This window comes from Megalobrama amblycephala, unplaced genomic scaffold (genome assembly GCF_018812025.1).
Source record: "Megalobrama amblycephala isolate DHTTF-2021 unplaced genomic scaffold, ASM1881202v1 scaffold415, whole genome shotgun sequence".
Lineage (NCBI taxonomy): Eukaryota > Metazoa > Chordata > Actinopteri > Cypriniformes > Xenocyprididae > Megalobrama > Megalobrama amblycephala.
In genome coordinates, this window is record NW_025953364.1 from 168,312 (window position 1) to 312,490 (window position 144,179).

Genomic DNA, 144,179 nt, shown 5'->3' on the forward strand with positions numbered 1-144,179 from the left:
ACCCTTAAACTAATTGCATTAATCATTTATATCCATCTATTTTAAGGCAAATGAGGCTAATTCAGAACATCCCCAAATCCAGGTGTGAAAAACTTGTTGCATCTTTCCCAAAAAGACTCATGGCTGTATTAGATCAAAAGGGTGTTTCTACTAAATACTGAGCAAAGGGTCTGAATACTTAGGACCATGTGATATTTCAGTTTTTCTTTTTTAATAAATCTGCAAAAATGTCAACAATTCTGTGTTTTTCTGTCAATATGGGGTGCTGTGTGTACATTAATGAGGAAAAAAATGAACTTAAATGATTTTAGCAAATGGCTGCAATATAAGAAAGAGTGAAAAATTTAACGGGGTCTGAATACTTTCCGTACCCACTGTATTAAACTTTGACAAAGAGTAGCTTTTATTGTTATAATTGTGATTTTTATAATATTTAGATATAAATCCAACTGAACAATACTTGTGAAAATGTCTTTCAGTCAGTCAAATAGCAAATAGTGGAGCTCTGCAGCATTTACTGGTAAAAGTGATTTTTTTACATTTAAAACTGCATTTTCCAAAAGATGGGCAAAAATCTTACACTAAACCATGTCCAATTATCCATTACTCCTATTTTTTTCTGTAATTTAATATAGTTACTTCTGATGTTATTGAACTAAATACTGTGTTTAGAACAATTATATATAATACAATAGTGGATTTAACATCAAAATTAGGGCTGTCAATAGATTAAATTTTAATCGCAATCACGATTAAACTCACACTTATCGGGAAATTAAGCATACATCAAATTGAAGTGTGATTCTCACAAAACTGTATTTTTCAGCTTTTTAAGGTAAATCTAAGTGTCTTTTCAGAGGTCTTTAAGAGGACACTTACAGACTCCAAAAGGACACCAAAAAACTAAATGCTATGAGTCCAAATAATTCATACATTTATATACACTAAAGCACCCCCACAAAAAAAAAAAAACCACAGCAAAAAATGTTTAAGAATCCAGTGTATAGTGTGTGTAACAGCAAAGAGCTTGTTTATATTTTAGACCAGTCCAGTTACGATACTGAACAGGAGCACATGGAGAAGCCAAAAAACCCTAAAACAACCTTGACCTGCATATATACTGAAGTACACAGCAACATACACAGGACAAATCCAAACATTGTTCTGAATGTGTGTGAAAACGTGAATGTACTGAAATGTGTCTGTGCAGAAATACAACATGTGATCAGTGCCGAGAGAGAGAGAGAGAGAGAGAGAGAGAGAGAGAGAGAGAGAGAGAGAGCGCTCATACATGATTTGTTTTAATATAACGGACTAAAATAATGGACAAAATATCTTAACAGAACATGATCTTTACTTAATATTGCATAATTTACTTGGGTAAAGTTGGTTTTATATTCGCACATTCGGACATCCGTATTCAATAGCCTTGTTAAAGGTACAATTTGTAAGATATTCGCAGTAAAATATCCAAAAACCACTAGGCTAGTGTTATATATTTTGTCCAGCTGATTACTAACAATATCTCTAATGTTTTCAACTACTTGTAAATCATGAGAAAATTCCCATTCTAAACAGTGACACGGGGCAGTGCAGTCACCTGTCAATGACATCAGTTACCCTTTGTTACCGCCTTTACTGACGTAGAAACCACATGACAACAGTGTCGTGGACAAATGCGGAAGTAGTGTCTAGCGTCCAGCAAACCACTAGCTTGCTTCAAGTAGTTCCTTATTTACTTCTTGCACGTTTTATGGTGGATTGTGTTACTTATTTATGGAACATAATTACTGTTTACCGTCTGCCGCTGGTTCTGTCGACAAGGACAGCTCCCGTAAACCTCATACTCATGACTGGAAAAGCAGAAGCGGCGCCGGCGACTGTGTCATAATAAAAGTCCCGCTGCTCGTGGGGCGTGTGTTGATCAATCGCTCCAGCTCCTCGTTCAGCTCCCGCAACACTCGGTCCTGCTCTGCTTCATACTACAGTAACGTTAATAATCGCATCCATGAACATGATTTCTTCCCGAGTCCTATCCCGATTATTTTGCACCGTCCGTTGAGATGGAGACCACATGTCCAAAGTTTCCGCTCTAAAACCTGGCGTCATCAAACTACGCCTTTGTTTTGAATAGGCTTCTAGCGACCTCTAGCGGAAAAAAATATTACAAATTGTACTTCTAATCACACTACATTGGACATTCACAAGTAAATATGCCATTAAAACAATACTTGCCTATTTTGATCGACTGTGAAAAATGTTGCAAGTTGACAATCGTTGGTTGTCAATATCATGTTGCTGAGATAGAGATAGAGATAGAGAGAGAGAGAGAGCGCTCATATATGATTTGTTTGAATATAACAGACTAAAATAATGGACAAAATATCTTATTAGAACAGGATCTTACTTAATATTGCATAATTTTGACTCATACAGTGTATTGTTGGCTATTATACAAATATACCCGTGCGACTTACGGTTTAGTGGTCCGGGGTCACATTTAATAGAAATACTGAATTTTAAAGTTGTCTTACGGGTGTGGAATGGCATGAGGGTAAGTAATAAATGACAGAATTTAGATTTTTGGGTGAACTAACCCTTTAATTACAAGAAACCAGCCCTAAACCAAACCCTAACCCTTGCTCTACAGTAAGTCCACTTGAATGAAAAGACTGAGTGAATTCAGACACTGAGTGCGTCTGAAGGAAGAGCTGCTGATTTCACAGAGTTTGTGCTGCTGTTTAATAATCATTTGAAACTGGAAATTCGTTCAGCATGTGCAAACCTTAATTAAACCATTTCATGATCAATTAAACAGGAATTTATACCTGAATGATATTATGCTGGAATGAATGGATTCAGTAATATTATCTGTAAGATTACACTTCTGTATATTCTCTATTTCTGTAGAGCTGGACATTTTAATAATGATCAAATGACTGAGTTCAGCTGTGAGAATAAAACCAACCTGTTTGTTCCTCAGTTTCTTCATGTTTCACACTGAATGTTTCTTCAATCTTTATTTCTTCAAACTCCTCTTTATTAAACTCAATCTTCATGTCTTCAGTCTCCTCTTTAATAAACTCCATCTGTAAGTACAGAATAATTAACAGAGTTAAAAGTCTTTAGTGACCTGTTCCCACTCAAAACTAACACTACAAATTAATAAACTTCATATTTCAGGCATTTATGATCCTCATATGGTATTTAATGAATTATAGATTATATTTAAATGATTACTCTTTGATGAAAACATGATTAGTTAGTTTGTTAGTGTATGTTGTTCTCGTTCATGTTCACTGTTTGAGCAGCACGAGTCGTGATTCACTGAATCATTTCTCAAAGTGTTTGATTCAATTGACTCGGAGTTGAAAAGTTCAGTTTCTCCATCATTACTCTCCAGAGACTGAACTCGTGTTCATGATAAACTGATTTATGATATATAGAGAGAGAAATGAGACGCAGGTTTGCTGGTTCTCATCAGTGGATATGAGCTTTACTCACACAAATATCCTTCATTACAGTTGGATAAAGAATAACAATGTTACATTAAATAGTAAATAAACTATTTTAACATTGCTGGTAAAACTATTAAAACTACTAAACTGTTTCTGTCGATTAAAACAGCTTAAATTCTTAAAACAAACCTTTATTCAGCAGAATCACAGCAGATGCAGGAGCGCGGCGCAGTCTTATGACGTCATGTCGTCACTCCAAAATAAAAGTCATGCATTGTCTACAATCACAGAAGTGCATAGAAATCCAACTATTTTACCAGATAGTTTTTGTATATTAAAATTAAAACAGTGACAAAAAACAGAAGAAGGGATGTTTTGAAAAGTTTTTTTTTTTTTTTTAATTTGTTAAAAACCACAGTGGAGCTATATACTATTTTTTGGCAGCTGTTACAGAAACATTTTACAAAAAATCTTCTGATTTAACCTTGAGATTTGAAGTATTATAGAGCTTAGATATTTACACCACAATTTACAACGACACTAATAATTCTTCATTTCTAATAGAAATGCAAAATCAATCTGTAGTTATTAATAGAATAATGAGACACAAACCTTTACATTCAGTCGTGTTTGGTCCCATTTATTTTTGATCGCAGTGCACACACATACAAACTTTTAATCCAAAAGTGCGCACATTTGTAGAAATACACGTTTACCTCAGATTTCATTAGATAGAATATAAGCCGGGCGTACGCAGGGTTTCATAATTACCCTGGTCAGAAAATGTTGTTTGTTTGTGGGGTACGGGGGCATGCTCCCCTAGAAAATTTAGATTTCCCTGGTGTACATATGTACATTTTTAAGATGTTTTAAGGCCAACAAACAGGATAGCAAATAGCTTTAAAACCATGTCAAGATTTTTTATTTTTTTGCATGTTTGTCACACTTTATTGTTTCAGATCATCAAACAAATTTAAATATGAATCAAAGATAACACAAGTAAACACAACATGCAGTTTTTAAATCAAGGTTTTTATTATGAAGGGAAAATAAAATCCAAACCCACATGTGCTTGCCCCCCGCTGTTAAAACATAACTTAAGTATCTAAAGATTAACGGTATTCTGCTCTGTTGCTTAAATGAACAATGAAGAATGAGATTTATTTGCTCACCCTCATGATTTTGCCCACATGACTGACTTCTGTGAAATACATTGTGAATGACTCAAGTGTCAGCAAACAGTGCGTGTAATTCACTAATTATTAATTCTGTCAGTTTTGGTGACTAAGAACCAAGTCCAGGGGTGTCCAATCCTGCTGCTGAAGGCCTGCACTGTCCTACAGAGTTGAGCTCACCTGAACCTGCTAATCAGCTTCTTACTTGGCATAGGGGAGAGCGGGGCTGGTTGGGTCAAGGGTTGGTTGGCACGCAGTTAAATCCCAGTACACTAGAGGGCGCTGCCATAAAAATCTAACATTAAAATGACTGCCCTCTTGACCAGAACACACCCATTTACTGAAATCTTTCAACTGTCACTAACTATTGAGATGAGGACAACTTTTCTATTTTAGAGTCTCAAAACAAAAAAAGTTCTCCCCACTAAATATATTGTAGAACTGTGATAGATAGAGATATATAAAATGTAAGGATTTCAGTTTATAGAGATAGGAATCATCTATATTTTGACAGGAAATTTACAAGTTTCTGATGAGCTATACTATGTGGCTAACATCATGTCAGTAAAGAGGTGTGGATGGGGTTGGTTGACACACTGATTTGGGGGTTGGTTGGCACATAGCCATTTGGTTAAAAAAATATTAATTTATGTATTTTACATGTTAAAACATAATGAATATAATGTAATATAATATAATGAACTAACTTATGTATGAAATAATTTTCTTTTAGAAGTCAAAATGGTCATAAAATATTTAAGAACAACGGAGAGAGGAAAGACTGTGTCAACAAACCCCATCCGCACCTCTTTACTGACATGCCACATAGCATAGCTCATCAGAAACTTGTAAATTTCCTGTCAAAATATAGATGATTCCTATCTCTATAAACTGAAATCCTTACATTTTATATATCTCTATCTATCACAGTTCTACAATATATTTAGTGGGGAGAACTTTTTTTTGTTTTGAGACTGCATTATTTCTGTTACTCCTAATACTACAGATGCACACACACACACACACACACACACACACACACACACACACACCACATAGCCTACAAACTGCTGTTTAGTTCAAATAAATATACGATCTGGTTTGTTTTGAGTTTTATAGGAATAGCCGGCCTGGAGAAGTTTGTCTTCAGTGCCACGCATACACACACGCGTACAAACTGTTGTTTAGTTCAATTAAATACAATCTATGGAGAAAATGGGCTGAAATTCTGTTGATTGTTTTTCTGTTTTGAATTAAATTCTCAAGTTTTTTACATTTGTCACCTCATTCTTTGTAACTATAGCATCTGTGCCAACCAACCCCATTGCATGTGCCAACCAGCCCCATACTGGGGGCTGGTTGGCACAAGTGCACAACATGAATTAATGATGAATTTTAAAGGAAATAGAAATCATTTGAGAACATTAAATATATCTGTTGATTAGTTGAGATCATAACCTTTCAGTTGATACTGGTTAGACTATTTTCACATATAGCATGACTGAGAAATATGACAGAGAGTGAAAAGTGTGCCAACCAACCCCGCTCTCCCCTACTAGAATCTTCCAGGCCACTGTGGAAGTCAATGGGGCTCAAAAATTGGTTATGAACACTCTTCAAAATATCTTCTTTTGTCTTCAGCAAAGAAATGTTTACAGGTTTAGAACCGAGGGTGAGTAAATTTCATTTTTAGTTAAATTATCCCTTTAACTTAAAATAACTTTCACTGACATCTTAAAAAAAAATAATAATAATAATTAATAAATATCATAATAGAAGTAAGGACTAGTCCTATCTTAAGCTAAGCCCTGTCTGTGAAATCTTCCAATTAATACCAAGGTATAAAACCAGCATCTTCCCTCTTCCTGTTGTTAGTTCTTTTGCCTGTTATAAGGGGGCAATCGGAGCTCAAGTAGAATATCCATTCTGAGCCCCTCTATAGAAGACAGCGAGCCAAATCTGTTTACCACTTACACTAAGATTATATGGGCACATGAACTCATGAATTAAATATTGTAGAAATAGGTTCCAGATGTTTGTAAACATGGACATAGTTTTCTTATTGGTGAATGTATATAATGTGATGTATTCTGTAAGAATATTAATCCAGTGTTTAATATGTATAAAATTTTTGGATTTTCAGTTTAGTAGAATTATTTTCTTGGCTATAGTTAGAGAAATAAGAAGAGTATCTTTATATTTGATCGGGAGGTTATGGACTTCTCTACTGTTGCCGAGTGATTTTGAGTTAACCCATGTGACCATGATTTCTCTCTGCCTGTCACAGTTGCATTTTGTATACCATTTTCTCATGTTATATTATGAATGTTTTTCTTTGTAAATTGTAAACTGTGTCTGTGCACAAATGATAATAAATGAATCTTAATCTGTATCAAGTTTTAATCTGTATCACTGCTTTACCACTTCAAGCTCAAACCACTTCCAAGAGGGCACTTTTCCTGACCTACTGCTACATCTACTGGGGCCTGTTTGCTCTGTAGCTCATAGGTGTCCCTGTCAATCCTCTCAGTAAATCCCAATCCTCATCTGTCACTTCAGACAAGTCTCTGCAATATACAAAATTCTTGTCTACTTGTGTCATAAAAGTACTGGTACTCCAACGCCACAGTATGTTACATGGTTTATCATATTTGAAAGTATAAAAAACAACTCACCTGTCATTTCTGTAGTGACAGAAGAAGGGTTTCCATTTTTGGTTTGTCTTCGCCTTCACCACCACACCAGCTGTCACTGGCAGCAGTGTTATTTTTCTGCCTCTTGGCTTATGCCACTGTTGGGGCAGGCATGTGGAGGACTGGACTGACACACTACTAATACACTGCGTTCCAAATTATTATGCAAATGACATATCAGTAAGATTTCAGTACAATAAACATTCAGATTTTAGTTTTTCTAAGAAAATGTTTGTTTGTTTATTTATCCATGTATTTTAGATAACTGGTATCAATCTCAGACAAAATAATTTGCCAGGTCTCTGGAAACCCTACTTAGAGGTTGTTCCACATTATTAAGCAAGTCACAGTTCTCATGCAATATGGGGAGGAAGAAAGATCTTTCTGAAGATGAAAAGCATGAAATGGTGCAATGTTGTGCAAAAGGCATGAAAACAACTAATATGGTGTGAAACTGAATGGAGATTATCAAATTATCATAAGATTTGTGAATGATTTAGAGCGCAGCAAAACTCGGTCAGATAAAGGCTTATTGAGGAAAGTTCCTGTCAAAAAAAATAATTGTATTAAAAGAGCAGCTATAAAAAGCCAGTGTTGAGCAGCAAACAGGGATACAACAAGGATTTTTTTTGCAGCATGGGATAGTGCATAGTGCATTGTACTATGCACTATCCTTCTTTTTATACCATAGCTGAAAACGGCCAGTTATGAACTCCACATATCTTGCAAAAGTCATTTTAATTTATTCCTTATTGGTGCAACCCACCCAAGTGTTTTTCACATTAGCTTTTTAAAAAATCGTCCCACTGTTTTTAGTGATTGAAATCACTGCAGATGCTGTATATGGATCACAAGTGCCCAAAACTTGCATCTTGTTCACATATTTTTGTTTTTAATATGGAAAATTGACAGGCTGCAGTTACAGTGGGTGCGGAAAGTATTCAGACCCCCTTACATTTTTCACTTTTTGTTATATTGCAGCCATTTGCTAAAAATCATTTGTTCATTTTTTTCCTCATTAATGTACACACAGCACCCCATATTGACAGAAAAACACAGAATTGTTGACATTTTTGCAGATTTATTAAAAAAGAAAAACTGAAATATCACATGGTCCTAAGTATTCAGACCCTTTGCTGTGACACATATATTTAACTCAGATGCTGTCCATTTCTTCTGATCATCCTTGAGATGGTTCTACACCTTCATTTGAGTCCAGCTGTGTTTGATTATACTGATTAGACTTGATTAGGAAAGCCACACACCTGTCTATATAAGACCTTACAGCTCACAGTGCATGTCAGAGCAAATGAGAATCATGAGGTCAAAGGAACTGCCTGAAGAGCTCAGAGACAGAATTGTGGCAAGGCCAAGGTTACAAAAAAATTTCTGCTACACAGATTTCACAGGCATTATCCGCGGTCATGTTGAAGATCAAGGCAAAAGCCAAAGAAGAAGCAGCTTGTCATGTACGTTGTCAGAGAAGCTTACAAAAAGAAACGGCAGAGAATCGGCAAATAGATAACGACTTTTGTTGCAGTTAACTGTATTTTTCCTTTAAAGGTCCCGTTCTTCGTGATCCCATGTTTCAAACTTTAGTTAGTGTGTAATGTTGTTGTTAGAGTATAAATAAAATCTGTAAAATTTTAAAGCTCAAAGTTCAATGCCAAGCGAGATATTTTATTTAACAGAAGTCGCCTACATCGAACGGCCAGTTTGGACTACATCCCTCTACTTCCTTCTTTAATGACGTCACTAAAACAGTTTTTTGACTAACCTCCGCCCACAGGAATACACAAGAGTTGCGTTTGTAGAGTGTGTTTGTCGCCATGTCGTCGAAACGCTGTTATTTTCATCCCGCAGTCCAATCACCGGGTCTGATTCCGGCTCAAATTGATAGGGTAAAATTAAAGACATGTTTACAATAACACTGAGCGCATGCATCTCCACGTTATGGTAAGAGGCGTGACCTTTCCGGGCACGGTGCGCTCAGAGCTGTCGAATCACAACACAGGAACCGCTGGCACAATCAGATCTTTACATTTCATTTAGCTGTAACTTAACATACATTCTAGTAAATATTATTGATTTACTATGAGCATACTGCTTACTCCTATTTTTAATACTGTAACATTAAATATAGTACGTTTGGGTAGCACTTTATTTTACAGTACGTGTACTTTCCTGGTACATATATAGTAATTATACTGTACATACAGGTAAAAGAGTGGTAACACAAAGTACTTACCTGACATGTATGTACATGGGAACTAATAAGAAACACTGCTGTATTTTCCAATGTACATACATGGTAACTACTTTGTACCTGTAGACAAGTGTTGGGTAATAACAGGTGCTTACTTATAGTGTCCGTATATGGTAACTAACAGACACATTACTGTACTTACTAATGGTATGTACATGGTGAATATTTTGTACTTACAGACAAGTGTGGGTAATAACAAGCACTTATTTATGGTAACTTGTAAGACACATTACTGTACTTACTAATTGTTTAAAATGCTTAAGCTTATTATTGCAAAGGTTAAAGAGCTGGTAATTCCTGTGTAATGTTTATGTACAAGGATGCACTTTATTTTACAGTCCTATTTCCATGTACTTATTATGAACGTACTAGTGAATATACCAGTTAGTTAATGTGTAAGTTACACCTGGTAAGAGCTGGTAATTCCTATGTAATGTTTATGTACAAGGGTTCACTTTATTTTACAGTCCTATTTCCATGTACTTACTCTGAACGTACTAGTGACTATACCAGTTAATTACCAGTATACCAGTTAATGTGTAAGTTACACCTGGTAAGAGCATACGTAGCTTTCAAAGACACAAAACGTACATTTTTGTAAATGAAAATGATAATTTTATTAAAAATAACAACAAAGCGAGCTTTGACTGTGACGTCGCTGCTGAGAATGAAGATGAAGATTTATGGATAAAGGGCTGAATTTGGATCTGTTCCTTACAAACATATGGATTCTAAAGATATGGAGTACAGCAAACAAATAAAATGGGTGTGATTTGTGAATATATGTTGTGTTTTGATGTATCTTATGGTTGTATTGTCAGTCGCTGCATAGGAGAAAACATCTTCTGTGTCTCACAGCTAACAAACTAAATATTACAAGTCACGAACAGAAATGTTATTTCATATTAAGTAGATGAGTAAACTGTATTCAAAAAATGTGACTGAAAACATGTATTGATATGACAATTGAATGCATACAACAGATTTAAAACATTAATCCCATGATTTTATTACAGGGGAATTCATTTACATTCAAACTTTACGTTACATGATTTATTACTGCTGTTAATACGTAATGTATGTTTTTGTGTGTATGAAAACGTACGTGTGGTTAAACCACATTTTATGTAAAAATACACATGTATTCTCATGAGATCACGGTAATTGTTATGTAACGTTTATGTACAAGGGCTCACTTTATTTTACAGTCCTATTTCCATGTACTTATTATGAACGTACTAGTGAATATACCAGTTAGTTAATGTGTAAGTTACACCTGGTAAGAGCTGGTAATTCCTATGTAATGTTTATGTACAAGGGTTCACTTTATTTTACAGTCCCATTTCCATGTACTTATTATGAACGTACTAGTGAATATACCAGTTAGTTAATGCGTAAATTACACATTACTTAGGGTGAGGTATAAGCATGGTACAAGATACTTCTTGAGTACTGGATGATATACTTTTGCGGTTCAACTTGCCTAATCTTTACAGGACAATAATTCACTTAATAGGGGTATTTTGATGACATACATACAGATCAGTAACACTACTGTACTTGGTATACTCAGTTGTCATGTGTCAAAAGCCTTGCTTAAAAGGACTACTTGATAAGTATTAACACTATGAAGTGCTGTATAGTTACTGCAGTGTATCATTTTGGTAAGCACATTTGTTTCACAGTAGTTAAAGGGTTACTTCAGGATTTAGCATTAAGCTTTGTATTAGTAGAATACCACTAGTATTTTCGAATTAGCGTGCTTTCCCCCTTCATATCAGCCCGAGATGAGAGATTTATGCATTTTTATTCTGTAAAAAAGCCTCCGATGACGCAAAAATCGTCATTTTGCGTCATCGGAGGCTTTTTTGGCCAGAGGCTTAAAACTACAGCCAGTAATAGCAGGTAGTTCCGCATTTTTTCACCACGCCCATACATATGCGCGTTTGAGGTTACTCATGGACATAGATCAAAGATTTTATCAAAAGTGGGTGTCAATATATTTTTAAGCTTACAGTAATTAACTTTATTTTGTCTGCAGTGGTCAGTGGTTCATCTCGCAAATTTATCGGTCTCTGCAGTCATCTCAACCAATACAGCAACAGGCTTTTGTGGTAACGTTAGCATAAATAGATAAATAGACTAACTCAGTTTTACAGAACAGAGGCTTTACTTTGATAACAGTCAACTTATATGTAATTGTCTATCTAACGTTACTTTGCTAAGTTTGCAGTTTTACTGCTACCTACAACACTACATATAGGCTACTGTGTTATCAGTCTAGTATCAGCGAGCCTTACCTCTGGGCGAATACGCTTAGTACCAGATGCCCAGGCTGTTCGTCCTCTGGGAAAGTGAATATCGATGGTATCGCGGTGTCCTTCAGAATGGTTCTCTTCATTGCAAAGATATTTGGTTCGTAGTCCTCGTGCTTGAAATGGAGACTACATATTCTGCGTTTTTTTAGGTTTTCTATAACGGTGTCATCTCCAAACTTCGGGTGTTTGATGGCCCGCAGCCACTGTTTACATCACTCCAAATCTTTAACTTAATCGGAAAATGATGGAAACTTACTTGTCCTTTCCTGGTTTTGGGTGTACATCCAGGTACAAAGCAATTTAGCACCATTTCGCTGTAAATGTATGAACTAACTCACGATTTATTTGTTTGAATTTTCCTGAATGCCGCCTGTAACCGATAGGCGTGGTTTGGGCGTGGCCTTGCAAGGGTAGCAAAACAAGTGCATTCTGGGAGTTGTTGTCTTTCATCCACATTAGTCAAAAATACATTTTCTGCCTTTTCTCAGTCTAGAAAGCTCCAAATTCAAAAATAATTTCACATTTCTACTACATAAATGACCAATTTTAAATACACATTCATCTTTCCAGGGGTGAAGTACCCCTTTAAGTAAGTGTCTGTTATTTGTGTCCACACTTGTCCGTGAGTACAACATAGTTACCATGTATATACCACTAGTAAGTGCCTGTTATTACTGACAATTGTCCATAAGTACAACATAGTTACCATGTATCTACCACTAGTAAGTACAGTAATGTGTCTTACTAGTTACCACACATAAGTGCCTGTTATTACCCACACTTGTCTGTAAGTACAAAATATGTACCATGTACATACCATTAGTAAGTACAGTAATGTGTCTTACAAGTTACCATAAATAAGTGCTTGTTATTACCCACACTTGTCTGTAAGTACAAAATATTCACCATGTACATACCATTAGTAAGTACAGTAATGTGTCTGTTAGTTACCATATATGGACACTATAAGTAAGCACCTGTTATTACCCAACACTTGTCTATAGGTACAAAGTAGTTACCATGTATGTACATTGGAAAATACAGCAGTGTTTCTTATTAGTTCCCATGTACATACATGTCAGGTAAGTACCTTGTGTTACCACTCTTTTACCTGTATGTACAACATAATTACTATATATGTACCAGGAAAGTACACGTACTGTAAAATAAAGTGCTACCGAAATTTGTAATTGATGTAATATTATGTCCTTCACAGCCTTGAAGATGTTTTGACATTCCTTAAAGAGCAAGTTGACACAACAACAGAGTTTAAGTTGTGTGTTGACAGAGAAGACCTTCCAGAGAGAGGCATTATTCAATGGAAGAGAAAAAAATCAGCATCTCCTGTCAGTCTGCTCAAGGTGGTCTTTATAGGAGAGTCGGGCATTGATACTGGGGCTCTCAGAAAGGAATTTCTGACTGGTGAGTTATTTTTACTTATTTTCTAGATTTTTAATCTGATATAACAAGCCATTAACAAAAGAAATGTTCTTTGCTTAAGACATGATTTCAGGGATTGAAAACCGGTTCTTTGAGGGGACTGGGAGCCAGGGAAAAAATCCTAAATACTCTCTAACTGACCTTGATGAAGAGAATTTCAGGTGGGTAATGCAGTCCTCTATTAAAGTTAATTTATGTTAATGCATTGAAAAAGATGGACAAGCTTATGGAGTTTTACAGTTGGTCCTTTTTGGTTGTCCTTTTACAAACAGAATAGTTGGAGAAATATTTGCAGTCAGTCTTGCACAAGGGGGTCCTCTTCCTGCATTCCTGAGGGAGTGGTGCTACAACTTTCTCTGTGCAGGAGAAGTTAACTTCGGTTGTCTGAGTAAGGAGGATGTCATCTGTAGGGTAAGCAATCATTTGAACTCAATGTGTCAGGTTTATATCATATTTAAGATGATTATTAACCATCTCTTCCACTGTTGAATTTTGCAGGTTGAAGATGCTGCAGATACAGAATCTCTAATGATGTTGGCTGATGAAATTGTTAGTTGTGGGTACACTAGTCAGATTAATCATGAGCAGAAAGAAAGCATAATTCGGTGAGTTTTATTTATTTATTTATTTTTTTATTGTCATTTGTTTGTTTGTCTTTTTATTTAAAGTGCTATCGTCCTACACTACAACAAGACTGATTCCAATTCTGCAGCAACTTCAAAATGGCATGCAACTGTATGGCCTGGTGGATTAGTTGAGTAAAAACTCTGAATTATGCAAACCACAGTTTGTTCCAGGAAAAGAAGTAAGACAAAAGTAAGTTAAATCTTTTATAATGTCATTTCCAGTGCTATTTTCTTTATATTTAGAAAGGTAATCACCAATTATTTTTTTTTTCTATTGTTATTTTTTTCTGTAGCCTGATGCAGACTTCATCATGATGAACTGTCAGCCACAGTGAAAAGGGAACATCGAAAGAGAGAGTTGAGAGGAAGGTGACTAACTTCCTTCAAGACATCCTGCAAGAGCTTGATGTGGCAGGTAAATATTAGTTTTATTGTCTGTTTTGTTGTGCTTTTCTAATAGAATTACCTTATGTACCAGGTTTTTTTTTTTTTTTTTTTAACCAAGGTTAGACACTACTTTTATTGAAGCTGTACTGCTTTGTTTGAAGACCTAAAATAAGAATTTTGTTGTTTTTTATTTTTTATTTGAAGTTGATGTGTCCATTGCTGATGAGGAAGATGATACAGTTCTGGGTAGTGCACAACCCCTCTCTGTCCAAAAGGTGCTCCAGTGGATGACAGGGCAGTCCCACATTCCTATCCTCCCAGATGAAAAGAGAAGGTTCAAAATCATAATTAATTTTGATCACAATTGCATAGAGCGACAGGGAAATCACTTGGTATGTTATCCGGTAGTTAGTGCCTGCACATTTCCTGTTCAACACATGAGCACGTACCAGGAGTTCAAAAGAATTATGACTGATGCTGTTAAATATGGAGGAGGATTCTTCAGAGTTTAAAGCATGACAGTCAGACACATAACGTTGTTCACAGCAATTTATTTTTGTTTAATGACAGCACTTTTAAAAATGCTGCACTTTAGCATGTATCTTTGGTTAATAATACAATAACAGGTATTTACATTCATGTGCAGAATGGTCTGTAAACGTTTTTTTTTTTTCTCTTCACAGCTGTTTTTAAATGACAGCTACTGAGAAGTGTTCTGTTTCAATTTGACCATGTGTTTGAACAAAGTAAACAAATAAAATGTTCTAAAAACTTTGTAAATATGTATTGTTTTTCTTTTTGAGCTATGGTATCAAGAAACTTGACGTACAAGTCACGGCCATGTGAAGGAGAGTAAGAAAGAGGATCAGTAACTCTCTGCAGCTCGGTCAGTACTTGCTCACCAAGTGGTAGGGATGGCTGACGCGCTCTGACGTTTCGACGCAGTGTCGAGATCTCGAAGCGTAGATGTTACGAAACACTGCTCCGAACTGTGATTCAAAACACCCATGTCACGTGACTATGGCTAAACGAAGCCTCTGGGCGTTTCACAAGTGTTTCGACAGGTGGCGTGCTTGCCGAGTCTGCGTTTGATTGATGGGCGGGAACAAACCACACAATCGCACATCTGTCTCAACTCCCACAAAGTTTAAAAGAGAAGTTCATGCACCTTCACCTCATGGGTTTTTGTAAGAGGAAAGAGATTTTGAGAGTTTTTGCGATATAGTGACATTTATAGTGCGATTTGGTTAGTTATATTTAGGCTAGATTTAAATTTATATATTGAGTGATAGACTAGGGACAGTGACAGACAGTTAGGATAGATATAGTGACACATTCATATAGGCTAAGTTAGATAATGACAGATAGCACAGTAGTTAGAGATGTAGGGCCCTATTTTAACGATCTAAATGCAAAGTGTAAAGCGCACGGCGCAGGTGCACTCAGGGCGTGTCCAAATCCACTTTTGCTATTTTAACGACGGAAAAACGGTCCGTGCGCCGGGGCGCATTTTTGAAATGGGTTGTCCCTATTCTCTTAATGAGTAATGGGCGTAACGTTCAATAAACCAATCAGAGTGTCATCTCCCATTCCCTTTAAGAGCGAGATGCGCTCGCGCCATGGTGGATTGCTATTTACATGGCGGAATTTGTTGGCGGAAAAGCGGAACGCTTTTCAAGTGAAGAAACAGACCTGCTCGTGCGCGAAGTTAAAGCGCACGAGCAGATCATCTACGCGACAAGCAGGAATCCACCAAAGCTTCCCGAGGTGAAGAAGGCATGGGATGAATTAGCAGTGATTGTGTCCTTGTCTTCTGGCATCAGATGTTTTGCTGAAATTACCTGTTAAGTGGCCAGTCAATCTTTCAGTCGTCTGCGTTGGATGCAGGCTCTCAAATAGCTCCGCGCGATGAGTCAGTTAATATATATGTGTGTGTATTGGCACGATTGTTCAATTAATTAGCCAGTTTCGTTCATCATTATAAGTAGTAATAGGCTGAATTGAAAATAGGTAGCCTAATTCTAATACACGCAATGACTATTCATCATTACATTTTTATATTTATGTAGCCTGCACAATAATATTCTTTTACACTGTAATCCTTTTGTTTTTAATATTTGGCATGTTTGTGCGATGCGCATCCCTGTGTGTAATAAGCAAAGTCAACGCGCACTGTGGACGCGCCCAGAGGCGCAGTTTCTACCAACGCGCTCTAACAAAAAAATATTGCACCATTGACTTTAAACTTTAGACCAGGTTTGAGTTGGTCTATGGCGCAGTCTATTTTCAGCTCCTTAAAATAGCAATGCGCCTGAACACACCTCTTTTTTAGACCAGCACGCCCATGGGCGCACTAACTGGCGCAAATGCATTTACTAATTTAAGGACGTGGCGCTGAACGGGAAAACGCGAACGGCGCCGGACCGGACGCAAACTAGCAAACACACTTGTGCTGCGCCTTGCGTCACATTGCGCCGGGTGTATTATAGGGCCCATAGAATTTCATAGGAGATAGATAGATTCATAGATTGATTGATAAATAATTTCATAGATATATAGATTCGTATATATATATTATATATATATATATTATAGATAGATATATGCCACTACATAACACCAGAGGCAAAGTTGGCAACTGTTGTACTGGGTGTAAGGAGGTTTTACCGAACCCACACAGCCCAGGATCTCATGGAGGCTAAAGCTTTGCTAATGGCTGAGTGGGGAATAACCTCCAAAGTTCAGCGTATGGTGACTGACAATGCATCCAACATGATCCTAAGTGCCCAGCTACTCAACCTTCGGCATGTCCCATGTTTTGCCCATAATTTAAATTTAATTGTGAAAAAGGCCCTAGATCAAACCCCAGTCATCAATGAAATATGGCAGAAAGCCAGAAAGATAGTGGGGTTGTTTAGATCCAGCTGCAAAGCAAAGGACAAGGTTGTGGAGATGCAGGGCTTGATGGGCAGACCAACTCTGAAACTGGTACAGGAGGTTGAGACGAGATGGAACAGCACTTTCGACATGCTGCAACGCTTGTATGAGCAACGAGAGCCAGTGGGTGCTGCGCTATCAAATTTAAACAATGATACTGCTCCGCTGACAAGTTTTGAGTATGACATTATTCAAGAATCATTGTCACTACTGCAACCATTTAAACTAGCAACAACAGAGATGTCAGAGAAACAGAGAGTGTCTGCTTCAAAACTTATACCACTTTACAGGATGTTGCAGCACAAACTTGCACAGTTTATGCTTTGTAACTAATTCTTGTTTTTATTTTCATTTAGAGCCACAGTCAACATCAGGCCCATCATCATCAACACCAGCAAAACCCAGGACAGTTTATGGAAACTTTTTGATAATCGTTTCCGTGAAACCCAGGCGATACACAGTGCTACAGCTGATGCCACAGTTGAAGTGAAAAAGTACCTCAAAGATGCGTTTTTGCCCAGAACTCATGATCCTCTAATTTACTGGAATGAGAGAGCTGTAATTTTCCCTCATTTGTATGTCCTTGCTAAAAAATATCTGTGTATGCCAGCAACAAGTGTCCCTTGTGAGAGGATTTTTTCAAAAGGCTGGAGAAATTATCTGTAAAAAAAAAAAGTAGGCTAAGTCCTTCCACAGAAGAGCAATTCATATTCTTGAATAAGAATCTGTAAAAATGTGAGACCATTGTGGCTTGATTTGTTTTATTATTCTTCATTTTTCATGACCAAAATAACCTAGTTATTCACAGTGAGGAGGGTTACATAACCAACATCATGTAGTTGTCAGACAGATGTTAAAAACTCATCACATTAACAAAAACACAATTTGTTTTATTTTTTAAATGGCTTGTCAAGGTTGTTTCAGATAACATGTGAAATTGACCACTAGGTGTCACCGTGGAGACGGGTGTCGGTAGAGTTTCGAAGCCTCGACACAATATGGCACATTTGCTTCAACTGTTTCAGTGTTTCACGAAGCCTCACTCTGCCCACCACTACCAGACAGGAATCAGGAACAGGAACCGGAACAGACAGGGAAACAGGATAAACGCTTGGAAATGTAACACTGGGGAAAACAAGACCTCGCCGTGAGGTCTTTTATAGTCCGTGTAATGAGCTGCAGCTGGGTGTGGTGATTAACGAAGAGAGAACATGTGACTGGACGGGAGGATTGTGGGAAATGTAGTCCGGGAACTGACAGGAACTGATGGTGATTGTGACAGTGCCACTTTTTCTTTTGTAATGTTTATCCCTGTTTTTGGTTAGCCAGGGAGTGGAGGGAAGCCAATGTTATTTATTTTCTTTTATCTACATAGGTCATTTAGTTCTCCTTCTAACAGTTAGTAATTCTTTTGTTTGTTGTTTTGGCTAGCCCCTCTCCTGAAGACTGTTTGCTTCCATTTTTCCCTCCATAATTAAAATAAATTTATTTTATATCATTGAGTGGCTCATTCACATTTCCGGGGCAGAGGACTGAAGGGAATCCTCCACGTTGTTTGGTTTTGTTTCTCTTTCTAATTTAATTTAATCCTGGGAGAGCTTGTAACACTACAAATATAAAACAGAACCCTGACTCTTTTTGTTAAATGTCAGTTTTAATGGTTAATAATAGCCAAATAGCCATTATGAAAGTATAAGCTACAATAAAAAATAAAGCAAACAATTCAATTATTTCAACAAATTATAGATTCATGAGTCCAAACATTACCTGTTAGAATTACAAAAGATTAATTATATCTCATGTTTAACCACTACAGAAACATCAGAACCAGTGGCAAATGTCAGAAGGATTAGCCGAGGTTAGGCTGGTCTCGGCGGGGTACATGAGCACCCAAACTCCAAATAGGCACTACTTTTAAAAATAAACCACAAATTTGAGCTTTAAACCAGTATATTCTTGCCTGAACACTCTTAATACTACATATCATGACATCATAACTGTATTATGTTTGAATTACACAGGTTTTCTGCATTACTATGGATGCTTGCTGGTTAGTACGCAATACATTCTGGGATACCTGGCTGTCTCAAGTCACCTCTCAAAGCATCCTCGGTGAAAGGGGCGGATCAACAACACATCCGGGGATTTGAACTGTACTTGACTAGATGTGAAATTTGAATTGGAACAGAACTTGGGCAGCAACTGATGATGTTTCACAAGAACGCATATTGAGAAACGGCTAACTACAAGTAAAGGAGGCATTTATGTAGCACTTTACTATGTACTACTGTACACCGTAAGTGCTTCACAATCACATCAGGGGTCGCTCCTCATCCACAACCTAGATAATTCAACAGCAGACACAGAGCAACAGCGCCAACTATAGGTGGAGAGATCTGACTGTCCAACTTAGACCAGGGGTAGGCAAGTTCGGTCCTAGAGAGCCGCTGTCCTGCAGAGTTTAGCTCCAACCTTAATCAAACACACCTGAACAAGCTAATCAAGCTCTTCAGGATTACTAAGGCTATAGGCAGGTGAGGTTTTTTTTCAGGGTTGGAGCTAAACTCTGCAGGACAGCGGCTCTCTAGGACCGAACTTGCCTACCCCTGAGTTAGACAGAAGAGACACTGTTGCTCAGCACATAAATATGAACTACTTATCATGATTTCAGACTGTGGTGATGTGGTTTCTCCACTGCATGGATCTTCATGTGTATCTTCAGGTTACTTTTAATAGAGAAACTCTTTCCACACTGATCACACATGTGTAGCTTCTCACTGCTGTGAATCATCTTGTGTTTTCAGAGATGATGAATAACTGAATCTCTTGTCACACTGTGAACACTTGTAAGGTTTTTCTCCAGTGTGGATCCTCTCATGTGATTTCAGATTTGACGACTGACTGAATCTCTTGTCACAGTGTGAACACTTGTAAGGTTTTTCTCCAGTGTGGATCCTCTCATGTGTTTTCAGATCTGATGACTGATTGAATCTCTTGTCACACTGAGAACACTTGTAAGGTTTTTCTCCAGTGTGAATTATCTGGTGCAGTTTTAATTGGTTTGCTGAAATAAAAGTCTTCTCACACTCAAAGCACATGTACTCTCTCACACCAGTATGAATTTTCTCATGTTTATATAAATAATACAGCTGTGAAAAACTCTTTCCACACAGAGAACATGAATGTGGCTTCTCCTTTGTATGAACTGTCAGGTGTCTCTTGAAGGCTGATTCCCCACGAAATGTTTTGCCACATTGATCACATGTGAAAGGTCTCTCTCCAGTGTGGATCCTCATGTGTTCTTTAAGGTGTGATGATCGCGTGAAACTCTTCCCACATTGGTCACACGTGTGTGGTTTCTCTCCAGTGTGAACTTTCATATGACTCTTAAGATTTCCTCTTTGTGTGAAGCTCTTCCCACATTGATCACATGTGAACGGCTTTTCTCCAGTGTGAACTCTCATGTGAAGCTCAAGATGTTGTTTTGTTGAGAAACTCTTTCCACACTGAGTGCAGGTTGTAGATTTCTTGTCTCTTTTCTTTAAAAAAGTCTTTTTAGTCTTTGAGCGACTCAAAGGTTTTTCTCCAGGTTTGTCATGATGTTCCTCCTCCACTTCACTCAGTTCTTCACTCTCCTCCTTCACTTCCATCAGCTCTGAAATGAAAGAAAAAGTCATGAAGTGAAAGGTCATAAAAGACTTGCTGTGATAGACAACTGCTTTAAAATATTCAGATCATTTTGATGCACAGTCCAGAATGAATCAAGTATAACATTTTATTTGACGGGTAAAAATGTATCATGCCTATTACACAATTAGACATTTAGAAGACAATTTAAAAATAAGAAATACATAACATCAATTGCTCAAAGCATAAATCTAAGCATAAGAAATGTATACCTGACTGAGGTATATTTTTTATGTAACTTATTTTTTATAAACTTATTTTTATGTTATATTACTTTACTTAAGTAAAAAAAATAATTCCAGCAAGTTCAGGCAGCCGAAACCTAAAATTGTGGTAATTTGACATATGATGGTATAAAAACATCAAAACAGCAAAGATATCAATAGCCAATATATGGCTGTGGTACTCAACGGCAACATATAGGCTGAAATTTCAAAACCATTGTTTTAATAAACTTAAACTCTTTTTTGCATTTTAAATTGCTTTTAAAATCTATGTCTTAGTTTTTATAAAATTCTACAATTTTCACTTGTAATAAAATCTATTTATATTAAATACAATACATTAAATACATAATGTTTCTAAGCAGCTTTACAGGAAATGCATCTGTTATAAGAGAGAACTGTTTCCAAATTATCTAATGTGATATTAGCAGCCGTATGTTGACATCAACTTTTAGGTTAAGTTGAAATTTAATTTATTTTCCCAAAACCTGTGTAATTATTAAGGGCCGTTCACAGTAGACTTCTCTTTCCTTTCATACGCATGTGAATGTGGGACACCAGAAACACAAGATCAAGTGAAGTTTGCAGTAAAGTGGAGTAGATTGAATATTTTAAAATTTTGAAATGATTATTATTTATTTATGTTTTTAAAAGAGATTCACGGAGTGTGACATCATATCAGGATCGTTTCAGCGTCTGTAGAAAGTTCACATGCTCAAAGTCTAGACTGACTGCATCTTTAAACATGTTATTATCAGTGTCCTACATGATTCACTCAACCCTGTTACTTCTAATATTATTTTCCTCTTTTTAAAAACACCCAGGAAGTGACATCACCTGGGCTCTTTCTACAGCATGATGGGAGGACAAGACAATCATCTCAATCCATGTCTCAGTTTGTACACAAATGAATGACTGCATTCATCAACCCTGTTACCAAAGTTACTGTAAGAAGAGATTTTGCTCAAGTTACACTCACAACCCTGTTAGACATTCTGGAAAGTTGAACAATGTTGTAAACTATATTGAAAATGTTTAAATTCTGGTAACACTCCTGCAAATTGTGAACCAGGTATGAAATAAATGTAAAATAATAAATATTTGGTTTGATCTGATGTTGACAATCAGTATGAAAGTTTCTCAAACCTCCCTTTACTGAGCTTTTGTTAGAAAAGAACATTGTTTAATTTCATAGTTTAACTGTTTCTCTAAATGTGCAGAAGTGCTTGAATCTTTCTAACATGAATGTTGTTCAGCATCATGAATGAATGAAGAATAAACACCAACCTCTTTGTTCTTCAGTATCTTCAGTGTGTTTCATTCTGCAGGGTTCTGGATCACTCATGTTATTTGCAGGTTTCAGCTCTTCCTGATGCTCTGATGCTCATCTGATGGGAATATTCCAGCATTTATTGATGAACTGCAGTGGGAGGAGCTTAACTGATGATGTAATATCGGTGGGAGGAGCTTGACTGGTGATGTGTCGGCAGTGGGAGGAGCTTCGTTAAGTGAATTGCAGTGGGCGGGGCTTTGTTGACTGAACTACAGATTGGTTGGAGGAGCTGATCTGCCCAAATAAAATAAAAAAATCAGTTACTGTGTTTGTTTTTATAGGGTTAAAGTCCAGAGATTAAACTGTAGTGTCTGTATCAAATGAAATGGACAAAAGTGATTTTACGTAGAAAATTCACTAAATGAAATGTGTCTGTTTAATGTTTTAAATTACTTTTGTGAAAACAAATTTTTTTTGTCCCATTATCATTTAGTGTAACGGATATATTTAATGCAAAAAGGAATTTTGACCTATATTTAATAAAAATATATAAAAGAATTAGAGATCATACTAAATTTTATTATATTTTAAATGATTAAAAACGTATTGCTGACAAATGAGTGAAAGCTAGTGGTTTGAAGGAAAGTGGCAAAGTATAAAGATTTAAAATGACAATTAAAGAGTATTTTGGGCTTCACTGTGATCCTTCAATACAGTGTTTGAATTTGTCATCAAGATATTCTCATTCTAAATATGCCTGAAAAGTTCTATTTCTTTTTCTTTCTGTCTTTTTTTATTGAATAATTATCTTTTGTGCTATATAAACCCTTTTTGTATTTCACCCATAAACTAATTGCATTAAGAATTTATATCGGTCTATCATAAAGCAACTGATGCTAATTCAGAACTTTATTCTGTTTCTTCATTAAAATAATGACATATATCTAGAAAAGTAGTAAAGAACTGTAAGAAAAACAGTTAAAAGCACAAAGACAAAAATAATTTTTTATATTTGAGGTCCACAAATCCCCTCAGTCTGTTGACAGCAATGAAATGAGCTTTAAGTGTCAATTTACAGCAGATCTGAAGACATCAGCATAATAAATGAGGTGAAAACAGGAACTATTGACATGAAAAAAAGAGTGTTTTCAGCAGTTTCTCTGTTAATATTGATGATCCTCAGACTATCAACACTCATTCAACAAGACATTCAGATGATTAGCAGATCATCTCACTTTATTCTCAGTGTTTGCTGATAGAAACATTATTGGAGTCCTATAAACTGCTCTACTGAAAGACAATACTGTTATTTTTCACAACAAGACATGGATAAAACACCAATAATACAAAAACAAAAACTAATGACACTCATCTTCATCAACCACTGCTGCTAAATAACTACAGCAATATAATATATATGAAATGAAAGTTTGATTTTCTAATAATAAGTACATTGATTGCAGTAGTGAAATTAGATAAGAAGAAACAATGATCACAAAACCTTTTGAAATAAAGAGCAGCACAAAGTAGAGTTGTCGTCATGATACAGAATCATCTCATATTTAAGATATCAAAGCAGTGTTCAGTATTAAATCCAGTATAATCACCAGTATAGGCTACATGTAGATTAGAGAGGATGAATTAAAGTGTGAATTAAATGTAAATGAGGTGTGTGTGTGTGTGCGCAAGCACTCTCACGTGAGCCTCACAGGAGGCGGTTTTAACAATAAAAATACTTATTTTATTGGATACGATACAAAGCAGTTAAAACACAAATCAGCTTAAGCTCTATAATCTAGCTTTATCCAGCAATATTGGAGATGCTGTTACGCGTCCCTCGATCATTTATCCTTCTACAGAGCACCTTGGGGACGTAGCCATGCCTAGGTTTCAGCACGACCTTAGAGTCATTAGGCCCAAATTCGAGGCACGCAGGGCTCACAGAGAGGGCCTGCAAATCGCCAACACGCTTGACCGATGCTAGTGCAAGTAGCAGAGCGGTTTTCAGGGTTAAAGGCCTGAGGTCAGCTGAACTCAGCGGCTCGAAGGGGTTTCCTTTGAGAGCCCTAAGGACCAAAGAAAGGTCCCAAGTGGGAACAGTAAGGGGACGAGGAGGATTTAATCGCCTCGAACCCCTTAAGAAACGAACCACAAGGTTGTTCCGACCCACTGACTGGCCAGCGATAGGAGCATGAAACGCTGAGATGGCTGCTACGTATACTTTGAGCGTTGAAGGGGCGCGCCCCAGATCCAAACGCTCTTGGAGGAAGGACAGTATCGGTGATACGTCACACTCCACGGGGTCTATGTTACGTGTGGAACACCAATCAACAAAGACCGACCATTTCTGGGCGTAGAGGCGTCTCGTGGACGGGGCTCTCGCCTGAGATATGGTCTCTAGTACGTCCCTGGGAAGGTCAGTCGGCTCCCATCGAGGGACCAGAGGTGTAGAGCCCAGAGCTCTGGCTGGGGGTGCCAGATTGTTCTGTTCGCCTGAGAGAGGAGGTCCCGTCTCAGGGGAATGGGCCACGGGGCTTCCGTGGAGAGCCTGAACAGCTCTGAGGACCAAGTCTGGCTCCTCCAGAGCGGGGCTACTAGAAGGACTCTGTGTCTGTCTTCCCTGACTCGCCTGATGACCTGCGGGATCAGTGCGATCGGGGGAAATGCGTAAAGGAGTGTGCTGGGCCAGGTGTGGGCCAGCGCATCGACTTCCTTTGAGAAATATGTTGGGCAATGAGAGTTGTCTTCTGAGGCGAAGAGGTCTATCTCTGCTCTCCCGAAGAGCTCCCAAATCTTGAAAACCATCTGGGGATGGAGCATCCACTCGTCTGAGGGGACGTTGCTCCGTGATAGCATGTCTGCACCCAGGTTGGTTTTGCCAGGTATATGAGTCGCCCTGAGCGACCGAAGCCTTGGTATTGCCCACTCCAGAAGACGTTTCGCCAGGGCGCATAGACGGCTGGACGAAAGACCGCCCTGGTGATTTATGTATGACACCACGGTCATGCTGTCCGATTGGACTAAGACGTGGCGTCCCGTCAAGTGAACCTGAAACGCTTGCAGGGCTTTCATCACTGCCAACATTTCGAGGCAGTTGATATGGAGATGGCTCTCTTCGTGGGACCACGAGCCGAAGGCCGGTCTGCCCTCGCACAGAGCCCCCCAACCTGAGTTGGATGCGTCCGTCGAGAGCACCGTCCTTCGTGACACCGCCTGTAGAGGTACCCAAAGACTGAATCAAGCAGGGTTCATCCAAGGTTTCAGGGCTAAAAGACAGGCCCGATTGACCTTGAGACATAAGCGGCCGTGCCGCCAGGCATGTGGGGGGACCCGGGATTTCAGCCAGAACTGTAGCGGCCGCATCCGAAGAAGGCCAAGCTGCAGAACTGGGGAGGCGGAAGCCATCAGCCCTAAGAGCCTCTGGAAGAGCTTCAGAGGAAGATAGGCTTTGTTCTTGACGGAAGCCGCGAGCTGCTGAATCGCCAGGGCGCGCTCTGGCGAGACTACTGCCGTCATGCGGACTGAGTCGAAAACTGCCCCCAGAAACGAAATGTGTTGGCTGGGGAGCAGTGAGCTCTTGGCTAGGTTGACCCTGAGACCCAGGCATTGGAGATGGCTGAGGAGCACGGATCTGTGGTGTTCCAGCTCGACTCGCGAATGGGCCAAAATGAGCCAATCGTCGAGGTAATTCAGAACCCGGATTCCCATCTGTCTCAGAGGGGAAAGCGCTGCGTTCATGCACTTGGTAAAAGTGCGAGGAGCCAGGGACAGCCCGAAGGGCAGGACTGTATATTGGTATGCCACCCCCTCGAACGCGAATCTCAAGAATCGTCTGTGAAGGGGGGCTATCTGGATGTGAAAATATGCATCTTTCAGATCCAGCGAGCAGAACCAGTCCTCGTGACAAATTTGTGCGAGGATCTGCTTCAACGTCAGCATTTTGAATTTCCGTCTCATGAGGGAGCGATTCAAAAGTCTGAGATCTAGGATGGGCCTGAGGCCGCCATCCTTTTTGGGGACCAGAAAGTAACGGCTGTAAAAGCCTGACTCGCTCTCTGAAGGGGAAACTATTTCTATAGCCCCTTTCTTCAGTAAGGTCATGACCTCGGCCCGGAGGACAGGAGCGTCGTCCGGGTTCACCAAGGTTTGAAGCACCCCTCCGAAGCGAGGGGGCCGTCGTGCAAACTGGAGCGAGTAGCCCTGCTTTATGATCCCGAGGATCCAGCTTGACACGTCGGGGATGGCCTGCCAGGCCTCGGCCCGAGTGACAAGGAGTTGAATGATGTCGGATGACAGGCCGCCGGGTAGGGGGCCGTACACCGAAGGAGGTGGAAGAGGAAATTTGCTCTCTTTTAGAGGAAGTAAAATAGTGTTCGCCGTGAAAACTGCGTTTTGTTTGGGCGCAACATGTGTGGGCCCAGCTACAACACAGAGCATTTCTCCCACGCCCGGAATTAAACGAGGCGGAGGGGAGACTGCACGAGGGAGCTTTTGGGGTGGTCCGGTCACAACGGGACATTCCCCAACCCTCTTCCTTCCTGCTGGATCAGGACGTCTTCGGAGTCACCGGGTCCAGCACAATCTTGGGCCGGGGGCCCTGGCGTCTCGGGAAGGAGGATTGGCGCTTAGCAGGGCCAAGGCGCTGACGATGCTCCTTAGGCGGCGCTGCTTGAGAGGTGGATGGGGCAGGTTTGGTCTGCTGAGCCTGGGGCGGCTAGGAGCAGACGCAGAGCTGGAGCGCTTGGGCAGAAAATGTCTCATGGCCTGAGACGACTTCTGCGCCGCTGTGAAGCGCTCGGTGAAACCATCCACCGCTGGCCCAAAAAGACCGGAAGGGGAGACCGGGGCGTCCAGAAAGGCCGTCTTATCCAGGTCCTTGATTTCCGTGAGGTTGAGCCAAAGATGGCGCTCAAGCACAACCAGGCTGGCCATGGAACGACCGATGGCCTGGGCAGTGGCCTTCGTGGCCCGCAGGGCTAGATCGGTGGCGCTGCAGAGATCCTTGAAGGCAGGTGCATCAATGCCGGACTCGTCCAAAGAGCGGAGGAGTTTGGCCTGGAACACCTGGAAGATCGCCATGGTGTGAAGCGCCGAAGCAGCTTGGCCTGCAGAGGTGTAGGCTCTTCCAGCCAGAGTAGAGGTGGTTCTGCAGGGCTTGGAAGGCAGGGCTCTTTTGGTCTTCCATCCCACAGCCGCGGGAGGACAGAGGTGAGCTGCCACCGCTTCATCCAGGGGCGGCAAATGCTCATAGCCCTTCTCTTCTGCGCCGTCAACAGCAGTGAGGACAGAACGGTGTGTTGTGTGGAGGCGGGCGGAGTACGGAGCGCGCCACGACTTTGTAAGCTCCTCGTGCACCTCAGGAAAAAATGGAGCGGAACGCTGGCGAGGGGCTTGGCGGCGGCCTGGCACTCATCCAGGCGGCTACGCGATGGCTCCTCCGGAGGGGCCCAGTCGAGGTCTAGCTCTTCCACTGCTCTGGATAGGATGCGGAAGAGCTCGGCATCCATACCCTGGCCGTGATCAATGGGCTCCAGAGGAGGCGGGGGAGCAGGGTCGTCCGGCTCGCCAGCCCATCCTTCCGCTTCAGAAGCCGCAAGAGACATGGAGTCATCCGGCTCTTCGTCAGATCCTCCAAACGAGACGAGGTCGCTCGCATCTGCAGAGGGACGCTGCTCTGGTCGGGAGAACATGACGGGAGAACGTTCTCTCGGGGGAGAAGGCGAGGCACACGGGGGCTGGGCCGACGTGAGCTCGCACAACTCCGGGCGCTGAGTCGCTCTACCCCGCTGTCTCTTCCTGGCCGGCTCGCGGGAGGAAGGAGACGGGAGGGCGCGAGCGGCGAGATCGCCTTCAGTGAAGAAGGCGACCCGCGAGCGCAGAGAACCGAGGCTCATGCTCTCGCAGTGCGGGCATGAGGCTCCAGTGAGCGCACCGTCGGCGTGGGACTTGCCCAGGCACGCGACACACTCGCTGTGTCCGTCATCATCGTGCAGAGGGGCTCTGCACGTGCCACAAGAGTGGCGCGGCATTTGCAGCAACGCCGCCGGGGGGGCTCTTTTTAGAGCGGCGAGGGCCGCGGAAGCTCTTTTAGAGCGGTAGAACCGCTGAGGAAACGCTCTTTTAGAGTGCCAATAAGCCGCGGGAAAGCTCTCAAGGGGCGCACCGGATGGCGGCAGGAGACATGCTGAGAAGGCGGCCGGAAGCGGGAGCGGGAGGCGGGCGTCTCGAGGACGCGTTCATTTTAGACTGGAGGATTATCATCCTGGCGATATGATGGAGTTCAACATTGTAATACTTCTGTAAATGATTAGGCTATATTAAATGAATAAACTTACACACGTTATGCTTCTTCACCGTTTTTACTTGAATCAATTTCAACACTGATGAATACAAATTATGTACACATGCATACAGTCTCACACTCACACAAAACAGTTTTGAATGATGTGCTGGTAATGTAAATACTCCAATTTCATGCATGCCATGTAAACTTATACATTCAAGTTCACACAACTACATAATCACGGCGTCATACATCCTCACACTATCAGTGAATGGGCACGGAATAAACTCATAACACAGAATTAATGAATAAAGATAACATGAAATACATACAGTAACGCTATATGTTTGGCCGCCGGCGGGAGACATGATCACGGATCCGTCAGAGATGCAGCTCGATGAAGACTTACGGTGCACATTTTAAGTTTTGTGTTTGATTATTACATTTGCTAACTACCAAATCAGTCGTGATGAGAAACGGCTATATCACCTAACATTAGTGTGGACGGATATTAACGCGTGTGACATACGCTTGATCAAAGTTTATTCGTTTCTGTTATTAGTAATAAGTTAGGCCTACTCCTAGATGACCAATAGCTTTGCTATTGCCTGATTCATGATAATAATCTGTACAATATTGTGATCTGAGCACATGTCGTTACCTAACGTTATATCTATAAGCTAACACCGGTCTCTGTCCTGTTCTCCACTGCTTCTCCTCACACAACAGCTCAATTTGTCTCTTTTGACCGTTATTCTGTCTAATTCTGGCCTGTCCCTGCTCTCTTGACCACATAGCAGGCTAATTGTATGGCTGTGATTAGTTATACGAGTATAAATAAGCATTTACAATTTCCTCAGCATCCGAACTGTCATTGCGATCCATTGTTTTCCTATAGTTTATATTGATCGCGTTCCCTTCAGTGACGTCACGTCCGATTTGGCATTTTTCAGATGCGGAAGTAAAATTTTCTCACAAAAAACGACTCCAGAAGCCTATGTAGCATATTTATGCATGTTTTTTCAAGAAAATCTATTTCATACATTATTTTTCTACACATTGAATCACTAAAGCTCTAACCTGCAATATGCCCTTTAACAACCGAATACTCATTCATTCAGGAATGAAGTAAATGGCTCTCTTTATGAGTGCACATCTGAATAATTGATTCACCCGATAGATTCGCTCAAAACGCAGATTCATTCGGAAACAAAACAAAACACTGTTTAATAACAAAATCATACTAAATTAAAAGCAAACATTTATAATAGTTTTAGATGAATGACCATATTAATAAAAAACATGTTCCAGAAAGTGACAATGATGTCCATACAGTGAATGAAAGCTTTACAAAAATTGCAAATAGTTAAAGTAGAAATCTAAAATCTCAGAGTTTTTCTCAAAGTGAGATCTTTCCAGCAGGATTTGTGAGTCTGAGACGGGGAGAGTTTTCAGTTTCTGCACATAAAACTGTTACATGTTAAAGATCTATTTACTTTATTACAATGAATCTTATCATAAAATCAAACCATGTTTCATTGTTATAGTTAATTCATAGTTATTTAGCAGCAGTGGTTGATGAAGATGAGTGTCATTAGTGTTTGTTTTTCTATTATTGGTGTTTTATCCATGTCACGTTTTGAGAAATAACAGTATTGTCTTTCAATAGAGCAGTTTTATAGTTTTTTTTCTCATATATCCTGACTGAAATAATCAGTTTCTAACAGCAAACACTCAGAATAAAGATGGTCTGTTAATGATCTGCTAATGATCTGAATGTCTTGTTGAATGAGTGTTGATAGTCTGAGGATCATCAATATTAACAGAGAAACTGCTGAAAACACTCTTTATTTCATGTCAATAGTTCCTGTTTTCACCTCATTTATTATGCTGATGTCTTCAGATCTGCTGTAAATTGACACTTAAAGCTCATTTCATTGCTGTCAACAGACTGTGGGGATTTGTGGACCTCAAATATGAACAATTATTTTTGTCTTTATGTGTAGAACTGTTTTTCTTACCATTATCCATATTTGGAATAATTTTGTTACATTACATTCTGTTATCATTTATATATAAAAACAAACCCTGTAACTGATATTTTTTTATTTATTTTGGCAGATCCGCTCCTCCCACTGGGATTCATCATCAGTAAAGCTCCTCCCACTGGAATGCGTCAATAAATGCTGGAATATTCCCATTAAAGGAGCATCAGGAAGAGCTGAAAACTGCAAAGACTGAGTTTATTAAAGAGGACAGAGAGAACATGAGTGATCCAGAACCCTGCAGAATGAAACACACTGAAGAACAAAGAGGTTGGTGTTTATTCTTCATCCATTCATGATGCTGAACAACATTCATGTTGGAATTATTCAACTACACATTTAGATATGCAGTTCATCTAATGTTCAACAAATGGTCAGTAAAGTGAGATTTGAAAAATGTTCATATTGATTGTCAACATCAGGTCAAAATACAGATTATTTTACATTTATTTTATATCTGGTTCAAAATTTGCAACAATATGACCAAAATTTTAGACTTGTTTAAAAAAAAAAATAGTAATATCAGTAAACACCAAACTGTATCAAGTAAATTCACTTTCCAGAATGGCTGACAGGGTTGTAAGCTTGACTTAAGCAAAAACTGATTGATAAAGTTGTATTTTTCATAAAATCTAGAAGTTATTCATAGTTATATAGATTATTCTTCTTACAGTAACTTTGGTAACAGGGTTGATGAATGGGGTTGAATCAACACTGTACAGTTTGTGTAATAACTGAGACGATGGATTGAGATTATTTTCTTGTCCTCCCATCATGTTGTAGAAAGAGCCCAGATGATGTCACTTCCTGGGCGTCACAGTTTTAAGATGAGGAAAATTCATAACAGGGTTGAGGGTCGAAATTCACTTGAGTTTGTTTTCAGTGTCCCATATTCACGTGTGTGGAAGTTTGTGAAAGAAAAAGTGTGACCAACCCTTAATCATTAAAGTTTTAGTAAAATAAACATCAATCTAAAAGTTGGTGTCAAAATATGGCAATAATTGTGTCATTCATCAAAATATTATAGTTCTCACTACAGAAACATGGTGATTTGTCTATAATTTTCAAAATATAATAATTGTTTCAGGGACATAATAAATATATAAAAAGGCATCAGAGTATTTATTTCATAGCAGTTGTCTACTTCAGTGCATGAAGGTTCACTTTTATGTTCTTTCACTTCATAATCCTCATTTTGAATTACTTTAATATACTGAAAATTAACTATTTTTGTAATTTCAGAGCTGGTGGAAATGAAGGAGGAGAGTGAAGAACTGAGTGAAGTGGAGAAGGAACATCATGTCAAACCTGGAGAAAAACCTTTGAGTCACTCAAAGACGAAAAATACATTTCTAATGAAAAGAGACAAGAAATCTTTCACCTGCACTCAGTGTGGAAAGAGTTTCTCAACCAAACAACATCTTAAAGAACACATGAAAGTTCACAGTGGAGAGAAGCCACACACATGTGATCAATGTGGGAACAGCTACAGTCAATCATCACGCCTTAAAGCACACATGAGGATCCACACAGGAGAGAGACCATTCACATGTGATCAATGTGGGAAGAGTTTCACATCAAAACAAAGTCTTGACATTCACAGTGCAGTTCATACTGGAGAGAATCCGTTCGCATGTAATGAATGCGGCAAAACGTTTCTCTCGGCATCAGCCCTGAAGAGACACCTGAGAGTTCATACAAAGGAGAAGCCACATTCATGTTCTGTGTGTGGAAAGAGTTTTTTACAGCTGTGTAGTTTACAAGAACATGAGAAAACACACACTGGTGTGAGAGAGTACATGTGCTTTGAGTGTGAGAAGACTTTTATTACAGCAAGATGTTTAATACAGCACCAGAGAATTCACACTGGAGAAAAGCCTTATACCTGCCAACAATGTGGAAAGAGTTTCCCTGTAAAAGGAAACCTTAAAGTCCACATGAGAATTCACACTGGAGAAAAGCCTTACATCTGCAGTCTGTGTGGGAATGGCTTTGCACAGGAACTAAGCCTTAGGGAACACATGAATATTCACACTGGAGAGAAGCCTTTTACATGTGATCAGTGTGGAAAGAGTTTCAGACATAAATTGACCCTCTATAACCACATGAAAATTCATACCGAAGAGCCACTTATTTGTGATAAATGTGGTAAGTTTCCAATTTAAAGGTAACCTTAAGAGCCACACGAGGATTCACTCGAAAGAGAACTCTTTTAGAAGTTATCACTGTGGAAATAGCAGAGGTGTAAAGAGTACCTGAAAACAATACTTGAATTAAAGTTTAGATACCTTATCTGCCTCATATCCTAAATCAAACACCTTTGATTCACAACTACCTGCTAATGTACTCGCTTTCATGTAAAGTAGCCTTGTTGACAAGTTTGGGTGGGTAAAGGCAAACATACAAGATATAATACCTTCAGTGCCTTCTTTATAGCAGAAACTGCTGCAGAAAATGTATTGGAGTAAAAAGTACATTTACTTGTTCAAAAATGTAGTCAAGTAGAGAGTAAAAGTTGCTAATATCTTTGATATAAAGTAGCCAAGAAGATACTTAAGTACAGTAACTAATTACATTTACTCAAATACTTGACACTACTGGGAAATGGTTTGACAGGAAAACTATGAGAATCCTGTAATAACTCACACCAGAGAGTCCCCATGTCTTCAGTGTGAGAAGAGCATCCGATATCAAAAAGACCTGCACCTCTGAAGAATAGTCTTAAGAATAGTCTTAAGCTTTGACTTAAGTGTCAAAGAATTCTTAGTAAAAAGTAGGACTTTTCTAAGAGTAAGAGACTTTTATAAAGAAGATAAAAACAAATTTCAGTAAAGTCTAGCTGACTGAAGTGGTACTTTATTGTGATGAACTAAGGACTAAAAATGATGTCAACTGTAACGACAGATAAATAAGACACAATTATTTGTCATATTTAACAAATAATCTTTAAAAGGACCAACTTGGGCAAGGGCCTCAGTAACCATGAATACCACCTGATAAGGTGGTTTATTGCCCTCCCAGCCATCTGCAGAAAAGCAGAGGCTTTAGGAAAAACCCATAGCCCTTAAAACCTATATCAAGTTTGGGGTTTATGAGTTTGTATTTTGAAGATTTAAATGCTTGTGTATATGATATGTTGATACCTATGCAACATATTAGAATGACAAGAATCTTTAATAGTTTGTTCTTCAATAATCCAGCCAAATACATAGGCAAACACCCTGCTACAGACACAATGAGCCATAAAAAAATCCACAGGGGAATTTGCCACTTGGAAATTCTACCTTTCTCATTGGTCAAGTCAACCCTTGGTTTAAAACCCCTTACTGTTTAAAACTGCAGTGAAAAAAAGTCTCAAGCCTGTGGTTTGAAATCAAAGGAAAGCATATTTACATTGCCTGAATCATTCCTTGCTCTCTATACAGTGCACTACTTGCCATTCACCATGTAGAAACTAGTAAATATGTGAAGAAATTACCCCCCCCCCCCAATAGTTCACTGACAAGGTTTGTACTGTAAATGTGATTGACTGTTAAAGGTGGGATCTTTTTTCCTATTGAAAGATTGATCTGACATAACAGCTCACTTTCAGCAGTAATTTTATCTATGGTTCGTAACATTTCTTACAGATTTCTGCTCGTTGTAAATCAGATACAGATAAATTAGCACATTACCAGTACATAATGAGAGCGATTGCGTGTGTGAATTAGTCATACCATCTCTTTATTAATTGTGAAGCTGTGGGTTGTAAATAGTTACTTCAAAAGCAGAAAAATATATTCTATAATAAGTTTTGAGTTTCTAAGCCTACTTTAGTTATAAAAAACACGACAGCACTGACAACTAGTTTCTGCGTTCCTCTTTGTGCGTGCGATCTTCACGTTTTGTGCAACTACTGTTTGTATGAGTGTTCGTGCCACAATGCAGCTGCATGAGCATGGTAGCTCGATATAATACACATCCGATCGATATAATTATAATATAATCGTATAATTCTCGACTCAACCCGCATGAAGGCTGTAATCTAGCCAGAGCAATCCCTTACAGAGAGGATGCTAGGTCTCATGAGCTCAGCATCACCAGCCCTGCTTCATATGCGCCCACTGCAGTTCTGGCCTCGAGTCCCATCCCAAGCCTGGCAGCTGAGAGCAGTGCACATTCAGGGCTTTCTGAACACAAGGCTGGACATGCTGTTCTGGAGCAACCTTCCCACAGAGAAATGGTCGCTTCACCCCCTTATAGTCCAGGGAATTGGGGATGTCTTCGGAAGGGCAGAGGTCGACCTCTTCGCCTCACAAGACAACTATCGTTGCCCAACTTATTTTTCAAAGACCAGGGATGTGCTGGCCCACATTTGGCCTAACCAAAAAAAATGCTATTTTTAAAAAATGTATAAGAACATAATTAAGTGCATACATTTCTGTGATTCATTTGGCAAAAAGGTTTTGTTGACTATGCATTTTATGATCTAAGACAAGTGCAACTTTGGCGTTGTGTAACTTTTTTTTTTTTGGCGTTGTGTATCTTTTTTTTTTTTACTTCTTGTTAGCAGCTTTTTCAGTGTCGGGTCAAACCATTATCTTTGCTTTCCTATTCCATTCTGTGCCGACCCATACGAATATGGTTTCGTTTTCCACTGTGGGGCTGATAACGTCAGTCGTTGCCTTAAGAACACAAGATTTTACACAAGATTTTAGTGACCACGTTATGTAGGATGATCAGTTATTAGTTAGTTCTTTTAATTGTATGATTAATTTGTTCATGTTGCTTAAATATCATGTTTAGCAAGCTACGGAGAAACTGGCAGCCAGACAACAGACAAGTGACTGTTTCTGATTGATGACGTCACTACTCGCATTCTAGCAGTAGCCTACGGTTCGGCACGGTTGGCTAATTCTGATGACTTCAAGCATCTTCTGCATTTTGTTCGCGTACCCCCTCTGTCACCTCACGTACCCCAGTTTGGGAACTACTGATCTAAACAATTGCCATGGCAAATCTTACTTTAAATGTAATTCATGAGCAAATATATTAGCCTAGTAAGGTAGGTTTCATATGTTATATTCTCTTGTGCAAAAGACAGGAATAAAAGAGACAACAAGCAAGCATATTATTATTATTATTTATTAATATTATTGTATGAATACTAAAAATATCTAACAGTAACATAACAGGTATAGACAAGCCAGGCACACATAAGAGTGATGTTGTGAGGCTGCTGCATGGTGGACGCTGCGTTTCACGGTGCCAAGTCTAGTGGTAGGTGCATTAAAGATTAATATAACAATGATGGATCGTCAGACAGGCACAACTGTGACAGGTTGTCGTTAGGATGGTAAATTTAACAATAAAAGATTGTCCAGGTAGACGTATATACCGGTGACAGGTCGAGTTGCAGGTACATATACATTATAACGGTGTCCTGCCACAGAAAGAGTTTACCCCAGCTCGGAAATTGCCAGCTGTGATGGTTATCTTCTCCTGAATGAGTGTGTGCATCAGTAGCCATGAGTCGCATTGAAGTGATGTCATCTCCCTCTTTTCGATTGGTTGGCTAGAGGAGGAGCTGTCAATCTAGAACTAGTGGACCAATGGTGGCGCTTAAGCCCGGCCTAATTTACATGAAACTCGAACTGCAATATTTGGAAAAGCAAGAGCAGAATGTAGAAAGAAGAGCAAATAGAAAAATGGCACAAGCGCACAAAAGAGTAAAATATGAGCAGAAAATGTAAGAGAGCAGAAAGAAAAGAGTAATAAAAGCAAGGAAAACAACTTTTAAGAACGCATAAACACAAGTTTAAGATTAGTGATAGCTTGCGTAGTATAGACCCAGCTCCCAACCCAACTTTGAGAATAGATTAACGGCAATATTTTTTTTATCGCCCGATAAGAGTCTCACGTTAACGCAGCACGTTAACGCCGATAACGGCCCACCACTAGTTTTTATTGCCGTTTTCGGAGCTTGTGGCGACTACAGAGACCGCGTTTTTTTACAGTGTGATCAGGGGACAGGCAGCTAGCGGATAGTGAGGAGATGTTTGCTGTATGTGACAAAAAATGTTTTGGCCTAAAAACGCGTGACATCACTTAGAGCACCTTTAAAGATTACCGCGACAAACATTTTTTTTTCTGTGTTTTAACTTGCATGGATAAATTGTTTACCACAAGACTAGTAATATGCACTAACAAAGTAAATGGGGTCAATTTTGATTTCATGTGTGAAGATGGCAGATCAGCCATTGCAGCATGTCCCACAGTCAGTTATACATTTATAATGCTTAAATTGCTCAAAGCATAAATCTATGTTATGTATTTCTTATTTTTTTAAATTGTCTTCTAAATGTCTAATTGTGTAATTGGCATTATACTTTTTACTTTAAAATAATTAATTCTGGACTGTGCATCAAAATGATCTGAATATTTTATAGCAGTTGTCTATCACAGCACATCTCAATTTTATGACCTTTCACTTCATATTTCTCTCTTTAAATTATTTTGATGTACTGAAAATTAAATGACTTTTTTGAAAGCGAGGAGAGAGAAGAACTAAAGACATTTCTAAAGAAAAGAGCCAAGAAATCTTTCACCTGCACTCAGTGTGGAAAGAGTTTCTCAAAACATTATCTTGAGGTACATACATATTTCTCTCATACAGGAGAGAAGCCGTTCACATGTGATCAATGTGGGAAGAGTTTCAGTCAATCATCACACCTTAAAGCACACATGAGGATCCACACTGGAGAGAGACCGTTCACATGTAATCAATGTGACAAAACATTTCGTGGGGAATCAGCCTTCAAGAAACACCTGCAAGTTCATACAAAGGAGAAACCACATTCATGTTCTGTGTGTGGAAAGAGTTTTTCACAGCTGCAATATTTACATGCACATGAGAAAACACACACTGGTGTGAGAGAGTACGTGTGCTTTGAGTGTGAGAAGACTTTTATTTCAGCAAATGGTTTAAAACAGCACCAGATGGACCATAATGGAGAAAAACCTTACAAGTGTTCACACTGTGACAAGAGATTCAGTCAGTCAACACATCTGAAAACACATGAGAGGATCCACACTGGAGAAAAACCTTACAAGTGTTCACAGTGTGACAAGAGATTCAGTCAGTCAACACATCTGAAAACACATGAGAGGATTCACAGCAGAGAGAAGCCGCACACATGTGATCAGTGTGGAAAGAGTTTCTCTTTTAAAAACCACCTGAAGATACACATGAAGATCCATGCAGTGAAGGGCCACATCACCAAGGTCTGAAATCATGTTAAGTAGTTCATCTTTATTGCTGAGAAAAAATGTCTCTTCTGTGTAAGGTAGACAAATCTCTCCTCTCACCTATAGTTGGCGCTGTTGCTCTGTGGCTGCTGTTGAATTATCCAGGTTGTGGATGAGGAGCGACCCCGAAATGCTTCATTTATTCATAGTTAGCCGTTTATCAATATGCGCTCTTGTCTGTACTTGTGTGAAACGTCATCAGTCGCTGTCCAAGAACTGTTCCGATTCAAAGTTCACATCTAGCCAAGTACAGTTCAAATCCCCAGATGTGTTCTCAATCCGCCCCTTTTATCGAGGATGCATCGAGAGGTGACTTGAGACAGCCAGGTATCCCAGAATGCATCTCGCACTAACCAGCAAGCGTCAATAGTAAAGCAGAAAACCTGTGTAATTTAAACATATTACTGTTATTATGTCATGATATGTAGAATTAAGAGTTTTCAGGCGTGTAGGAATGTACTGGTTTAAAGCTCAAATTTGTGGTTTATTGATAAAAGTAGAGCCTATTTGGAGTTGTGAGTGTAAGACTGATGCCAGAGTGCCTGGACCAAGAAAGGGCTACTCTTTGAGAAAACAAAGGAAATTAACATTTGAACTCTCTCTTGCAAAATTAGCATCCTCATCCGAGACAGTCAATCACACCTCAGCATTGCCTTAATCTACATTTCCCTTCCTTCACCCACTCTTCCCCCATCTCTTCTCTCTACATGCAGAGATGACCTGAAATTCACCCAAAATCTATATGGTTTAATGTGAACAATCATCAAAGAATGCTATACATGTTTGGTATCGTTTGAAATGTCTCAGTGCAACTGGTACAATGGTCTCGTCTACATGTAAGTAAACCAAAGGTATTAAAGGTTTTAAGAGTTTTAGAAATACTTTGGTTGCAACTGTGGGTGTGCCCCTTTCCCAGGGTCCTTCATCCAAACTACCTCCTGTTCCACAGCAAGGTGCGAACTCCCTAGGTCTGTGACCCTAGTCAATGCAAATTCTGATTCAATGCAAGTTCATGCCCCACATCGGGGGATGTTTTGTCTTGGTCTGAGTATTTAAAGAAATGTTGCAAAAGGCTCGGGGCGATTCTGTATTCAGATGAAGACACTCAGCAATGTGTATTTTATAATGTCAGGTATGCATCTTACTCTATTTCTGAGCTTTTGATGTTTTGTATTGATCATCTTTGAATTGATTATGTAATTGGCATGATACATTTACCTGACTAATAAATTGTCACATTTGATTTTATTCTGACTTACTCTGAAATTATTAACTTCAGTAGATTACGATGTATCCATTGTTACCGCAAATCTGCGTCAGGTTAGTAACAGACTAAAGTTCAGTTGTGAGTGGAGCATAGGGCACACCAACTGTGATTTTAGCCTTCTAAAATCGGCCTTCTAAACAGTATAGTCAATTACCTCTGTCTAGTGACCAAGACTGGCGAGTTTGTGATCGTGTACCCTGTGCGACACTGAGAACCGAATGAACGAGTACAATATGAGTAAAGAGTTAAATAGAATATTCAAATGTAGAGCCAAATTATTATACAAATGTCCAATAATCAATTGACATTCTAAACTAAATTCGAGGTCATAATAACATGGAGTCAGATAAAATATTATTTGGAATTAAACTACTTTGTCACGCTGAAAAGACAGAATGCGCAAGAAACCTTCCCCGTCCTGTGGGAAACCGCCATTGAGCCGATTGTGCAGGCCTTACAGAGATCCAGACAATCACCGGGCGCTCAGTGCTCATGTACCCCGCTGAGAACAGCCTAACCTCGGCTAATCCTTCTGACGTTTGCCGCTGGCTCTGATGTCTCTGTAGTGGTTAAACATAATATAATTAATCTTTTGTATATCTAACGGGTGATCTTTGGTCTCATAAATCTATAATTTGTTGAACTAAAAGTGAAATCTCATAACTTTATATAGTTATATAAAGCTACTAGAGCGCTGACTTTGTATGTTTGACTGAATCGTTTGCTTTATTATTGACTGAATCGTTTGCGGGAAATTCCTCTGTGGGGGAGTTTATGGCTCTTGTTTTTAACCCTAAAAATGGCAAGACCATAAAGAGACATCAGAAAATTAATTTAATGCTATTTTCCATCTTATTGGGACACAAATAATACAACAAATAATACAACTATGACTTATGATTTTGATTTTAATGTTTGTATCCCACAGGATACGTTGCCAGTTTAGGGGTATAAATTGACTGAAAACAGAATTCTTGTTTGGCAATGCCTTTTAATATATTTTAAACAATTTCAAAACATTTTATTCTCTAATAACTTATAACAAATATTCTTTGTAACATTCTGATAAACAATACATGATAAGTAATATTTATGAATACATTTATAATGAAAACTCGTGTAAGTTAATGCAACACTGTTAAATGTCCTACTAAAGAACATAATTTTTTCTGTCACAGCTTTCTGCAAATATTCTTTTCTAAACTAAAGAAATTTCTAAACGTTTTTTGAAACATCACCAAAGGTCAAACCTTACTAACAGTGAAATACAAGAAACAGTTTCTAGCATTTTGCCAGAAACAATGCAAAGTCTCTCTTTTGAGGTGTCTCTTTTTGCAACATGAAGAGTGCAGTGTCAGTGTATATCCAATCTAAAGCATTTCATGCTCTCACGGTTTTGGTGAAGTTCTTCTGAATAACGTCTGAAGAATAGCCACACATTGTTGACAGCCAGCCATCACATCAACCAAATCCACTCTACCCATATGTGTCGTATTCTGCCACAATCCTTGGGCATGGAACACCTTTCATTTTTCCATTTTTGAGAAGCATTGGACTTCATAAATAAGACAGAGCAGCACAGGTAGATTTTATCTTGGCTTATCATATATTTTCTCTCAAAGACATTTCTAAATGTTCTTGGAAACATCATCAAAGGCCAAACCTTACTGGCAGTGAAAGGCAAGAAAACAGTTCCTAGTATTTTTTCCAGAAACAATGCAAAGCCTCACTTTGCACTTGCCACACATGACAAAAGTTTGTCTTTCTAAGCACATCCTACACCTCCCCTTCTTAGACAAACCCGGAAAGTGGTTGATTTGGTCATACCGTACGTCATCAACAGGCCTTGGGACCTTTGGTTGTTTGACAACCTTGTTTGTTGGTGGTGTGATTTTGTGGTGTTTGGGAGGCCTTCCTCTTGTCTCCTTTTCAGTATACATCAGTGCTTTGGCTACATCTAACCTGAAGCTTTTCAAGCTCTCGTGGTCTTGGTGAAGTGCTTCTGCATCACGTCTGTGAAGTAGCCACGCGTTGTTGACAGCAATGTCAATCATTTGCCAAAATATGGCCATGTACCAGCGGTGGGACTTGGTAGGGGTGCGATACAGGGCAACCAACATGTCAGCCTGATCCACTCCACCCGTATGAGTGTTGATGTGTGAGTTGCATCAAAAGTGGACTTCCCTGTGTACACAATGAAGTCATAAACAAAGCCAGACACCCCAGCTCACACAAACATCTTGAATCCCCATTTCTTTGGTTTACTTGGGAAATACTGTCGCAAACTTCCAGCCTTCCCACCTTTGTAAGGCACCATCATCTCATCAATGGAGATCTTGTTTTTCACTCTCTGTTGCCAAGCACCTGGTTCTCATGTGGTTCAGCACAGGTCTAATTTTGAATAACCGATCTTCACTGGGTTCAGCAGTCATATTGTCTTGAAAATGGAGCATCCTGGACAACGTGTTGGAAGCGCTTCACTGGCATGATGTCCGCTACTTTGTCATATCTTGTGTCTGTTGGCCAGTAATCCACCAGTGCAGGCAGTTTCACCACACCCATGATTATTTTCATGCCAATGAATGCTTTAATTTCTTTGCTGTTGGTGTTAATGCTGCTTCCATTGAGTTGACAGGAGTACAAATTTGTCTGGTCTGCAATCTTTCTAAAGCATTCTTCATCAAAGAATTTGGAAAAGTATGTCAGTGGGGTTGAAAGATGTTCTGGTACTGTGAAAGTACTTGGCATGGCTGTGAAATCATGCTCAAACTCCTTTTTTCTCCATCTGAAGAAAAAACATTAATCACTGAAAATAAAGGGGAAAAACCTAAACATTATATATATATATATATATATATATATATATATATATATATATATATATATATATATATATATATATATATATATATATACACACACACACTTTATGTACCTACTTTAAGTTTCTCCCTCTTTTGTTCGGTTGTGCCTCTGACTCTGTCTCATCCTCATCACGTGAGCTACTCTCTGTCTCTCACCACAGCCTCTCAAATATTTTTGACAGGTTTTTCAGCAAAGTTTTTGCGATATTGATAAATTATAGACCCTAGAAATGTGCATATTAAATATGATAAAGTAGGCTATTATTTTCATAAATAGGCATTATACTTATTGTTCAACAGAATTTTACAAAGAATGTTTAAGTTATGAAAGAATAAAAGTTTTAAAAATCTGGCTATAATGTTGTAATACGCATTGCCAAACAAGCATTCTGTTTTCAGCTGATTTATACCCCTAAACTGGCAACGTATCCTGTGGGATACAAACATTTACAGGCAGATTATGAAAAATGTATAAATTAAATTCATAAACTTTCAACATAAATGTAATAAGCTAACACTCAACAACAACTTTTTAAACATGTAAGTCTGTGAAATATATAGAGTTTTATCAGAAGGTTAGTAGATTTCCCAGTACAGGGGGTCATGCTGTTTTTAAATGCTGCCCGTGAGCTAAACAAAACATTTATTAACAAAGTCAATATATCTAAATATTCACAACAAACACCCTTTCAACATGAAACCAAGAAACCTAAACTTTCCCTGACTCTCACCACAGCCTCTCAAATGTTTGTATCCCATAGGATACGTTGCCAGTTTTAGGGTTAAGCATGATTAAACTGGGCCTGGGATTGTGTTCATTTATACTCCAATTAATACAGCAAACACACACTTTCATGTATAACTTCCTCATAGGATGCAGTTTAAGTCATGAAATGAGCATTAATTTGATTGGAGACACAATATATGTGAGGTTACATGAACTAGTAGTTTGCACATAAGACATGCATAAAACAAAATACAAAACAGAAGACACTTTACAAGACAGTTATAATCATACACACAATGTCCTGGGGTGCATGTTCATTTATAGAACAATTTGTCTATAAATTGAGGCAGAAGAATCTGTTTTTACAGGCTTTGTGTCTTCCCTATGGCCTAGTGATTCAAAGTTAGTTTAATGCCTACAAAAATTACTGGTTTGGACTACAACGAGCTTCTTCCCAGGTTGGTGACATCATAAACCCTGTAAAACGCCCCCGGGAACACGCAACAAAGTGGGCGAGGCCATATGGCGTAGCATATGGAAGCGGAAGAGTTGTGTACACTGGACGAGAGCGACGAGTCAAAAGATAATAGAACCCATTATAATCAGTGATATTTTCTACACTGGATGTGGTGCTGAAGACAGCTTCCAGAATTCCAGAAACGAGTTTAATGCTGGATTTTCACAAAGGCTATTACTGAAAGATGAAGCAGTTCCCACTTTAAAAGCAGAAGCTGCGGTTTATTGGCCCAAACTGTAAGTACTTTATTGTTTGTACATGTCTTTTAAATGTATAGTTCTGATGCTATTTTTGGTTGCATCAAGGACATAAACAAAGACCAACGCGTTTTTGCTTCTCTAGCCAGTTAGCTAAGTTCTACAAACACCAACAAACTTCTATGTTCATAGAGAAACAGTTGTTCATACTATAAATTAAATGCTACCTTTACAAAAATGCGACTACTCAGGCATGTATTCAGCTACAGTAAAGCTTTAATCAGGATAAAACTGTATATTGAAAGCTAACAAACAGCAGTGACAGCATCTAAACACTTTGACACAAATACTAAATGAAATACCATTCATAAACGTCCTTTAAAAGCCGCGATTGTAGAGGTTCTGCTTGACCCTCTTCATCTGGGTCTGATTCGGCTCAATTTGATACAGCAATATAGACGCCATTATTTACATTTCCACTGAAGCACATGTAACGGCTCTGGTAACAACTAATGGTAAGGGCCGTGGCGTTTCCGGACGCTTCAGCGAATCACAATACACTGAGCCAACTAACCAATCTGAGCACATTGCGTATTTTGAAGGGAGTGGCTTCATAGAAGCAGGAAGTCAAACGAGCAATTCAAATGACAGTGGAAACAGTGGTGTAGAATAAAGGTAAAATAAATGAAAAATATAGCGTTTTCAAAAAAACGAAGAATTAAGACATGTTAAATTGTGACCCAAAAACACAATCAAGCCTAGAAAAAAAACACTGAACCACCCCTTTAAAACGTCTTAAAAATGCACATATGTACACCAGGGAAATCTAAATTTTCTAGGGGAACATGCCCCCGTACCCCCCAAACAAACTACATTTTCTGACCAGGGTAATTATGAAACCCTGCGTACGCCCGGCTTATATTCTATCTAAAGAAAACTGAGGTAAACGTGTATTTCTACAAATGTGCACACTTTTGGACTAAAAGTTTGTATGTGTATGCACTGTGATCAAAAATAAATGGGGCCAAACCCGATTGAATGTAAATAGAATGTATTCTATTAATAACTACCGATTGATTTTGTATTTCTATCAGAAATTAAGAATTATTAGTGTCATTGTAAATAGTGGTGCAAATATCTAAGCTATCTAATTCTTCAAATCTCAAGGTTAAATCAGAAGATTTTTTGTAAAAATGTTTCTGTAACAGCTGCCAAAAAATAGTGTATAGCTCCACTGTGGTTTTTAACAAATTTTCAAAAAAAAAAAAAAAAAAAACTTCAAAACATCCCTTCTTCAGTTTTTTTCACAAATCGCACCCTGTATATATATATATATATAAACCTACAAATTGAAAGATATGTTAATCCTCCAAAAAACATATTTTCCCACCTCAGCCACAAAATCTTTATTAATATTATCCTTTTTATTCAGGCAAGGAAGCCATTCTTGTACCACCCCGTCACGGACAATATGTGTGCCACTGGAGCAGTAAAACAAGAAATAGATTTTTAAAATCTAATGTTTTCCTATTAGAAAAATGTCCCTTTTTTGGAAACCATCAATAGAAAGTCTGTAATTTAATATATATTTTTTTTATTTTTAGATTTTTAATCTTGAAATATGAATTTGACATTTCAGTGGCCTTATTGTTTGTACTGAAAAAATGAATTTACTTAAAAAATACAAATAAAGTTACATTTATCTGATCAGTACACACAACAAGAACATCATTCAACATTAATTTATGTAATATTTCATTTTCTTTCCATAAACCTTTAACAAAATGACCCTGTGACGGGGTGGTATGGACGAAGTGTTTCTCTATATGATCTGCTGGTTTTAAACTTTAAAAACTGGGGGAGGGGAGACCTTCAAATTGACTAAAAAGTGTGTGAGTGATATGAGTGAGTGAATGTGTGAATTAATAAACCAAACAGTGTTGCCAAGTCTGCATTTTTCCTGCAAAATTGGGCTAGGCTACTTTTACACTGTTGCAGTGGGTTGTTTTTCATGTCCACGGGTTTGAAGCGAGCCCAAATAACATGATATGTAGCCCTTGGAATGCACATTTTATCAAGGGAACCCTGCCCAAAAAAAACGATTTACCCCCCAGAATGTGATTTTATCAGGGGAGATTTTGGGATGAAATTTTGGTATGTGACGGGGTGGTAAATTTCATCCCAAAATGTCTGCAAATCTCCCATGTGGTCAAGTTTCTCAACTAGCATACATGCATTCAATCTGAAATATAATTATCTTTGTATTAATAATGTAAAAGAAATAATAAAAAACAGTTTTCCCTATCTATTTTGCGTGACGGGGTGGTAAGTTTAAGCCTGACGGGTCCTGCCTAACATGAAAAAGCAAGAAATAAACAATGTAAAAAAAATGTCTGCTTTTGTTCTTGGTGGCTATAAGGCTCAAATGATGTAACTTAGGCTTTGTGATGACATTTAAAGGAACAGAGCATTATTTATAGATAAAACAAGTTAGTGTGACGGGGTGGTAAGTCAAACTGAGGGACGCGCACAAATCATAAAATATTTACCAAAAAAATAAGGTTTATTGTGAATAAATATATTTTGTGTAAACAGGGACACACATATAATCCTGAAAATAGTATATGTTTGAAAATAAATATAACTTATTTGGTGATATTTTAGATGCAAATGTCATGTTGGTTAACATGGACATGTGAAATTGGCTATAATGAAAATTAATTAAAAATAGTATGCTAATCTTCAAAAAAAGCATTTTATCATATATCATGTTAAAAAGAACACTTGAATTAATAACTTTAAGCTTTGGGAACAGACTTTGGGACATTTTTTGTGCCTTATGCAGCTGATCAAACGTTGTGGACCCAAATGTCACCCGTTTCGTAGAATGACTCATGAGTAATCTTATCATATTTTTGCTGTTACAACAGTGAACGTTTTCCTACACACTGTGTATCTGATATGAATAAAATACTTTGTCAAATTATAATTGAAAGGATTATTATTGTCGTTTCAGTGACAGCAGTGTTCGGAGTTTGTATTTAACAAACTATAAATGTCTTTTATAGTAATTCGCTTAAGCTCTTTAAATGTCTGAATTCTGAAGTAAACATGATGTGGTTGAAAACACTGAACAGTTGTGATATGAACAGCACTGAGCGCATCGTCTCTCGGCTCAACGCCAGCAGCACGTTTGAATTGATCAGTGACGCGCTGAATGCTCTGATCGCACCACTGTGATCGCACGCGTCAAAGGGTTCAAGTCTCGTGACGGGCTGAAACAAGCTGAAACTGCACCGGACCTGGACTCAGAAGATTCGTGAATCAATTACTCGCTTGATGTGATCGGTTCTTTTGAACTGTTTTTTCAGAAAGGTCTGAAACTGTTCTTCATTTAGTTTTTAGATTTCAGATTTCTGAAATGGAAACTGGGGATATTTCCTACGTGAGTGCTCAGAATATCACCAAAATCTCATTTGTTATTAATCTATAAATTAAAAACCGGGGACAATACATTTGTGAATGTTTTATATATCTCAGTCTCGGGTGAACCATCTTCCTTAAAACCATCGCTGGCTGAGAAAAGTTTTTTTTTAATAAAAAAAAAAAAAAAAAAAAAAAAAAAAAAACAGAAAGAACTCAAACTCAAGAAATGAATTAATACAATTATTATATTTGATTTACTGACAATAGGATTAAAGTAACCATCACAATAAATAAATACACACACACAAGTCAACAACACATGAAACAACGCTTTATTCAAACTTATTGATCTAACAATCACGTGTTTATAGTCCTGCTGCATCTCAACACGTCAGAATCTCGCGAGAATCAGTACGTCACTCAGGTAATTCTCGCCTACTCTTTTATGATCACTGAGGTTTCTGACACACTTATTCTCTCGCCTACTGCTTTTCGCCTGCTATATAGTAGAGAAGTAGACGGTTTGAGACTCTTTCAGTCAGAATGTCTCAACTCTCATATTTAAAGAATGAATAGTTGTTCTCACTGTCCAATGACAGCGCGTGTTACATTTACAAGTGACAGAGGATTGGCTCTTCACACTGAGGTGAAAGTTGATTGGTTGCTCCACGTGTGTCCTGACCAATGGCATTTTTAACTCGATTGACAAATGGATAAAGAAAAGCAATTGGCAAAAGCTTTTTAAAAAGAGATTTAAAATGATTTATTAATGTACTTTTTATTGTTCAATTTATCTACATTTTAAAACACGAATCAAATAAAAAGTTTTAAATTTGTGTATTTATTCATATATGTAAAATTGTCCATTTCTGTTTGAATGATTAAATTGATAAATTGTTCATTTTATTTTTAGTGGATCTCTGTAGTCTCTCTGTTCTGATTCATCATCAGCTCAAAGCATTATGGGTAGAGTCTCTGTTCTGATTCATCATTGGCTCAAAGCATTATGGGTAGAGTCTCTCTGTTCTGATTCATTAACAGCTCAAAGTATTATGGGTAGAGTCTCATCATCAGCTCAAAGCATTATGGGTAGAGTCTCTCTGTTCTGATTCATCATCAGCTCAAAGCATTATGGGTAGAGTCTCTCTGTTCTGATTCATTAACAGCTCAAAGCATTATGGGTAGAGTCTCTGTTCTGATTCATCATCAGCTCAAAGCATTATGGGTAGAGTCTCTGTTCTGATTCATCATTGGCTCAAAGCATTATGGGTAGAGTCTCTCTGTTCTGATTCATTAACAGCTCAAAGTATTATGGGTAGAGTCTCATCATCAGCTCAAAGCATTATGGGTAGAGTCTCTCTGTTCTGATTCATCATCAGCTCAAAGCATTATGGGTAGAGTCTCTCTGTTCTGATTCATTAACAGCTCAAAGCATTATGGGTAGAGTCTCTGTTCTGATTCATCATCAGCTCAAAGCATTATGGGTAGAGTCTCTGTTCTGATTCATTAACAGCTCAAAGCATTATGGGTAGAGTCTCTCTGTTCTGATTCATCATTGGCTCAAAGCATTATGGGTAGAGTCTCTGTTCTGATTCATTAACAGCTCAAAGCATTATGGGTAGAGTCTCTCTGTTCTGATTCATCATTGGCTCAAAGCATTATGGGTAGAGTCTCTGTTCTGATTCATCATCAGCTCAAAGCATTATGGGTAGAGTCTCTCTGTTCTGATTCATCAACAGCTCAAAACATTATGGGTAGAGTCTCATCATCAGCTCAAAGCATTATGGGTAGAGTCTCTCTGTTCTGATTCATCATTAGCTCAAAGCATTATGGGTAGAGTCTCTCTGTTCTGATTCATCATCAGCTCAAAGCATTATGGGTAGAGTATCTCTCACCCATAATGTATAATAATAAACTCTACCCATAATGCTTTGGCTCAAAGCATTATGGGTAGAGTCTCTGTTCTGATTCATTAACAGCTCAAAGCATTATGGGAAGAGTCTCTCTGTTCTGATTCATCATTGGCTCAAAGCATTATGGGTAGAGTCTCTGTTCTGATTCATCATCGGCTCAAAGCATTATGGGTAGAGTCTCTGTTCTGATTCATCATCGGCTCAAAGCATTATGGGTAGAGTCTCTGTTCTGATTCATTAACAGCACAAAGCATTATGGGTAGAGTCTCTCTGTTCTGATTCATCATTGGCTCAAAGCATTATGGGTAAAGTCTCTGTTCTGATTCATCATTGGCTCAAAGCATTATGGGTAGAGTCTCTGTTCTGATTCATCATCGGCTCAAAGCATTATGGGTAGAGTCTCTGTTCTGATTCATTAACAGCTCAAAGCATTATGGGTAGAGTCTCTCTGTTCTGATTCATTAACAGCTCAAAGCATTATGGGTAGAGTCTCTGTTCTGATTCATCATCAGCTCAAAGCATTATGGGTAGAGTCTCTCTGTTCTGATTCATCAACAGCTCAAAGCATTATGGGTAGAGTCTCATCATCAGCTCAAAGCATTATGGGTAGAGTCTCTCTGTTCTGATTCATCATCGGCTCAAAGCATTATGGGTAGAGTCTCTCTGTTCTGATTCATCATCAGCTCAAAGCATTATGGGTAGAGTCTCTCTGTTCTGATTCATCATCGGCTCAAAGCATTATGGGTAGAGTCTCACTGTTCTGATTCATCATCGGCTCAAAGCATTATGGGTAGAGTCTCTGTTCTGATTCATCATTAGCTCAAAGCATTATGGGTAGAGTCTCTGTTCTGATTCATCATCGGCTCAAAGCATTATGGGTAGAGTCTCATCATCAGCTCAAAGCATTATGGGTAGTCTCTCTGTTCTGATTCATTGTCAGCTCAAAGCATTATGGGTAGAGTCTCACTGTTCTGATTCATCATCGGATCAAAGCATGGGTAGAGTCTCTCTGTTCTGATTCATCGTCAGCTCAAAGCATTATGGGTAGAGTCTCATTGTTCTGATTCATCATTGGCTCAAAGCATTATGGGTAGAGTCTCACTGTTCTGATTCATCATCGGCTCAAAGCATTATGGGTAGAGTCTCTGTTCTGATTCATCATTAGCTCAAAGCATTATGGGTAGAGTCTCTGTTCTGATTCATCATTAGCTCAAAGCATTATGGGTAGAGTCTCTCTGTTCTGATTCATCATCAGCTCAAAGCATTATGGGTAGAGTCTCTGTTGTGATTCATCATCAGCTCAAAGCATTATGGTAGAGTCTCTCTGTTGTGATTCATCATCGGCTCAAAGCATTATGGGTAGAGTCTCTCTGTTCTGATTCATCATCGGCTCAAAGCATTATGGGTAGAGTCTCTCTGTTCTGATTCATCAACAGCTCAAAGCATTATGGGTAGAGTCTCATCATCAGCTCAGAGCATTATGGGTAGAGTCTCTCTGTTCTGATTCATCAACAGCTCAAAGCATTATGGGTAGAGTCTCTCTGTTCTGATTCATTAACAGCTCAAAGCATTATGGGTAGAGTCTCTCTGTTCTGATTCATTAACAGCTCAAAGCATTATGGGTAGAGTCTCTGTTCTGATTCATCATCAGCTCAAAGCATTATGGGTAGAGTCTCTCTGTTCTGATTCATCAACAGCTCAAAGCATTATGGGTAGAGTCTCATCATCAGCTCAAAGCATTATGGGTAGAGTCTCTCTGTTCTGATTCATCAACAGCTCAAAGCATTATGGGTAGAGTCTCATCATCAGCTCAAAGCATTATGGGTAGAGTCTCTCTGTTCTGATTCATCATTAGCTCAAAGCATTATGGGTAGAGTCTCTCTGTTCTGATTCATCATCAGCTCAAAGCATTATGGGTAGAGTATCTCTGTTCTGATTCATCATTGGCTCAAAGCATTATGGGTAGAGTCTCTGTTCTGATTCATTAACAGCTCAAAGCATTATGGGAAGAGTCTCTCTGTTCTGATTCATCATTGGCTCAAAGCAATATGGGTAGAGTCTCTGTTCTGATTCATCATCGGCTCAAAGCATTATGGGTAGAGTCTCTGTTCTGATTCATCATCGGCTCAAAGCATTATGGGTAGAGTCTCTGTTCTGATTCATCAACAGCTCAAAGCATTATGGGTAGAGTCTCTCTGTTCTGATTCATCATTGGCTCAAAGCATTATGGGTAGAGTCTCTGTTCTGATTCATCATTGGCTCAAAGCATTATGGGTAGAGTCTCTGTTCTGATTCATCATCGGCTCAAAGCATTATGGGTAGAGTCTCTGTTCTGATTCATTAACAGCTCAAAGCATTATGGGTAGAGTCTCTCTGTTCTGATTCATTAACAGCTCAAAGCATTATGGGTAGAGTCTCTGTTCTGATTCATCATCAGCTCAAAGCATTATGGGTAGAGTCTCTCTGTTCTGATTCATCAACAGCTCAAAGCATTATGGGTAGAGTCTCATCATCAGTTCAAAGCATTATGGGTAGAGTCTCTCTGTTCTGATTCATCATCGGCTCAAAGCATTATGGGTAGAGTCTCTCTGTTCTGATTCATCATCGGCTCAAAGCATTATGGGTAGAGTCTCTGTTCTGATTCATTAACAGCTCAAAGCATTATGGGTAGAGTCTCTCTGTTCTGATTCATTAACAGCTCAAAGCATTATGGGTAGAGTCTCTGTTCTGATTCATCATCAGCTCAAAGCATTATGGGTAGAGTCTCTCTGTTCTGATTCATCAACAGCTCAAAGCATTATGGGTAGAGTCTCATCATCAGTTCAAAGCATTATGGGTAGAGTCTCTCTGTTCTGATTCATCATCGGCTCAAAGCATTATGGGTAGAGTCTCTCTGTTCTGATTCATCATCGGCTCAAAGCATTATGGGTAGAGTCTCTCTGTTCTGATTCATCATCGGCTCAAAGCATTATGGGTAGAGTCTCACTGTTCTGATTCATCATCGGATCAAAGCATGGGTAGAGTCTCTGTTCTGATTCATCATTAGCTCAAAGCATTATGGGTAGAGTCTCTGTTCTGATTCATCATTAGCTCAAAGCATTATGGGTAGAGTCTCTGTTCTGATTCATCAACAGCTCAAAGCATTATGGGTAGAGTCTCATCATCAGCTCAGAGCATTATGGGTAGAGTCTCTCTGTTCTGATTCATCAACAGCTCAAAGCATTATGGGTAGAGTCTCTCTGTTCTGATTCATTAACAGCTCAAAGCATTATGGGTAGAGTCTCTCTGTTCTGATTCATCAACAGCTCAAAGCATTATGGGTAGAGTCTCTGTTCTGATTCATCATCAGCTCAAAGCATTATGGGTAGAGTCTCTCTGTTCTGATTCATCAACAGCTCAAAGCATTATGGGTAGAGTCTCATCATCAGCTCAAAGCATTATGGGTAGAGTCTCTCTGTTCTGATTCATCAACAGCTCAAAACATTATGGGTAGAGTCTCATCATCAGCTCAAAGCATTATGGGTAGAGTCTCTCTGTTCTGATTCATCATTAGCTCAAAGCATTATGGGTAGAGTCTCTCTGTTCTGATTCATCATCAGCTCAAAGCATTATGGGTAGAGTATCTCTGTTCTGATTCATCATTGGCTCAAAGCATTATGGGTAGAGTCTCTGTTCTGATTCATTAACAGCTCAAAGCATTATGGGAAGAGTCTCTCTGTTCTGATTCATCATTGGCTCAAAGCAATTATGGGTAGAGTCTCTGTTCTGATTCATCATCGGCTCAAAGCATTATGGGTAGAGTCTCTGTTCTGATTCATCATCGGCTCAAAGCATTATGGGTAGAGTCTCTGTTCTGATTCATTAACAGCACAAAGCATTATGGGTAGAGTCTCTCTGTTCTGATTCATCATTGGCTCAAAGCATTATGGGTAGAGTCTCTGTTCTGATTCATCATTGGCTCAAAGCATTATGGGTAGAGTCTCTGTTCTGATTCATCATCGGCTCAAAGCATTATGGGTAGAGTCTCTGTTCTGATTCATTAACAGCTCAAAGCATTATGGGTAGAGTCTCTCTGTTCTGATTCATTAACAGCTCAAAGCATTATGGGTAGAGTCTCTGTTCTGATTCATCATCAGCTCAAAGCATTATGGGTAGAGTCTCTCTGTTCTGATTCATCAACAGCTCAAAGCATTATGGGTAGAGTCTCATCATCAGTTCAAAGCATTATGGGTAGAGTCTCTCTGTTCTGATTCATCATCGGCTCAAAGCATTATGGGTAGAGTCTCTCTGTTCTGATTCATCATCGGCTCAAAGCATTATGGGTAGAGTCTCTGTTCTGATTCATCAACAGCTCAAAGCATTATGGGTAGAGTCTCTCTGTTCTGATTCATTAACAGCTCAAAGCATTATGGGTAGAGTCTCTGTTCTGATTCATCATCAGCTCAAAGCATTATGGGTAGAGTCTCTCTGTTCTGATTCATCAACAGCTCAAAGCATTATGGGTAGAGTCTCATCATCAGTTCAAAGCATTATGGGTAGAGTCTCTCTGTTCTGATTCATCATCGGCTCAAAGCATTATGGGTAGAGTCTCTCTGTTCTGATTCATCATCGGCTCAAAGCATTATGGGTAGAGTCTCTCTGTTCTGATTCATCATCGGCTCAAAGCATTATGGGTAGAGTCTCACTGTTCTGATTCATCATCGGCTCAAAGCATTATGGGTAGAGTCTCTGTTCTGATTCATCATTAGCTCAAAGCATTATGGGTAGAGTCTCTGTTCTGATTCATCATCGGCTCAAAGCATTATGGGTAGAGTCTCATCATCAGCTCAAAGCATTATGGGTAGTCTCTCTGTTCTGATTCATTGTCAGCTCAAAGCATTATGGGTAGAGTCTCACTGTTCTGATTCATCATCGGATCAAAGCATGGGTAGAGTCTCTCTGTTCTGATTCATCGTCAGCTCAAAGCATTATGGGTAGCGTCTCATCATCAGCTCAAAGCATTATGGTAGAGTCTCTGTTCTGATTCATCGTCAGCTCAAAGCATTATGGGTAGAGTCTCATTGTTCTGATTCATCATTGGCTCAAAGCATTATGGGTAGAGTCTCACTGTTCTGATTCATCATCGGCTCAAAGCATTATGGGTAGAGTCTCTGTTCTGATTCATCATTAGCTCAAAGCATTATGGGTAGAGTCTCTGTTCTGATTCATCATTAGCTCAAAGCATTATGGGTAGAGTCTCTCTGTTCTGATTCATCATCAGCTCAAAGCATTATGGGTAGAGTCTCTCTGTTGTGATTCATCATCAGCTCAAAGCATTATTGGTAGAGTCTCTCTGTTCTGATTCATCATCGGCTCAAAGCATTATGGGTAGAGTCTCTCTGTTCTGATTCATCATCGGCTCAAAGCATTATGGGTAGAGTCTCTCTGTTCTGATTCATCAACAGCTCAAAGCATTATGGGTAGAGTCTCATCATCAGCTCAGAGCATTATGGGTATAGTCTCTCTGTTCTGATTCATCAACAGCTCAAAGCATTATGGGTAGAGTCTCTCTGTTCTGATTCATCATTGGCTCAAAGCATTATGGGTAGAGTCTCTGTTCTGATTCATCATCGGCTCAAAGCATTATGGGTAGAGTCTCTGTTCTGATTCATCATTAGCTCAAAGCATTATGGGTAGAGTCTCTCTGTTCTGATTCATCATCGGCTCAAAGCATTATGGGTAGAGTCTCATCATCAGCTCAAAGCATTATGGGTAGTCTCTCTGTTCTGATTCATTGTCAGCTCAAAGCATTATGGGTAGAGTCTCACTGTTCTGATTCATCATCGGATCAAAGCATGGGTAGAGTCTCTCTGTTCTGATTCATCGTCAGCTCAAAGCATTATGGGTAGCGTCTCATCATCAGCTCAAAGCATTATGGTAGAGTCTCTGTTCTGATTCATCGTCAGCTCAAAGCATTATGGGTAGAGTCTCATTGTTCTGATTCATCATTGGCTCAAAGCATTATGGGTAGAGTCTCACTGTTCTGATTCATCATCGGCTCAAAGCATTATGGGTAGAGTCTCTGTTCTGATTCATCATTAGCTCAAAGCATTATGGGTAGAGTCTCTGTTCTGATTCATCATTAGCTCAAAGCATTATGGGTAGAGTCTCTCTGTTCTGATTCATCATCAGCTCAAAGCATTATGGGTAGAGTCTCTCTGTTGTGATTCATCATCAGCTCAAAGCATTATTGGTAGAGTCTCTCTGTTCTGATTCATCATCGGCTCAAAGCATTATGGGTAGAGTCTCTCTGTTCTGATTCATCATCGGCTCAAAGCATTATGGGTAGAGTCTCTCTGTTCTGATTCATCAACAGCTCAAAGCATTATGGGTAGAGTCTCATCATCAGCTCAGAGCATTATGGGTAGAGTCTCTCTGTTCTGATTCATCAACAGCTCAAAGCATTATGGGTAGAGTCTCTCTGTTCTGATTCATCATTGGCTCAAAGCATTATGGGTAGAGTCTCTGTTCTGATTCATCATCGGCTCAAAGCATTATGGGTAGAGTCTCTGTTCTGATTCATCATTAGCTCAAAGCATTATGGGTAGAGTCTCTCTGTTCTGATTCATCATCGGCTCAAAGCATTATGGGTAGAGTCTCTCTGTTCTGATTCATCATCGGCTCAAAGCATTATGGGTAGAGTCTCTCTGTTCTGATTCATCATCAGCTCAAAGCATTATGGGTAGAGTCTCTCTGTTCTGATTCATCATCAGCTCAAAGCATTATGGGTAGAGTCTCATCATCAGCTCAAAGCATTACGGGTAGAGTCTCTCTGTTCTGATTCATCATCAGCTCAAAGCATTATGGGTAGAGTCTCTCTGTTCTGATTCATCATCAGCTCAAAGCATTATGGGTTGAGTCTCTCTGTTCTGATTCATCAACAGCTCAAAGCATTATGGGTAGAGTCTCATCATCAGCTCAAAACATTATGGGTAGAGTCTCTCTGTTCTGATTCATCGTCAGCTCAAAGCATTATGGGTAGAGTCTCATTGTTCTGATTCATCATCGGCTCAAAGCATTATGGGTATCACAGTTTCACTGATGATCCAGTAGGAACCCCAAACCCAGGATAGAGTGGTTGAGTGAATGTGGTCTGGACTGTGTGGATGTGGATCATTGTGTCTCCAGAGACGCTGTAGAAGGACAGAGTTCCTGCACTGTGATCCACATACACTCCTACTCTATAGTGTTTCTGCTTATTCACTGTTCTGCTGATGATGGGCTTTACAGGGAGAACAGTCAGTATGTTATTGTGTATGAATGAGTAACTGTAGGGAGAGCAGGTCAAATTCCAGGACTGATCATTACCTCCAAACACACACTCATCACCCCGTCCCTTCCTGCTGATGCTCTTATATGACACTGATATAAACACACCAACACTGCACTCAATCTCCCAGTAACAGCGTCGATCACTCACACTCTCTCTACACAACACCTGAGGACTCTCATCAAATCTGTCTGGATGATCAGGATACGACTGGAATGTGACAGTGTTAGTAATCACTGTGTTCCTCTCAGACAGACGGAGGCGTTTATTCACTGTGTTCAGATCCAGAGTGATCTGATGGGAATCTGATGGAGATAAAACACATCACAATCAGGAATCATAAATCTGTCCATCTTTTAATCTACACTGTAAACATGATTTCTGCTGCTTGTTAAATGAACTTCATTAAAATGAGTTAAACCACACAATTACTGCACATTCTGTCCTGATTTAATCGAGTAAATCCACTTAAACACGTCAAACTGAAGTTCACTTCATCATTTGTGTTGAACGAACTGAAACTGGGCAGTTCCCAGCATGGTTTGCTCTGGTCTGGATCTATTCCAGAATCTTGAGTTCAGATCTGACGAGTTCATGTAGGATTCGTCTCAGATCTGAACTTGATTTAGGATCTTCTCGTCTCTCACAGAATCTCATCTGTAGTTGTGAATCTTAAAACCTCCATCAGTTTGGTGATCGACTCTCAGGTCTGTTACCAAGAGCAGCTGCTGTGAAGAAACGCTCCAGATTAAAATGGAGGATCAAAACAGCTGTGCTTTAATGAAGTTTTGATCAAAGCCTGTCACTGTATTTCATGAGTCTGTCATTATTCATCAGTGTTTTGTGTCAAAGTGTTCAGAAAGTCTTTCCATCGCTGATCTTCATAGTTCATCATTAACTCTTTCCTGCCAAACACAGAATTTTCCAGGTTTCCATGTTTTCACTGTTACACATCATCTGAATGAGTACAGACTCTGCTTGATTAAAACTCATTTTTAAAACTCGTGATTTTGATCATGAATCATCATCTGTCTGCGTCGATTATCTTTTCATCTTCCAATCTCCAGCGGAACCACTTCAAAATAAAAGTCCCGATAGGAATAATAACTCAAATGGCGGAAAAAAATTTAAAAAACAAAATAAGTACATGATGGATCCGAAATGGTCAATATTCATATTCATGCACTTTTATTAATATTCATTTTTAATCATTTATGGCTAATGATTTATCAGTTTTACTTTTGCTTTCATATATTTATGTACTCATACTTTATAGATTAATTCTTATCATATTTTCAAGGATTTACTTGTTATTGTACCCTTATGGTTATTTTATATTTAAGAGTATGTTATGTTCAATTGTTCTTCAAGTGTTCCAGTGTGACAGCCAGGTCATGCTGACACGTTTGTGGTTAGACATTGGACGCCTGCCAAGTACTGGAGAAGTGATGTTTTTCAGAATTATTGCTCATTTGAATCTGATCAAAATATGTCTGCTGACATTTGCAAAATTCCCTATAGGGGATAAAACAACTATTTTTGACACTGGATCAGTAGATGACGTAATGGGTGAAATTAACCTTTTCTTTTAGAACAAAAACATCAATTTGAGTGGGATGTAAATTTCCCTATATGCTCATGGTACAGTATAAAGCTGACCGGGTCATTAATAATTTGGCTTTTTCCCTCCTTTGCTCTCCTTGGCTCCTACTTCTTGTCTCTTATCTGCAAATGTCTTAATTATTGCTCTTTTTGATCTTCATCTATTAGATACAATACTCTTGATTTTACAATACTCTAAATTTTATTATTAACTATTGACTAATACTTTATGATGGTTATTTTACCTTTTGGTTTTATTAAGTATTTTCATTATCGATTAAAGTTTGCGTGTGAGGCTAAATTTAATTGTAATGAATAAATAATTTTTCATCAACTTTATCTACTGCCTGGATCTCATTTTCACAAGTTTTTGCATCAGTACACAAATAATACTAAAACACACACTTAATTAATACTTATACTGATATAGTGTGGGGGGGGGGGGGGGGGGAACTAAGCTATCTAAATAATGAATTAGTTTTAATAATTAAATAATGATTTTTACAGTTTCAAATAATACTTAAGTTATGACACCAGTGGGGTTGTGCTACAGTGTTTCTGTCGAGTTAGGATGCTTCTGTAATACACTTTTGAGGTTCTGACTGAAACTGCCATGGCCACCAAACAGATGAGACAGGATCTGAAGTTAGGATCTGATGTAATATGTGTGTTGGATTTTGTGGTTTACAAGGACTGAATACTACCAGCATTACGGGCACATTTAAGTTTGAGGACAGGGGTCATGTCCTTGTAATTCAGATTTCATTTACTAATTCCCAGAAGATTCCTCCAAATTTTGGCACCATGTCCTTATATCCCACAAAACCCTGGAATTTTACAGACCCTGCGTCCCAATACCCATACTATCAATCCTAAATAGTGTGTGAGATTAAAGGGTTAGTTCACCCAAAAATGAAGTTTCTGTCATTAATTACTCTCCCCCATGTCGTTCCACACCCGTAAGACCTTCATTCATCTTCAGAACACAAATTAAGATATTTTTGATGAAGTCTGAGTTAATGACTTATGATTTAAACTCATAAACTGAGTTTAAGTTTATGACTCGTCCATAGACAGCAATATAATCAACACTTTCAAGGTCCAGAAAGGCACTAAAGACATCATTAAAACAGTCATGTGACTGCAGCGGCTTGATAAATTTGACGTAGGAGAAATGACTGAAAGCGTTCACAGAGATCAACAGAGGCATTAATAGCTACAGATGATGGTCTGACGAGTTTATTCATCTCAGAGAAGAGAGCTTTAGGTTTGCATTTGGCTTTATTAATGACAGTAGAAAGATGAATGTTAAGTGCTTCTTTATATTTCACTGCTGAATCTGAAAAAGCCACAAACTAGAGGAGAGGATTGTTTATAAAGTCGTTCAGACATTTCGTTTTCATCACTCTAAGTTCATAGGTGAACCAAGGAAAGGAGTGGATGGACGGGACAGTTCTAGTTTTTAATGGAGCAAGGTCATCCGATGCATTACAAATAGATTCATTATAGGTTTAAAGCGTCTCATCAGGGGTCAGGAGGTTAAGTGAGGAAGGAAGAGGGGAAGCAGCAATAGAAACAGAAAAATTATTAGCGGTTACAGATTTCAGGTTACAGTAAGATACAGTAGTTTTAGTTTTTGGCTTTACAAGAGGAAGAGAAAAACCAAAGACAATAAATTTATGATCAGAGATGCCCAATTCATGACCCTGAGCACCAACATTGTAAATACCAATAGAACAAAATCAAGAGTATGAGAATGTAAGTGTGTGGGGAAATCAATGTGCTGATGGTATTAGGGATGGGCATTTTTCCAAAATATTGTATTCGAATATTTGGGCTCGTAAAAAACTAATATTCGAATATTCGTTTATTTAAATGAGGTTAAACGAGAAAGACGTTATTGTTTTATATTTCATCAATATTTTGTAACCATTTCTGAACAAGCTTACGTTTAGGCAATATACACAACAAGCTTACATTATGTCTTAAGGTTTTCTTTTAGTTCAAAGCATTAAACAATATGTGTAAACAGAAAATATTAAGAACAAAAGCATTTAATCTCAAGCAGCACGAGCGGGAAAAATACTAATAAAGCAGACAGCGCCAGTTATTGTACAAAACGTACATAATACACTCGAGTCAGTATATGATTATCGTGTTTATATTGTTTCACATGTTCATGTTGAGAAAAACAATAATATCCACATGCTCGGGTCAGAAAACGAGCCGTGCTGACAGACGTTACAGAGACCCAAAGATAATACATAACTGTATGCTAAGCTAAGTTTCTAACAGTAGCACTGTTTTCTGTTCGTAAATATATCTCCCTCGACGAAACTTAAAGGAAGCATACGTCTCAAAATCATTTTGCTATCAGATAAGTTATCAACTTTGCTCACTCGGGGATATCTTACAGCTGCGCTTACCTGATTTTATGTGCTTTCTCATCATGGTGTTGATATTATGATAACTCGGTTTCATTAATTAATTTGATCAAAAGTAATTCCATTTTGTAAGATCATTTTCATCTAAGTCAGTGGTTCCCAAACTTTTTATCTTGGAGTACCCCCTGAAGGGATTACCATCCTTCTGCGTACCCCCTCTCTTCCACTTCGACTGCAGTCACACCTTTGCCATTAAGGGACAATAATTTGCCCCCTAAATTGATTTTCCAGTGCATTTTTTTACCTTTATGAATAACTTTATAAAATAAATAATGTTTTAAATAAAAAATGTTCAATAGAGAAATATGCAATGATGGTAAAACTAAGTAAAACTTTTAAATATTAAACTAAAACTGCCAGTAGGTGGCAGCAAGTCACTGTTTTTATGAGTGAATCATCGAGTCATTCATTCAGTAACGAATGGCTGTGAATGAATCATTGAATCATTGACTCTCACGATTCGTTCAAAGCCGCAGAATTGTTCACGAAACACAGGCGTGTGTTGTAGTTCTGCTGTGGTTTTCGTCAGAACTATTATTTCACTGCAAAATAGAGTAAATACTGAGTACTGTGTTTAAAATGTAGGCTACAATTTTATTTTTTTTGACCTGTTGTATAATAATGTCACGTTTGCAGTCATGTGGATATTTGGGAACAATTGCATTCTTGCTCGTTATCATCATTAAATACAAGAACTCACACAAGGTATGTTTTTGTATCGGAGAAAGTTTGAGTCTTAAATCGAAATGAATCCATTATCTGTGTCTGTATTTGTTCATGCGAGTAAGTGCTAAATCTCCACTTTTACAAAGGTGCATTGTCGAGAACGGCAGTAATTTAGCGCGATTTAAGGCAGCAGACTGCGCACAATCAATCATATGCATGCTGCTTGTGGATACAGTCATTTTTGACTGCAAATGATGAGGTAATCTGATTAAATGTACTGGATTTACGACATTTTGGCAATTAGAAATACATGCTAGATTTTAATATTATTTTAAGGTAGAATTAAATGAACTACTCAGCATTTTGTTCGCGTACCCCCTATTGTCACCTCACGTACCCCCAGGGGTACGCGTACCCCAGTTTGGGAACCACTGATCTAAGTAATTCCAAACTTTGCGAGGCAGACGACATTATGTGACTATCAAATAAAATAAACTTGTTAAACACGCTCCACAGCGCCACCCGGTGCATTTAGTTATAACTGCGAGTTTTAGTGCTTAGGATTTATAATGGATTCACTGCATTTATGGCCAGCAAAGCAACATAGTAAAATTCAAATAGTATTTTTATTTTTCGAATATTAATTACAGAACGAATATTTGACTATTTGTGCACATCCCTAGATGGGATACATCAAAATAATCCAACACAGACATAAAGTCTTTTTCAGAAGTACAATCAGAATCGACATGTATGTTAAAGTCACCTAGAATTATGATTCTGTCATGCTAGACACATGTGAGAGAGAGAAGTTCAGTCAATTCAGAGAGAAAGTTTGTGTTATACTCTTCTATAAATCAACAGAATCAGAAGTGCAGCAGGGCTTAAATCCTGAGCCTGAACTTTGGAATTCTGAAAATAATTTTCCTTCAAACTCCAAAAAAAAAAAAAATCAATAATATATATATATATATATATATATATATATATATATATCGGACGAACCGTAGCCGTGATAAACATTTCATATACATCTATTTCTCATGGCCATAAGTTGTGTAAATGTGTAAACAACCTGCGCTACCATAGCAACCTGGAATTATCAGAAATGGACACGACTATAATAATATTTTTTAATTTAGAAAAAGAATTAAGAAATTATTATATTAACATAACATATTATATTGCGCGCAATGTTGCTTAGACAGCATTCAAATGAAGTTTATCAATAAATGTTTAAATGTTGTACATTTTTTTTTTAATCTCATCTAACAGTCTTTTAAATCCATTCACTGATCATTTATTTTTTATTTAAAGGTGCCCTCGAATGAAAAATTGAATTTATCTTGGCATAGTTGAATAACAAGAGTTCAGTACATGGAAAAGACATACACTGAGTTTCAAACCCCATTGCTTCCTCTTTCTTATGTAAATCTCATTTGTTTAAAAGACTTCCGGAAAACACGCGGATCTCAACATAACACCGACTGTTACGTAACAGTCGGGATCATTAATATGTACGCCCCAAATATTTGCATATGCCAGCCCATGTTCGAGCATAAGACAAGGAAAGGCAGTATTAACGTCTGGATCTGTGCACAGACAAGGTAAGCAAGCAAGAACAACAGCGAAAAATGGCAGATGGAGCAATAATAACTGACATGATCCATGATAACATGATATTTTTAGTGATATTTGTAAATTGTGTTTCTAAATGTTTCGTTAGCATGTTGTTAATGTACTGTTAAATGAGGTTAAAGTTACCATTGTTTATTACTGTGTTCACGGAGACAAGAGCAGTCGCTATTTTCTTTTTTAAACACTTGCAGTCTGTATAATTCATAAACACAACTTCATTCTTTATAAATCTCTCCAACAGTGTAGCATTAGCCGTTAGTCACAGAGTATAGCCTCAAACTCACACAGAATCAAACGTTAACATCAAAATAAATACTTTACTCACATAATTCGAAGCATGCACACCGCATGCATGACGAACATCTTGTAAAGATCCATTTGAGGGTTATATTAGCTGTGTGAACTTTGTAAATGCGCTGTAATATAGTCGAGAGCTCGTGAGGCAGGGGGCACACGAATTAAAGGGGCGGCGCGTTGAAAAAATCAGTGTATAGTTAATGATGCCCCAAAATAGGCAGTTAAAAAAATTAATAAAAAAAATCTATGGGGTATTTTGCGCTGAAACTTCACAGACACATTCAGGAGACACCTTAGACTTATATTACATTTTGTGAAAAAGCATTCTTGGGCACCTTTAATGTTTATATTATTATTTGTTACATTTGTACATTTATTTGCTTTATTTTCCCCTTCATTTCCCATATTACTGTAAATGCCCATTCATGGCAATAAAGTTTTGAGTTTATGATTGTTTCTGTAGCCTATTTCTGACTACAGTAGCTTAAATGAGCGTCTGTTTTTTACTTGTAGCCCCTCGTGCCTGTGAAATATTTAGTTTATTACTCGTATATAACCCATGAAAGCTTTATTTATGATTTTATTTTATTTCTGTAGACACACAGGAATTTTACAGGAAGTTCATTTATGGGAATTTATATAGGTTAATAATCATTCCTTAATTCCACCCTTATTTTTCATTCTTAATTAAAAATATATTTCATTTCTGAAAATTCCAGTTTGCTATGGTTGCACAGGTTGTTTACATATTTAACTCGTAGCAACGAGAAATAGATGTCGTTCTCCCACCATTTGATCTCGAGGCCACGACTTTACATCACATGGCCACGACAAAATGAACAGAACATGTCCCCTCACGGTCACCGTAGTTTAAAGTCACCTATTGTTATGATTCTGTCATGCTGGTCACATGTGAGAGTGAGAAGTTCAGTCAATTCAGAGAGAAAGTTTGTGTTATACTCTTCTATAAATCAACAGAATCAGAAGTGCAGCAGGACTAGCGAGTTTAAATGATAGACATTCAAAGCTAGAAACATCAATAACATCATATTTGATCATTTTATAATTGTTCTTAAAGAGCACAGCCAGACCACCACCTCTGCCAGTGAGACGAGGTCTTGTCAGAGAACTATATCCAGGTGGGGTTAAAGGTTAAGCTCAATGAAATCATCAGACATTTGCCAGGTTTCAGTTAGAAATAGTAAATCCAGATTTCTCTCAACTATAATGTCATTCAGCAGCGTTCGCTTGCCTGTCAAGCAGCGAGTGTTCAAAAGAGCACAGTTGTGTCTCTGGTTAAAGGGATGGTTCACCCAAAAATGAAAATTACCCCATGATTTACTCACCCTCAAGCCATCCTAGGTGTATATGACATTATTCTCTCAGACGAATACATTCAGAGTTATATTAAATAATGTCCAATGTTTATAATGGGAGTGGATGGTGGCCCAAATTTGAAGCCTAAATAATTGCAAAATAATTGGGGTCGAAGCAGCAGGCAGGCAGCAGGCAGAAAACAATAGTTCATGAAACAATGCAAAGGGTCAGAGATAGGCAGCAATAATCCACAAGAGAGAGAACAGTCCAAGGTCAAACACAGTAATCCAACAAGCGAAAATAGAATGCTCAGAAATGTCAGCCAGGGCAAGAACAAGACTTTGCAACGTGTCTGTGTGAAATGGCCTCTTAAATAGTTCAGGTAACAAGGTGCAGCTGGGCTTGTGATCAGAGCCAGGTACGGGGCTTCTGGGAAATGGAGTGAAAGTCATTATTTCGGTGATGGCGACCTCTGGTGACGATCGGGAGGAACCACAGAGGCCGGATTCATTACACCATCATACGCGCGTTCATGAGAAAGTGGCGTCCCAGCTTATGATGTAAGACATAGGGACGGGAATTTTTCTGAAATATTGTATTAGAATATTTGGGCTCATAAAAAAACTAATATATTCAAATCATTTAAATGACGTTAAAAGAGAAAGACGTTATTTTTTATATTCATCAAGTTTTTGTAATCATTTCTGAACAAGCTTACAATTAGGCAATATACACAACAAGCTTACATTATATCTTAAGCTTTTCTTTTAGTTCAAAGCATTAAACAATATGTGCAAACAAAATATATAAAGAACAAAAATTATTTAAAGCTCAAGCAGCACAAACGGGAAAAACACTAATAACCCAGCAAACACGGGACGTCCCCCGGACGTTGTGAACGTCCATTTAGGTCCGCAGTAGGTCCGCTTTGTAACGTTCGCTGGCAGACGTTCTGAGGACATTCAAGTCCTTGCCAGTTTGCAAAAGTCCTACTGACGTCCCTCATCTGGTATATCCTTAACAACATTTGCAAAAACCAGTCGCCCATGCGTTGCCTTTTATCAACAGACCTGACACCTTTTGCAACTCAGACAAAGGACAAATTAAACTAAACCTATTGGATTTAAAATGGGTCATGTTCCTTAAAAATCCCTTTAAATATGATAATGGATTTTACAGAAACCATGACTGTTTTGTTGTGCAGGTTGATATTATGGTTTTACTGCAAGTAAAAATAGTAGGTCTATTTGAATTCGGGTCATTCTACAGAAACGTCCACTTTTGGTATGACAAAATGTCTTGCAATGTATTTCTTTTTCTAACATTTAGACTACATTATTATATTACACATTGACTTTATGAATACAAATGGCAGCATAATGAATTTTTATATATTTATTTGCATTTATTTAAAGACAGCATGTACCCTTTTTTTTTTTTTGGTCACTGGTTACTTTATTCTCTGGCATTTTAAAACGTGTTTATGAAATATTATTTCTCAATTTTTTTCAGCTCATGCACTAAGAGTTACAGAATAATAATGATAATGCAAAAAATAAGGAGATTGTGTGTGTTTTTTTTCTATCAGGTTAGTTAAAAGTGTGATTGAATGATGTTAAAGGTGCCCTAGAACTTTTTTTTAAAAGATGTAATATAAGTCTAAGGTGTCCCCTGAATGTGTCTGTGAAGTTTCAGCTCAAAATACCCCATAGATTTTTTTTAATTCATTTTTTTAACTGCCTATTTTGGGGCATCATTAAATATGAGCCGATTCATGCTGCGGCCCCTTTAAATCTGGCGCTTTAAAACCACCACTGCTTTGTTCATTCAGAACGCAGAAACAATATTCTCATGTCCCACACATTCGGCCACCTCCAACAGCACATCTTCCACAGGCTCTCCAGCATTCATGACACACCTGATGCTGTGACGGAGTGACAGAGATGACGCCTACACACTCACGTGTGATGCCATCTCAGTGTGTGTGTGTGTGTGTGTGTGTGAGTTTGAGAGAGTGTGTGTTTGTAGACCTACACTTTCGTAGTCCTGCTGTCATCATGACCTCTCCTCCATGATCCACACTATGAACACACAAACACACATTAACGTAGATCTGCATCATTCACACACACGTTCAGTTTGTCATTATTAGTGTTTGACATACTTGAGTATCTGCAGTTTATAGTTTGAATCCTCCAGTTTGAGGTTGAGCAGCTGCACTCCTGATCGTCCTGGGTGATTGTAGCTCAGATCCAGCTCTCTCAGGTGTGAGGGGTTTGAACTCAGAGCTGAAGACACATAACCACAGCCTTCCTCTGTCACCATACAGCCAGACAACCTGCAGACACACACAGATCATCTACAGACACACACAGTCAGATCATCTACAGACACACACACTCAGGTCAGATCATTTACAGACACACACAGTCAGATCATCTACAGACACACACAGGCGGACCATGTTGAAAATCCCTATGAGACTGTTGATGTCACTGAAGCCCCGCCCACTTTGACAACTGCAGCCGGTTGTGACCTGTTGTGCAGTATCCTAAGAGTCATTTACATGGTCCTTCGAGCCAGAGCTGAGTGTTCCAATTGACCAAGATCGATCAATTAGCCAATGCCATGTATCATCTTGTCGACAGTCTATCTTGAGGACTATGAGAGGACACTTCCTAGTTCGAAGCCCTCTCGTACCAGTCCTTCAGTTTCCTCAGCCCCAGTCTAGAGCAGTACCTGATCTTATTCTGAATCTTGTGGCTCTCTCTTACTGGAGATGAAGGAGCTTGTTATGGAATTGGGCCAAAGTGTGAAGCAGATAAATAGTAAAGTTAATTGTATGTGCTCTTCAGGGATCATATGGTCCTGTTGAACTTGATGGTAATTCCATTAGGAGAGAGTTGCATGAATTTTGTGATGCCTCTGAACAAGCTTATGGGTCAGTAGCCTACCTGAGCATTGTAAACCATGAGAGTGAAGTTCTAGTCTCCTCTGTGATGGCACAATCAAGAGTTGCCCCTCCTAAAACAAATTCCATACCTCATCTTGAATTGTGTGCTGTCCTCACCGGGGTTCAGTTAGCAAATTTGTTGCAGAGGGAACTTAATCTGCTTATTCAGCAAACAAAACTGTGGTCTGATTCAATGACTGTCCTCAACTGGACTCATTCTGATTAGGGATGTCGACTTACACAAATTTCCATGATTGATCACTGTTTAAATTAACGATCAATTAATCGATTAATCGCTAACTTTAATACTGCAATATGCGTCTACTGTAGTGGCATATAACCAACATCATGACAGGGTGTGCAAATGCTGCTCAAAACGCCATGTTCCTCAACAAAGAATGACAAGGGATTTTAATCTAAATAAAGGGCTAGTAGGATTGTAAAATGAGTCGATGTGATTAATCATATATTAAATTAAATATTTAATAATCAAATATAACGACTAATACAACCTGTCAACAACGCCGCCTCAGGTGCGTGCTTGTCAGAATGTGTACTGTTGTGAACACACAACGCACTTAAAAATGGCATCTAAACCCAATGAATTCACAACGATTTATTAAAATAGTTTTCTCATTGATGTTATGTAATATGACAGTCCCAATCATAGTCTTTATTAGTTGTGCATTGCTATTTGAGCTGCGTGCGCTGAAGCTGATCAAGGCACGCATTAATTATTAACCAAATGCATCCTATATGAGATAAATCAGATAGCCTATAGATAGGCCTGCACAAAATAAACAAAATATTACAACTTACATTTGCACAAAACAAAAGGCTGTGAATGCGCAAACTTACAGTCATGATGAAGGTGCAACTCTAGCTGTAAAATGGTCCCAAACATAACTCCGGCGCATTTGCTTCTTTTTCCCCGTGTCTGCTTTACATGTTTCGCGGTTGAACAGCATACATGCTCATGAACATGCTTAATTGACGATTGATTAGTTTTATCAATTAAATGTATTATCAACAAATACTCAATCGTCGATTAATCGACGACATCCCTAATTCTGATACATGTCGCTACAGTAATTGTTGCTAATCGCATTACTGAAATCCTAGAACAGGGGTCTCCAAACTCAGTCCTGGAGGGCCACTGTCCTGCAGAGTTTGGGGTTGGAGCTAAACTCTGCAGGACAGTGGCCCTCCAGGACTAAGTTTGGAGACTCCAGTCCTAGAGCACTTTACTCATGAATAATGGCGCTATGTTGACACGAACAGCAATCCAGCTGATGACATCACCAGAGGCAAGAGCCTTACTGATCTAGCCAAGCTTAACCATTGGTGTCAAGGCCCTTCTTTCCTTTATTCTGACCAAGATCAGTGGCCAAGATTCCCTGACAGGATTGAGAACTCAATTGATGCTGCAGAGCTAAGAAAGCCTTTGTTCTGTGGCATCACTAATGCTGAAGAGAACCCTTTGACTTTAAATGTTCAGCAATATGAATCATGTAATGAGCTCACTCTTCTCTTGACAAGACTCAGATTCAACTTCTCCTCTTGCAACAGACCCAAAGAAAGGATTTTGAAAGGAGGTGGAGTTTTTTCCCCATCCTTTCCGAACTGTATGAAAGATTATTTTATAGAAGGTTCGAGTGGTGTGTGTATGGGAGGAAATGGAAACAAGCTGGCATTGTGTGTCCACAGGCGCGGAGCAAGCGTATTCAGTTCATTCCTATGGAAGCTGAGCATCTTCAGGCTCGTGAGAGTGAAGTTCAACATCCATAAGAATGAGTTGAAAACGCTCATTCTGCTCTGCACCGTATACGCACACGCAGCGTCATCTCGCAACTGCGGTTAAAAATAAGCTCAGAATCGATTCTGAAATTCTCAGAATTGATCCAGAATCGTTGAAGAGAGAATCACGATGCATCCATTTTTTTTCTCCCAGCCCTACCCCTTATGCTCCACATTTTGGAGGAATGTGGGTGAGGGAAATCCAATCTATCAAGGCTGCACTTCGAGCTACTTTAGGAAGTTGTAACGGAAGAGGTTCCAACAACTGTATTTGGCAAAGTTGAAGAAATATAGAATTCTAAACCTTTAGGATATGTCTCTTCTAGTGCACATGATTTGGATACTGCTACTCCCAATTTGCTCAATTTTGCCCAATTTGCTGACAAACACACACACACACACACACACACACACACACACACACACACACACACACACACACAGATCATCTACAGACACACATGAACATTATGGCCATCTGACTGTAAAATATTTCTAATATGTTCTTAAATACCTCAGGATCTGCAGCTGACAGTTTGGACTCTTCAGTCCATCAGAAATGAAGTTGACACCAGAGTCCTGTAGGTCACTGTTATTCAGATCCAGCTCTCTCAGGACAGAGTTTGAGGATTGTAGAGCTGAAGACAAACTGTCACAACACCAAGCAGTGAGATTACAGAGAGCAAGTCTGAAAGAGAGCAGAAGAAACACATCAACAGTCAAATCATCTACAGACACACATGAACATTGTAACCGTCTGACTGTACTTTATCCATTATATGTTCTTAAATACCTCAGGATCTGCAGCTGACAGTTTGGACTCTTCAGTCCATCAGAAATGAAGCTGACACCAGAGTCCTGTAGGTCATTGTTACTCAGATCCAGCTCTCTCAGGACAAAGTTTGAGGATTGTAGAGCTGAAGACACAATTTCACAACGCTGAGCAGTGAGATTACAGCCAGCAAGTCTGAAAGAGAGCAGAAGAAACACATCAACAGTCAAATCATCTACAGACACACATTAACATTGTGACCGTCTGACTGTAGTTTATCCATTATATGTTCTTAAATACCTCAGGATCTGCAGCTGACAGTTTGGACTCTTCAGACCATCAGAAATGAAGCTGACACCAGAGTCCTGTAGGTCATTGTTACTCAGATCCAGCTCTCTCAGGACAGAGTTTGAGGATTGTAGAGCTGAAGACAAACTGTCACAACACTGAGGAGTGAGATTACAGCCAGAAAATCTGGAAGAGATGAAATATTAAAATAAATAAATAAAACAATAAGACATGTACAGTGGGTTTCCAGTTTTCTGGCCTCAGGAACGTAGGATGCCATGATCTGAACACTGAATCACAATACAATGAGCTCCTGAGAGTGCGATAATCTGATCACTTTATCATTCAGATTAATATCTGAAATCAGATGAGCTCCTGACTGTTTCTTCAGAATATTAGAAATTTTGAAAAATGTAGTAAAGTTTTCTGAGGGTATAAAATATAAAAGTTTTGAGAGACTCTCCAGACAGCTGTGCATTTACTTATTTACCATTATTTACTGGATTAAATCGTTATTGCCAAATTGTTAATTTGATAAGTATTTTTATTTTCCCACTATTTGGTGGTTCAGTTGTATTAGTTTGAGTCAATGGTGTTCACAGGCACAGTAACTTGCTTAACACAGTAACTTGTTAGGGGTTGCACGACTAATCGACTTTAATACTCTGCCATGACGCTTTAAACATGACGCCGACTAGTCGCTGGTCATGGCCTATAAAGGGCACAACAGGATCAGAAATCTGTGAAGTCCACATTTATGCTCCATATCAAACAGTTAATGACAAATAAATGCAATCTTCAAGAGCGCTCCACAAGACATGATTGATTATACCATCTGGATTCTCAATATTGATCGGATGAATGTAGAATTAACTAATGTGTTCATATAAATGTAATCTTTACTGTGCTACTTTATCTGTCTGATTTAGAAAGAGCAGAAATCTGTGAGAAATATAATGACCTAAAGACAAAAGAACTGTTGTGAACATGGAGTATGGCACATCATTATTAGTACACATCTGGCTGTCTTTATATAGTTTTAATGTGGGATTGTAAGGGGCGGGTAGAGATGGACTAAATACTCTTCAGACTAACAACATACTGTATTGCAGTAGATGTAAGGATTAAACTATCATATTAAACACAGGCTCTATTTGATTACATTTTGTGCATTTATTATTGTACATTTCTAATAGCTCATTTGTTTATTAATGACATCATCATCGACTAGTTGACATCGACTTGACTTTAATCACATAAATGTCGACTTTTAAAAAAATCTGAAGTCAGTCAACCCCTACTGCATGTTGGGAATGAAACTCTCTGAGAGCTGCTTAAAGCTGCTGTCCGTAACTTTTTTTGGTTAAAAATATTCCAAAATGAATTTTTGAGCAAAGCCATAACCAATCACTGTTCAAAACTATCTCCTTACCTTAGCTTGATTCACAACGGTAAGCTTGTAATAATGTTTTATGATCTGATTGATACTGGTATGAATTCATGGAAAATACGAGTTTGCTGACGTTTGTCTTTGCGTCATTACGTCACGTCAGTAAACAGAAAGGAGTCCTGGCTAGTAGGCTATATGGCGTGTGCGGTGGATACTCCTGTAGCGCATCATTTGTAGCCTCTTCTTACAGCAGCTGGAATGGATTTAAACTTGGGATGGTGGCTTGTAATCCAGAAAGTTCAAAACGACAATCATCACTGACAACTGTGGTAAAAAGTAAAAGACTTCAGACTGCGGAGAGCCAGTAAAAAAGAAAGCGACCGGGCTTGTGCAAAAAGCGAATAAATGTCGGCAGGGCTTTTGAAAGGTGGCGTGACCAAAGGGAGATGGCTATTTTTCTGCTGGACAGGTTAAGACATTTCAATTGTTCACTGGGTAATAAGGTTACAGTAGCACACGTTCTCGCTTAATCCATAGTTATGAATAACGATAATACGAACTACATACACAGTCACGCAAAGTTGATGTTTTTAACATTAACAGTTCCAGTACAAAGTATAATGATTTGCACCATTGACAGCGTGATTTATTGTAAAACTTTTTTTCAGTTTGTCAGAACAAAAGTGGGTGACATGTTACTTCTTCAGATGACATTTTCTGGTGAAACTTCTTATTTTTGGACACATACAAGACGTTGAATCTGTAATTGCGATGTCCACTTACATTATTCTGTGTGCACAAGAAAACTTAAGTTAGATAACATAAGTTAACTTAAAGGTTTTTTTTCCAGTGTTTAATTTTAGTTTTAGTATAACATAATACCATGCATATTTATATTTTTATTTATTTAAAGCAACTAAACCAATGTATATTTGGCATGCAAGGTTTAATGCTATAGAAGTGCAATAGAAGTTTTTCAGAAAGAGTGTTTTCAGCTTGTTTGTTTTGATATAACAATATGGCATGCAGTCGCTTCAAATAATGGCATAAAGCTATTCAAAACATCATTTAGTGTAAATTGTGATCATTGTAATTAATAATCGCAATTACAATTTCAGAGGAATAATCAACGATTATGATTTTTGTCATAATCATGCAGCCCTACTAGACCATGACAAAAACATTAATAATTCTGATAACCTGCAATTCTAATGTAAATCATTTGCTGTTTTGTTTGTATAATCGCTCCAGTGAACTAGCTGTTGTTGTGTTTGTATTAATTTTGATGAACACAATAAAGAGTTGGGACATGTGGGCTTTTCTTTGTTCTTTTTACAGAGTTATTTCTAAAACTCAGTGAGATTTACATCACAGTTTAGAGTTCTCTAGAATGAGTGGCCAACTAGTGCTTATTCCTGGGTTTACTATCATTACAAAGTTGCTTGTCACTCAAAAAGAGTATTTGATGGAAGCAAACTGCCAAAATGACTCTTTTCTACTTCCTCCTGATTACTTCTGGAAGCAGAACAGCAGCGGTGAGCAATGAGGAGACGAGGAGAGAGACGCAATGACATCAGCCGATCAAAACAGACGTCATTTATCATAAACCGAGCGTTTCTGACAGACGGTCACAATGAGGGTGGAGAAATTCATGTTTTGAACATGTTTTGTGCAAAAATATCTAAACATTCTTAAATCAAGATAAATTTACTTCAGGAGAAAAGTGACATAAAGTCTTATTTTCTGAAAAGAAAAAAGTAAAAATTGCCAAAGGGCAATATTCTAAATTGACCTATTTGTTTCCTTTTTTTTTTCCTTTTATTTTTTTGTACTACATTTCTCACAAATCCCAGCAACTTACATTACCATATTTGGTGTACTACATTACCCATAATTCCCTGGTCAAGGTCTATAAATAGACCTCATTTCCTGCCTTTGTTCTTTTGCATTGGTGAGGAGGGGGTGTTTGAATGGACACCCAACTATGTCCTTTGAGTTCTTTAGGATGCGTTAAGTAAGTTTGTTTTTGACAATTGTATGGTTTGAATTTGTTTACTTGAATTACTTGGATTGGGTTTAATAATCATCTTGGATTGAATATGTATTGTTAATGTTTATTTATGAATTGTTTGTTTGAGTCTGATTATCTCTTTGTATGGTTTTAGTGACTAAGGACCATCCTGTTCATCCTATACATCCTGTTCATTCTATCCATCCTGATCATCCTATCCATCCTGTTAATCCTGTCTTATGAACATCTGTCATGTGAATTTGCTCCCTGTATCTTTGTGCTTTGGGTCATCCAAAGAAGTCAAGACTCAAGCATCCTGAACTAAATAAATTAAAGACTGTAAGGATTAGAACTTTTCCAGTGTTTTAATCAGACACACCACCTACAAGTCTCTACAATTCTGACGAACTTTGGATTTTAACATCTAAAATCCAACAGGCAAGAAAAATAATCTTGTTGTCCCTTTAAATTAAGATTATTTTTCTTCCCTCATTGGCAGATATTTTTATGTGTGACTATTTCATGTACATGTGTGACCTGTTGAAATGTAAGGTAAATCTTTTATTTTTACATTTAATGTGGTCTCAATGCTGTCAGAGTAAATGTTTTAGAAAACTAGATCTTTATCACTCATAATATTCCCATTCACAGTAATCCACCTTCTCTATCGTTTCATTTATTTTATGGCATAATCATGCCTCTTTAAATATATAATAATGTAAAACACTGGCTAGTGCTGTACAGTAAAAAGTAAGCACACTTCAAGCACAGCCGTCACTGTAATAGTTCACTGTAACAGCCGTCAAATAGCTGAACATTAAGCATTTATGATGAATAATTACTGAAGATTAAATGTCATAATGATATATGATTATTGCTATTAATATTAGCAGTAATTTATGTCATTTTATCTTCATTCACAAGTGAAAATGTCTCAATTCCAGCTTTACTGATCAATGGTGTCGACCGTCCCTTTGCGCCACCTGGTGGTGATTTCACCAACGAGTTTCACACGTGACTGGGTTGTGTTTACCCGCGGCGGTAACAGGCATTTTAGTGACTATCTACTGTATTAAAGAGGCGTGTCGTGACCCTTTAAGATCCTGTTATTGAGGAGAAAATCTCTCATTTAGGAACATTTATTTTAAAGGTGTCAGATTCATTATTAAATATGATACTTTAGTCAATGATTAAACACTCACAGAGCTTTTCTGCAGTTGATCACAGCTGGTATCAGTCTTCTTCTCCCCTCATCTGATGTGTTGTATTTCATGGGGTTCAGCTCATCCAGCGGCTCCTCTGACATCTGAATCATGTAGTAGATTGTTGAGCAGTGAGACGGAGAGAGTTTCTTCTTTGAGTGTTTGTCTGATTTCACAAACTCCTGAATCTCTCTGGACAGAGACTGATCTTTGACTTCCAGCAGACAGAGGAACAGATTGATGGACGTTTCAGTGGAGAGAACTCTATATTCATCTTTGATCATCTTTTTAATATACTGTGTGATTTCTCTGATGCTCTCTGAGCTGTTCTCTGTGTGTGTCAGTAGATCCTGTAAGACTCTCTGATTGGACTCCAGTGAGACGCCCAGCAGGAACCGCAGGAACAGATCCAGTTGTCCATTCTCACTCCTGAGGGCTTTATTTACTGCTGATGTTAGTAGAGAATACAGAGAGTCTTTATAAGATCTGTAAACTCTGAGTTCATCCAGTGGTTTCTTGTTCTTGATCACATGGTAGTAAAACACATAGAAAGCAGCGAGAAACTCCTGAAAGCTCAGATGAATGAAGCTGTAGACTTTCCTCTGATGAATCACAGATTCCTCCTTAAAGATCTCAGTGCAAATCCCAGAATACACTGAGGCGTCAGTGACGTCTATGCCGCTCTCTCTCAGGTCCTCCTCATAGAACATCACATTGCCCTTCATCAGCTGATTGAAAGCCACTTCAGCAAGTTTCACAATCACTTCTCTGTTGGACTGCAGCAGTTTCTCTGGATCTCTCTCTTCATACTTCTGATTCCTCATGTTGATCTGAATCAGCAGGAAGTGGATGTACATTTCAGTCAGAGTTTGAGGGATTTCTGCACTCAGATCTTCTTTCAGGAGCTTCTGAAGCACAGTGGATGAGATCCAGCAGAAGACGGGTATGTGGCACATGATGTGGAGGCTTCTTGCTCTTCTGATGTGTGAGATGATTCTGCTGGCTTGATGCTCATCACTGATTCTCTTCCTGAAATATTCCTCCTTCTGAGGGTCATTGAATCCCTGAATCTCTGTCAGACGGTTGATGTATTTGGAGGGGATCTGATTGGATGCTGCTGGTCTGGAGGTGATCCAGATGAGAGCAGAGGGAAGCAGCTCTCCTGTCATGAGATTTGACATCAACACACCCACTGATGAAGTCTCTGTCACTTCAGAAACTTTCTCTGACATCAACACACCCACTGATGAAGTCTCAGTCACATCAGAAACTGATGAAGACTCGGTCACATCAGAAACTTTCTGAGCGTTTGAAAACATCAGTGTGATTCTGCTTTCATCCAGACCATCAAAGATGAACACAACTTTACTCTCCTCATAAATCTTTGAGTCCAGATCTTGAAGTTCAGGATGAAAGTCCAGCAGAAGTCTGTGAAGACTGTACTGATGATCTCGGATCAAGTTCAGCTCTCGAAATGGAAGCACAAACATGAAATCTACATCCTGATTGGTTTTTCCCTCAGCCCAGTCCAGAATGAACTTCTGCACAGAGACGGTTTTTCCGATTCCAGCGATGCCTTTAGTAAGAACAGTCTTGATCTGGTGTTTCTCCTCACATCCTGGTTCAGCTGAGGCTTTAAAGATGTCATTGCAGTAGATTGGAGTATCTTGTGAGTGTTGTGTTCTGGCTGTTTTCTCCATCTGGAAAACCTCATGTTCTTCATTCACTCCTTCACTCTCTCCCTCTATGATGTAGAGCTGTGTGTAGATCCTGTTCAGGAGGGTTTCATTCTCCTGGAGGTTCAGTCCCTCAAATAATCTCTCATACTTGTTCTTCATGCTGGTTTTGAGCTGGTCTTTGACTCTCTGGAGTTCATCATCTACTGCTTGAGGAGAATCCTGGTCTCCAGTCTGATCATCTCTGATTAGGAAACAAAATGCAAACATAAAAACATGTTCATCAATAAATCATGCAAGGAACAGCAACACATTTAAGAGAGAGGTGTCAGTTTAACAGACTCCTGTTATATTCCACATATTTACATTAAACTTTAACATATTTTCTGGAATTTAAGTCACATTTTCTATCATCTGAAATGTGCTGCATCTTATATTTGTCTGTTTTGGACTCTTATGTAGAAGTTTTGGTCTCTCAGATTCCTGTCCTAGTTTTGTCTTCATTACTTGGACTTTAAAAGACACTTAATATTCAGAAATATTATTTGATGTGACGGCACTGAAACTATCAGAAGAGAACAAAACATGAACTGAACAGCTGAATAATGACACGACTGTCTTCTGTAGACCCAGCTAACAAGGAACGTTCCCAGAACATTCACTAACGTTCTTTAAAAGTTGTGTGAATGTTAGTACAAAACGTTATTAAAATAATGTTTTTAGAACGTCCTTATAATGTTATTAACGTTCTTTTAACTATTAGAGAAAACGTTCTTAGAACAACGTTCTCGGAACGTCCTTACAATGTTATTAGTACTTTCTGAATGTTGTCATAATGTTACCATAAAACGTTCTGGGAACAACGTTCTTGCAACATCTTTAGGACGTTATTTGTACTTGATGAACGTTCTCATAATGTTGAGAGAAAACGTTATTAGAACAACATTCTCAGAACGTCCTTATAATGTTATTAGTACTTTCTGAATGTTGTCATAATGTTATCATAAAACGTTCTGGGAACAACATTCTTGCAACATCTTTAGGACGTTATTTGTACTTGATGAACGTTCTCATAATGTTGAGAGAAACTTGAGGGATGCAATGAAAAATTAGCAAATGTGTCTTTCCTTAACTATTTCTTCTTATGTATACACACACACTTTAATAAACAGATTTTGCCATACTAGCAGTATTATAGTTTTCATTAATATTTTGAATTCAATTTAATTTTTTTACATTTTCTGCTTTCATTATAATTTTATAGTTTTTGCCATTTTTATAACTTTTTGTTGTTTTTATTAATTTTTATTTCAGTTCAGTACATCAGGTTAATTAAACTAAAATAACTGGTTAATTTCAATTAAAAATAAGAAAAATGCAAGTTTTATTTTATGTCAGATAACCTTTATTTATTTCAAGTAATGGTTTCATGGTTTTAGTGTTTGTTAAATATAATATTGATAGTAAAATCTTTTTATTTTTAATATGCGTCAATAACATATATCCTTAGTATTTCCAATTCCTTCCTGTGATGGGGCATCCCAGACAGAAGCTACAATAGTTTACTTTAAATTAAATTAAATATAATTTAAATTTAAATTAGATTAAATAAGTTTGTGTAACCAAATAATAACCGGAGTGGTAATTGGACACATTGAGTGACTTTTACTCATACACGAAATGCACCGGGAATCTTATTTTGAAATGTCTATGCTTTATTGTTGCAGGCTGCGCAATATCCAATCGAAGGCAGTTGATTAGTCATCAGTGAAGAAACCCGGTGAGAACAGATTGCGCGCTCACTGACATAATTCTCTGTCATAAACAACAAAGTGCAGATATGATGTATGTAAGAAATTCATTTATGCGATGCAGACAGATTAATTGAATATAACGGGTGTTTTTGTCTATTTGGTACTATTTGAGAGAGAGCCGCGAAAACCCTTGATTTCGCGCCGTGCAGTCACGTGGTTCATTTAGCACCAATCAGCGCTGTCAATCATTTTGAATGGGTTTAAGTAGGATATAGACCTAGAATACAGCAAAATAATAACGCGCACAGTGTGAATCATATCGTATTGATTACTACTTTGACGACATTTACAGTAGCATATATTTTTATTATTAATATTACGATTGAATTAAAATTATTTTGACATTTATAGACGCAATATTTTTAGAAAAGGTAATAACGGAATAAGGAACAGCAGAGAGACTACATTTCACTTTAGTGCAGGTTGACTGTGAGATGTTTACAGTTGAAAAATGTTTTCATTATTTGGAATAAAAGTTTAAGTTATGTTGTGAGAGTGGCATTGTTGAGTTTTATGACATTCTTTTTTCTCTGTTTCAGAATACTGTTTCATGAACATTCCTTACTGCATTTTGAGGTAAGAGTTTAATTAGTAACATGGCCATGCTTTTAAAAAAAAAAATGCATATTTGAGTTGTTGATAAAAAAAAATGACCAGGATCATAGAAACTATTAAAATAAAAACTATGTTTTGTTAATACCACAAATAATTAAGACTTTTTGACATAACTCGGCCTCAAGAAAAATACATTCTTGAGATAAATTCCTAACATTATATTCTACATATTTATTAAATATATAATTAATATTTAACATACAAAGAAGTAATGCATTTTTTTCATGTTTCCAAAAAATGTGGAACATTTAAACATTTTTACAAATAAAAATTGCAAAGCGCACAGTGAAACCAAAAATCTTATACAGGGTGTCCGCGGGATCTTAAAAAGTATTAAAAGTTGATGAATCCATTTTGGGAAAATTAAGGCCCTTAAAAGGTATTAAAAAGTCTTAATCACGATTTTATGAGGTATTAAATTTTGTTCAAGCTTTGTCAAAAGAGTTTGACTCCAAAAAGTATTCATGAATATATTTATTTTCATCCCCATAATAACTATTAAAAAACAACGGCATGCTCGGTCAGAGATTGGCTCAGGGTGCGCGCGCCGTCTACGGGTGACGTCACGTATTTTGCGAAATGCGCGGTTAGGTGATGTCTGATGTGTCGCCCTCCACACGTCGTGAAACAGACTCCGAAATGGGGAAATGTAAATTTGCGGACTCCTGGTTGGAGAAGGATGAATTTAAACAATGGCTGAAGCCTGTAGCTGAAAACAACCGTGAGGCTTACTGTACATATTGTAAAAAGAAGATCAACGCTGTCAAGTCCCACATGTACGGTGCTAGCCACAAGGCCGCCGTTGGCCGCAGATAGCAGTCGCAGCTGTCCATCGCCAGTTTCTGTGCTCCAACAGCGACACCAATACCTAACACGACAGCTGAACTTGTCAAAACAGCTACGACAGCGACCTCTGCCCCATCATCGGCCGACATCAGGGTGGCTATGGGCGGCACATCGACAATGCACACGGAGGTTATCTGGTGTCTCAATACTGCAGTGAAAAATACTGTCTGGTATGTTCTTATTGTTGTTATGCTTTCGTAAATCTGAACAACAAATAGTTGAATTTCTAATAATTATTTACATAACATAGTACAATTTAATAGTTAAAGGTTTGTTGCTGATCAGAACTTGAAGTGCGATGAGGTCTTAAAATATTTTGAGAAGGTCTTCAAAAAGTCTTAAAAAGGTATTGATATTAACTTCAGGATTCCTGCATATACCCTGTTATAACACCTTAATGATTACAGCTTCACTGATTTCCAATAGCAGAGCAGATAAAGAATATTCTTAACTATATGAACAAAGTTCGATTTCATTTTTTTTTTTTTTTTTTTGTTATATCTTCCTACCTTATGTTTTAAAATGTCTTTCTGGCATTGACTGAAATAACACCCACAGCCATAGTAGCCTAATAAACATTTTGCAACCTATGTTACTCTGTCATTTTTCTTTGACCACACTGTGCACCTGCTGATCACTGATACATGCTGTTCTTAATCACAAATGAGCTACAAATACAAATTTGTTTAATCCAAAATTACTTATTTAGAAATAGCATGTGGTATTTATTTGGCTAATATTTACAAAACAAGAATTTAAGAAAACACCATTAGCAGATTAACAGGTTTATTTCAGTTAAATTGCATTCAATTTGATCAATTAATAAAAGAACTGAAATCAATAGTTGAGTTGCTGCTTATCATCATGGGACAACTGTTCAAAACGACAACTGCACAAAAATTATAAAGTGTTACGACACCAGTTTAAGCATAAATTCGCGCCACTAAATTATATTTATTTATATAAAAAATCCACTCTACGCGCATGTCCGGGAAAAGCTCCGCCCAATGAAACCGAAAAAAATCTCAGAAATATCTTGTCGCCATTTTATGAGGGTTGCGGTGGATTGGTTGATGGTAGGTCCAGGTGATCTTTTAAATATCTTTGATTACTTCGATGCTTGTCTCAGAATACCAATCTAAATGTATGGCATATTGTAGATGAAAATCATTTGCACTATATGCCATACATTTACCAGCGTTCAAACTGCATCGCAAACTTGTGTGGTTGGAACAACAGCTCTTGAGCTGTGGTTAGAAGTTTCTTGTTTTTATGGCATGTGCACTTAATAAATCGTTATCTTGAGCAAAATAAGCAAGCTGAAATTAATTGTACAATGTATATGTTTTATTTCGAATATATACAAATGTCATTTACATATTTTAGTTTGTCAAGTGATTTAAACCACCGTTTTTGAATAGTGCGCAGTCTGCGCAAGTGCTCTAGGCCTATGGTGCGGTCGATCGCGATACCAGTCAATCGCAAAGACAATGCTGGTAGATCGCACACAATTATAATAAATGCTTTTGTTCCATTTTAATAAAAAGAAATATAACGATGCCCTTTTTTATCCTTTTAGTTTCTGTCTGACTTGCATTTGACTAATACATTTTTACCAGGCAAGATTTTTGTTTATTCAGTTGCCATGACAACTAGCCGGAGAACAGAGCGCGAAGTCGGCTTCCTCCAAATATGCACGAAACAAACAGCCGTCTCTGAAGTGAGCGTGCACGTATTGAGCAGACGATTTTCATGAACACATCCACGATCTCTTTCATGTTCTGTATTTTCGCACATAGATCTTTGTTAGTGATAATTAAGGAAGTCGGGAAAAGCATCCTCCTCCTTGTACTTAATAATGAACTGCTTGAACAGCCGACCATCGCACGTGCTCCGTCAGTGTTGATTGACACCAGTTTAGACATTGGCAGCTGTGTTTTGTCGACAAATATTATGTAAAACTGTCCGATTCTATTCAGTGCAAGTCATCAGAATAAGGTAAATGCCCTGGCTAATCTAATCTGTTGTGCTATAAGTATTTTAGTATTAAAATTGAAAATTGTTCAAATTGAATATCAACAATGAACATTTATTTTTATTTTCCTGAATTCCATGTAGAGATTCATGCAGTAGTAGCAACAAGCATTTGAAATTAAACTGTTTTTTGGGGGTGGGGTTGGTAGATCTCATTTAGTTGATCATTTTAAAAGTAGATCATCATGCAAAAAAGTGTGGGCACCCCTGGCCTATAGTATGTTTGTCTACAATAAATAAATCTATTGTACTGTCAAACATTTAATTTAATTTGTTGTTGTTCTATTCATCATATTGTTTGTAATTGCCTTCTTTGTTCTTATATTTGAGAGAGAGGAGAGAGGTACTTATATATTTAACATAATTGGTAGAGGACTAAGATTTATTTATAAAAATAAGATTATCTTGATATTGAGTGTAATGGCATTGACACAGAGCATTCAAAGGAGCACTGCATGTTAATAATTTCTCTTTATTCTCATCCACAGGAACACTGAAGATGGAATCTGAAATGGTATGTTGATGACTTCTTTGTTTCTTTATGTGAGTGAAGTTATTAGCCATGTCTGCAAAGCAGAAATACAACACACTCTGGAAAAGAGTGAAAAGAGATCAGGAGAAATCTCATGTAGAGGACATAGAGATACAAACGAGCTCTACTAGTCTGGAGCTCTTTAGTGAGCCCCTTCAGCAAACACAGCCCATTGAGGGAACACAGAGTGAATCTGAGAGTGATGTTGAAATGCAGGGGGCTCATGCAAATTATGATTCAAATTCTGATGATGCAGACTTAGATGACACACCATCTTTAGGAGTTAGACTTGCACAGTGGGCCAATGAATTTCAGGTCAAACATAATGCAGTGGATGGCCTTCTTAAAATTCTTGGTGAACATCACCCAGCGCTCCCAAAAACCGCAAGGACGTTGCTTGGAACATGTGAAAATGTGACCTTAGACACAAAATCTGGGATGCAGTACTACTACTTTGGATGTAAAGAACAGCTGTGTGGGTATTTAAAAATTTACCCCAGCGATGTTGTCACCCAGTTAGACTGTCTGGACATTTCTTTGAATATTGATGGTTTACCACTATTCAAAAGTAGCAATCAGTCACTGTGGCCAGTTTTGTGCAAAATCAATTTGGCTCCTTCCACTGTCTTTCCTCTTGCTCTCTGTTTTGGTGCGTCTAAGCCTACAAATCTCGATTTTTTTGACAGATGTAGCGCATGACCTCAGGGATATTTTGCTGGATGGGTTAGAGACTGACAGTGGTCTTTTACGAGTTCATCTGCGCTGTATCAGTTGTGATGCACCTGCAAAGGCACTTGTTAAATGCACAAAGCAATATTCAGGCTATTTTGGTTGTGATAAGTGCACACAGAAAGGCTTCTGGGATGGCAGGCGGGTTATATACCCAGAGACAACTAATCTTACTCTGAGAACAGATGTGTCTTTCCGCGAGCAGCTTCAGGAGGAGCACCACCGATCATCTGGGGTGTCTCCATTTTGCATGCTCCCATTAGACATGATTTAGCAATTTCCTGCAGATTACATGCATCAGTGCTGTCTTGGAGTGATGCGAAAACTGATTGTTTTGTGGTTGCGTGGAAATCTTAGAACCAGATTATCTTCTGGCCAAGTAAGGGAGATCAGTTCCAGGCTTCTTGGTTTGAGACCATTCATGCCAGACCTTTTTGCAAGGAAGCCACGTGGCCTAGAAGACATTGACCGGTGGAAAGCTACTGAACTGCGACAGTTTGCGCTTTACACAGGCAAAATTGTGCTGAAAGGTGTTCTCTCTGATGAACTCTATGAACATTTTATGCTGTTCACTGTGGCTTTGGCCATCCTAGTGTGCCCACAACTAGTGAAACAGTACACCTCTTTTGCATCAGATCTGTTGGTTCACTTTGTAGAGGAAGGCAGAAAGTTGTATGGGGATGAGTTCCTTGTGTACAATGTGCACTCTATGGTTCACCTTGCTTCTGATGCACATGCATACGGTGGGCTAGATGAGTGTAGTGCTTTTCCCTTTGAAAATTACCTGCACCAGCTGAAGAGGCTAGTACGCTCAGGTAGAAACCCTCTGTCACAAATTATAAGACGTCTTGGTGAAATTGACAAGCACAGAGAGGAACTGAATAACAAGCCTGCAGCTGTGTTGAAAACACAAAAACCAAACAATGTCTTTGTTCTCAGTGACTTACAGTGTTGTGAGGTCGTTTCTGTGGTAGATGCTACAGGGAAAGTGGATAGAATGGTGCTTTGTCGTGTTTATGACAACCCTGAGCCGCTATTCATGCAGCCTTGTGACTCCAGGTTAATTGGTGCTTATAAGGCCCAAGTGAGGCACACCAGAATGAAACAATTGTCTCAAAGGCTATTGGTCAGAAAGGCATTTTTAATTGCTGACTACTTTAACGATGTCTTTAATACCTTTCTGGACTTTGAATGATGGTAAATACATTGCTTTCTATGGAGGATTAAAAAAAACTTGGATTTCATCAAAAATATTCATTTGTGTTGTGAAGATGAAAAAAGAACTGACAGGGTTGGAATGACACAAGGGTGAGTAATTACTGACAAATTTCATTTTTTGGTGAATTAACCCTTTAAGCAGTGTTGTTTTGCAGTTTTCACCATGGTCACCATATTAGTGCATGAGAGATATTTAAGACCAATAGCAAGGTTGGTATGTTTAGCTAATAATAACCAAACAAAGATATGGTTTAGGTTTGTAGTGGAAAAAAACAACCTGACTCAAAGTGGAGACTGGTTGCTTTGTGTTAGGGGATGCTATGCCTCCATATTGTGTCAAAATCACATCTTGGTTTTGATTGGACTAGGTTTTCTCTTACTGTTTTTGGTCTGTTGCTCAAGCAAAACTGTCATGTGGCTTCAGAAGATTTGGGATAGTGTACACTTTAATGGAGTATTTTATGGTATTTTTTTTCCTCTTCTCCCCACCTTATTTTGTGGCTGAAAGCAGTCAGGAGTATTCTTCAAATTATCTATTTATATATAACATAGAAGAAGGTCATGAAGCATGAGGGATCTTAAATGATGATAATGTTTTTCAAAAATGTTTTGATTTTGTAATTACTTAATTGGTAAATGATGAATTGCGGAAATATGGTTTGTAAACTGTCAAGGGGACAGAATGCGAGGACTTGTCTGTATAACAGAATGTTAACCGAAGTTAATGTTAAGAGTGGAACATAGGTAGTATGCTATAAGGAACTAGGGCCATTGAGCTAAATACTTATGTATATATTTGTGTGTTTATGTGCAGTATCTGAGTTATCGAGGGTTTGGAGCCAAAGGGGTTTGAAGTGCAGAATCAGATCACTTCAATTGCGCTCATGCCCCTTTTGCTCCAAACCCTCAGTATGGTTTCTCTTTCAGAGATATGCAGTGATTAAGTTCCCCCAGGACAACACAGTTGATGTAGTGCCTTCCAACTGGCTTGAAGTAACAAAAGAGGTATTTTCAATTTGTAGTATATCCGAGTAGCTTAAAGGAATAGTTCACACAAAAATGAAAATTCTGTCATCATTTGTTCCAAACTTGTATAAATTTCTTTGTTTTGCTAAACACAAAGGAATATATTTTAAAGAATGTTTGTAACCAAACAGTTGTTTGGGACCATTGACTTCCATAGTAGGAAAAAAACATATTATGGAATTCAGTGGTGCCCCAACAGTTTTTGAGAACAACCTTTACTAAAACTAACTTTTTTTCAGCTACTGTCTATTTTGGAGGCTTGACATGTTGATCTGCTCTCAACAGGCTATATATTGCTACTGGCCAAGAAAAAACTTTACTGCCAAAGCAAAGAGAAGAGACACTCCAGATACTACCTTCTGGTCAAAACATGTTGCAGTGGTTATGGTGTATGCAGGTATTTAGCATGTATTTAAATCAGTTCACTTCAGAATTAAAATTTCCTGATAATTTAGTCTCCCCCATGTCATCCAAGATGTTTATGTCTTTCTTCAGTCGAAAAGAAATTATGGTTTGAGAAAAACATTTCTATAATTTTTCTCCATATAGTGGACTTCACTGGGCTTCAACGGGTTGAAGGTCCAAATGTCAGTTTCAGTGCAGCTTCAAAGAGCTCTACATGATCCCAGACGAGGAATAAGAGTCTTACGTAGCAAAACAATCTGTTATTTTCGAACTTTAAACTTTTTAACCACAAATGCTTGTTTTGCACTCTGCGATCCGACACACATTACATAATCATGTTGTAAAGGTCACACATGCAGAAGTACAGCGGTAGGGCAAAAAAAACCCCATCTCATTTTCTCCTCCAAATTTAAAATCATCAGAAATCATAGTTTTCCTTTTTTGTAAAGGCCGTTTGACTTAGTCTTAGTCTTTGACATTCACTTTGTAAACACTGGATCGGTACTTCCGATGGTTTCTCTAGATAAGACTCTTATTCCTCTTGATCATGTAGAGCTCTTTGAAGCTGCACTGAAACTGACATTTGGACCTTCAACCCGTTGAACCCCAGTGAAGTCCACTATATGGAGAAAAAGATATTTGGAAGAATGTTTGTATCCAAGGTGATCTTGCTATCTCGCTATCTTTCCAGATAGCTATGAGGAAGCCAGACTGAAGGCCAACCAGGCCACAGTGACATCAAACCTGGAGAGCGATGAGGAACCTTCACGGAGACCAGTACGACCTCCAGCTAGATATAGGAGACAGCTGGATAGTGGCAAATACTTTTATGAAAATTTGACAAAAGAGAATTGAAATAGTTTTTGTAAGGTTGATTTCACACTAAAACACCTAACATTAAAATAAAAACATAAAATTAAAAAAAAACAATTTATTAATGGTTATTTTTAGAACTCAAAGCAATTTTGTAAGCTTGTTGATTTGGTTCAGGAGGAAGTGTAAAAAGTGGTTGCTGCCAGTCTTACTCAGTGACTAACAATGCTGTCCTTTTTACACATACTAGTCCACTAGTCCTTTTTACACATACAGTTTCTACTGGTAAATGAACTAGGTGCACAAGATGGCACCGGTGAGCTGCGGCGACGCAACTCTGTGCATGGTTACTTCCGCTGGTGCCCTTCTGGTCTTAGCGACGCTTGTATTTGGTGCTGGAAGAAACTTAAATATGAAACTTGGCTAGATATAATAGATTTTTTTAATTAAAGAGAAGATGGTGGTCTATCAGAGATGAAAGAAATCCTTGTTATATTATTGTGTAACGTTACCTCTGTGTGGAAATTCAATGAGATACACAGAGATACGCGATCTTTGACTTTTAATCTTTCTCCTGTTGATTATGCGGTTCAGGCTCAGCAGAGATCCACGGATCTCTTTATCCACACAAAACACTCAAAGCACCGTTAATCTATTCTAACCCATGCATGCATGCATTTAAATGCCATTGGCTCATGTGATTGTACTATATATCTTTGTTGTTTTTAAGTGATATAACAGATTCTATAAACAACTATAGGAGATCATTTTCGGCTTTCCCCGGCACTCTGCACCAGCATAAAGCAAAACAGGAAGTGTATATGCGTACACTCACTGATCGAAAATCCAAAATGGCGGCCTCGTGCAACTAGTCCATTACCTTTAAGAGATCATGTGTGAACAGGCCCTTCATTCCAAAAATACTGGTAAAATGGTTCTGGCATTACTAATATAAGATGTTATAACACTACCATTGGATATTGTTAACTAGGTGATGATGAAGACTCCCCACCACCACCAAAGACACGCATTTTAAGCACACCTAAATGTGAGTTAATTGTTTAAAATCTTTTAGCTACCTCATTACATAACTGTGTTTAGTTTTCAATTTAAGAGTTTTTAATTTTGTTTCAGTTACCCCAAGAAAAGAATATTTTGGAGAAAGGTGTAAGTTTACTGGTTCTTTCTTGTTGGCAAACACAATCAGAGAAGACAGAGAATCCTTTGATAATACAGCATTGTCATGACATTTTTGTCACTTACTTAGCTTGTCAATAAATACTTATTTCAAGCTGTGGCAACCACCCAACAAAGTGAAAGCTACACCACCATTTATATTTTAATAATAAAAAAGCATCCCTGAATAATTGCCAGGAAACACATTTTTGGAATCTTGTTTTTCAGGTCATCTAAGTGTACAAGAACCAGAAACTGCCATGTCTGACAGGGAAACTCAACATGAAGGTGGGATAAAATATTTAAATGATTATAGAATGACTTGAATGACTATTGTGACTTGAAAATACGCATGTGCACCCCTGGAAAAAAGTTTAAGCTCAGAAAGTTTCTTCGCATTTAGCCCTATTATAGGCTATTCACATTCTTTACTGTGGTAAAGTAGAAAAAACACCGTAGGACAGAAACCTTTTTGCTTGCACGTCAATTTCTATTTAACACAGTTTGTGCTCGTTATTAGACTTTATAAGGCCCATCAAGTTTATTTGTATAGTGCGTTTCACACAAGTTGGTGATTTTTACTTTCGCTTTCTCTGACTGCACAAAATCAAACATAGCCTGAATGTCTTGCCCCTGCGGAGAATAAAATTTGTTCTTCAGACCTTTTACGACCTTTTATAAGTGTCAGTTGCTTGTAACATCAGGAGAAAACATGAAGATATTATTAAAGCGAAATGGTCTCTTTCCTGCTCGTGTCCCACATCCCTCTGAAATAATCCCTCTAATAACGGGACTTTGGCTATATGACGCATCTTTTGTGTGGGAATAAAAACCGGACCATCTTAGGACCAGCATAGGACCAGCTCAAACCAGCATACCAGCTTCAAAACCTACTTTACCAGCATATGCTCGTTTTTTTCAACAGTACAAAATGGATGTTTGAGTATTTATTTGTTTAATAGTAATTTATTTTATTTTTTTATTTTTATTTCAAAATTTATTTCATTGAGGTCACCTATAAATACACACAAACATACACACACGCTTCAAATCATATTTAATGTTTTTAAAATAGACTACATAAAAATAGTAAAATAGTTCCAACAGATTTTGCTGTGGTACTGAAATTGGTACCGAGAACCGTAAAATATTCATGGTATCGGTACCGACTACTGGAATTTTGGTACCGTGACAACACTACTTTAACCCATGGTAATATATTAGGAGCTTGTAAAAAAAAATATAATATATTCATAAACTTGATATTGTATTTTTTCTTTTTCAGCTGATGTGACTAAAGATGTTCCTGCATCAGCCGGGGAAACCAATTTGTGTGAGTACAAGTTATAAAAATATTTTCTTTCATTCAAAATACTGTATAAAGTTTAAATATAGCAATACTGTAACTTTCCTTTGCTGTCAATATTATATAATAAATCCATTGGCAGTCTAATGACAGCATTCATTAGCCTTCGAGAGACTAAACATGCTTGCCCATAAAACAACATTAATAAAATAACTATCCAAAACTGTCTCCTGTACATTTTGTACTCTGAAAAGTAAGTTTCAGAAATTTGAAACAATTTTCCAATTTGAAAAGTACATCAATTAAATGTAGATTTTTGACAGCCCAGTTCTTTTGAACACCTTCTCTTTTGCATGTTAACACATGAACTGCACATTTCAGACAACACTGAGCTGAAGAAAGTTGAACGAGCCATAATCGTTCGTCTCGACAAAATGGACCAGAGGATGTCGGCCATTGAAACTCTTCTAAGAAGTGTTGCTCAGCCGAGCGACATTTCTGAGTTTCTCATTAAACCTTGCCAGAGAGCCTGCAGGAACTGGAAGATTTGTGCTCAAAGTTGAAAGTTGAAAAATTGGAATATCGCATAAACGTTTGCAAATAAAGCACCTTTCCATCCCATTTGTTCAAGAGAACAAAATCATCTCTTCCTGGGAAGTTGCTCATGAAACAGACGAAACGCAATAAACGCTGTCAAAGACACTGAATACAGGAAAAAAACTGTAAGTAAATTTAACAGCAGATTATATGATTTGATCTACTATATTTTCCAAAACGCTACTTGTTTTTATTATTATTAGTAAATGAGATGTGACATATTTAATGTAATTTACTTCAAGCATGCAGAACTTTTGCAAAGTGCACATAAATATGCGCATGCACACAAAATAGCAACACAGCCTATTCATCATCAATCTAAAGTCAACCTAACATAGTAAAAGTAACTGGCTCAAAACCGTTGTACAATTTTTGCGCATATTAAAGGATTAGTTCACTTTTAAATAAACTTTTGCTGATAATTTACTCACCCCCATGTCATCCAAGATGTCCATGTCCTTCTTTATTCAGTCGAAAAGAAATTAAGGTTTTTGATGAAAACATTCCAGGATTTTTCTCCTTATAATGGGCTTGAATGGGCACCAGACGGTTCAAGGTCCAAATGACAGTTTCAATGCAGCTTCAAAGGGCTTTAAACGATACCAGACGATGAATAAGGGTCTTATCTAGTGAAACGATCGGTCATTTAAAAAAAAAAAAAAAAATTTAAGTTTTATAAGCACAAATGCTCGCCTTGCTCTGTTCTCGGATGCGCATTCGTGACGTCACGTAATACGCAATTACGTTGAAAAGGTCACGCATGACATAGGCGGAAGTACCAAGTCAGTGTTTACAACTTGAACGTGCAAATACTAAGTCAAACACCGTTTACAAAAAAGGTAAAACAACAATGTCGGACGAGGAGAAGATGAGTTTTTCACCCTGTCCTACCTTTTGAACCGGAATACACAGAGGAAGAAATTAGGCAGATGGAAGAGACTGCTGCGGCGACACACACCTCTCCAGCATCGGGCAGACGTGGTGGTGCACATGTGGCAAATGCCAACCATTGCCAACAGAGGAAGAATCTCAATGCTGCCACGACTGGACCATTTCAATCCCGCCATTAGAATCAGTCGGTGAGTCCCTGTTTCCATCTCGCTGCATTACCAGACAAAATGGATTTCCACCGTTACTAAGTAACAGCGTCGCACACCGGACGCGAAGCTCAGCACCGCGCCACGTCTTTAAAATTCGAACGCATTGTTTTCTATGAATGTACACACCGGCGGCGACATTCGGCGCCTGTCCACGGTGCCCAGCTACGACTCAAAATCCTGCCGCGCCACAGAGCGTCACGTACATTGTTTTACATTAAATGTATATTATATTTCTCTCAAATCGTCGTTAATGTACATACTGACTTCACCCTGTGCTGCAAGATACATTAGTTTTACACTTTAACAGCTTGAATAAAGTCTAAAAATGTATAAACATAGCCATTTTCCATGTACACTAACCTCAGTGCGAAATATTAAAGCATATGTAACGTTTCCCTGTTGACGTAAAACACTCCCATTGTGCAGCTCTTCTATCAGGAGTCGAGTCAAAATTGAGCTCGCGCGTATATAATGTGCGCGTCCGGTGTGCGACCCCCTTTAGAGGTGTTTTTGTTCTGATGGAGAAGGGTATGACAGTCTGATGGCACTGACAACACAGGATGGAAGAACCATTAGTTGTTTTACCTTTTTTGTAAACGGCGTTTGACTTACCGTGTGTCTCAGTCAGCTCCCTAGTTCAGTAGTCACGGCACTGATCAGGGAATCAGCCACATTCACTTTCATGATATATATATGATAGACACGACCTAGGGAACTAGGGAGCTGATTGAGACGCAGGGTTAGTATTTGCACATTCAAGTTGTAAACACCGACTCATACTTCCACCTATGTCAAGCGTGACCTTTTTAACGTAATTGCGTATTACGTGACGTCACGAACGCGCATCCCAGAACAGAGCAAGCGAGCATTTGTGCTTATAAAACGTAAACTTTTTAAATTTTTTTTAAATGACCGATCATTTCGCTAGATAAGACCCTTATTCATAGTCTGGTATCGTTTAAAGCCCTTTGAAGCTGCATTGAAACTGTCATTTGGACCTTGAACCGTCTGGTGCCCATTCAAGCCCATTATAAGGAGAAAAATCCTGGAATGTTTTCATCAAAAACCTTAATTTCTTTTCGACTGAAGAAAGAAGGACATGGACATCTTGGATGACATGGGGGTGAGTAAATTACCAGCAAAAGTTTATTTAAAAGTGAACTAATCCTTTAAGGACACTGTTTTAAATGGATGTTGGGGCACGAGTTTAGTATGAAGCCTCATTTACATAAATAATTCTTTAGCAAACAAATGTTACTTCACAAAGTTGAAAACATTTGGATTCTTTCCTGAATGAGGATTTTTTTTGGATTCAGTTGCTTTAAATAAATATTTATTTAATGCTAATGGTATTCAGAACAGAACAAGACTGTAGGCATGTGACGGTATCAGATTTTCATGTTGCGATAAATTGTTGAAGCTTTTATCACGGTATACGGTATTATCACAATATTGAAATAAGTTGCAAAAAAAAGTGTTGTCATAGTATAACAGGTTTTAAGAACTCTTTTTGTAATAACAAAAATAACTGAATGTTTAAATACAATAATACAATACACAAAAAATATATAGAGTCAAATTTTCAAACAGATTAAAGTGCAAAAGAATTAGGCTATAAAGAACAACAGGAAACACTTTACAATAAGGTCACATTATTTAATGCATTAACTAAGATTGAGCAACAGCTACATTTGTTACAGAAAGTAGTATTTTTTTGTTAATGTTAGTTACAACTGATCATTGTTAGTTTTATCTCAGGTCCATTAAATAAGTTCTTTTGATTTTAGTAATGTTATTAAACAGTAACTAAGAAATTAACATTAACTAAGAATAATTAATGCTTTATACGTATTTTTCATCGTCAGTTTGGTAATAATTAACATGTTAACCAATGAAGCCGTATTATGAGTTTTCAGTGATCTGGGGCCTCATGTATAAAACTTTACACCTATCATCCTACAAGTGTGTATGAATAAAAGCAAGATTTATAAAACCATGTGTACACTCTTTAAAATGCAGTCAGCATAAGATTGTGCACACATTCATGTCCACCCCATCTCCTCTCCCAAATAAACATACATGAAAATCCCTCACCTTTAGGCGAAATTCGCCGTTTTGAAACCAAAATAGGTGACCTACGTTAATCGTGTAGATTCGATGAGAATTTTTTTGGGGTGAGGGGGGGTATTTATATTCAGTGAACTGCGAACAGGTGTGCGTGCCAGAAGGGAGCGTGAGATTCAGTGAACTGCAAACTGCGTTTCAGTGAATTGCGAACAGGTGCGCGTACCAGAAAAGTTTCCCGCTCGATCCTCCTTCCACTCCCGCCGTTTGACTGATGAACAGTAGGCTACAGTAATCGCGGTACTTCTGACTCCTGAAGGTAAACAGCCTGGGCTCGATGTGGAAAGGTGAAATATTGTATTGAGTTAACCTAATCCTCTGGATTCGATGATCACACAGATCGCATGGATTATCTTAAAATACTTTTTACATTTATGTTCCCTCAGATAAGAGGAAGACATCATTCAGCCATGCAAATTATAAAATGCTCAAGTAATGCTGAACAATAAATCTTAATAAATTTGAAATCGCTATGGCTTAGTGATTATGAAAGTGCTGTGATTTGTGTATGACTGATCAGCTATTCGATAAGCGCGAGTCTGGAGAAACAGGCGTACATTTATTAATTCTCAGTGTTGAGCAACGTAGCCTGCATGTGTTACGTTATTGTGTTAATAATAACTAAAGTACCTAATTGTTACATATTTATTTTGTATGAAAACTTGCGCGTTAGTTACTTATGGATTAAAAAGTACCATTGTATCAGTGCTGCGCGAGCTCTCTCTCACAAACACGGACACGCGCACACAGACATAAGATAATTGTAAAACGAAAATTGACAGACTAAGTTTAAATGTTTTTTTCTGTCAAAATGTCAGAAAGCATTTTGTATTATCCATCCGTGTTTTTAAAATTAGTTAAATGACGGACGTTTTACTGTTAATTACATAACATTGTATTGGCTGTCAATCATGATGGAAGAGTAGACAAGTTAAGTTACAGCATGTCCACCATCTCTTGTGGGGGTTATGCATTAAGCTGTTTGTGGTGCCCTTAACACATTGTGCCTCATATACTGTAAATGTTAGACCCAGTGACAGGCTGGCATGAATTGGCTTGCATAATAGTAAGGAGGCCATAATAATTTTTGACTCATGGCTGAAGTTAAGTTTCCCCAGCTCTCCCCAGGTTGGCAAAAAAAGCATCTCAAAATGCATCAGATTGATGCTTTAAAATATGGAATATTTACATTTTTCTTACGGGGGAGCATGCCCCTGGACCCCCCTAGAGAGGTAATATCCTTCTCACCTTTTTCACCCCTGACCCGTTTTCATGCCTGAATAAAGCTTACAACACCTAAGTGAAAGTTTTCATTTAATTATTATCATTCTTTTTTCACTGGCTAAGTAGTAATTTAAATGGTGTTAAACAAATCAAACTTATGCAATTTTGACTATAATGTAAACATATAGAGGATGTTTTTATAAATTTGAATGGAAATAGATAGGCCTGATTAAATTATTGTCTGACTCAGCAAACTCAGCAAAGTCGCAGACGCATAACACACAATTACTTTCATTAAATGTAATGAGACCTTAGTAGCGCTGTTACCGCTCTCTCCTATAAAATGCACCTCATATTTATTGCTTTTGGTGACATAAACTTAATTAAATCTGCATATAGCCCAGGAACCGTAGATCGGATTTATCAGTTTTGCGAAAAGAGAGAAAACCTGCACTTAACCTTTTCACTGGCATTTTGTTTTCATAGTTAGACAGATATTGTGATGTATCATTATAGGATTGTCTTGCAATATATAGATTATCGTAGAATCGTGATATAATTGTTATTGTGAGGCATGTATCGTATTGTGAGGTACCCCATGAGTCCCAACCCTACTGTTTACCTGTATTTAGCAAATGTTAAATCGAGGTGTAAATAGGGATGTTAAAGTTAAAGATGTCATGACATATGGTCTTCACAACATTTTTACTGAAGTTCCACTAAACCAAGTTGTTGTAAATTTCTTTTTAGAGGCTTGTCAAAGGATGCATCCGAAGATGCCAGTTAAGGTGTTTGAGGAATGCATCGCAGAAACACTCAAGTATGCTCCTCATCGTGATTCAAGAGTGAGTAACATTCCAGAATTATTGCATGTTTTCTTTACCCTTTTTACCCTTAACATTTGGAAGCTACCTTTGAATCTTGTGTGATTTAATACTTAGGCCGGGTTCACACCGCACGCGTCAGCAGAGCGTAAGCAGTGCATATTTTTGTCGGTGCCCATGTTAACAGATGAGAGCGTTCACACCGCACACAGAGGCTGCACGGCAGTGCATTGCTGAGCAGAAGCAGCAGTGCCACGATCGTTTTGGCACTAACGCTCAATTAAAGTGAAAGTACACCTTGGACAAAATAAATATGATTTCACACAAAAAGTGCTCAAAATGCACAGAATAAGCATATCTAGAGTGTTTTAACAAGTTTTTAACAGAGTTTGCTGTCTTGTAAACATGTGCAATGGATAACACAAGGCTTTTATTTATTTTTATTTAATGTTTATATGCGCGTTGTACACGTTGCATGTTAAACTTTCAAGACTATCAAGTTTAAATGACCAACATATAAAAACAAATTTATAGCTGTCTTTGTAATGAAATGCTCTCTTTATGCAGCTTGGAGCTGCTGTGACGCTGCACAAACGCTTCCAGTGTGAATACTCTCTGCAGCTGCAGTTCACGCTCACGCGCCACTGACACTTGCGGTGTGAACCTGGCCTTATAGTTCACATTTATAGTACTTAAGTAGGCTTAATAACTTAAGGGTTAACTTGTATGGAGTAGCCACACTGTTATTATTGAATGCTTATGAAATAATAACAATTAGTAACATCAGTCAATCTGTTCACTTTACAGACGGAGCATGAAGAGACTGGAGCTTCTATTCTGGCATCCACCCCCACACACACTCCTGTTCACACTGATTAAGCTTACAAGCTTAAATGTTTTTAAATGAGTATTTGTTTCTATTGTTTCTCTAATTTGAAATGTTGTTATATTTTCAACTTTTTTAAGTGCAGTTACAGTTGGTTGTGTATGATTTTAATAAAAAAAAATAATAATGAATAAATGAATGGTTCAGGGACATTATTCTAACCATAACATAACATTTTAACATACATTTTTACGTTCTTGAAATGTTCCAGATAAACTTTGAGTGTTGTATTGTTAATAAAATTTAGTTGGAAAGAATGTTGCAGGAACATTATGCTAACCTTAAAATAATGTTTTGCTAACATTTAAAAAAACTGGACATTTTAACGTTCATGGAACGTTACAAATAAATGTTCTGGGAACGTATTGATGGTAAAATTTAGGTGGAAAGAACGTTGCAGGAATGTTATGCTAACCTTAAAATAACGTTTTGCTAACATTAAAAAAACTGGACATTTTAACGTTCTTGGAACGTTACAAATAAACGTTATGAGAACGTTGTATTGATGGTAAAATTTAGGTGGAAAGAACGTTGCAGGAACGTTTTGCTAACCTTAAAATAACGTTTTGCTAACATTTAAAAAAACTGGACATTTTAATGTTCTTGGAACGTTATAAATAAACGTTCTTGGAACGTTACAAATAAACCTTGGAACATTACAAATAAACGTTCTTGGAACGTTGTATTGATGGTAAAATTTTAGGTGGAAAGAACGTTGCAGGAATGTTATACTAATCTTAAGATAACGTTCCAGCAACGTTAAGCAAACTGGACATTTCCACGTTTGTAGAACATTTCAAATAACGTTCCCACAACCAAAACAGAACGTTAGGAAAACGTTCTCGGAACATAACTTTGTTTGCTGGGGAGCTGCTTTATAGTTGTAATAATAAAATATGACTTATGCACAGAGTTAACTTTTCTGTATTTTTCCCTCTCAACAATGTAATTTTTCACCCGTTGTGACTTACAGTCAGCTGTGATTTATTTTCTGGAAAATACTGTTACTGTTTCCATGACAACTCAAAATTCTGCTTTCTGCTCAGACCTGTACATATTTGAACATTTCATCATATTTATCTTGCTATATAAGTAAACACTGACATTGTATATTGATTTTCTTATAAATAAGTGTCTCAATCTAGTTTCACTACAGCAGGAAACTCACTAAATAATGGTGATAATCACCTGGGGTCAGAGGTCACTGTTCCATCACTGAAGTTAAGAGGAGGAGGCATGGATTGATTGCTCTTCAGAGACACACGGCTGGGATCTGGAGATGAAGATCTCTTTCTCTTCCTCGTCTCAAAGTCTGACATCTTCCCTGTATATGGAAACACTGGGAACATTACATTAATATTACATTTCTGCATTTAGCAGATGCTTTAAAGTAATTTACAGTGTGCTCATTTCAGCACATATCCCAGTGAACAACATGTGCTCTAAGAATGTCTTGATACTAAGTTAAGAAAACATTGTTTCTAAATATTCTTCTTAATAATGATCAAAATGTTTCTTAGTTAGATGAACACTAAAGGAATATTTCATTTGATCATTCTGTAAACATTAAGGGAATGTTACTTTTGAATGTTTTCTGAATGTCCTGATAAAGTAGAAGTTAAAAAGAGACATTCATCTAACATTTGACACTAACATAACTTTCATTATATCACCATCTAACAGATAACAAACCATCTATTAAAGTTACTGGAAAGACGTTTATTTATGAGTTTGAGAGAACATTAGTCTTGTTTTTCAGAATCAGCTGCTTCCATTTTATGGTCGTCAGTGTTTGTTGTCGTCAGTGAACAAGAGTGTGTCACGATCATATAAACACACAGAACAACATCATATAACAACATGACACGATATTAAATAAAGCTGATAACTGAACTTACCGTCAAACTCACTGATGTTCGTTCAGCACCGACACTTCAAGCTCGAGTCAAAACGAAACAGAAACAAACATATCGCAGTGTAGCGCTCAGATCCGTTGGAAAACAGAGTTGGGATACTCCCAATGACTCCCATAGGAACTTTGGAATGCGGAAGGAAAGCGTGTCGTGGAGCAGCCGATAGTTCCAAACACTGATAGTTCCAGCGCTGAACCCAATCATTTTCAGTGATTCTGAAGTTCGCTCGCTGGTAAATTGACGAAATTACTGCATTTGTATCATTTGAACCCATTACCTGATATATACACACACACATATACTGGTTTTTGTTAATTAAGAAGACTATTTTTTCAAACCAGTTTTTTGCAACACTAAACAGTCACCCCTTTCCACTTGTGCTAGAAAGATGTAATACATCTTTAAAAAATCCTATTTGAGCTATACAACACAAATCTCACTTCAAAATGTGAATAAACACATCAGAACTCAAAATACAAGAACCTGACACCATGCTGTATTAAGAGAACAAACCATAATAAGGTAATTAGCTCCGCCCATGACACAAATAGTAATTAACAGGGCCAACTTTAGTTGTCAGGACCATGGCCATACACACACACAAACATGTAAACTCTGTGTATTAAAGGGTCAAACATGGATAAATGGAACATTTAACAGACAAGTATTAGAGCAACATAATCCATACTATTTGTGAATAGAAATTAAAATTAATCTAGTTCTAGAAAAAAAAAAAAAGAGTTGTTATATTTCCTAATTAAACTTGGCTAAGATGATCCCTGTCCAGGAAACTACCCCATAATGTTTATGCATGTTTATAATGTACAACAAAAAAGATGTACAACAAACAAATAATGTACTATCAAAAAAGTTTGAATTGTTCGTAAAAAGAAAATTGCCCTTTTGGACTATATATAGTCTATTACAGTACTTTCTTGCTTTCGGACCGCCAGTCGCAGCCGTTTTGTGGAGAGCTGAATGAGAAGAGTGCATTGCAGTAGAGAGCAGATTAAAGTCAAGGCAGTAAACAGGGTAAACAGCATTGAGGTAAACAAAAGCCTCCTAAGTGAAAACTCTGTAACACTAAAGATGACTTGCTGGTGGCTCATGATGACTCGATGGCCCTACTGTTTAAGTTGATTTTCAATAAAGCAGAGTTGATTTTTCGCTTCTGCGTCCTCTATGTTTGCAAAATGCTCAGGTAAGCCACGGGCTAGTTGGTTAAATTTACCCAGCAAGGATTTTTGCTTATACTAAACTAAATTTAAGGTTTGTTTTTCAGCAAAACCACAATGTACAGTCAGATCACAACACCTGATATATAGTTTATGGCACGATTTGCGTGAAATATGATTGCCTACATGTGTATACTCTTTAAAAAAATAATTAAAACTGGATTGAAGTGTGATCCAGTGACGTACGAAGTGCGGAACTTTCCATTTTAGAGGCCACCTATCATACAGTTTCTGCCTCCACGTTTTAAATTACCACTTTATTTTCTGTGAACAGCACTTTTCAGGAATGAACGGAGGTAAGAAATTTAAGACCTGGATAAATTTAATTTAAGACCTAGGACTTAAAAAAAAAAAAAAAAACCTTTTTAAAAAACTTAAACTTCACTTTCTGAATTTTAGACTTTTCAGTATTTACAGTTCCCGCGGAGTCTTAAAAAGAAAATGTCACATCACATGGCATGGCAAAGTGATTGAAAGCAATGAGACAGAGGAGCAATCTGAATTATAGCGCTGTAGAGATACTGGACCCTTGGGCCAGACCTCACCAGACACACCTCACATGGCTGTAATCACAAGTGTATAAAGGAATTAGTTTATAAAGGATGTAGATGAGTACAATCAGGAGAGAGGAAAGACAGTCTTCAGTTCCCTTTGTGAAATGTTTTAATGAAGATGAAAATGCTCCGGTTTCAAAATCAATGTGGATATTTAAATAAAACAATTCCGGTAAATCCACAGGCAGACAGCAACAAAACTGCAGGTATAACAAAAACCGGACAGAAAATGAGAACTAAAGAGGAGCTTAAATGGTAACTGATTAGTGGCTGGAAAAGGACAAAAAAGGAACACCGGAAACAGAACTTAACAGGCAAACTAAACCAAATTAGAACTAAATGGACTGTGTGGAGATGACATCACTGGTGGACAATTCATCACATTTCCATATTATAGCTAGGATTATTTTTTCTTTTCAAAGTCACACCACGATTTCTTACGAAGTCTCTTATGTTTAGAATAGAGCGACCAGCCAGAGCAGGATCTTCTGCCTCCTTGCATTGCTGGCATTCAATCATAGTGGCCAGTTTTCCTTTTTTGACGTGTTCGCCAAAATGTCTCATGACCGCGGCAACCCTTTATGGGAGACCATTGATGCTTTTTTGCTTCCTAGCACTTTCCAGAGGAACTAGAAAAAGACAAAGAAATCAATGAAAACAAACTCAACTTTTAAACTAGATAAACCTTCACACTGACTCCACCAAAAGATGTTTCTCTACAGGTGCAGCATCAGCATAGTGTTCTTCACATCATCTCCACACTTTGACTACTATCCAACTGCCATAAGCAGAATCTTGACTCATCACTTAACGTTCCTCAGTGTTCATGTTCGAGCCCATGTGTTGCCAAACCAGCCCAAATGGGCATGTTATTACAGTTTTTGGTGACAGAATGAAAAACCATTTTTACCTTGTCTTAGTCAAGTCAAGTCACATTTATTTATATAGCCCCTTTTACAATGCAAATTGTGTCAAAGCAGCTTTACAGTCACAGTTGGTGAAAATTGTAAATTCAAAAAAAGTAAATTCAATATTGATTAATTATTGATTTAAAGGGATACTCCACCGTTTTTTCATATTAAACTATGTTATTCCCTTAACTAAGACGAGTTGATACATACCTCTCTCGTCTCAGTGCGTGCACTAAATCGCTCTGTCTTGCGGCGAAACTTTGTTAGCACTTAGCTTAGCCCAGTTCATTCAATAGGGGCCAAGCAGAGAAGCTACCAAACACCTCCACGTTTTCCCTATTTAAATACAGTTACTCGAGTAGTGTAACTCGACCTAGGACGGTGACACAAAACAAAACGTTGCGCTTTTCTAAGCGTGTAAAATGGATAACTATATTGTATGGCGGAATACCATAGCAAGTGCTCGGGAGCACTTTGACTTGGCGCAGTAATATCTTCACTCGTGAAAAGTCCTCTCACCGGCCCCCGCTCCCTCTCCTCCTCCCTCTCATTTCCGTCAATAGAACCAACGTGACCTGCACCAGTAGTAATAGTTTGAGCAGAGTTGACGAAAGTATCAGAAGAAAGTTGATGATAACCAAAAATTGTTTATTTACAAGCAAACCCTGGAGAGAGTTATGAAATTTAAATATCTAGGAATTTGGATGGATGAAAAATGTACATGGAAATATCATATTAATCACATTGAAACTAAATGTAAAAAAGTCATAAATATGATGAGAATGATTACTGGACATAGCTGGGGAGCAGATAAACAATCTTTAATGGATATATATATATAGCATTAATCAGGTCAGTTATAGATTATGGCTGTATAGTATATAGCACAGCATGCCAAACAAATTTAACAAAGATAAATAGAATTCAGTTTAGAGCACTGAGAATGGTCATAGGTGCTATTAAAACAACTCCAACAAGTGCTATACTGGTAGAGACAAAAGAAGCCCCACTTACATTAAGATTCATTAAACTGGCATTGACATATAGGGTTAGGTTGCTAGGGAGTAGTAATAATCCAGCAATGTCAGTATTAAATGATTGTTGGGAATATCAAACAAAGGCTAAAGGGTTTGGATGGAACATACATCATTTAGCAGAACAGTACGGCATTAAAGAGTTAGAGTTTAGTCCTGCAATAGTTCTGAGTGAAGTTCCTCCCTGGATGCTTCCAATGCCAGAAGTCAGCATAGAACTAATTGAAAGAAAAAAGAGAATACTCAGATGAACAGAGTTTTGCATGGTATAGTGAAAGATATTTGTCTTCTTCATTTTATGGTTTTATTAATATCTACACAGATGGATCAAAAGATCAAAATGGTCATTGTGGTGTAGGAATTTATATACCTGAATTTAAAAAAGGTCTGAAGTATAGACTAAATAATTTCCTTTCAGTATATTCAATTGAAATGATTGGTATAATAACAGTGCGGCGACCAGGGCGGGCGAGAGCCGTGAGGGAACGGCGCGAGGCCGGTGGCGCGAGTGTTAATGAGCTTCACCTGGGAGGCGCACCGGCCTTGAGTCCCTCACGGAGGAGCTCCGGGAGCATAAAAGGAGGAGCGACTACAGTGAAGGACGAGAGAGGACCAGGCCTGGACTTTACGTTATGTTTTATTATGTTTGTGTGGCCGGAAGACGTCCGCGAGGGTCTGCCGGCATTACTTTCGTTTTGTTTGTTTATTTTGAGATTAAAGTTTTGTTCAATGTTCGCCGGTTCCCGCCTCCTTCTTCCCATATCTACTAACCTCGTTACAAACAGCATTAAGGTGGATAGAAGAGATAAAACCATTAAAATCGCTAATATGCTCAGATTCAATGGCTGTAATGCAGAGCTTAGAAAGTGGAGTTTCAGTCAGAGATGATCTAATAGTAGAGGTTAGAAATATACTGTTAAATATTCAAAGCCTAGGAATAACAGTTCAGTTCTGTTGGGTTCCAGCACATATTGGAATTAGAGGTAATGAAAAGGCAGATGATTTAGCTAAAAAGGCACTAAAAAATAAAGAAATAGAAATTGAATGTTCCAATAGGGAAAGGAGAAGCGAAAACTAAAATTAAATTTGAAATAACAAAGAAATGGCAACAGGAATGGGGAAGCAGAAACTAAGGCTAGGCAATATTACAATTTTCAGAAACAGGTTGGTGGAAAAAGAATTAATATGAAAAACAGGAAGGAAGAAATAGTATACTCAAGATTAAGAATGGGACATACAGGACTGAATGCAACACTGAAGATGATAGGAAAAGGAAATGGTTTATGTACAGAATGTCAAACACAGGAAGATGTAAAACATGTTTTATTTAGATGTGGAAGGTACAGTGAGCAGAGACAAAGATGGAAAGAAATGGACGATAGCATTGAGGATATTCTTGGGGAACAAGGAATGCAAAGCGAACGAATTAGAAACTTATTTATTTTCCTTAAAGACAGTGATTTAATTAAAAGAATATTAAAAGTATTATTATTATTATTATTATTTTTATTTTATTTTTTTCTGCCCCATTTTTGATTGAATAACCAAAGGTTTACTGCAACACTCTACACACTCCTGTACAGTAGGTGGCGGTATGCAACACATAAACGATGCAATCTGCCAAAAAACTAAAAGAAGAAGAAGAAGAAGACGAAACTGATTCGTTCTTGCTTTGACTATGGATGTATTGTATATGGTTCGGCATCCAAGTCTTTACTGAAAAAATTAGATATAATTCAATCCAAAGCACTAAGAATATGTTGTGGAGCAGTTAAAACATCCCCTGTTGATGCAATTGGAGTAGAAATGGGAGAGATGCCTCTAGATATTAGAAGGGAAAAACTGGCAATCACATACTGGGTAAATCTTCAGCAATCAGCAAATAATCACCTTACCCGCAAAGTATTGGAGGAATGCTGGGAATACTCATATGATGGAGGACACAGTTTTGGATGGAAGAGCAGAGTATGGGCTAAAGAATGTTGCATGGACAATAAGATCTTCTGTCCCAGTATACCACTTGCTGATACTCCACCATGGAAAGTCCCTGAACCGCTTGTAGATTTGAGTTTACTAGACAAGCCCAAAGAAGAGTACATTGGAAATGAGGTTAATGCTTTTTTAAATAACACATTTTATTCAGTATTACAAATATTTACAGATGGTTCTAAGGAACCTATCAGTCAGAAGGTTGGATTAGGTGTATATATTCCACAATTTAAAAAACAGATTAGTTTGAGGTTGACTGATGAGATGTCTGTGTACACTGCAGAGTTAACAGCTATAATAATTGGACTACAGTGGGTCGAACAAGTCAGACCAAATAAAGTGGTAATATGTTCAGATTCTTTTTCAGCTTTAATTAGTATAGTACATGCAAGATCAGACAGAGATGATTTATTAATGGAAGTATATTTATCATTATACAGACTGAAAGAGGCTGGAATAGTGGTGTATTTCTGTTGGGTACCAGCACACACTGGGATAACTGGTAATGAAGTTGCGGATAAACTAGCAAAAAAAGCACTAGACAAGAGGGAGGTGGATGTTAAAGTACCTATGGGGAAAAAGGAGGCAAAGTCGATTTTAAAGAGAAAGTTAATGAATAAGTGGCAAATGAGATGGGACAGTAGTAGCACAGGGAGATGGTGTTATAGTATCACACAGACAGTAGGGAGGATACATTGTCAGGGAAGAAATAGGAAAGAAGAAGTATTGCTGTCTAGGTTAAGATTGGGACATACAGGGTTAAACTCAACACTGGCAATAATGGGGTTACATGAAAATGGATTATGTGATGTGTGTGGAGTATCTGAAAATGTATGTCATGTATTATTTATTTGTAGTAAGTATAATATTTTCCGGGATGTATTGTTCAGTCATCTGAAGAATGGAGAGGATAGAATGAAGAATGAGGATATTTTAGGAAAAGGTTTAATTGATAGACAGATATATAGAGCACTAATTACATTTATATATGATTCAGGTTTGGGATTTAGAATATGATATACTTGAAATGTTGAACCTGCCATGGGGGCTGAGTGTGGACGGAGGAGCTGAACACGCAGCGCCGGATGAAGCTCAATGAAACCTCTATTGCAGATATGATAAATAATGATGATGTATGTGGGATGATAGAGTAGGGTTCAACAAGGAAACATAGTTAATGGTCTATTTGTGAAAGAAGGAAGAGACTTCAGACTTATCACCCAAGGTTAATTTGCCATCCAACACAGTAGGTGGCGATAATGCTCCTTTGGAGTTAATCGCCATTAAAGAAGAAGAAGAAGAAGAAGAAGAAGAAGACGAAGTATCAGGTTGTAGGAAGATAGTTTGTGGACAATCATGGTTATAACGTGCATCGTAAAGGGTTGTGATAACAAGGAGAAGGTATATAGTGCCGTCATGTTTCACAGAATTCCAACTCACCACATACAGCGGAGAGCTTGGTTAGCTGCTTTGAACAAGAATCCAAAAACACCGTTGATGACTCTGAAGAAGTGGCGTGTTTGCTCCGAGCATTTCACACCGGAGGACTATACCTGCACAGGAACACGCCTAAAGGATGAGGCTACACCGACAATATTGAAATCATTAACGCAACAAAGTGGATCATCACCCAACGCTGTAAGTGTACTTTTGCATGGTATTTGGTTGTCCTGAAAGTGTCAGTAACCTTAGCTGAGTAACATAAGTTAGCTGTGAAATCAGTGCGCTTCTGAGACAGGCAATAAGAAGTGACTGTTTGATTTACATAAGGACTGAGCTCAGAAATAAAAATGTAGTATAAGCCTAAAACCGTACAAGCCCGTAGTATAACGTTATAGTGTCAACAAATCTGATTCTCTGTATCATGAGACTGCAAGGTTACGTTTACCATGCTAATACCTTGACTAATGGTACGGGGAGGGGTATTTTTGTCTCAGGTGAAACACTGAAAGAGTAGGCTACTGTCTACTTATGTAATACCCTGTAACAATACTTTATACAATACAATACTTTCTGGGAAGAATGTAAAAAATATATAAATTTTGGTAGTGTTTTTATTTGCTTTCCAAAAAAATAATTATTGTCATTGTTATTTCTGTCATAATTGTGTCAATTATTATACAGGCAGAGTTGAATGACGTACAGCAAGATCATCGAATCACGAACAACAAACAAGCAGTAGTCCATATTCTGGCAGAAAGAACAAACTCTATGGTCATGTTTTTTGAGTAATGCATTAAAAACATTAGCTCTGAATGGATGCTGGAACAGTACTGCGTCAAAGAGCCGAAAATGATAAAACCCATCAAGATATGCCTTAATAAACAAGAAAATGACAAAATTATTTCATTCCAATACATTCCCTTGCTTTCTTTGCTGCAAAGCTGGCAAGGAATAAGATGTCTGGGATACTCTTAATAGAGTTCAATCTGAAAATGATGAAATTCTCACAGATTTCACAGATGGTGAAATGTTTAAATCAAACAAGCACATGATCTTGGCACTATACAGAGATGGATTGTGGATTAAATGTGCATAATGTTATGTTTGGTCAGGTCTGTGCTAGCTTGAGATATGTAAAAATGTTTTCTGATGCCTTATGTGTATCAAATTCAGGGATAAAACTTTTTTTTTTTTTGGTGTCTCTTCACATTTACAAATGTATAATTAATGAATTATTAAAAAAAATTAGATTCCACAAAGGTGTACAGCAAATCTGTATAAAATAGTTATCCCCCTAGAGGGGGATACCACACCCAGCAGGCCCATCTCCTTCAGAACTGTTCTGTAGTACATGTAATGATTTAACACATTAATAAATGTACATAATGTAATGTAAATGTATATATATATATTCCTAAAACTCACTCCCATCCTTGCTGGGCAGCATATCTCCGCCCAGAAAACAGATGACCAAACTGAGTTCTTTTTAAAATTAGCTGCCTAACATCCTCATCCTCATCCGTTCATAAAGCAAATAAAAATTTGTCAATACATCACATTCTAAGACGTAGGTTAAATACACTGTACAACAGTTCACTAACATATGAGAAAAATCGACCAAATTATCATATGAAAATAAGTATATATTTTATGATACAAACGTGTATCATTTTGCTTCAAAATATCTTTACAAAGTTGTTCTAATTAATAAAAAATTATACTTTACACTTGACAAATTAACGCAGCTTTAACGAGTGTACATTGAATGTACATTCAAAATCAGAGAGGATTGTGGGTAAATAGTGAACGAATGTAGGGAATGCAGAATAAAGGTAAAATATATGAAAAATACAGCATTTTCAAAAAAACAAAAAAAACTAAACAAAAACGAAGCATTAAGACATGTTAAACTGTGCCCCAGAAACAAGCCTAGAAAAAAACACTGAACCACCCATTTAAAACGTCTTAAAAATGCACATATGTACACCAGGGAAATCTAAATTTTCTAGGGGACCATGCCCCCGTACCCCCCCAAACAAACAACATTTTCTGACCAGGGTAATTATGAAACCCTGCGTACGGCCCGGCTTATATTCTATCTAATGAAATCTGAGGTAAACGTGTATTTCTACAAATGTGTGCACTTTTGGACTAAAAGTTTGTATGTGTATGCACTGTGATCATAAATAAATGGGGCCAAAAGCGATTGAATGTAAAGGTTTGTGTCTCATTATTCTATTAATAACTACAGACTGATTTTTACTGATTATTAGTGTCATTGTAGATAGTGGTGCAAATATCTAAGCGATCTAATACTTCAAATCTCAAGGTTAAATCAGAAGATTTTTTGTAAAAATGTAACAAAAATATATACAAAAATTATCTTGTAAAATATTCGGATTTCTGTGCACTTCTGTGATTGTAGACAATGCATGACTTTTATTTTGGAGTGACGACATGACGTCATAAGACTGCGCCGCGCTCATGCATCTGCTGTGATTCTGCTGAAGAAAGGTTTGTTTTAAGAATTTATGCTGTTTTAATCGACAGAAACAGTTTTGTATTTTTAATAGTTTTACCAGCGATGTTAAATGAGTTTATTTACTATTTAATGTAACATTGTGATTCTTTATCTAACTGTAATGAAGGATATTTGTGTGAGTAAAACTCATATCCACTGATGAGAAACAGTAAACCTGCGTCTCATTTCTCTCTCTATAAATCATAAATCAGTTTATCATGAACTCGAGTTCAGTCTCTGGCGAGTCATGATGGAGAAACTGAACTTTTCAACTCCGAGTCAATTGAATCAAACACTTTGAGAAATGATTCAGTGAATCACGACTCGTGCTGCTCAAACAGTGAACATGAACGAGAACAACAAACACTAACAAACTAATCATGTTTTCATCAAAGTGTAATCATTTAAATATAATCTATAACTCGTTAAATACCAAATGTAGATCATAAATGCCTGAAATATGAAGTATATTAATTTGTAGTGTTAGTTTTGAGTGTGTTTTTTTTTTAGTCCAACGTTAGGTCATTGAAGACTTTAACTCGGTTAATTATTCTCTACTTACAGTTTATTAAAGAGGAGACTGAAGACATGAAGATGGAGTTTATTAAAGAAGAGACTGAAGACATGAAGATTGAGTTTATTAAAGAGGAGTCTGAAGAAATAAAGATTGAAGAAACATTCAGTGTGAAACATGAAGATACTGAGGAACAAACAGGTTGGTTTTATTCTCACAGCTGAACTCAGTCATTTGATCATTATTAAAATGTCCAGCTCTACAGAAATAGAGAATATACAGAAGTATAATCTTACAGAGAATATTACTGAATCCATTCATTCCAGCATAATATCATTCAGGTATAAATTCCTGTTTAATTGATCATGAAATGGTTTAATTAAGGTTTGCACATGCTGAATGAATTTCCAGTTTCAAATGATTATTAAACAGCAGCACAAACTCTGTGAAATCAGCAGCTCTTCCGGTGCACTGTGTCTGAATTCACTCAGTCGTTTCATTCAAGTGGACTTACTGTAGAGCAAGGGTTAGGGTTTGGTTTAGGGCTGGTTACTTGTAATTAAAGGGTCAGTTCACCCAAAAATCAAAATACTGTCATTTATTACTTACCCTCATGCTGGTCCACACCCGTAAGACAACATCACTTTAAAATTCAGTATTTCCATTAAATATGACCCCAAACCACAAAACCAGTCGTAAGTCACACGGGTATATTTGTAGCAATAGCCAACAATACTTTGGGTCAAAATTATGCAATATTAAGTAAAGATCATGTTCTATTAAGATATTTTGTCCATTATTTTAGTCTGTTATATTCAAACAAATCATGTATGCGCTCTCTCTCTCTTTCTCTCTCTCTCTCTCTCTCTCTCTCTCTCTCTCTGGACACACTGATCACATGTTGTATTTCTGCACAGACACATTTCAGTACATTCACGTTGTTTTCACACACATTCAGGACAATGTTTGGATTTGTCCTGTGTATGTTTCTGTGTACTTCAGTAACTACTTATATGTATATATGACAAAACTAAGGTGATTATTTTTGGACCCTCCAAAAACAGAAATTCGATAGCCAATAACTTAGACAATCTTACTGCATATATTACATCACATGCAAAAAATGTAGGTGTTATCTTTGACTCTGAGCTTTGTCTTGAAAAACAAATTAGCTCAGTTGTTAAAAACAGCTTCTATCAACTGAGAATCATTTCCAGACTTAAATCAACACTTTACTTTCCAGATTTGGAGAAAGTAATTCATACATTTATCACATCACGGCTGGACTATTGTAATTCACTGTACCTTGATCTTCCTCAATCTTCATTGGCACATTTGCAGATGGTCCAGAATGCAGCAGATAGACTGTTAACTAGTGCAAAAAAAAAACAAGATCATATCACTCCAGTTTTATCTTCTCTTCACTGGCTTCCTGTCTTTTTCAGAATTCAATTTAAAATGTTGCTGATTGTTTTTAAAGCTCTTAATGGACAAGCACCATCCTATATCTCTGATCTTATTTATTTGAACTCAGCTCCTAGGTCCCTCAGATCTGCCAATAACTTACTTACTATAAGTGCATCTACAAATCAGCTCCATTGCATATTCCAAGCAATCAAGAGCTCAGAGAGGTACATTTAAAGTAGCTAGACAGATTCTGCCAGTGTTGGTTCAGTGTAAACGATGTACTTCGGAGTCCTTAAGATGGAGGGAAATTAACAAGGGAAGAGCATAAAAATCTGAACTTCAGCGCAGCCCTGGAGTACCTCAACAGGACACTTGTAGATTTATTTGAAATATTAATTTCCGATCATGAGTCTCTAATAATGAGCTGATGAACCTAGAGCAAGAATGACCAATCCTGTTCCTGGAGATCTACATACATGCAGAGTTCAGATCCAACCCTGATCGAACACAACTGCTTTTAGTTATCAAGTGCCCCTGAAGATCTTATTTCACTGCTTCAGGTGTGTTTGATCAATGGGTTGGATCTGAACTCTGCAGGAAATGTAGATCTCCAGGAACAGGACGTTTAGTGTTTATTTTCTATTCAACTGCGCTCAGTCTGTTTGATGCACATGTTCGTACTGCTATTCGTTCACTGAAGTTTAATGGAGCCTGTTGTCAGAAAATGCACACTTGCATGAATTTGTAACATTTACAGGTAAGAGTATAACCATAGTTACAGTATAACCAGTGCTCATAAGGACTCAAACATCTCATAAACACTCAAGGGGCAGTGAGATCGCTAACCGTCCGGAGTACAGAATGGTTATTACATTATGTGCTATGTCTGACATTACAACAAAAAATATCTTCTTTTACTTACTGAATAGTAAAACACTTTTCCAATTAATTTAAATAATATCAAGTATATTTAGGTTTATATCGGGTCTGGTTCTCACCTTAGTGATGAACAGAAATTGTAGTTTGTAAATTCCTCCATCAATGTCAGCAATCTTCTAACAAGCTGATGATCTTAACCAGATGTGAAAAATAAAGGATACATAAATGTGCAGTGGTGGGTCCCTTTGGACCAGGTTTGAAAACCACTGGTGTATAAGATCTATAGATGGGCAACTCTGGTCCTGGAGAGACACTATTCTGCAGAGTTTAGCTCCATCATTGATCAAACAAACCTGTAAAAAATTAACCCAACCCCAAAATGTAACGGTAAAGGCTGATATTTATTTCTGTGTCGCACCTACACCCGAGACTCTGCGCAGTAGTCTGTACTGGGGTGTGCACAAATAGTCCAGTATTTGAATTTTACTCTGTTGCTTTGCTGGCCGTAATGCAGTGAATCCATGATAAATCCTAAGAACTAAAATTTGCAGTTATAACTAAATGCACCGGGTGGTACTGTGGAGCATGTTTAAAAGGTTTATTTTATTGGATCATCACAAAATGTTGTTGCCTGCCTTGCGATGTTTGTAATTATTAGATGAAAGTGATCTTACAAAATGGAATTACTTTTGATCAAATTAATTATTGAAACTGAGTTATCATAATATCACCACCATAATGAGAAAGCACATGAAATCAAAACACCCGTTGAATGAGGAAAGACAGCTGTCCATCACTGCATTCATGACAGGTAAGCGGAGCTGTAACCCAAGTGAGCAGAGAAGATAACGTACTCGGTTACTAACGTAACCTCGGTTCCCTGAGATACAGAACGAGTACTGGGTATGGGGAAAGGTCTCCTTTTTCCCCATTACTGAAGCCTTTTTCAATAACGCAGTGTAACTGCATCATCATTGGTTCACTCATAGACAAGTTGTTGAACCAATGATGGCGCGGCGTAGCTGCGCGGTCTATGGCGATAAAGCGTGCGAAAATTCCCGCTGAAAGGGGCGGGGATTAGCGCTATATAAGAAGGTGTTTCGCCATAGGATTTCAGGTCATACGACTGAAGCGACGACACTGAAGCCGCAGCCTCGTGGCACGGCATGTAATGCAGTACTCGTTCCGTATCTCAGGGAACCGAGGTTACGTTAGTAACCGAGTACGTTCCCTTTCGATACTTCACTCGTACTGCGTATGGGGAACGAATTCAACCGCGCCGTGCCACGGCAGGGAATGACTGGACTTGTCTTGGACACTGTGAGGGAACCAGCGGACAAGTGAGAAGGCCGGAGCCGTCGAACCCAGTGTTACACTACAGAAGGGAGTTAACTCCTGGAGAAGTATGAAGCGGAGCTCAAAAGAGGCTGCTGTATCATACCGAGAGGACACGAGCTTGTAAGGTCGGGATATCCAAATTATAAAATCTGACAAAAGTGGACGGCGAGGACCAGCCGGCCGCTTCACTCCACTGGACCAGGCCCAAGAGGAAGCCATAACTCCTATGGGGCAGTTCTGGCCCATAGAGGAGTAACAAAGAGCGATAGTGTCGACTATCCAATGTAGTGTTTCTCAACGGGGGCGTTCAGAGAACATCGGGGGGCGTTGGAAGCAAGATTTTTAAAAGGAGGGCGTTCAGGTGTTCTTGGGGGGTGTTCACAAGTTTACACCAAAGATCCAGGCAAGACAAGATTAAACGTGTAATTACTTGCAAAAGAATTGCCTACAGCATTCTAAAATCTGCCAGTTTAACGCAACATGTAAGCTAGGCTATGTATCGTTTCTTTTGCAATGATTATTTCTCCAGTTATAGACCAGCGCTCAAGCGCTGACATGAATTCACGTGCACAAAAATGTGTTTCGCGCTGACAATAATCCGGTGGTGGCTTGAATCCAGCGCTGACTAGAACCACGCAGCGGAGGAATGGAAAATTGACAAGCCATTAAAAAAGTACTGACTTAAGAACCACTTATATTTTCAAATATTTTCAATAAATCATGTTCCCATTCACTCCGGTGACTAATTTTAAAATGAATGAAACTAAATTCTATTTGTAAGGTAAAACTTTTACATTTTTAATGCCTAATGCCAAAATGTTTTCTTTGTTCACAAAGTAATTAACTGGGCATTATTGCTAACTTAATTTGATGGATAATTAATTTAAATATATTCTGTAATCACATTTAGGTAATTTCGCCGTCACATCTGACCGCAAAACGCTTCTTGGATAATTTCAAGATAGGCTAGTTAAAAATAATTAATAATACATTAATAATTTAATAATTTGTTCATATGTGTTTATTCTTGTTAGCAGATTTTTTTATTTTTTTTTATTTTACTTATTATGGACACAAATTAATCATGACAAACTGAATTAATTATACCATTGATGATAACAAGCTGATACCAAGGTATTTAAGCCTATAATTATAACATAATTTTTCATGAAAAATCATGATTGTATTTATTTTTTTCGAAAGTAAGATTAATGTAAGCATCTTTCTTGCAATACTCTCCTAAATGCGTAATAAAACCTAAGTGCACACATTAGCGCTGAAATGACTGTATAGCAGCCTATGGTCGTTTTTACTATCCAGAATTATCAAAGAAATTCAATAGCCAGACGAAGATTATCTTGAGTTTTGCATTAGTTCAAATGCGCGTTAAGGTGATGGAAACCATTGGCATACTAATGGTGTGTAGTGACCGTTTGTGCGTAAAACACCATGGCATTATGTATTAGGCCCAACAAAGTCTGACAAACAGCCCTCGACATAGAAATCAGATGTTTAAACTCGTAGTTATTTTGTGCGCGAGCGCGTTCATGTGGAGACTGCCAGTGTAAGGACATACGCGTTTAACCAGTATTTCATCAGTACTTCTGCGTCTCCTCACAGCATTACAATTAAATTAAAACGATATCCAACAACACAAATTGCTCTCTCTGTAGTCACATGTTCGCTTCATAATGCAAAGCATGCGACTTACACGCTTAAGTTTCAGAAAACATCGTCATCGAAGTTTATGTCTATAATTTATGTAATTATATAATTTATATGTATTCTTTATATCACTGGTTTTCAAACCCTGTGTCACGAGACTTAAAAAAATGGGTTGGCATTTTCATAAAAGCATAGTCTAAAATGAATAAATAAACAAAACATATTTGACTGAATTGACTAACAAAGCGAAAGAAAGAAACTGTGCCCAATAGTGGCCTATATACTGCTGAGTTTGATTCATTTTTTTGAGGCGCGGCGCTCCACAAACAAGTTCAAGGAAAGGAAACCGAGATGGCAAAAAGCGCATCCTGTTTTCTTTATTTTGCAAAAGCACAATGTTCTGTTTTTAGTGTGAGTGTATAAAAGTAAACTTCACAGTATCGAATAATGTCTTACTCATATCTGTAAATTACGGTATTTAAGTTGTTTCTAGGAAACCAGTTGAAGTTATGGCGCTGGCGCCTCGCGTGCGCACTCAACATATTCATTGCAAACTTGACATCGCAGCCTGTTCATTATCAAAATAAAATACTGTCAGTCAAACATATAAAAAAATTACAATGCTCATTTTACATACTCCGAAGTATCCTATCTGTGCCGTTCAGCGTGACCACCGCTGAAACTGGTCATGCCAAACACATTTTTGCTCATGTGAAGAGGATGATTTTTTTCATTGATAGCCTATTGAAACGGGAGTGAAGAAAAAAACCTATTTGACACAATAAATAAAGGTTCAGCATCCAAATACATTGCTAATATGGAAACATTTGAATTTGTGCCGAACGAGAGAGGTAGGCTGCTTGAGAACACCGGTTTTTACTTTCAGTTTCGCTTAGTTTGTTTGGGCTTGTTTATAGCTACTTACAAGTTTTTATTCTTGTTCTGTATATGTATATTATATATTTTAGTATTCTTGTGCTTGACTTGACTTGGTTCGGTCGCGTCAATTAAAAAAAAAAAAAGAAAAGAAGAAAAAAAAAAAAAGGTTGTTCTTTATAAAAAGTTTGATAGCCACTGCTATATATGTTGCTTATGTGTTGGAAAACACAAAACCCGGCATGGACCACTTTTGGTGTTATATGAGAGGGGGATCCCCCAAATGAGGTGCCGGATCAGATTTCGGAGGTTCCGGTTCCAGCTTGTCCCGGTTGCCTGCCACTGTTCAGTCAAATCAAATCAGTTATTTGGTTTTCAGTGACATGCTGCAGTCCGTAACTTTTGGAGCTCTAGCGGTAAATAACCAAAATTGTAGGCATCTTGGTACTGCAGGTACTGTACACCGCAGCGGTGCCGACTCAAACCAGTCTAATAGTCTCAATATAAATATAAAATATAAACTCTTATTATAGGTGTGTCATAGTGATTCAGGATAAGACAAAAACACAGTTTGGAAAATGGATTCATGATGTAGGCTATGGTGTTTGGGGGGCGGTAAAGGACCTGTATAATGGATAGGGGGGCGTTGGCCCAAAAAAGGTTGAGAACCACTGATCCAATGCGAGAGACGTTGCTTAGAGACCGAAGACCCTTTGGTGCGGCCGCCAAAGCAGATAAAGAGTTGATCGGATTGCCGGAAAGACTGTGACTGGTCAACATAGGTCCTCAATGCCCTGAACGCAACCAGTGTAACCATTCCTAGGTTTCAAAATGACTTTGGAGTCGTTGGGCCCTTAATTCAAGGCACGCAGGGCTCACAGAGAGGGCCTGCAAGTCGCCAACTCGCTTGACCGATGCTAGAGTAAGTAGCAGAGCGGTTTTGAGTGTCAGGGGCCTGAGGTTAGCTGAACGCAGTGGCTCAAAGGGTGGCCCTTTAAGAGCTCTGAGGACCAAAGAGAGGTCCCATGTGGGAATGGTGAGAGGACGAGGAGGATTCAGTCGCCTAGAACCTCTCAAGAAACGTGCCACAAGGCTGTTTCGTCCCACTGACTGGCCAGCGATAGGAGCGTGAAACGCTGCAATGGCTGCTACCTAAACTTTGAGCATTGAAGGGGAGAAACCCATATCTAAACGCTCTTGGAGGAAACAGTATCGGTGATATGTCACACTCCACTGGGTCTATGTTGCGTGCAGAGCACCAGCAAACGAAGACTGACCATTTCTGGGCGTAGAGGCGTCTCGTGGACGGGGCTCTTGCCTGAGAGATGGTATTTAGCACGTCCCCTGGGAGGCTTGCAGACTCCCATCGAGGGACCAGAGGTGCAGAGCCCAGAGTTCTGGCTGAGGATGCCAGATTGTCCTGTTCGCCTGAGAGAGGAGGTCCGTGGAAAACTTGAGCAGCTCTGAGGGCCAAACTTGGCTCCTCCAGAGCGGGGCCACTAGGAGGACTAGGAGGGATCAGAGCGATCGGGGGAAATGCGTAAAGGAGGGTGCTGGGCCAGACGTGGGCCAGCGCATCTTCCTCTTTCGAAAAATAAATTGGGCAGTGAGAGTTGTCTTCTGAGGCGAAGAGGTCTACCTCTGCCCTCCCGATGATCTCCCAGATTGTGAGAACCCTCTGGGGGTGGAGCATCCACTTGTCTGAGGGGACGTTGCTCCGAGATAGCATATCTGCTCCCAAATTTGTTCTCCAGGGTATGTGAGTCGCTTTGAGCGACTGTAGCCTCGGTAATACCCATTCCAGAAGATGGTTCACCAGAGCGCATAAGTGGCTGGACGAAAGACCGCCCTGGTGATGTATATATGACACCACTGTCATGCTGTCTGACTGGACTAGGACGTGGCGTCCCATTAGGTGTGCCTGAAACGCATGAAGGGCTCGAATCACTGCCAGCATCTCGAGGCAGTTGATGTGCAGATGGCTTTCCTCGTGGGACCATGAGCTGAAGGCAGGTCTGCCCTCGCAAAGAGCACCCCAACCTGTGTTGGATGCATCTGTTGAGAGCACCGTCCTTCTGAACACCGCCTGTAGGGGTACTCCTTGACTGAACCATGCAGGGTTCGTCCAGGGTTTCAGAGCTGTCAAACAGGCCCGATTGACCCTGAGACGCAGGCGGCCGTGCCGCCAGGCCTGAGGAGGGACCCGAAACTTCAACCAGTATTGCAGAGGCCGCATCCGAAGAAGGCCGAGCTGCAGAACCGGGAAGGCGGAAGCCATCAGCCCTAACATCCTCTGGAAGAGTTTCAGAGGGAGATAGGCTCTGTTCCTGACTGATGCTGTGAGCTGCCGAATGGCCAGAACACGCTCTGGCGAGACTACAGCCATCATGCTGGCTGAGTCGAGAACTGCACCCAGGAACGTTATACGCTGGCTGGGGAGCAGTGAGCTCTTGGCAAAATTGACCCTGAGTCCCAGGCACTCCATGTGGCTGAGTAGCACGGATCTGTGATGCTCCAACTCGGTTCGCGACTGGGCTAGAATGAGCCAGTCGTCGAGATAATTGAGAACCCAGATTCCCATCTGTCTCAGTGGGGAAAGCGCCGTGTTCATGCACTTGGAAAAAGTGTAAGGAGCCAGGGACAGCCCGAAGGGAAGGACTGTATATTGGTAAGCCACACCCTCGAACGTGAATCTCAAGAATCGCCTTTGACAGGGCTATCTGGATATGAAAGTATGCATCTTTCAGGTCAAGCAAGCAGAACCAGTCCCCGGGGCAAATCTGCGCGAGGATCTGCTTCAGCGTTAATATCTTGAACTTCCGTCTCATGAGGGAGAGGTTCAAGAGTCTGAGATCTAAGATGGATCTGAGACCGCCATCTTTCTTGGGGACCAGGAAATAACGGCTGTAGAACCCCGACTCACTCTCTGAGGTGGAGACTATTTCTATAGCTCCCTTCCTCAGCAGAGTCGCGACTTCGGCTCGGAGGACATGTGAGTCGTCCGTGTTTACTGAAGTCAGAAGCACCCCGCTGAAACGCGGGGGTTGTCGGGTGAACTGCAGCGAGTAGCCCCGACTTATGGTGACCAGAACCCAGCTTGACACTCCGGGGATGGCCTGCCAGGCCTCGGCCCCTGTGACAAGAGGTTGAATGGCATTGGATGACGGACCGCCGATTGGGGGCCCATACACCGGAGAGAGTGGAAGAGGAGAATTGCTCTGTCTTTGAGAAGGTAAAATATTTATTGTGTTCGCCATGAGAACGGCGTTTTGCATGGATGCAACATTTTTGGGCCCAGTTAGCACAACACTGAACATATCTGCCATGTTCGGCGTTAAACGGGGTGGAGGGGAAATTGAACAAAGGAGCTTTTGGGGTGGTCCGGCCTTGGCGAGACTTTGCCCCATCCTTTTCCTTCCTGATAGATCAGGAAGACTTAGCAGGCGCCGGGTCCAGCGAGGAGGAGCACTTTGTGGGGAGTGAGCGCTGGCGCTGATCCTTAGGAGCTGCTGCCTGAGAGGCAGAGGGGGCAGGTTGTTCTGTTGAGCCGGCGCAGACCTAGGGCGGCTGGAAGCAGACGCAGAACTGGAGCGCTTGGGCAGGAAGTGTTGCATGGCTTGGGACGACTTCTGTGCTGCAGTGAAGCATTCTGTAAAGCCCTCTACTGCTGGCCCGAAGAGACCGGAGGGAGAGACTGTGGCGTCCAAGAAGACCGTCTTGTCTAGCTCCTTTATCTCGGTCAGGTTGAGCCATGAATGGCGCTCGAGTACGACCATGCTGGCCATGAAACACCTGGAGGATTGCCATGGTGTGCAGCGCTGAGGAAGCTTGGCCTGTGGACGTGTAGGCTCTGCCGGCCAGGGCAGAGGTGGTCTTGCAGGGCTTGGATGGAAGGGCCCTCTTCGTCTTCCAGCCCACAGCCGCAGGGGGACAGAGGTGAGCCACCACTGCTTTGTCCAGGGGCGGTAGGTGCTCGTAGCCCTTCTCTTCAGAGCTGTCCACAGTGGTGAGAGCTGAATGATGTGTAGTACGTAGGCGGGCAGAACACGGAGCGCGCCACGACTTCGTCAGCTCGTCATGCACCTCTGGGAGAAACGGGGCGTAGTGTTGGCAAGGGGCCTGGCGATGACCCGGCGGAACCACTCATCAAGCCTGCTCCGCAATGGCTTTTCTGGTGGGGCCAACTCAAGGTGTAATTCCTCCACTGCCTTCGAGAGGATGCGGAAGAGCTCAGCATCCATACCTGGCTTGCAGTCAATAGGCTCCAACGTGGGAAGGTGGGCGGGGTCCTCCGTGTCACCGGCCCATCCTTCCGTTTCAGAGGCCGCGAGAGACATTGAGTCATCGAGCGGCTCTTCCTCTGATCCGCCGAATGAGACGCGGTCGCTCGCTTCTGCAGAGGGATGCAGCTCAGGGCGGGAGAACAGGATGGGGGACTGCTTGCTAGTGGGAGAGGGCGAGGAATGCGGGGGCTGAGCCGGCGTGAACTTGCACAACTCCGGGCGCTGATCAGCTCTACCCCGCTGTCTCTTCCTAGCCGGCTCGCGGGAGGAAGAAGACGGGAGGGCGCGAGCGGCGGGACCGCCTTCACTAAAGAAGGCTAATCCCCACCCCTTTCGGCGGGAATTTTCGCACGCTTTGTCGCCATAGGCCGCGCAGCTATGCCGCGCCGTCATTGGTTCAACAACTTGTCTATGAGTGAACCAATGACGATGCAGTTACACTGTGTTATTGAAAAAGGCTTCAGTAACGGGGAAAAAATGAGACCTTTCCCCATACGCTATACGAGTGAAGTATTGAAAGGAAACTTATGTGATAGCAAAATGATTTTGAGACATGTGCTTCCTTTTAGTTTCATCGAGGGAGATACATTTACGAACAGAAAATACAAAGTGCTGCTGTTAGAAACTTAGCACACCGTTATTTTTGTGTCAGCGCAGCTCATTTTCTCACCCGAGCATGTGGATATTATAGTTTTTTTCTCAACATGAACATGTGAAACAATATAAACACGATAATCATATACTGACTCGAGTGTATTATGTACATTACATTTTGTACGATAACTGGCGCTGTCTGCTTTATTAGTGTTTTTCCCGTTTTTTCATTTAACATCATTTAAATAAACCAATATTAGTTTTTTTACGAGCCCATATATTCGAATACAAAATTTTGGAAAAATGGCCATCCCTAGTCTATGCGTCGGTTTTTAATTTATACTTTGTGTCATTGTCCGTGTCACATGCATGCATAGTCCACGTAGTGTCCACAGTCTCGAGTATCAAGGTAAAAGCCAAAGAAGAAGCAGCTTGTCATGTACGTTGTCAGAGAAGCAGCAAATAGGTAACGACTTTTGTCACAGTTTGATTGGATGTGTCCCCTGAAACAATGTTTTTTCATTCCTATGGAAGTTGAAAACACACTGTTACGAGGTTCAAAAGTGTGGAAGGAAGATGACCGGGTCAGCGTGACTGGAACTCTTGGTTTATTCAGTTCTTATATGGTACAAACAAACAAAAAGTTGTGCTCTCTACACTCTCAAAATTTAATCAACATAAAGCGCTTGCAGTCTGGGTAGAATTGACGTGTTACATTTTTTTTAAGAGGTGCGCATCAGGCTACGTCATAGGCTACATGTGGTACTCGCATCCTACACCGCACCTACGGGGTCATGTGACGCAGAAGTATAAATCAGCCTCAAGTCTTCAGGAATGCTTGAAAATTACAGGCAGGTGTATTTGATTAGGGATGAAACTTAACTCTGCAAAAGAGTGGCCCTCAAGTACCAAAGCTGCCCATCCCTGATCCATAGGATACAAACATGTTGTATGCAGGTTTTGATGCTTTAAATGTCTAAATTGTTTTATGTCTATTTTTGCTCTAGACCTGATGGCACTGAAAGAGACGAGTCATGAACTTAATGAAAGGCAAGAAGAGGAAGAACATTATAAACATCATTTCATGACTGGGGAAAGAGCGACACAGGCTTCCTCACAAAAAAGAGCTCAAAATACTGGAACTAAAAGTTATTTCACCTGCCAACAGTGTGGAAAGAGTTTCACATGTGAAAAAAAACCTTAAAGTCCACATGAGAATTCATACTGGAGAAAAGCCTTATACCTGCCAACAGTGTGGAAAGAGTTTCAGACATAAAGAAACCTTTAAATACCACATGAGAATTCATCACACGGGAGAGAAACCCTTCACCTGCCAACAATGTGGACAGAGTTTCACACATAAAGGAAGCCTTAAAGTCCACATGAGAATTCACACTGGAGAGAAACCCTTCACCTGCCAACAATGTGGACAGAGTTTCACAAATAAAGGAAGCCTTAAAGTCCACATGAGAATTCACACTGGAGAGAAGCCTTACACCTGCCAACAATGTGGACAGAGTTTCAGTCAAAAAATAAGCCTTATAGCCCACATGAGAATTCACACTGGAGAGAAACCCTTCACCTGCCAACAGTGTGGAAAGAGTTTCAGTCAAAAAATAAGCCTTATAGCCCACATGAGAATTCACACTGGAGAGAAACCCTTCACCTGCCAACAGTGTGGAAAGAGTTTCATTAGAAATGAAAATCTTAAAGTCCACATGAGAATTCACACTGGAGAAAAAACTTTCACCTGCCAACAATGTGGAAAGAGTTTCACACATGAAGAAAGCCTTAAAGTCCACATGAGAATTCACACTGGAGAAAAGCCATACATCTGCAGACAATGTGGACAGAGTTTCAGTTATAAAAGAAGCCTTATAATCCACATGAGAATTCACACTGGAGAAAATCCATATACTTGCCAACAATGTGGAAAGAGTTTCACACATGAAGAAAGCCTTATAATCCACATGAGAATTCACACTGGAGAGAAGCCTTACACCTGCCAACAATGTGGAAAGAGCTACACACGTGAAGAAAGCCTTAAAGTCCACATGAGAATTCACACTGGAGAAAATCCATATATCTGCCGACAATGTGGACAGAGTTTCAGTTATAAAAGAAGCCTTATAGGCCACATGAGAATTCACACTGGAGAGAAGCCTTACACCTGCCAACAATGTGGAAAGAGTTACACACGTGAAGAAAACCTTACAGACCACATGAGAATTCACACTGGAGAAAAGCCATATATCTGCCGACAATGTGGAAAGAGTTTCAGTCGTAAAAGAAGCCTTAAAGTCCACATGAGAACACACACTGGAGAAAAGCCTTAAGGCAGGAACACACCTTAGTTTGTTCCTGCCTTAAGTAGTTTTTTAGGGTAGTTTTTGTTCGTCGGCCGACTAAGGCTATGTCCACACAAAGCCGGAGCTTACCCTATGCAATCTTTTTTTTTTCCTTGTCTCAAGAAATACCTGTGTCCACACAAAACCTCTGAAACAAATCAAAACGATGTATATACATGCCAGACCAGTATGTGGCACTGTAATTCTGCCACAGAGATACACTTGAAAGCAGCGAATAAGACTTGGAGCATGAAGCATAAACCTTGCGCCGCTGTATACAAACTATAGTAAAGTCATTAAAAGGAATAAGGCTTTATTTTGGCTCAGTGGCTTCTGCAACATTAACACAAGCATCTAGAGTCAGCTATTGTTGTTGCTGCTGTTTTGTGCGGTTAGCGGGGTCTGACTAGGGTCGACACGTGGGGTGATGACATCATCGTTTCTCAAAATATGCAGATAGGCTTGTTCACACAAAAACGCAAAGACGGCGTTTTCAGATTTATCCACTCTGGGGGCCGGTTTAAAAAAATAGCGGTTTTACCTTCCGAAAACGTCGGATCCGTGTGGACAAAACGGCCTATCTGAATACAAAATTTGTGCGTATTCACAAAAATGTGTCTCTGTCCCACACCGTCAGGCTGAAGTTGGTCCTCATTGGCTGCTTTTTTTTCCCGGCTGATTCGACATGTTGAATCGGCATCGGAGCTCCTCGGTCCATCTGATCATTCTGATTGGCTGTTCAGATACTGAAACCTGCTTGTTTCTGAAAGGCATTTTTTGGTGTGTCAGGGCAACTTTAGACACAGATGCTGCCGACGTGAGCCAAAACCACAGTCTGCTTTCGGTGCCACTAGTTCGTTGATGTTGGCTTGGTGTATTCCTGCCTTTACACCTGCACTCTGTGCGAGGAATGGCTTCAACATGGTAACGAAGCCTTAGGGAACACATGAATATTCACACTGAAGAGAAGTCATTTACATGTGGTCAGTGTGGAAAGAGTTTCATATTTAAAGGGGACCTTAAGGTCCACATGAGGATTCACTGGAAAGAGAACGGTTTTAGAAGTCATCACTGTGGAAAGAGCAGAGGTCTAAAGAGTACCTGAAAACAATTCTTGAATAAATGTACACATATTTTACAATGAAAATGACTCCGTTACAAGTTAAAAGTGACCAATTCTAATACCCCTTTTCCACCGGCACGAACCGGGTGCTAGTTCAGAGGTAGTGCCAGTTCGGAGTTCGGTTCAACTGACGAGCCTTCTAAGAACCGGTTTGTCTTTCCACGGGCTAGAGAGCCAGGTCTTATGTCATTGTATGCGTCTCATATTTCACAGGAAAGCTAGCGGTGCGGTGCAGCGCAGCGCCAAACACACCACACCAAGCTTGTTCGAGATGCATCAGCTTCCCGCAGAGAGACCCGTGGCACTCCGATGTCACCCGCCGAATCGGTCCGTGCTGCTCCGATGCATCTCGAACAAGCCTTCTATCAACAATCGCGGATGTTTCACTACTGTTGATGCTTATGGCTTTGCAAACTACATCGGCATCCAAACACGGCTCGCCGTAATTTGTATATAGACGGTGATTACAATCAAGCTGCTATTAGCTCGATTAGTTGCTATTGCAAAAAAGGCAGTCACAAGTTTCTTGTTGGTCACGGTAACCCCGCCTACAGCCCCTGATGCAAGCGGTTCTTTCTTCTAGCCCAGCAATGTTTTGGTGCTACTTACGAACCACTTTTCCTGGTTCGGAGCTGGTGCTTTGGGTGTCGAAAGACAAAGAACTGATTTGAATTAGGCTCTGGCTCCGAACTAGCACTCAATCTGCCTTGGTGGAAAAGGGGTAAAAGACAACTTGAGTAAAAGTCTTGGAGTATCCGATTTTAACTGTACTTAAGTATTTTACTCATGAATTTAGGCTTGAAGATGCACTAGTCCTCGACACTAGTCCAGAAATGCCAGTGAAAATAAGAAAAAGTTGGCAAAGTGCATGATATTCTAGGGTAGTCCCTCCATGTAAGCATTAGTATGTTTAATGGACCTGGAACACTTTAATAAGGTTGTGTAGACATTAACACTATCCTGCAGACTATAGTTAACATGAACTTAAAAAGCCTTTTCATGACAATACTTTAAAAGCCTTTTCAAATTTTGGCTTATGTAATTTTGAACAAATGCCAATTTTTATGCTATTAAAATAAAGTAATGTGGCATCGTTAAGAACTAACATGAACTAACATTAAAGGGTCATGAAACCCCAGAACACATTTTTTGAGCTGTGAACAGATATGTATAGGCTGCACATCATTGAAAACACTAAAGGTACTCATTAATTTTATTTAAAAGTTGAAATTAATTATTTTGCATTTTTTAGAGCGATTTCTGTCTTCCGGTTTGAAAAGCAAAGTCGGAGCAACATCAAAAAATCTGATGCCATCGGTATTCAGCGGTATTCAGCATGTTGCCGTATGTATGTTTCCCTCAGCACAGCAGCACATGAGTGTTGTTGCCGTATGTATGTTTCCCTCAGCACAGCAGCACATGAGTGTTGTTTGTATTTTGCCCGTGATGCAGTCAGAACTTGAGTTTAAATATGAACACATCAAAAATACAATTGTTGTTATGATATACAGGCGGAGCGTGCATTTGATCGGTTTTAGCGCGGAACTTTGCTTTGTGTTTAACAACACTAGCCACATGGATCCAAAGCTCATACAGAATAAAGTATCCATGTTTAAAGTTTTTATAGACATATTTCACATATTCTCCTTCACCAAACCTGAACCAGCACGGTATATGCACACATATTTCATCAAGTCTTCTTCAAATAAATTATATGTGCAAATTGGACACTGATACAGTGGTGTGGCCTATCACAATGACATGATTATTCTAACAGACAAAAGACTGGTTTAGATTGAAAATTCAAAGAAAAATGGACAAAAAATACATTGTCTTTATTCTTTCTGTGTTTGTGTTGTTTATCATGAGACTGCAGTGCTCGTAAACATAATCAAAGTAGCCTATTATTAGCTCTTTTAAATATTCTTTTGCCCTTGTGCTTCGGGAGTTTGTTGTCATTTTCTCCATGCTCATATATGTTCAATATTCATTATTCTGTATAATGAATGTTGTAGCGTCTGGATCCAATCAGCCACACAATTATTCATTGTATTTAATGAATTACCCATGAACTCACTCTATCAAAGTTCTGTGAACCCATCCCCCTAAAACTGCAACTAGCATCCCAAACGTAGCTAAACCACAGGCAGAACTAGGTGTCCTGTTACAGATACCTTGGACCTTTTACGATCAGGAGGAATTTTGCAGAGACTAGTGACTCTGACTTCATTCTTTCTGAGAAGGACAAATAAACTCTCTTAATCCTATGTATTCTCTATATAACCACTCGGGAAATGTATAAACATGTATCCATGTTTCCCATCTCATGACTTTCCTTTCATTAGGGTTTATTCTATGTATTAATTCTCTCTTTTGAACTATTTTGGTATTAATGTTCCATAGTTGCAAATGTATAGTTAACTCAAATCACATTGGCAACATGTTTGGTATCTACAGACTCCAACTTTCATTTCCTATTTGGTAATTTATGTTACTAACTCTGTGACATGTTAGTATTATAAGAATCTAGAAGGTTATTCTCTCATTCATCCAATCCAGTGTCTTATGCTTAATATCTTGCTACAGAACAAAGACTCGTAAAACTTCCCTCTGAAAGGGAAACTCCTTATTGGCTCAGACACCTCAAGAGGGTGTGACATCTTCACCCTTATATTCACTGATCTCAAGATCAAACTCTCTTCTGCTTCTCTTTTACTGACAAATGATGATGTTAAGATGATGCTGTAAGAAGCTAGAAGCTTCTGTGAAACCCCAAGCATGTGCCAGGCTATGGCCTAGAAACTTCCATTCACCAAAGATCCTCTGAATCCAACTGGTTCTCTTTCATCAAGACAAGTTTAGCAAAGATTCAACGGGAGCCTCCACAAATTGCATCAGGACAGATTTAATTCAAACTTGGAGAGACATGCAAGTATCAAACTTAGTCTCCTTATGTGATACACTGAGTATCCTTACCCCTTTTAAAGAAGGGTGTGTTAAAACTAAACTGATGGTTTGCTCAAGGCTGTTGATCTGCTGAATTTCAAACAGTGCTGTAACTTCTTGCTTTCCTGTACTCTGCTTTAGCTCTCTCTCTCTCTCTCTTGGTAAACTGTATGCATGTATGAGTGTGAATGTTAGAGTAGTTAAGTGTTTAGTCTAGTTAATAAAGTCTTGTTCATGTCACACGTAAAGTTGTCCGTGTTTTGCGCTCATATACTGGAGTCCCTATTCATGTCGATCCTGACTTACAGGCTCTTAGTAGTACTGTACAATAAGATTGTTATTTCCCATAACCTGGAAATGAACATTTCTTAGAATTAATAAACAATTAACACTGTGTGTTCATTGGACAATGGGTTAATTGATTGTAATATTAATTTTATTACATTAAGTTAATTTTATTAACTGATCCAAATATTAACAATTAATTATAACTAGTTATGATTAATTATTCATATTTATTTTGAGCTAATTTGCTACAATGCACACGTCCGTTTTTAACGCGTCTTGACTGTCGTACAGTCTGACATTAATGACAGCTGAGATCCCACAGTGTGATATGAGGATCATGTTCATACAGTCTGACAAGCAACCATCGTAAAGGACTATTATAAATCGCACAGTGTGAATCCGGCTTTAGTCATAAATCCGACAACCTCGTGAATGAAGTGCTGCACGCAGTTTGGACATCTCGTCTATGCAATGCAAAGGTAAATTGAGATCTGATGTTTGAAAAAAAAAAATTGTAAAGTGTTTTCTTTACTCAAAAACACTGTCTATAAAGGGTATGTATTTAAAGGGAGCAAGAAGAGGAAGCGGAGAAGAGTCTTCATCTGATATGTCCCGTCTAGTTGTAGCCAATATGCTATGCTATATGATGTAAGTGCAGTATGTGGAAAATAAAGTGTTTTTAACCTTAAACTGCATAAACGCATTGCATTACGCCAAATACACAAAATAATGTTCTTTTTTACCAGCATCATGTGACCCCTTTAAACAGTTTTAACATTGGCCTGAAACAGACATTTCGATCAACTTCATTTCCATATTGTGAAGAATGGTTTATGTCAAAAGCCTACTGTTTTCAATCCTCATAACCAGTCATTTCATTTGTGAACCCATCCCAGGAGTACTTGGATGGATGCTATGAGCTAAAAAAAAATAGATGGGTTTTATGTAGTGTATAATATAATAGGTAGTTGGATGGCTAAACTTCAATGAGCAAGCCCATTATATTTTTATTAAAGCCACATTATTATTTTGTATTTTGCATAAATATAAATGTATTTTTTCCTTGTAAAGTTAAAAGCCCTTAAATTTTACTTTGTCTTTAAGCAAATTGACCCAGATATTTACATTTGTATATTATTCGTGTTGATATTTGTAATGGAAAATAGCTACACATACCACAGTTATTAGGATAAATCTACTTGTTATTTTAGCTTTACAAAAAACAACAACAAATAATTAACCATAATTTTATTTATTTTGAAAATGTGCAAACACTGTATGCATACTTTCACTTGAGTATACTTTTTATACCGAAATACTGTTTGATATATCAGGAGAGGCAAATACCAATGAATCTTTTCCCACTTCACACATGTATCAGCAATTGTATTGAATTACTTGCCTTCTGATGAGTTTGCTGTATTTTCAGTCTGAACATTCTTGCGTGCAGATACAACTATAGGGGGAAGCAAGCATAGTTCAGCATTAAAGAAACACCTGAAAACATGTACATAAGCAGGGTTGCCAACTCAAACATTTGGCTTTGTCTTACATTATTAGGCTGCCCAACTAAATCTCAAAACATAAGACAACAGAAAATAAATCTACTGGTAGGAGATTTCCAACCAGCATGGGACATTATTTGTCCAAAACAAATATTTTTGAATCAATTTAACTGATATAAAGTGACAAATTCTGCTAGTTAATGATAGTTTATTATCATGGGCATGGTAATGTTTCAGGCAGATGACAAATGCCAGTAGACCAGGAATATTTTTAAACAAGTGGTTCATTCATAAATGTTACGGAAGAGGATTAGGGCCAAGCAATAATAAAAAAATAAAAACCATCTCGAGATTAAAGTTGTTAAATTTAGAGGAAAAAAGTCGAACTGAAATGTTGAGAATAAACTCGTTAAATTACGAGAAAAAACTCGAGATAAAATGTTGAGAATAAACTCATTAAATTACGAGAAAAAAGTCATTAAATTATGGAGAACAAATTCGTTAAATTATGAGAAAAATGCCGTTAAATTTCGAGAAAAAAGTTCGAGATAAAATGTTGAGAATAAAGTCATTAAATTACGAGAACTCGCTAAATTTCAAGAAAAAAGTCGAGATAAAATGTTGAGAATAAAGTCATTAAATTATGAGAATAAAGTCAATAAATTACGAGAAAAAAGTTGTTAAATTACGAGAATAAATTCGTTAATTTAATGACTTTATTCTCAACATTTTATCTCAACTTTTTTCTCGAAATTTAACGACATTTTTCAGAATCAGAATCAGAAAGAGCTTTATTGCCAGGTATGTTGTTTACACATACTAGGAATTTGTTTTAGTGACAGAAGCTCCACAGTGCAACAGAGTGACAGCGACAAGACAAGACACATAAAAGAATAAAATAATAATATACAAATTTACAAGATAGACAAAGTGCAAAAAAAAGCAAAAAAATAAAATTTAAATAAATGTAAATTTAATAATCTCATAATTTAACGAATTTTTTCTCGTAATTTGACGACTTTTTTCTCGTAAATTTAACGACTTTTTTAAAAAGTAACAAGTTTATTCTCAAGATGGTTTTATTTTTTTATTATTGCTTGGCCCTAATCCTCTTCCGTATAAATGTAGTCTGACAACAACGCCATTTTCTCAATTTTTGTTCAAACTTTTTCTTTTTAAATGAAACTTGCATTCAGTGTTGATAGAGAATGCACTATTTAGTAGTAGGCCTATCTGTGCTGACTTTTCAATCCCTGTTATGGGCAAAGACAGATAAAGGATTTTTTAAGCTCCTATTTGAAGCTTTTCGAAATGTGTGATGGCCACGGCGGTATTTTCTGTTTAGCATGATTCATGGGTAATGTAGGTTTCCACCACAAATCCAGCTGATAAACATGATTGTTCATTTAAAAAAAGTAGTTGAAATAATGCGAACAGATGGCTTCATTTTTTTGTTATCCTTAAAGAAAAATCTAATTCCCAGAGGAGAAAATAACTGGAGATCTATTGTTTCGCGCTTCACAATGACTGTTAAAGAAACACAGTGGGCACATCAACATGCCGTTTTCACGCTGAATTGAGGAACTTTAGGGAGCAAACGTTTCAGTGCAAATAGTTTTGCGATTGAAAAGATTGATACCTTAAAATGGCCGATCCCTGACCAGTGCCCTGACTAGTGAACTAGGGAGCTGACAGTTAAAAAAAAAAGCCTTTCTGAATTAGAAACTGTGGACAGACAAGGTATATGCTGTTTATATCATAACAAATTATTTTTGCCACACCATGCAGAATGTTTTTTAAATAATTCGACCAGTAAAATACGTTATTCAATTAGTAAATAACATCAGAGGTAATATTAGGTAGTTATCTAAATAGCAGGAAACATTAATAGAAAAAGTATCTTGTAAGTTACAACAAAGCATATTGGCAATTTACAGCATTATGTTTAAATACATAAAAAAGAATGGCAGGGTTTCACAGACATGGCTTAGATTAAGCCGTTAGGCCTTATTTCAATTAGGATTTTTAACTACCTTTTTATAATGTGCCTTAGAAAAAAAAAAAAAGAATGGCATTACTTGTGTGCCAAATTAGAAACAATTGCCCTGACATATTTTAAGATATGTCAGTGCAAGCTCTTTTCAGTTAAAACCAGTAGAATCTGTCTGCGGACTGCAAGAGGTGGGCGTAACAAGAAAGGGGCGTAACTTGAAGTTGTCCAAATCACACAGAACCACGCGAGATGTCAAAACGAAATGAATCGGAGAACCGCAATCCCAGGAATGCATTTCCAGGACCCTAGTTTTAGAGGACCGAAACAAGTGCCACCAAGGCAGTATTTTAACCCTTTTTTTTTTAAAGAGGTTTTTAAAGGTTTATTACACCCAATTACTGCTTTCTTTATTGCAATTAAATCAGGTTTCTAGGAATGTTGAGTAATTATTGGGTCCAAGTTGCATAATTTAATAACTCATCAAGTAAAATAAACAAGGAATGGTATAGCCTTTTCAGTCAATCACATTTTCAAGTACAGAGGGAAAACACAAGGATGACTCTGGGGGTAGATTTAAGATTGTGTATATTTTATAAAATAATATATTGCAACAGTTGAATTTGAACACACACAAAAACAAATTTGTTCATGACGTGAACCACATAGGAAGAACTTCATGCACAACGTCTTCACTGACTCCTAAGAGAGAGAAAGATAGAGAAGTGAATGAAATAAGGAACATTTAGTTGAACTTGTTCAACTCTCTAATTTTTAATTTCAAATTTTAAAGATCTTAGTCACCACAGAACACACACATTATATACGATACAAAATTATATCAATCTTCATACCAAATAATGTTCATATTACTGTTATTGCATACTGTTCAAAGATTTGGGTGAACAGGTTCTTGAAACATTCATGTCAATAAAGCACATCTGGACCGAGAAAAAAAAAATAATAGAGAGAGATGCAAGAGATCTGACTTTTCCTGTCCTTTAAATATTTAAAGCACACACTGTGATGTATGCAGCAGCACTACCTACCAACTGGATGCTCTCCCTTCTTTTCTCAATCGTTTCTCTATCGTTTCTCTATCATTCTGTTAAATTCCTCCACTTCACTGAAATAGTAAATAAAAAAAATAATCACTGCTGGTTTAACAGAAATGCTGTTAAAAAAATAAAAGGATACGTTGGACATTGTGTAAAAACAATTCAATTTTCTACACTTACCTGTGATGATAATGTGGACCAGAGAGGAAGACCTGCTCAGCATCCTTCAGAGACAAATTCTGAAGCCCAGCCAGGCCATATATGATGGCCTATCAAAAGAAAATTGTTAATTGAAATATGGTCTGTAGATAAGCAGCATATGGTATAATATACAGTAAGAGTTTGAAAGGGCAGAAACATGCACAATACATTATATTGTTATGCATACCTCTGGAAATAGACCACCACAGATTAACTGCACTTCATCTGTGAAGCTCAGTTTCGTTGGTGTCTTATGTAATACTGACTTCAGAAAAGCAAAAAGGTTGTCCTGTTGTTCCTCACTGTCAAGGTAGACAGGCACCTGGCGTAAGGACTTCGGAGGATACCACTTTGAAGTCTTCCCATTGAGTACGTCCTACGGGGAAATTATTTTGCCACAATTATTACAATTATTTTGTTGTAATAGGATTTTTAAGTGTATTGTGTGGTCGCCGTTAGTGAAGGAACAACTGACTTTAAAGCTAGAATATGCAGAATTGGAGAAACAAGCAAGACTAAGGTAGATTTTGAAAGCAATCAACCAAAAATATTCCACCCCATACATTTAGGGCTTATTTCAAAGCCAAACCTCAAACAAATTAGCATGCACTGCCTAAATACTGCTGGAGGAAGACTCTGCTGAAGATCAATGAGTGCATGGGCAGAGTGTGGGCAGGTAGGTAGGTGACCAATCACAGACAGGATTTTTATTGGCCTGTCACTGCCAATAAATGGGGCGCATAGCTGACAATATTTTTAACAAAAGCCCTGGTTGATTTATTTACTGCGAGTGATGAATATGTCTACGTACCACCAAATCCAGTTCAGCTCCCGATGACTGTACAATGAAGTCCACCAGTCTCTTTTCCTCTGCAGTGCGGTCAAAGACAGCCTGCATGAGGGCTGGAATTTCCTCAGTGATGGCACGCTTTCTTGGCACTCTGAATATTGGCTGAAAGGTTCCCTGTAACAAGCTTCTGGCCTCATCAGTCCAGAAGGCAAACCTCTGCCCATACCTTTCAAACATTAACAAGATTAATCTAGAATATTGCATAAAAATTTCTTTGGTGTCTACTTAAAACATTAACTTAATGATGTCATCAGGTGAATATACACATATTTTTAACATACACATACATATACACACATATGTGTATATGTACACATACACACATATTTTTAATTTGTCCCTTTCCTTCAATATAAACAAGTATGTGTATAAGAAACATTTAAAGTATCACTTTCACCCTTCTGAATCAACTCACCTCCTGGAATTGAAACCCTGTGCCTGTCACAATGGAGAGTGTATACTGAAACAGAAGAAGGAAAACATCTTATTTACTATGTTGACAGAAACATGCATTTGCTTACCACACACACACACACACACACACACACACACACACACACAAATGGACACTTTACCATAAGCATAAAAATCCCACAGTCATTTCCACAGATCTGGTGTGGCAAGCCCTAAAATCAACCAAAAAAATAAGGTAAGATTAGTTGAAACATACATGAAACATGACTGTAGATCAAAGCTACTGTCTTCTCTGTCACATGTCTTGTATATGAAATGCAAATTACAGGCAATCATATTTCATTGTAATATCAAATGATGCAATATATTATTCACCACAATATCATGCCCAGTCTTCTCAGTCCAGCTCCCTGTATCAATTTTCTGAGCAAGATCTCTATACAAGCAAAAATATAAATAATTTGAAACAGATAGATGTGACAACCACTGAGACGTTATCAGCTGAAACATATCAGTACAGGCTATAGGAACGTAGCCAAAATGTAAGTTGCTATATGAACATAGCAAACAGTAAGCCTCAAATGTGGACCTAAATATGGCTCTGTACTCAGCATCACCGAACCCAGACTCATGCAATGTGTACTGCGAGTCTAAAAAGAGGATCTCTCTCAGGAGTGGCTTCATGATCTATAATGTGATAATGGTTAAAGACATTCACATAAGTTTAAAAGTCATTAGGACAAAGAGTAGAGCTGCAGTTCACTTTGTTGGAATACACATGAACTAACCAACTTAATTACCAATACGTATACTATGTAGTATTTAGTAACAGTAACATTCCCTTACACAGAGAACAAAGTGTTCTGGCCCGTTTGCTTTGGTCCAACCTGGAAAGACTAAGAAGTCTTTCATGTCGACATCCTCCTAACATTACAGTTTTTTACAGACGCTAGGACACATTTCTCAATACTTAGGTCACTTTTGCAAAACTCTTCACACAGTGAGCACAACAGAAGTCTATGTGGGCTAAACTGAGGATCAATTATCATTGCTTTGGCACAAAATGCATTCAATGACTACATCTCATGAGTTCTTTTCTCACTCAGACACAACAACTGCCAAAACTCTTTGTACGTACAGGCCAATTTGCACATGCTTACATACTGTTTTCAAAACTGTTAAACTTATGTTCAAAACAATAACATAATACAAAACTGAATAAGACAGCAATTTTCTACATTCCTACAGTAATAACATTTTAATGAAATATATTTTAAATCTTAAAATTAAATGCTATAAAAACAATTGAATTGTATCTGTATCAGTGGATGGTGTGTATACAAATTCTTGTATTTTGGAATTACTCAGTGCAAAAAAATAAAAATAAATAAACGACATAAAATGTCGACGAATTCTGCATCATGTCTGATTTATTCCAGTAGCATATATTGCAGTGAATTATATACAGAAATGTGTCCTTGTTTTACACAAGAAAACATTGTATAATGCTACATGTTGTTAAAGGTGGTACAGAGGTTCTTTTCGTCGACTGAGTTTTTGAAATGAGCGCATGCATAAGAACAACCCCCCTCCTTCACAGCTCATTTCGAGTGAACGCCTCCCAAAACTCGTGCACGAGTGTTTGTTTACCACCGGCATTCGCTGTGTTATTAAGCCGGGCACACATTTAACGACTAGCTAAAACATTCTGACTGAGCTCAACATACAGCGATTGTTTCCTGCTCCTGAAGCAGATTTATATACTTTCACATGGAGTTTGAACACCGACTGTAATCGCAGACTGAACGCAACTGGCTCTGACTGGACGCGTTTGAGCGCGATCAGTCATAAGTATCAATTTACATTCATAATCAGCCTTACAATCGTTAAGTGTGTGCGTGACTTAAAGCCGTGGATTCATTATGTCGGACTCACCGCAGGTAACTCATAATCTGCAGTTGTTACTCCTGTCTCCTGACAAAAACATTGCATGCGGCGCCTGTGGAGTGTGGAAAGTTACTGGAGCGCGCAGCCGCACTCGTCTCTCACAAGGAACGTCACGGCAGTGATTGACAAGCCAGAGGGCCAATCGTTTATGCGATGATCACGTAAACGATTGGCTGATGTTTTTAAGGCCCTACCTCGTGCACAGATGATGTATATTAATATTATTCCTTTCAGTGCACCTAATAAATAGTCTTTTATCAGTTAGTAAAGACAGTTTCAAGTAATATTGCAAAAATGTATAAAACAAAACATCCTCTTTAGCACCTTTAAGTGTTTTTTAGGTAATTGTTTTGTGGGTGACAAAGTGTGTTTGTCCGCTGTCAACCTTTGCTAGTGCTCTGGAAGAATGAGTTGATTTGAGACCTGAATAAAGTGTTTTGGTAGTTGTAGTGCATTTTGAATGTGAAATGAACTGCTTTGCCAAGCTGAAAGTTGGTTAGGAGAACTGTGTGAAGAGTTTTGCAAAAGTGACCTAAGTATTGAGAAATGTGTCCTAGTGTCTGTAAAAAACTGTAAGCAACATGAGACTACCATTAGTGTTGTTTCTTGACTATCAGCACAATTGCAGATTTTACATTGATTTTATTCATTTAATGAACGAATAGTTGCAATAAGCGACTTACACTTTTAAATGGAATACATTAAATTAGTTAAAGCGAAAAGATCTCAGACTTTGCAACGTCCATCTTTACAATAAATATTTACACCTGTTGCATCAACTAAAACTACAATGAGGCAGAACTATGCCTGTCGTAGACAATGCGTGTCCACGCTGACACATTCTTACGCTGTGATAGCTGAGATGACATTCACACTGCAATGGCTACAACTACCAATATAGGACTGAACTGCTCAAGACATGGTAACAAGTGAAGCCACCCCAAGCCACGATTTCATTGAGTTCACATTTTCTAACAAGTCTGCATTGCGCATGTCTCCTTGCTCATTCCCATGACCGATTAAAAATGAAGCTTTATGTGACACTGGGTTTTACTGACGTCTCTCTGTGGCTGAAAAAAAATAATTTTGTGATAAAACTGATAGAATTTGAAAGCTGATACTTTATTTCTGATTAAAAGTAACAAAGCACAAAACTTAGTGTGATTATTGAACTGCAGGCACACTAGAAATAATGAATGGAATTAAAGATGTTAAATATTTCCAAGCATTTACATTGTCCTTCCAATAAAAATGTCAAATGGTACAGCTTCTTTTAATAATCCCAGATCATATATAATATTTTACTGCATAATTAGGCTACAAATCAATTGTGAAATTGATTTTCTTAGGATTTTAGCTGGGGAAAGCCAGGAGCTGTGCTATTGTCATGAAGACCCTTCTTTCAGTAGCAGAGCAAACTAATGTTATTAATGTTTGTCAGTCCCCTTAAACCAGGATTGAGGCTAGGTTTGTGTGTTGTGTGTAAAAGTGGCCTCATAAACCACAAAACCACAATTTGGACCGACCCCGCAAGACTGTGAAATGTCACATATTTAATATCTGTGTGTTATAAAAGTGAAATTGTTTTTTTGAAGCCTGATTTGATGTCGACACGACTTTCATGTCGATTGGATGTTAGGAAAGGTGTGTCCCCGTAAACCACCAAAAAGTCACAATGACCTCATAAACCACATATGTCAGTATGTGTGTGTGTGTGTGTGTGTGTGTGTGTGTGTGTGTGTGTGTCACCTACAGGTTTTCTTTTCTTACTGGCTAAATGTTTTGTGCCCAATATTTAATTAGATTGTTTTAAAATATATGAATACATTTCTCTCTGGTTTTGTTTGGCAGCTGTAGTTCTCTTTATGTTTATTAGAAGAGCAGAAATTAAAATCACAAAATTAAAAATTAAAATAAATATGAAGAGACTAAATTTTAATTGGTAAGATGAATCTAAACTCAGTAATTGTCCCAAAGTATATTGATTTACCCCATTACAATAGTCCATTTACAGTTACTATCATAAAAATACACTTACTTGTAGGGTTAAAATTGTACATAAGGCACATTTAATGTCCAACATCAAATATTTTAGCGAAATGTATATTTTAGAATTATTGCGCTTCTATTGCGTCCCGTCTGTTTAGCACGCAGCAAAATGGAAATATTATCATGACTTTCTAACATTTACAGATGGAGAATAAACTTGTGAAAAGTAAGTTATGCACTGAAAACACATGTCTTAAACACATAAAATAGCACAAAATGTACATGCCGTTTCCTATGGTGGATCGATTTGATCCATGATCGACCTCTAGGGCTGCTTAAAAAAGCGTGCACGCGAAATTATCTTGACTAGGTGAACCTGGATTGATTTAGCGGGACAGCGTGAACTTCAATTACCTTTTATGAAACCGCTTTAGCCCCAACTCATTTGTTAGGTTAATTCAAGTCAGGTTTTGGAGTTTAATCCTCGCTTTTCTTAGCATCTTTTATGAAACAGCCCTCAGGTACTTCAGGCTTAAAGGGATAGTTCACCCAAAAGCGAAAATTCAGTCATCATTTACTCACCCTCAAGTTGCTCCAAACCTGTATGAATTTCTTTCTTCCGTTGAGCGCAAAAGAAGATATTTTGGGTAATTGGAAGAATATGGGTAATTAATCATCTCAAACAGATACTATAGAAGTCAATAGAGCCATCAACTGTTTGGTTGAAGAAACTGAAGAAAGAAATTCAGACAGGTTTGGAACAACTTGAGGCTGAGTAAACGATGACATAATTTTTATTTTGGGTGAACTATCTCTTTAAGAGTTAGCTGTCAGTGGGTAATAAAGACAACGAAAAGAGAAAAGTGGATACAAAAAAATAGGAGTTTCACTCTAAAGTGCTACAGTTAATGGAGCAAACATCTGTCTGTAAAATGCAATATGAAATTTTACAAATGCAGTCTAGTCTTTGTCTGACTATTTCAAACTAAGTTTAAACAGTAGTTCAATTTATAAACAAATATATGGATTTATATTATATTTTTAACAGTTAATTAATCATTTCAGGCGTTAGGCTTCTTCTCAAAACAAAACAATATTTACAGTAATTGATGCATTTTTGCAACTTGAAGCGTGTTTGTAACGTTAAGTATGAGGGGTAATATTTTCTTACAACACTGCCACCTGGTGTTCAACATCATCATTATGACGTTTCCTGTTATCGTGTTGCATCTTATCTCTCTGAAATGTATAGTAGTCAACATCTGAAGTGGATCAAAAAAGTGAATCAAAGTTCTCCTAAGAACGAAGCTGTCCTAAGAAGAAGGTTTTAGGTCAACTTTGATGAAGGTTTTGATCCACTTCAAATGTTGACTACTGTATTTGCATAAGCACTTCAGTCAGTCTCCATTGATTAAACAGCAGAATCACATTCATTTGTAATAATAGCAGAGTTTTTACAGGTTTAATAAAATATGCAAATGTTTATGCAGATAGCAATCGTACAATAACAATAATGGTAACACTTTACAATAAGGTTCATTAGTTAATGTATTAACTAACATGAACTAACCATGAGCAATACATTTGTAACTGTATTTTAGTCTTTGTTAACATTAGTTAATAAAAATACAGCTGTTCTTAGTTTGTTCATGTTAATTCACAGCATATTATCTAATGTTAACAAATACAACTCTTCATTTTAATAATGTATTAGCAAATGCTGAAATTAACATTAACAAAGATTAATAAATGCTGTATAAGTGCAGTTCATCATTAGTTCATGTTAACTAATGTTACTAATGAACCTTATTGTAAAGTGTTACCATAATAATAATAATAATAATAATAATGAATCTGGCTTTTGTTTCAAAACAGAATAATTGTTTTTTGTAGCGATTAACCGTCATGGTTTTTCTCTTGAATTCGTTTAAGCAAGACAATTCTAGTTTACTCTGTAAACTCTAAAATGTATTGCTATTGAGGTGAATGTCTAAAAAAACATTTTCCATCTAAATTAGTTAACCAATGATTAAAGATGAAATAGGACTTTTTTAAAGTTTTAAGCATTTTTTGGAATGTTTGCTTATAGTGTTACACATAAGAATATAGAAAAAACACAAAGTAACCCGAGTTTTGCATTGTGTAAATCTGCTTGGTGGTGCAACTGGTAAAGCGAGCGCGCTTGTGTGGCAGCGACCCGGGTTTGAATCCATGGGTGTACATATATCTGTTCCCAATGTCTCTCTGATCTCTAGATAAGTGAGCTTTACTGGTATACTAGGGGGTGTCTGTAAAATACCAGTAAAAGGCAAATTCCTAAGCTGTGCCATTATTTTTAAAGATCACTTTAATGTATTAGAAGCACACAATAATGATGCCATTAGCACACTTCAAGTTTACAATTAATACAACCTGAACTTCAGCACTGCTTTTGGACAACTAAAATGCATTTAGTACAAAATGAGTTGATCCACTTGAACAGACTTTAAGTATAACAATTTACAGTGTGCCACAAATACATTTAGTTACACTAAATTACATTTGAATAAATGCTTAAGTGCTATTTTTTCACTAAGGAAGGATTGATTAAAGCCAGCTTCCAGGCAAGTACAAGGTGTGGCGTTAAATTGTGTGACACTGAAGTTGTGTGAAATCCACTGTCCACAGTAATTCAGGAAAATGGCTGGGCTTGACACGACGCTTGTCTGAAACATGGTGGTCTGGCCTGGAAGAACGGAGTCCAAATGTAAGCCTCCAGCACTTCCTGTCAGGCTGCAAGGTGGGGCTCGCACAAGGCCGCTATCAGTGGGACGCGATAATGTTCTGAGTAGGTTGGTGGCACACAAACAGTTCACAAGTAGAGGACAGTTGCCATCAGTGTCATCATGCAGGGGTGAAAGGGGAACGTCCCGGGGTTAAAGCCGTAAACCGTCCCCGGGGTCCCAGTCTGATGACCCCGCAGCTGAGCTATAGGCCCTGAGCTGCCAATGCAGGGGAACCTGCCAAATAATGAGAGCATGATATTAAGGTCAAGAGGTGGCAAGAAGGCCTGAATCTATCAAAAAAACATCTCTCCATCTCTTTACACTCATCAAGGTTTGACACAAACAATTTTACTGTCACTCATGTCAGAGCTTTATATGTTTTTCAAGCAATGTCATTTCCATTTTGTACCTGTTGTTGGTCTCACCTTTGGACACACGTGGTCTTATCCACGCTCCAGGGTTAAAGCGTGAACCGTCCCCGGCTGATGACCCATACAGCTGAACTATAGGCCCTGAGCTGCCAATGCAGGGGAACCTGGCAAATAATGAGAGCATGATATTAATTATGGTCAAGAGGTGCCAAGGCGGCCTTAATCTGTCAAAAAAAATAAAATTAACTTACTTTTCTTATGCTTCAGTTTTTCTTTTAAACCAGTCATGCTTCAACATAGCCTGTAACGTCATCCGTGACTTTACATCATGAAGGTGCTCAAGAAGATCCAGGCATTCTGTAAACATTTTTTATAAGAGATCTGATTATCATGTTTGACTGAGACATGTAGTTCATGTAAGGTAATGTTACCATGAAATACACTGCATTTGTTACTATGACTTTCTCTGGATGCCCACTGATAATTTTACGGTCACTCATGTCAGGGCTTTATATGTTTTTCACACTAGTTATTGGTCTCACCTTTGGACACGCGTGGTCTCATCCAAAAGCAACGACTTATTCTCGGGACCATCAGATCCAGCAGTATGCGTAAGTCCTCAGTTGTTGCCCATTCAGCATATTTTCTGATTGCACTGATTAATAGAGGTTCAGCATCTCCTGTAAGCAACACATGCTCAGTGTTCAGTAAAACACCATCAGTGAACTGTAGTAAATAAGTCATCAGTGAACTGTGCTTAAAAAGCCGACTCACGTCTTTCTTCGACGAGCAGCGCGCCTCCAAAGTCCATCAGCTTTACATGCAGGGTTTTTGTGTGGACAAGGATGTTTTTCATATACGTGCCGCGATAAACACCACGACTCATGCAGTGCTGATGAAGAGCAACAATGAGCCCCTGAATGATGAGTTTCACCTCGGTTTCGGTCAGGTTACTGCTGTTTCGTTGGACATAATCAAACAGGCTGATGTAGGAACGTGGATACTCCATAATCAAGATGTCTTGATCTTCCATGACAAAGTGATCATATAGTTGTACGAGATGCTCGCTAGTTGGAGGCTTTTGCACCATCAACATTGCAGCTGCCTCTTGACTTAAAGGGTTGGAATACCCAGGCTAAAGAAAAGAGATTGACAAAAGCTTAGTTAACTCCTTACCGATCTCAAATCTCCTAACTAAAGGCCCGGTACACTTCATTTTCCACTCTAGGGCTGCCGAAGATGAAAGCAATGTACTTTACAACTGATGTTTCTAGGCTATTTCAATTATATCTTACTCTGTCCACATACAAACTTTAATCAATTACCAAATTAGAATTTAATAAAACATTTTATGAAGAATAAAGTCTTTTCAACTTACCAATTCCACTAGTTTCTCAGGCCGGTTCTTCTTAATAAATTTGATCAATACCTGAAAAATGAAGAACATTTTTGTAAACTGATTTATTTTTGATTGTGTACATCTAATCTAACAGTCTGTACCTTTTTGATCAAAACTGTAAACACTGATGTTTTCATCAGGACTGAAAGAGTAAAGACAGAAATATACAGAATATATGAATATATATGTGTCTACAGAAAGGGCAACATACTCGTTTGTCATCGGAGTTTCGAAATCCTAGATGATAACTGACACCACGTCTCGACTTCAGTTTCTTTACCACATCATAAAGAGATTCAAAGCATCCTGAAAAATGCACAACAACATGTTAATATACAGCATGAGAATGAACTCCAGCAGCATCTGCTTGTGACGAAATACACCTGTGCAGATCAGCAGAAGACGAGGAAAAATGAAAACTAAACCCAGAAACATCAGGCTGACATAGACATGAATCAGAGTGGTAATATCTGGAGACTCACGGTCTGTTGGCTCAGACTCCTGCGGATCTGTGCCTGTCGGATCCACGCCGGATGTGTGTGGAAGCTCCTGCGATGGATCCTCAGGCACAAAAGCACACACTTGGGTTTCTTCCTGGGTTTGGAAGGATCCTTTTATCGACTTCCACGCTCTCCGGAGGCCAGCAAGGAATTTCCTCCATTTTGTGCGCTTTTCTGCAAACAATCAGAGTGAGAAAGAGCTTTATTGCCAGGTATGTTTACACATGAGAGACAGAATGACAGTGACAAGACAAATAATAAAAATAGAATAAGTAAATAAGAAATAACAACATGCAAAAAATATATTTAAAAAAAAATACACAATAGACAAAAATAGATAGTACATGTATGAATATTGATTAGAAACATCTGTTTTTATCAGCACAGATTACAGCTGAATGATTCACTAGTAAAACTGTCCTAATGTAGAGCTGCTTTATGTTGCGAGTTCATGAGAGTTTCTGGGCCAATTTCCAACAACACTAGAAAGAGTACAAACTCAGTGCTGATGCTGTTTCACATTGAAGTCACACCGTAATTATCCTAATTGTGCGTACCATAAAGGGCACTAACCTAATGCCAGTTTTTTCCCCAAATTGGTTATTAATCTGTGTGCACTCATGACATACTAAGAAAGCAAGAGGGAATGAGAATAAATAAAGGTGTGCGTTTGTGTGTTGTGAAGTCAAATGTGTTTGTGTGTGTATGGGTGTGAGATTGGTAAAGAGAAATCTGATTGGCTAGTTTAGTTTTTAGTAATTGGCGCTTTTTCCACACGCTAAAAAAATGACCTTACAGATCTTTTGGTGGTCTTTCAGGTGAGGAACCAGCAGAAGACGAGGAAAAATGAAAACTAAACCCAGGAACATCAGGCTGACATAGACATGAATCAGAGTGGTAATATCTGGAGACTCACTGTCTGTTGGCTCAGACTCCCGCGGATCTGTGCCTGTCGGATCCACTCTGGATGTGTGTGGAAGCTCCTGCGATGGATCCTCAGGCACAAAAGCACACACTTGGGTTTCTTCCTGGGTTTGGATGGATTCTTTCTTAGACTTCCTCCCTTGTGTGCGCTTTTCTGCAAACAATCAGAATGAGAAAGAGCTTTATTGCCAGGTATGTTTACACATGAGAGACAGAATGACAGTGACAAGACACAGATAATAAAATAGAAGAAGTAAACAGGAAATAACAACATGCAAAAAATATATTTTTAAAAATACACAATATACAGTATATGAATGAATGTTGATTAGAAACATTGTTTTTATCAGCACAGATTACAGCTACATGATTCACGAGTAAAACTGTCCTAATGCAGCGAGTTCATGTGAATAATTAGCAGGTTTTGCATTGTTTCTGTGCTCAGCAAATTTCCAAGAACACTTGAAAAGTTAAAAACACAGTGCTGATGCTGTTACATAGAAGTCACAAAGTAATTGTCTCCTGCAGTTTGACTTATTAACGTTATCAGTTACCTGTTGAATCGTCCTCCCAGGCGACTGTAGGGACAGCCGGTGGTCGAGGCGCCTCTGTCGGGAGCTGTTGGCAGCTGCTACTGCAGGCCTTTCTGTCAGCCGGCTTCACAGCGCCACTCAGCGGCTCAACTTGAGCGTCCTCGAATGAGTCCAAGCTGCTGCAGCTTTCCAGCTCCAGTGGAAAGTTGGCAAACATAGTGTCCAATGTAACAGTCGCCAGATGCTCCATCTCAACGAGCTGTGAACACTGTATTTGCCTGTTGGTTCTAGCGGTAGACTTGTAACACTCAGTACTACAGATCGATCGCAAGAGACCAAAGAGCAGCTTTAAACTCTGACAAAGAGTTGAATTTCAACTGACTCGATTTATGAAGCGGCTGCGCGCACTGTGACGTCACAATAACGCGTTCCACGATTCACGATTCCAAGCGGTCTGGAAGAAGGGGCGGGGCACAATTTCATTGGTTGATAATTCAGCAAATCTTATTGGCTTAGACGCTTCGAGCCTGAGCGTAAACATTCCTTTATGTATGATTTTGTGAATGATTTGGCCATATACAGAAATATTAAGTGCTAACTATGAATGTGATATTTTCCAAGTAAAATAAAAAGTTGTATAAAGAAGCACATGGTGCATTTGGAATAAAAAATAAATAAAAAAAGACCACATCATACAGATCTATTTGTATACACGATCTAATAAATTAAATTAATAAATTACATCCAACCAACACATTTTTTTTTAATATATACAATTAAAAAAAGATGAGTCACTGATTCTTTGGCATTGCCACAAAATTCGCATCAGTTTTCAATATTCAAATGGAAATGTTCAAGCAACTCCTTGACAGGGTAAATTCTGTGTACAATTTTATAGGGCACTTCTCTAATTTTATTATTAATAAAAAAAAAAAAAAAGTGCATTTGTTATTACCATACTCTTTTCCAGTTAATATTTTCATATTTAGTAGATCAAAACACTGTTGAACAAGGCAAATAGTTTTATATATATATATATATATATATATATATATATATATATATATATATATATATATATATATTTGTTACTGCATTTATCTATTACTATATTAATATCTCCCATAAATATTGTATCACTGCAAAAACTGGTTTGACGATCAACATTTATAGGATAGAATCCAGGATTTCGTAACAACTCTGTCAGGGATTGCATCAAAGATAATAGCATATTCTTTTGGCCTCACAAGAATCATAAATCTATTGATAAATTCAGAATATGTTAAAAGTAAATCTTGTTCATTAAGCAGCTGACTAACAGTAAGAATTCCATCCAACATCCCATTTCTGATTAAAGATTGACTTCTTTTTGTACTAAGATGTCTTTATTATTCCATATGAAGTATTGATGCGGTGAAACATTATTTTTATAGATTAATTGCCAAGCCAGCAGTGCCTGCTTATGAAAGTTTGCTGGTTTAACTGGGATTTTTTCGACCAAAAAAATACATTTTAAAAGAAAATGAATGCCACCCAAAGACTTAAATATGAAAACATTACATGCATCTTTATTTTTAATAAATCCAATTATCTATTTTATCTTAACCCTCTGGAGTCTGAGGCTGATTTGGGGCCTGGAGAAGTTTTGACATGCCCTGACATTTGTGCTTTTTTCAGTTGTTCATAAACATATTAATGACACAAGTGTCATTACACTGTATTCAGCACAAACTAGGCTACCATAATATGTGAGGAACATGTGTGTACATGTTTGTGTTTTTGAAGGAATAACGTTTATGCGTGGTTACTGAAAAAACAAAAAACTTAAGTCACTGATATAAGGCCAATAAAAGTATATTAAATCTGTGTTCACAAGACTTTTGGGTATTGAAGGTTGTAGACTAGAGTTTTTGCTTCAAAATTATGTAAAAATTATGCTGACTACTCTTTCATTTATAACAATATACTGATTTAGTTTTTGTAAGACACTTTTTGCCAAGAAACACGGTATGCGAGGAGGCGTGAATCTCCATGAATAATGGCTCATTCTCACCTGTGAAGACAAAAGAATTGAATAGTAATGACCTGAAAAGACTTGCATATTAATGAGGCATTTCAGTCAGGTAGGCTGTGAAAAAAAACTTCTGTGATGTCTCAAGGTCATCATGGTATATGAAACATACAGAAAAATTTTATTACAATATAAAATAATGGTTTTATATTATACTTTA

General features: G+C 38.3%; 3 protein-coding genes and 3 long non-coding RNA genes across 27 annotated transcripts; 3 read left to right on the forward strand and 3 right to left on the reverse strand.

Moving 5' to 3' along the window:
* Positions 1 to 13,130: 13,130 nt before the first annotated feature.
* Positions 13,131 to 15,026, forward strand: LOC125261450. 2 transcript variants are annotated; one of them, XR_007183297.1, is made up of 5 exons: positions 13,131 to 13,332; positions 13,412 to 13,511; positions 13,623 to 13,761; positions 13,849 to 14,391; positions 14,568 to 15,026. It is a non-coding gene; the product is annotated as an uncharacterized LOC125261450 (long non-coding RNA). The 2 variants fall into 2 exon arrangements; XR_007183296.1 differs by having other exon boundaries at positions 13,623 to 14,391.
* Positions 15,027 to 30,626: 15,600 nt separating this feature from the next.
* Positions 30,627 to 33,265, forward strand: LOC125261448 (gastrula zinc finger protein XlCGF8.2DB-like). Its single transcript, XM_048180014.1, has one exon. The coding sequence runs from the start codon at positions 32,066 to 32,068 to the stop codon at positions 32,975 to 32,977; it is 912 nt and encodes a 303-aa protein (XP_048035971.1). The 5' UTR covers positions 30,627 to 32,065; the 3' UTR covers positions 32,978 to 33,265.
* Positions 33,266 to 38,024: 4,759 nt separating this feature from the next.
* Positions 38,025 to 97,687, reverse strand: LOC125261444 (NACHT, LRR and PYD domains-containing protein 12-like). 10 transcript variants are annotated; one of them, XM_048179998.1, is made up of 9 exons: positions 97,540 to 97,687; positions 96,830 to 96,980; positions 74,697 to 76,616; positions 70,106 to 70,279; positions 69,827 to 70,000; positions 69,548 to 69,721; positions 66,448 to 66,621; positions 66,318 to 66,364; positions 38,025 to 38,482 (listed from the first exon to the last, which is right to left on the reverse strand). In XM_048179998.1, exons 2-9 carry the CDS (start codon positions 96,958 to 96,960, stop codon positions 38,463 to 38,465), a joined length of 2,814 nt encoding a protein of 937 aa, XP_048035955.1. In that variant the 5' UTR covers positions 96,961 to 96,980; positions 97,540 to 97,687; the 3' UTR covers positions 38,025 to 38,462. The 10 variants fall into 10 exon arrangements, 9 of the variants coding, with proteins under 9 accessions (XP_048035955.1, XP_048035954.1, XP_048035949.1 ...); XM_048179997.1 differs by lacking the exon at positions 38,025 to 38,482 and adding an exon at positions 40,328 to 42,151; XM_048179992.1 differs by lacking the exon at positions 38,025 to 38,482 and adding an exon at positions 56,077 to 56,624 and having other exon boundaries at positions 70,106 to 70,240.
* Positions 77,833 to 96,823, forward strand: LOC125261445. Of its 12 annotated transcripts, XM_048180007.1 has the most exons (13): positions 77,852 to 78,152; positions 78,726 to 78,762; positions 82,170 to 82,195; positions 85,088 to 85,165; positions 85,472 to 85,583; positions 86,283 to 86,408; positions 87,396 to 87,452; positions 87,539 to 87,571; positions 87,809 to 87,868; positions 88,866 to 88,913; positions 89,268 to 89,608; positions 94,682 to 94,776; positions 95,563 to 96,818. In XM_048180007.1, the coding sequence occupies exons 3-11, from the start codon at positions 82,181 to 82,183 to the stop codon at positions 89,447 to 89,449; spliced, it is 711 nt and encodes a 236-aa protein (XP_048035964.1). In that variant the 5' UTR covers positions 77,852 to 78,152; positions 78,726 to 78,762; positions 82,170 to 82,180; the 3' UTR covers positions 89,450 to 89,608; positions 94,682 to 94,776; positions 95,563 to 96,818. The 12 variants fall into 12 exon arrangements, with proteins under 12 accessions (XP_048035958.1, XP_048035964.1, XP_048035963.1 ...); XM_048180006.1 differs by lacking the exon at positions 77,852 to 78,152 and having other exon boundaries at positions 78,165 to 78,762; XM_048180005.1 differs by lacking the exons at positions 77,852 to 78,152; positions 78,726 to 78,762 and adding an exon at positions 79,105 to 79,817 and having other exon boundaries at positions 82,170 to 85,165; positions 89,268 to 89,452; positions 89,586 to 89,608; positions 95,563 to 96,821.
* Positions 97,688 to 131,508: 33,821 nt separating the features above from the next.
* Positions 131,509 to 132,390, reverse strand: LOC125261438. Its single transcript, XR_007183293.1, has 3 exons — positions 131,896 to 132,390; positions 131,682 to 131,732; positions 131,509 to 131,566 (listed from the first exon to the last, which is right to left on the reverse strand). It is a non-coding gene; the product is annotated as an uncharacterized LOC125261438 (long non-coding RNA).
* Positions 132,391 to 138,019: 5,629 nt separating this feature from the next.
* LOC125261437 lies at positions 138,020 to 139,487 on the reverse strand. The gene is made up of 5 exons (XR_007183292.1): positions 139,367 to 139,487; positions 139,135 to 139,272; positions 138,844 to 138,949; positions 138,647 to 138,756; positions 138,020 to 138,455 (listed from the first exon to the last, which is right to left on the reverse strand). It is a non-coding gene; the product is annotated as an uncharacterized LOC125261437 (long non-coding RNA).
* Positions 139,488 to 144,179: the final 4,692 nt, after the last annotated feature.

Coding starts and splice junctions, on each gene's coding strand:
- LOC125261448 (XM_048180014.1), top strand. CDS start 32,066: ATGAAGGAGGAGAGTGAAGAACTGAGTGAAGTGGAGAAGGAACATCAT.
- LOC125261445 (XM_048180001.1), top strand. CDS start 83,235: ATGCATCAGTGCTGTCTTGGAGTGATGCGAAAACTGATTGTTTTGTGG.
- LOC125261444 (XM_048179990.1), bottom strand. CDS start 96,960: ATGTCAGACTTTGAGACGAGGAAGAGAAAGAGATCTTCATCTCCAGAT. Junction 70,280..74,696: donor ATCAACTGCAGAAAAGCTCT/GTGAGTGTTTAA, acceptor CATCTCTTCCAG/ATTTTCTGGCTGTAATCTCA. Junction 69,722..69,826: donor TGTCAGCTGCAGATCCTGAG/GTATTTAAGAAC, acceptor GCTCTCTTTCAG/ACTTGCTCTCTGTAATCTCA.